This window comes from Camelina sativa, chromosome 2 (genome assembly GCF_030686135.1).
Source record: "Camelina sativa cultivar CO46 ecotype springtype chromosome 2, ASM3068613v1".
In the NCBI taxonomy this organism is placed as follows: Eukaryota; Viridiplantae; Streptophyta; class Magnoliopsida; order Brassicales; family Brassicaceae; genus Camelina; species Camelina sativa.
This window is the reverse complement of record NC_141881.1, coordinates 9,617,418-9,758,636: the sequence shown is the minus strand read 5'-3', so window position 1 is coordinate 9,758,636 and position 141,219 is coordinate 9,617,418. Positions and strand designations below refer to the sequence as shown.

Below are 141,219 nucleotides of genomic sequence, written 5' to 3'. Positions count from 1 at the left end.
GAAGCAAGCCGCAACTTGAGCTTGTTTAGCCTGGTTCCATCTGTAATCCGTGGCTGGAGCGGGAATGGAGTATTCCAGCCCATCTCTCTTGTTACTCGGTCGCTTGGGATGGTTGGTTGTGCGACTCAGTAACAAGATGAGGTGGTGTTCGGGGTACAAAGTTTCCGTGAGGCGGGGTTTTTGGAAGAAAGTTTTCCTGAAATAGAAGTTTCCAAAAGTGGAAAGTTTCCAAAAATGGAAAGTGCTAAATATGGAAAGTTTTACGGGAGTTAGAATTTGTCCATTTTAGCGGTGGAGAGCCTTGGAGGGGCTTGTGTGTGGCCTTAGTGGCGGACTTTCGAGTCAGTGTGCCGTGTGTGGCGGTCTTTTTAGACATTGTGTGGCCTTTGTGGCGGGCTGTTTAGCCGTGTGTGGCCTTTGTGGCGGGCTGTTTAGCCGTGTGTGGCCTTTGTGGCGGGCTGTTTAGCCAATTGCGTGGCTTTTGTGGCAGACTGTTTAGCCAGAGTGTCTTTGTGATGGTCCTTCGAGACAGATGGTCTTCGTGACGGTCCTTCGAGACGAGTGGCCTTGGTGGCGGTCCTCTTTAAGACATTTGTTTGGCCTTGGTGGCGGTCCTCTTTAGGACATTTGTTTGGCCTTGGTGGCGGTCCTCTTTAGGACATTTGTTTGGCCTTGGTGGCGGTCTTCTTTAGGACATTTTGTTTGGCCTTGGTGGCGGTCCTCTTTAGAACATTTTGTTTGGCCTTGGTGGCGGCCCTTGTGGCATGTATATGATCCTTGTGTGGTCATTAGTTATTCCAGTGAGGGGATATGTGGTTGGTAGGACATTGAGATGTTTTACGTGAGCCACGGGAAGGAAACCTGGATAGGGATAGGACTCAGACGTGTTCAGAATCGTTTGCTCGCGACTCTTGGGGGACTTTGGTTCTCCTAGTACTGCCATATTCAGAGACTTTGTGGCTTGGGAGTATGGTTGGTATATCGACTTTGGGTGATGGTCCGGAGGCGCGCTGTAGGGTGACGACCCGAGAGGCGAGTTTGGATTTTTCCTTATATATTATGGCATGCGGGTTTAGGCCTGATGAGGAGCCAACTTTTGGCATGCAGACTTAGGTCTGATGAGGAGCCAATAAAACTCAAGGTTTAGGCCTATGAGTAAAGGAAAGTCCAAAAGTCGAGAGCAAATGACGCCTCGAGCGCGAGTCTATCTCCTAGAGGTGACCTTCTGTAGATCAGTCAGAGGAGTGCGGGCCGTGGAGACGGTTGCACGGGAGTCCTTGGCTGATGGCCGTTCGAGATTCGAGGATGAATCTAGATTGGTGGGGGAGAATTGTAACATCCGCAAACCAATTTTTGGTAAATTGGTGGGGGTGTCGATCGGCACCACAAGAGGTGTCGATCGACACTGTTTGTTTCGGTTTCGACCGGTTCGATTTAAATATCAATTTTTGGCCGGTTTAGTTTAGGGAAACCAATGAACCAAGGTTTAAAAGGGGGAAAACGACCTAGGGTCGTGTTTTTGTTGTTTTACGCCGCTTGAGAGAAAAAGAAAAGGAGAAAACAGTTCCTAAAAGTTCTTGAGAGAGTTTGGGAGATTTCAAAGTGCTTTTGGTGAGATCTTGCTGTGGGAGTGAAGATCCAGGGCTAGGAACGTGTTAGAAGCTTTCTAGGAGGGTTGGATTCGTTGCTTTTGGTCTGAATCATTCTGCAAAGAGGTGAGTGCATGACCATGGCTAATCTAAGCCTTTGATTCCCTTGTTCTTGCTTGTTTGTTGCTTGTTTGTGTGTTTTTCTTGTTGGGATTGGTTGATACAGGTTCCTACGAATGTATACGGCTTTGGTTTCGAGTATTGGACGATTTGGAGGAGATTTGGGAGCGAGATTCGACTCTCGACTTCGCGCGGATCGCAGTTGCAGAGGGAGTGTCAATCGACACCACTTGGTGTCGGTCGACACCAGCAAGTTGGGCATTGATCAACACTGTGGGGTAGTGTCGGTCGACACCAAGGCCAGTGTCGGTCGATACTAGGCTGGTGTCGGTCGACACCTCCCTTCCAGCGAGACGATGTTTGATTTTCTGGTTTGTGTGTTTTGTTTGGTGCTTGTTTGGAACTTTGGAATCATTGTTGCTTGTGTGTATAGCCCAGTAGATGGGAGGATTGCCTCACTGAGTGTTTATCAAATACTCATGCACCTTAATATGTGTTTGTGGTGCAGGTAAAGGCAAAGTGTGATCGTGGAATCAAGGCAATGAAGAGGAGGATGTTCTAGGGACTCGATTGGATGTTGTCTTGCATTGCTAGGTTGCTAGAGTTGAGTCATTAGAAACATTGCTAGGTTGCTGGTTTCATGTTTTTTGTTGTTGGTATTTGGATATTGCTTATGCTATGATATTGGATTGTTATTGGTTATTATTGGATTATTATTGGATATTGGTTTTGTTATTCCGCTGTTGATTGTGAATGTGGTTAGGTGGCTAGTAGATATGGACCACTAGTTGTAGTTTATTTATATATATATTATTTATTATTTATTTAGAAAAAAAGAAGGTCGGTCGTTTCAGGGATACAAGATGCAAGCAATCATGTACTGGATCAAGTAGGTGATCAGGTGACCAAGAAAACAAGAGCAAGATTAAGAACAACTCGAGGTACCACTCGATGCTAGTGATCGAGTACTAGGTTGGATTGGTGGTTGAGTTGATTATGAAACTTTAAACAATCAAAATATGAAAGCTTCTAAGGATGGGGTAATTCGTTTATAAGCATTCCTAATCAACATAGAATGTTTTACATGCATCAAACAATCTATTTCCTAGATAATAAATTTCTAATCCTTGCTAATCCACTCTCGTTGTAGAAACAATCAACTAGGCTTGGGCATTCGGTTCAGTCGGTTTATTCGGTTCGGTTTATTTGGTTTTTTGATTTTTAGGTTATCTAAAATTTCTACCGAATTGAACCGAATAATATTTTGGTTCGGTTTGTTTGGTACTCGGTTTATTCGGTTTGGTTCAGCATTTATTATATCTTCCGAAATTAACCGATTCTTTTCCTAATTCGGTTAATTAGAACCGAATTAGACCCACAAAATATGAATGGGCTCAAATTTAGACCTAAAAAACTTATAACAAGTCCAACTAAAATTACAACCCAAACCCATCTACAATTAGGGTTTGCGACAAAATGTGAGGCGACGGCGTACAACGATCTCTCCATCCGATGAAGCTTGATATCCGCTAACCGCATAGAAATCTTTCCCAACGAGTTCTTTCACCTTCGATCATCATCCCCACTAAAACTGAAAAAAAAAATAAGAAAAGCAAAATAAATAACAATGAAAATCCATAACAGAAATCATTAAAGCTAAAGAGAAACTGAGAAAGATTTTGGAAATAAAAAAAAATGAAAAGACTTGACGAACCTGAAGCTTCAGATCTCTCAACAAGGAACACTTCATGAGCAACGTGTGAAGAAGCGATAGAGATGATGTCGGCAAAAGAAAGATTACAGTAGTGGCTGGAGAATCTTATTATATAAAGTATGGGTTCAAAAGTTACTAACTCACCAGATCGAGACACGTGTCAATTTTAAAAGGTACTAACTCACAAGATCGTCACAAGTGTCAATTTTACACAAATTTCTAATTTTAAAAGAAAATGATTTTTTAAAAAATTAAGAAATAAAAAAATAAGTAATCATAAAATAATTTATAATAATAATCTGACGATAAAGATGCATGGAGTTTCTAAAGAAAATTCTCCTACAATAATTATATTTATACAAAACAATCATACATTATATTAAATTCTTGGCCTAATCCTAAAAGAAAAAGAAGTTAAATATAAAGATATATAGAGAGAGGAAGAGGTCATTCCAATGTATCGAACTCAATTAAAATTTTCAAACATGAGCACTAGAGATGGAAACCGAAACTGTGAAAAGAAAGAAAAGTCAGCCAACAAAATGAATAAAACTATTATGAATAATGATCATATTGTTATGATGGAGAAGGCGCTTAGAGATGAACCTCATATGCGACTTAGAGCTACACTAGAGGCATGGGTCAACATTGTTTTGGAACAATATATGAGTATATAATTTAATGTTTGCTTTTACATCAATGGGTGGAAATTTTGATTATGATATCAATTCAGGAAATGGTCCTTTCATTTTTCGTATGCATGGTCAGAATTACCACAAAATTGGATCTCTACTACCAATCGAAGGAACTCTACCACGTTTTGTGCAGCTATACGTATATGATACCGCTCATGAACTACAAAATCAGTCTTAATGCACTTGCCAAAAGAAAAAATAATGAGTTGAATGAAAGTATTCTCAGCGGATTAATTAAAATGCTTGACGAATACAATGAGTTAGCTAAAGTGTTCAGAGATAGATACGAATCCGGAACAATTGAAGAATACTTAATCAGACTAATCAAAAATAAAGAATGTGGTAGACAATTTGACCTTCCACAAGGAGACGAGATAGTTGGACTTATTGTGGGTGACATGTCTATTCCAAATTGTGAAAAAGATATAATAGTGCATAAAAAATGGACAAACCACAATACATCAGCTCTTTACATCTATCGTACATTTATCTACAATATCCTTTATTCAAGAAGCATAATATATACCAAAGAACGTCTATATATTATGCTTCACCTCATCCTACATTTTAAAAACAAGGTTACAATGCGAGAGTATTATGCATACCAAATATATTCAAGATTGATATCTCCATGAACAATAATTCGTTCAGGTCGTCTTTTCCATCAATATGTGGTTGACGCATACACTGCTATTGAGCAAGAACGTGTGAACTTTTCCATTTAGAAATAATTCTAGGCCAAGGAATAATTTTACCATCTTCATGGTACATGGCAATATATAGATGGTATGGAAATTTGGACATTTTCATTATTAGAACAACAAATCCAAAATGGGAAGAAGTGAACGAACATATAAAATGTCGTATATTTTAAATGAAATTGGAAGAACTCCTTAAAGACCTACAAGATGGAATCTTTCGGCCCTATTACAGCAGATACAAATATAATTTACTACCATATATTATCTTTTGTTATATTTGATAAAGATGCAGAAAAACTCACCGGAACAACTGCAGAAATCGTAAAAGCTACAAATTATTGAAAATTGTTTTATTGTATGAATGTTGTTCATATAGATAAAAATTAATTTGGGCAAAGAAGAATTAGAAGACGGTCTCACATGTGTGCATTCAATTGTTGGAAATACCTATTTGTTTGAGATTCAAGTTAAAAAGTTTGATTTTGATGCATCATATCAAACTTTTAAATTCTCGGAGATTATAGACCAAATAAAGGTAAATATCATATATATATATTATGATGTGTTATGTTTGCTAAATACAAAATATTATTTCACTTAACATATTAATGGTTTGTCTTTATGTGTTTAGACAAGTTCAGACGATGAAAATTACAGAACCAAACGCAAAATCCGTAACAAACGTCAAGAACCAATTGATGATCAACGGAAGAAACCAAGAATTGAGGAATGAATTTGATTTTTTTTTTTTATAAGTCTATGCATAAAGTTAGGTTTTTATATAGATATTTTAATTTGGTTTTAACTCATCCTTAGGATATGTTTAATTTTAATTATAAATAAAATAATCAAACACAAGTGATATTCATATATTTTACCATGTTTTCCCTTAGTATATTCACATCTTTTGCTAGCCATTTTCACCATTATTGCATAGCTTTAGGACTAATCATGCATTAGAGTTTAGTTGCATTGCATTTGCATCTTTTCATGCATAATCAGGTGATTTTGGAGCTTAAGGAGCATGGAAGCAATGCTGAGGAGAAGTAAAGCAATCATAAAGGGAAAGCAAGAGAGTTAAGGCTGAAGAACCAAGGTCCGGAGTCCAACTCGACCGCACACTCGACCAGACACTCGACCGTGTGCTGAGGAGGACTCGACCGAGTGGAGGATGCACGAGAGAAGCCAGCTCGACCTGCCACTCGACCGAGCACAGGTCGAGTTGACCGAGCCCTTAACTATTTTGTCTTTTAGTATTTTTAGGGCTCCCACTCCCTCTCCTATATAAAGCCTTGTACCTGCAGCCACCAAAAGAGTCCAGCTTTTTAGATATCCTAGTTTTTACCCTTTTGGGAATTATTTCTTTTGCACTTTTATTTTTCTTAGATCTTGTACTTGTTTTTAAGGAGAAAAGACTAAATTCTTCAATATTGTTGGTTTCATAACTTTCTAAATATTGAGAATTCGAGTTTGATTCTTTCTCCAATATTGTAGATCTTTGTTTCATCTTTCTAATGATGCAAGTTTCGTATTTTTCTGGGTTTTTGACTTTGTTCATCATGTGTTCTTGTGAGTAGTTCTCTAGGATCTTGAGGATGGGTTAGGCTGGATTGATCTTGTGGTTTATTTGATTTGGTCAAGCTTGATTGTTGTAGATCTCTTCTAGGCTAGATGTTCTTAATGCTGATCCTATATCTGAGAAAGTAGGGTTTGATTTCAAGCATCTTAGCATCACACCAATGTTTAAGAAACATAGATAAGGCTAGATCTAGAGCTTACTGTAACACCCATACCGTCGCAAAAGACGGAACAACATGTAATCCATCCGGCCTGGCCAAAAACGTTTCTTTCTTTAAAATTCACCAACGAACAAACTTCAAACTGAAACTGTTGAGCTTACTAACCTGGGAAAAAGGAAAGAAGGGGGTGAGTAAACAAGTTTACTCAGTGAGGAGATCAAACTCTGCCCACTGGACATACAGTAATACCGTTCCAAATATAATCAACAACTATTACTTAGCATAGATTCAGAATGTCTATCAAGCAAACAAACAAACAAACATCTTATTTCTCCTTAATAACTCTCATCTTATTTTATGCACTTTTGTGGTGACAACCACACGCAAACATTTCTGTTTCTTTACATTACTTAATAAGTTTTACTTTACTTATAGGTTTGGCCATTAACACTTTTTATGGCTCCCAAACCCCCTTTTCTTAGAAGACCACGGCCCATAGCTCGATTCTTCCCCTGCTCGTCAGCGGTTTATGACCTGCAATGAACCCGTCGGTTCATTACAGTCCAACATCCTCAAGTATCTTATCCTTTCTCATTCTCATTCTCTTGTATGTTCATAATTATATTTATAATATAATATATAAGTTAATTCATAACATCATATCATGTAGCTAAATGTGCTTCACATATATCATGTTACTAACAACCTATTTTACTTTGCACACAAATCCACGTAAACACATTCAAATAACAAACAATTCTTGAGTCTATACTCAGCAACTATCGAAGAGTACATAAGGAAAGAGGTTACTGTTATCCGCAAATACCACCCTCACCTTAGTCTTAACTTGTTGGAGATTTCCACCTTGGTTCTCCATCAACCAAAATATATAAACATGCCTCAAGAATACTCCAGTAGAGCTTCAGCTCAATTCAACCTCGTTTTCCAAACCATACAACGCAACTTGTTACAATTAACTCTATGCAAATCAGTCTCTAAAACAAGCAATTAAATCAAAAACTAACCGTTGGAAACGCAATCCCAACGCTCATTTACTAGCTAGTAGTATCATGCAGCTATGTACCAAATTTCATGACGATCCGACAAGTTTCTGAACCCCAATCGATGCCTCGAAGAAGCCAACACGAAACTATTTCTAGGGTTCTAGATATGCCAAGATCAACAGTTACTTGATCCGAAAGAAACCTCCATAACTTCTTGAATATATCCTCGATTCAAGCTCTCTCAGCGGCTATAGATTCTTGACAGCGAGACCTTTCCAAAGACATCTTAGTTGTGAGATAATTTCATCGGGTCCGCCAGGAGTCAGCCTCGAAAAACTGGAACTTGGATCTGCCTCTTTTGTTGTTCGTATTCCTCATTCTTTCTTGTTCTTCTTTTCTCCACTCATGGTCACTCCGGCGACCACAGTGATCGAACACAGCCACAGCATGAGTCACCTGACCCACCAATGGTATACACCCCTTCCGCCCAACTCGTTCTCTCTCTTCCTCTCACACCACCATCGAAGCTCCGCTTCGCTTTTCTTTCCACGCAACCAGTCCCACCACCGAGGCTCAACCTCGTCTCTTCCCTCATGAGTATGCGTCGACTAAAAGCCAAGAAGTTTCCCCTGCTACGGTCAGCTCGCTCTCCTCATCACAGATCCGAAGTCACCAACTCACACAACAAACAATGACACCGCAACTCTACAAGTAACCACAACACGACGACAACATCTCCATCTCTGTTTTCATACCAACGAAATCTGGCAACGTCCTGCTTCCTTTGATAGCTTCAACGTCTACTAGGTTTGGTGTTTGCTCCCGATCCCTTTAGCGGCATCCCCCGTGAGAAGGAGATACATATGCTTATATGTATATGCCCACAACAAAACACAACATACCTTGTCGTTTTATTACTCACCCCATTTGGGCTTTTAATTGGACTCATCTTAGTAACAGAATAACTGCCCCAATTACAATTGAGAAATTGGGGTGTTACAATTCTTCCCCACTTAAAATAAATTCGTCCTCGAATTTGAGAGCGTACTTCTCTCCCGTTTAATATCTAACTCAATTGGAGTGTCCTTCTCCTATATGCTCGTTTTGACTTCTTTCCAAACCTTTCCAATCAACAATGAACCGCAAGTTTCCACTTGGTTATACTGTAATCACTCTAGTTTCCGTTTACTAGATATAATCCCTTCATGCTTCTCATTTTCAGCTTTTTAACCAAAACAAAACTAATTCTGCCATTACTACGATTAGTTCTGACGTTTATCAACATTACAGCATGGAACGTCAAGTGTCACAGTTCTTTTAACGTTCCATCGCTTAGACATAATACACATCCTTCAAATAAGGTTTAAAACTTGAATAGAATACTCCAATTTCCAACAAAATGTCTTTACATTACATTGACTTGTGAAATAACCAGTTCACCAACATACGACCTACGACCTGGTCTAACAATGTTCTGAAGAAGTGTACACATCCACAATGACCATTACGGTTTTGTGCAACATGGAGCTAAGTTTTCCACCAAGCTTCTGTTGCGTTCACCTTGTAAAGTTGACATCCCTTTGAAAGTTTCCCAATGTTAAATTTAACATAGTGTTTTCCTAACATTATCTTATGGTTCTGGTTCTTTTTGGGTTTCACACTTCCATGCATTTTTTTTTTTTTTGTCAAAGTATTACTTTCCATATAATCCCCATTCGCCACATAATGACCATCCTGCATTACTCAACACCAAATCAAAATAATGTTGCCTCCTCATAGTTCTTAGTGATCTCCATTTCGCTATCCTTAGTGGCTTCCTATATCACCTATCAAACTTTATATGTTGTAGACTTAGCATTTTTCTCTTCTCCAAACCATTTTTTTTTCCGTTTAGAATAACAACCATTGACTAAAGCTCTCTCCAAAGCCCCAAAATTGAATCAACCACTTTTCTTTTTTTTTTCAACATTTTTCCGTCTTGATTTATCCTGCTCTACAACTACCCAAGTTGCCTCCTTACTGCTAGTCGTCCGCATCAATCCACTAACAATCTCCATTTTCACATACCCTTCCCTATTCAGGTTAAGACAACTTCAAATTACAAACAACCTATCTCCACTATCACGACACAGTTTTTTTTTTTTTTTAATCATCTGTAACGCTTACATACAATTCCCTGTAGAAGTCCATAATCTACATTAATGTGGTGTTCTCCCACACTGCTATTTTCCACTTCCTCCGCTGCAATTCCTTTTTGTGCTCTCCAAGCACTAGAATAACCTCGACTAGTGATGTTTTTATACAATACCTCATCTTTAAACTTTGTGGTCCACCTCAAAAAAATGTCCTTCCACAATATTAACCCCAATATTTGTCAAATATCCATTTGACTTTTATAAGCTAGTATCCCACACCTTCGTCCACTCGAAGGTCACGTCCTTCCGTGTGAGTGAGTAATTAGTTTAGCCATACTAGCATATCATCTACCAAACTTGTGTTTGTGATTTACTACTCCAACTCTCTAAGAAAACTACCGACCTTAATAACATTTGTGGTCCTCAACATTAACTTCTCCAAATCAACTTACATTCAAACTTTTAGAAACAATTCCCACACTCCTTCGTCCATTCAGGTTCCAATTAGTTGAGTAGTTTGTTTAACCTTATTGCATGTCGCACAAGTATAAATTTTTGCCAACACCATATTGAATTACATGGTGTTATCATCCATATGAGATTCCTTCCCATTTTCTCCCTTTCTTTTCATCTACAGTTTATAGGGCTCCTTCCCACGTCACTTTAATGTCGCCACACATATCTTAGGGTGTACCGTCCCTCTTAAAAATTTTACTATACTTTTCTGACTATCCTGACGAGCTGATCTTCACTTGGAACTTCTTCTCCTCTCTTTTAAGCTTACAGACACAGGGCCTCAGATTCAATTACAAAAACCAAAAGATGCAAACAAGACTCCCTAAAATAATGAACCAACACGCAATAGATAATTCACTCAAAGAAATAATGCAACAGGCAATTTCAATGAAAGCAAACAAAGCACACAAACATAAAACACAGTTCAAGTCTTTGTCTTCTTCATCACCAACCTTCCCCACTAGAGGAATTATCCCTAGTACTCTCGCACGGTATTGAAACCTCATCTTCCTTTTTTAAAAACGATTTATCACACAGTTTTTGGCTTCACGCATTTCTCCCAACTACGGTTCAGGGTCTTACACTGTTTCTGAGGATTGATTTCCACCCGCCAGAAAATCAAGCTTAGATTAGAATCCTACTAACTTTCACAAAATGAAAGTCAAGAAAAAGTTTGTTGTTGGTGAATTCAAAATCTTTATACAAAACAAAACTTGTTTCCGGAAACTCTTTTTTTTTTTTAAACAATTTTTTTAAAAAAAAAAAACAAAAATCATTTTCGAAATCTTGACCCTCCGGGTCAGCACCGGAGTGGCCTTAACCTGGCTCTGATACCAAATGTAACACCCGTACCGTCGCAAAAGACGGAACAACATGTAATCCATCCGGCCTGGCCAAAAACGTTTCTTTCTTTAAAATTCACCAACGAACAAACTTCAAACTGAAACTGTTGAACTTACTAACCTGGGAAAAATGAAAGAAGGGGGTGAGTAAACAAGTTTACTCAGTGAGGAGATCAAACTCTGCCCACTGGACATACAGTAATACCATTCCAAATATAATCAACAACTATTACTTAGTATAGATTCAGAATGTCTATCAAGCAAACAAACAAACAAACATCTTATTTCTCCTTAATAACTCTCATCTTATTTTATGCACTTTTGTGGTGACTACCACACGCAAATATTTCTGTTTCTTTACATTACTTAATAAGTTTTACTTTACTTATAGGTTTGGCCATTAACACTTTTTATGGCTCCCAAACCCCCTTTTCTTAGAAGACCACGGCCCATAGCTAGATTCTTCCCCTGCTCGTCAGCGGTTTATGACCTGCAATGAACCCGTCGGTTCATTACAGTCCAACATCCTCAAGTATCTTATCCTTTCTCATTCTCATTCTCTTGTATGTTCATAATTATATTTATAATATAATATATAAGTTAATTCATAACATCATATCATGTAGCTAAATGTGCTTCACATATATCATGTTACTAACAACCTATTTTACTTTGCACACAAATCCACATAAACACATTCAAATAACAAACAATTTTTGAGTCTATACTCAGCAACTATCGAAGAGTACATAAGGAAAGAGGTTACTGTTATCCGCAAATACCACCCTCACCTTAGTCTTAACTTGTTGGAGATTTCCACCTTGGTTCTCCATCAACCAAAATATATAACATGCCTCAAGAATACTCCAGTAGAGCTTCAGCTCAATTCAACCTCGTTTTCCAAACCATACAACGCAACTTGTTACAATTAACTCTATGCAAATCAGTCTCTAAAACAAGCAATTAAATCAAGAACTAACCGTTGGAAACGCAATCCCAACGCTCATTTACTAGCTAGTAGTATCATGCAGCTATGTACCAAATTTCATGACGATCCGACAAGTTTCTGAACCCCAATCGATGCCTCGAAGAAGCCAACACGAAACTGTTTCTAGGGTTCTAGATATGACAAGATCAACAGTTACTTGATCCGAAAGAAACCTCCATAACTTCTTGAATATATCCTCGATTCAAGCTCTCTCAGCGGCTATAGATTCTTGACAGCGAGACCTTTCCAAAGACATCTTAGTTGTGAGATAATTTCATCGGGTCCGCCAGGAGTCAGCCTCGAAAAACTGGAACTTGGATCTGCCTCTTTTGTTGTTCGTATTCCTCATTCTTTCTTGTTCTTCTTTTCTCCACTCATGGTCACTCTAGCGACCACAGTGATCGAACACAGCCATAGCATGAGTCACCTGACCCACCAATGGTATACACCCCTTCCGCCCAACTCGTTCTCTCTCTTCCTCTCACACCACCATCGAAGCTCCGCTTCGCTTTTCTTTCCCACCACCGAGGCTCAACCTCGTCTCTTCCCTCATGAGTATGCGTCGACTAAAAGCCAAGAAGTTTCCCCTGCTCCGGTCAGCTCGCTCTCCTCATCACAGATCCGAAGTCACCAACTCACACAACAAACAATGACACCGCAACTCTACAAGTAACCACAACACGACGACAACATCTCCATCTCTGTTTTCATACCAACGAAATCTGGCAACGTCCTGCTTCCTTTGATAGCTTCAACGTCTACTAGGTTTGGTGTTTGCTCCCGATCCCTTTAGCGGCGTCCCCCGTGAGAAGGAGATACATATGCTTATATGTATATGCCCACAACAAAACACAACATACCTTGTCGTTTTATTACTCACCCCATTTGGGCTTTTAATTGGACTCATCTTAGTAACAGAATAACTGGCCCAATTACAATTGAGAAATTGGGGTGTTACACTTACCATTAGGCTTGCAAAGAGATTAGAGGTCTTGTTTGGTTTGAGATGTATTGCTTAATGCCTGCTTATGTAGATTCTTTACTTTGTAAGAACAAGTCTAGAGATGCATAGGTTTGATTGTTTCTTGCCATGAGAGTGGATGAAACTTGTCTTAGATTTATATGTCTAGAGATTAACTCAAAGTTTGCTTGAGATTTGTTGACCAAGTTAGATAACCACAATGATTAGTTAAGCCCATGAATCCCTGTAACATCCGAGAACCAATTTTGTAATTTCGGTGTGGGTGTCGATCGATACCCTTGGGGGCATCGATCGACACCATGTGTTTCCGGTTTGGTCGGGTTCGTTTTAATTGCTGGTTGGTTCGGTTTTGTTCAATTAAATCCCTAAATCGTGTTATAAGCGTCTAAGGACGAATTAAGGGTTTCAGAGTCTCATTTTGGTCGCCGTTGAGTGAAAAGAAAGAGAGAAAAGAGAGAAAAACGTTTATGAGTTTTCTGGGCTTGTTCTTGGAGATTTTGGAGAGATCTGAGGCTGTAGAAGTGATAGCTGTTGCTGGGAACGAAGGAGAATCTCCTGGAGGTGTTATTAAATCGTTTTCTCAACCCCAATCTCCTGTTCTTGAGGTGAGTGCTTGACCATAGTTGATCTAAGCATGAGATCTCTCTTGTTTGGGTGTTTTCTTTGCTGTTTGTGTTGTTTTGTTATTTGGGTTCGTTGCTTTTGTGATTCCTAGTGATTTCCGAGGTAATTGGGTGAGTTTGAGATGGATTCGAGATGATTTGGAAGGAGAGTTCAATGTTCGGATTCGCGCAGATCGTGTCTGCAGAAGAGGCATCGATCGACACTAGGAAGCATCGGTCGACACCATTTTGAGGGGCATCGGTCGACACTGTTTAGCATCGGTCGACACCATTGTTTGTAGCATCGATCGACACCGTGAGGCATTGGTCGACACTGGTCTCAGCCGAGACTGGTCTTCCTGGTTTGATGTATTGTTGTGTGTTGTTTGTTTTGCTTAAACATGAGGGTCTCATATGCTTTTGTGTATAACCTAGTAGATGGGAGGACGGCCTCACTAAGTATTTATGATAATACTTACGCATCTCAATTGTTGTTTGTGGTGTGCAGGTAAAGGAAAAGTGTGATCGTGGAATCAAAGGCAATGAGGAGGAGGATGTTCTAGAGGCTTGATTGATTGTGGTCTAGCTATTGTTAGGTTGCTAGTATTGAGTTGATAGAGCATTGTAGGATGTTGGAACTTTGCTATTTCGTTATTGGTTATTAGATTATTGCTGTTGGTATTCTTATTGGATTAATGGAAACTGTTTTATTTGGTTATCCGCGGTTATTGATTGTTGTTAGGATGTTAGTGGGTATGGGACCACTAGTAAATTAAGGTATTAAAAAAAAAAAAATGGGAAGGGTTGTTTCATTTTGGTATCAGAACCCTTACGGTTCTAGGTCTAGGGTTCATTGTGTTTTTGCTGTTGATGTTTAGGATTCCATGCTATGATTGATTGTGTGAGTTGGTCAATTGTGTGTGGCATGAAGTCCTAGAACATCCTCTTCGAGCCTGTTTTGTGATTCCACGGTAAGTTGTGTTTTTGTGTATTAGAATTATTGTTTGCTTAGCCTTCTGTTCTTGGATGATACAGATGGTTAGAGGTGAGGATGCTGTTGGTCGCGGTCGTGGTCGTGGTCGTGGGCGTGGTCGTGGTCGTGGTCGGGGACGAGGTCAGGTTCCTGAGGCCAGTGTGAGTGTGACCCAGAGCATGGCCAGTGAGGAGGTGGCGGAGTCACAGGTTCATCCTAGTGTGTCTGGAGACCAGGCTTGTTTGGGTGACGACAGGGCGGATGGGCCCGGTGTCGGACATGGTGTTGCCCCGAGTGTGGGGGTTGCAGCTGAGGGTGCTCCGGGCAGGGAGGATGTCTTGATGGACTTGCTAGCTCAGGATTTGCAGCGATTTCCAACAGTTGTGCCGCCAGTGGTTGGTGGGCAGATCCAGTAGTGCCGCCAGTGGTTGGTGGGCAGGATCCAGTAGTGCCGCCAGTGGGTGGTGCGCAGGTTCCAGCGGTGCAGCCTGTGGCGGGTTTGCAGGCAGGTGTGCAGCCGGGGGCCAAGGTAGTGGATGCTCAGTATGTGCGGATGATGGAACAGCTGCGGCATGTGGGAGCAGGGTATTTCTCAGGAAGTACCGATCCGAGTGTAGCGGATGAGTGGAGAGAGCGGATGGAGGATATTTTCCTTTCGCTTAGGTGTCCCGACCGGTACAGGGTGGATCTGGCAGTGTTTTACTTGTCAGGAGATGCACGTGTGTGGTGGAGGTTGGTGACAGCATAGAGGGTGCAGCGGGGTATGTCTTGGGGAGATTTTGTGAGGGAGTTTAACTCCAAGTATTTTCCTCAGGAGGCTCTTGATCGTATGGAGGCACGGTTCTTGGGGTTGACTCAGGGGGACCGTACAGTGCGGGAGCTGGATGCAGAGTTCAGTCGGCTTGTGGGGTATGCAGGCAGGGCATGGGAGCCAGAGTCGGCTCAGGTGCGGAGGTTTTTGTTGGCTCTGCGGGATGATTTGAGGACTCGGTGCAGAGTGAGGAGCTATGCTACAAGAGCGGAGTTGGTTGAGGTTGCAGCTGGGATAGAGGATGACTTGAGGTCACAGGTGGTTATGGTCAGTTCTTCGGTGCAGCCACAGCAGTCTCAGCTGCCTTCTGTTCCTAGCAAGTGCGGCAAGCCTACGCAGGGGCAGAAGCGGAAGTTTGATGTTATGCAGAGATCGAGGCACGGGGGTGCGAGATGCTTTGGGTGTGGTAGCAGGGACCACAAGGTGACTAGCTGTCCACAGAGAGGTGAGCAGCGGGCAGTGACAGAGCAGCGGGCGGTGACGGAGCCGCGGATAGATACCCGAGTGTGTTACTATTGCAGAGAGACGGGGCACATCAAGCCTCGTTGTCCCAAGTTGCAGCAGAGGGCAGTAGCAGTGTTGCAGGCTGGAGCTCAGCCAGGGATGCAGTAGGCTGTGCAGCACGGTGTGCAGCCGGTGGGTTGGATCGAGCCGACGTCACAGGTGTACTCTACCCAGGAGCCCGGTGGCACTAGTGCAGGAGCGATCACAGGTATAACTTCTGAGATTTGAACTTAGTCAATTCAATAGTTCAGATTATATTTGTTTTTGCTTGTGGTCAAGTGGTAGGTTCTCAACGCACGAGGTTTGTGTAGGGACCTTGTTGGTGGGCGGGTTTAAGTCCCATGTTATGTTTGATTCTGGAGGTTCTCATAGCTTCATTACTCCGGAGTGTGCCGAGAGTGCGGGGATCAGAGGGGATTCTGGAGAGCGTTCAGGAGTTGTCAGAGTTGCGGGAGGCAAGTTCCTGAGGGTTATTGGACGAGCTGGAGGAGTTGATATTCAGATCGCAGGAGAGTCGTGGCCAGCGGATTTGCTTATCAGTCCAGTGGAGTTGTATGATGTTATTCTTGGTATGGATTGGTTGCATCGGTATAAGGTGCATTTGGATTGCTATCGGGGTAGAGTGGAGTTTGAGCGTCCAGGAGGGAAGTTGGTTTTTCAGGGCATTAGACCGACTTCGGGGAGTCTCGTGATCTCAGCCGTTCAGGCTGGGAAGATGATCGAGAAGGGCCGTGAGGCTTATCTAGTTACTATATCTATGCCAGAGTCAGTGGGGAAGTCTACGGTTAGCGGTATTCCGGTTGTGGAGGACTTTGAGGATGTGTTCCAGTCATTGCAGGGATTACCACCATCTCGGTCGGATCCTTTTACTATTGAGCTGGAACCGGGGACGATGCCGATATCCAAGGCTCCTTACAGGATGGCTCCAGCAGAGATGGCAGAGCTGAAGAAGCAGCTGGAGGATTTGTTGAGCAAGGGTTTTATCTGTCCTAGTTGTTCACCGTGGGGAGCTCCGGTGTTGTTCGTTTTCTCAACCCCAATCTCCTGTTCTTGAGGTGAGTGCTTGACCATGGTTGATCTAAGCATGAGATCTCTCTTGTTTGGGTGTTTTCTTTGATGTTTGTGTTGTTTTGTTGTTTGGGTTTGTTGCTTTTGTGATTCCTAGTGATTTCCGAGGTAATTGGGTGAGTTTGAGACGGATTCGAGACGATTTGGAAGGAGAGTTCGATGTTCGGATTCGCGCAGATCGTGTCTGCAGAAGAGGCATCGATCGACACTAGGAAGCATCGGTCGACACCATTTTGAGGGGCATTGGTCGACACTGTTTAGCATCGATCGACACCATTGTTTGTAGCATCGATCGACACCGTGAGGCATCGGTCGACACTGGTCTCAGCCGAGACTGGTCTTCCTGGTTTGATGTATTGTTGTGTGTTGTTTGTTTTGCTTAAACATGAGGGTCTCATATGCTTGTTTGTATAACCTAGTAGATGGGAGGACGGCCTCACTAAGTATTTATGATAATACTTACGCATCTCAATTGTTGTTTGTGGTGTGTGCAGGTAAAGGAAAAGTGTGATCGTGGAATCAAAGGCAATGAGGAGGAGGATGTTCTAGAGGCTTGATTGATTGTGATCTAGCTATTGTTAGGTTGCTAGTATTGAGTTGATAGAGCATTGTAGGATGTTGGAACTTTGCTATTTCGTTATTGGTTATTGGATTATTGCTGTTGGTATTCTTATTGGATTAATGGAAACTGTTTTATTTGGTTATCCGCGGTTATTGATTGTTGTTAGGATGTTAGTGGGTATGGGACCACTAGTAAATTAAGGTATTAAAAAAAAAAAAAAAAAAACGGGAAGGGTTGTTTCAATCCCTCCTCAGGACCTTCTTTGTTTATTGATTTTTAAGTCTCAATCCTATAGCTTGCTTGTTGTTTGATTCGTTTTTGCATTGCTCTGTTTTTATTGTGTTGGTCTGTTTTTGCGTTTAGTCCAGCTCGACCCTGCACTCGATCTACACTCGATCGAGTGCTTGCTCGAGTTCTTCCCCAGAACTTTGGTTTATGATTTGTAGTTGTCCTGTCTTATTTCTAGTCTCATTCTATTTGCATTTCTGTTGCATTTACTTATTGTCCTGTTCATTATTGTCTTGCATTAGTTCATTATTGTAGTTTCTATTTCTGTTCTAGCTTCATATTAGTCATTGTCATTCTGTTCCATTTACATTTAGCATCTAGTTCTTATAGTTTTACTTTTTGCATTTTGCATTTTCATCATAGGATTGTTAGTGACAAACATCCTTTACATTTGGCTTGACTTAGTCTCATATGCATGTCTTAATTGTTCACAAACACCCATTTAGGATTGACACCTCTTATACTGCAACTGCATTAGGGGAATTGAAACACCTTACCATCCATTCATTCATATCTCACCATTGCTTACATTCATCATCATTCACCACCAACATAAAAAGCTTGTTTCAACAAGCTTAAAACAAATATAGATAGATAGATTGGAAAAACATAAATTTTTGTTGATAGATCTATAGGAGCTCGTGGGCAGAGGCTACATCATTGTGTGTCAAAGAAACTTCCACGAATACATTGAAAATTTTAACATTAGTTACGATTTTGTGACGTTGGAAAATGGTATTTAGTTTCATTGGTTGTTGGAGTAAGCCACTTTGAGATAGCTAAAAGACGTGAACATGTTTTCTCCACACACAGGAGGAGGGAAGAGCCGAGGTTCTCTCTATGGTGGAGGATGTTGGACAAAAGGTTATCTCCCAAAAGGATGAAGTTGAGAGAGTTGGACGCAAGGTTATCTCCCCAAGGGAGGAAAGTGGGGGAGGTTGAACGCAATGTTATCTCTCCAAGAGCATAAGGTAGAGCCAAGGTTCTCTCCATAGTGGAGGAGGTTGGATGCAAGGTTCTCTCCATAAGGGAGGAGGGCAGAATTGAGGTTCTCTGCATGGTTGGTCATTCACTATTGTGTTGTAATTTATTTTTTATTCGAAATATTTTTTGAGGCCAACAATTTTAGTGATTAAAGAAACTATGCAAAAGTGAAAGTAAAGAGACATATAATAGTTGACTTAATTTGTTCATATAAACATTTTCTACGTGGTGGTAAATAATATATTTATAAAATACAGTATACCTAGGTGTAAAAAGTACATATTTAATGGTAACATACATAAAAGATTTATGTATAAATCAGTATATTATGGCAAAAATAAAATTTATAAATAATGTACAATAAATTTTAATAACAAAAGTTTTAACCCGCACATTGGGCGGATCCTTATCTAGTCTTATTATATAAAGTTGGGTTTTGAAAGTTAGCCATTAACAAGATTTTGACATGTGTCAAGTTATAATCTCAGATTTTGACATGTGTAAAAGTTAATATCTAATAGGAGAAATTTGATTACAACAAAAATAAAATATTTTGTTTTCAAAAATATTAATAATGTAAAAAGATAATTATCAAAAATTACAGAATTTACAAAAAAGTACAAAGTTTTTTAAAATAATTATAAGAATATTATATATATATATATATATATATTTCATAAAATTTAAAATTATAATATTATTTACTTATTTTTAATTTTAAGTTATTAATTCTTCAAATAAATAGAAAAAGGGATTAAAGAAAATATATAGTTAATTATTAATTCTAAATTTTTGTAAATACTCACTTCTATATAAACATAGATGTCTCATATTAAATTATTTATTCAAAAACACTGCTTTCAACTTTGTTTAAATGGGAAATTTTTTTAAAATGGGAAGGTAGATTTTTCTTATTTTTTTAAACCAAAATTTTCTCCTACTTTATCCTTTTTCAGTTGGGAATAGGTAAGATTAATTTGTTGACCCAAAAAAATAATAATATATGTGTCTTCTTTTCCTAATACTGTATTTTAAAATTTATTGTAGTATTTCTAGATTATTTTATTAATTCATATTTTCATCGTTGAATTATTTGGGATTCATATATTAGCGTGATTATAATTTTCTATTGTTTCTTTAATTATGCTAAATTAATTTTCTTCTAATTTCTCAACATTGATTGGTTGGTCATAAACCCTTTTTTTTTGCAAACATAATTGTTACCATTATTCATTTAATCCCAAATGAAGATAACGAGTAGAAGCGCATCAACCTAATGGATGGATAAAATAAGCTAATCAAACACAAGCTTACAAGAAACATAGATAGATAGATTGGAAAAACATAAATCTTTGTTGGTAGATCCATAGTCAAAGACTGTGACACCATGGTTTGCGGAAAGGTTTAAAAGAATTGATTTGGCCACACATGTCACCAAAATGCACTACATGATGGGTGACCTTCCTAGAAGTGAATGTCGGAACTGTGCGAGTGAGGACAAAACAAAGGAAAATATCATTTGTTGATTTGTAGAGTCGGTAAACAAGTTTTTAAAGCCTCCTAAGCGTAACAAACCGGCCATCGAATATGGGTGGGTCCACGGATTGGGAATATATGTAGGGTCCACTTAGGAAAGTGGGCCCATGGACTGAAAGTGTACATGGGCTCACTAAGCAAGGTGGCGGTTGAGGCGTTATAGAGACAGAGGCTACATTGGAAAATTTAACATTAGTTACTATCAAAAGATCTTGTGACGTTAGAAAAAGGTTTTAACTTTTATTGGTTGTTGGAGCAAGCCATTTTGAGATAGCAAAAAGACGTGAACATGTTCTCTCCACACAGAAGGAGGACGGAACTGAGGTTCTCTCTATAGTAGAGAAGGTTGGACACAAGGTTATCTCCCCAAGGGAGGAAGGTGGAGGAGGTTGGACGCAAGGTTATCTCCGCAAGGGAGGAAGGCGGAGCCAAGGTTCTCTCCATGGTGGAGGAGGTTGGACGCAAGGTTCTCTCCATAAGGGATGAGGGCGGAGCCGAGGTTTTCTCCGTGATGGTCATACATTATTGTGATGATACATCATTGATTAGTATAATATGTAATATATTCTTTATTCAAAATGTTTTTTGAGCTAACAATTTTAGTAATTAAAAAACTATGCAGAAGTGAAAATAAAATAGTACGTTTAATGTGTTCATATAGACATTTTATAGGTAGGTGATAAAAATATATTTGTAACATAGAGTATATTTAGGTGTAAAATATATACTTTTAATGGTAACATACATAAAAGATATGTAAATGAATATAAATCAATGTATTGTATATAACAAAAATAAAATTTATAAATAACAAACAATAAATTTTAATATAATTTATAAAACTTTAAACCCGCACATCAGGCGGATCCTCATCTAGTCAATTATAAACTAGGGTTTTCTTTTTATATAGTTGTGGCATATGATATATTGGGCTCAATTTTTAGCTTGTTTTATAAGTTATTGGGTTTGGTTGTGAAACAATAAAAATCGAGTTTAAGCCCATAAACACACAATTAATAAAACGACACCAATTCTATATTTGTTGTATCAAAACGACAACACCTCTATATTTAACATTTATCGTCTTCTTTATAGCTTCTCATTGTTATCCATGGCCGATTTGCAGAGTTTGAGTCAGATTCTCGGTGGATGGGAGTGGAATCGGAAGGGTTAGAGTAAAACCAAGAAACCCGATCAGTTTTAGCTCGCCGAGCCGAACCGAACCGAATACCGAAATCCCAAAAAAATCTCGCCGAACGGCTCGTATCTCCTCTCACAATCTGATAACAGAATTTTCACCCTGGGTATCAATTCCCTATGCAGTTGTAGTACAAAGGGTTATCAATCCAAATGGTTATTTATGCTAGCAGGTAGGATGCAATCAGAACAATGCAAGTCAAGCCAAGCAATAGTGGGTTTTGTCTAACAATCCTAACATAATGAAAGAAAGAATATAAACAAGGAACCACACGACCTAAGCACTTGATGCAAGCATTCGAGTACAGGATCGGGTGGGGTGATCGAGCAAACAAGGAAGGTATGAACAACTCGAGGGGATACTCGAAGTAGGTGATCGTGTACCTGTTCGGGTAAGGGATCGAGTGATGAATGAAAATGCAAACAATTAAGATACGAAAGCTTCTAAGGATTGGGTAATCGACTCCTAAGTGTTCCTGACCAATACAGATGTCTTAGATGCCTCAAGAAAATATTCCCTAAACAATGAATCTCTAAAAACTTGTTAAAACACTCTCGTGATAGAAACAATCAACCTTTGATCACTACCCTACCCAACTCTTGTTGGAGAAACATGACCAAGCAGGCAATAAGAGCCGATTCATTATTGTCAGTAAACCCCTTACTCATCTAATCTCTTAGGCTAAGTGAGTAAACCTCTAGCATTGGTTGATTCAAGCATTTCGTTTACACCTCACGTTGGTAAAACACCCTAGATCTAATCTCACCCTCTCGGTTTATTGACAGCATTAAGAACACCAATCTAGAAGGGAATTTATAAAACATATACAATCAAACTAAGACATCCTAACCAATCAAGAACACAAAATCATCTATCCCATCCCTAGAAACTTTACTACACTACTCGGAAATCATTGCAAAAGACATAGAAACAAAGATGAACAAAAATTGCATTGTATTAAAAGATAGAGTAGAGAATAAAGAGTACAAAGCAGAAATCTAAAGAAATAATAAAAAGATATGAAGTAAATCCTAACAAAAAGTGAAAAGTGTTTTGAGTCGCTCAGTTCTCTCTCAGAAGCTTTCGCTCTCTAGTTTGAGGGTCTACGGCGTGCTCGTTTGCGAGGAAGAAGAGGAGGGATTTATATATGGAAACCCTTTTGACCTAGCTTCCCAGTCCTGCCTGAGGGTCTACTCGATGGGGTGCACGAGGATAAGGTCGGGTGACTCCTCGGGTAGATCTTCGGGTTGTTCTTCCTGTTCCCTGATCCTCCTCGATCGTGCTAGGGTTCGGACTGTTCTTCCAGCTCGATGGCTCCTTCGGGTACATGCTCGGATTTGTCCTTGTTTCTCCCCATTTTAGGCTCTAAAGCACCTGTTTTCATCCAAAGTATGCAAATGCAAGAATGCAACACCCTAAATGGCCTAAAAGTGAATTCCTACAGTTAATGACCTAAAAATGCTAAGGTAAGGGTATAAACAATGAGAAATATGGACAAAAAAGGATGCTAAAAACATGTAAATTAGAGAGTTATCAGACCCATAAACTGAAATCTTGCTAGTCCTCTAGCAAGGAAGTAGGAGGGTGCGGTTTAAAAATGGGGACTCATGACCTTTATATACTAAGCGAAGGATTCAAGCTATAGTCCTTAAAGATAGTTTAATGGTGCTAAGATCAATCAACATACTTACAAATATTTTTCTATGCTTATTACCATGCATCGATCTAGTTCAACCTACAACTAAAAGTAAAGAACATCTCTTTCACATTCAATTAAGTGTTTGACGAATTCTTGCAAATGGAAGGTGAATCAAGCTCAATCGGTTTCAAGATAAGGCTTTTTGGTAAGGTGGTTTCAAACAAATTCTTTGGGTGGTTTTCTCTCACAAGAAGGAATGCTAGACAGTTGTGAAATCTATCTAAGATTGAGAACAATTTGGGCATACAAAGCTTAACTCTTGATGATCTACCCTTTTCTCATTCACTTTCTCTCTCTTTTTTTTTTATTTAAACCCCCTAGAATTAAACTACCCACACCCTTGATTTTAACTCTTTTTTTTTTTTTGGTAATCTCTAAGGTTTAAACTTTAAACATCTAGCTCTCTTCTTCCTTTTTTTCTTTTTTTTCTTTGCTAAACTCCTAATATGTATATATATATATTTTTTTTTTTCTAGGAGACTATAGCAAGATCTTTTTTATTTTTTATTTTTACTTAAGAGACTTAGAGCTACTTGATTCTAACCTTAGGGACTTTTTTTTTCTTTATTCCTTAACCCACCCCAAATAAACATGCTAACCACCTATCTTTCAAGACCGAATCTATCAGCTAGTTCAAATTCTAACATAGCTAAATCAAGAGGCAGTTATTTGTCGTTCTCAATACTCTCAAGGTTTCACAACCTATAGCACAATGAAAAGGCCTCACTCAACAATTCAGAACAAGGTTTGAAAGAAATGTTTGGGTTCATGGGTAGGAAAAACAAATCGGGTTAAATGAAAAGATTGGTAAAAATGGAGTGCTTACCCGAGTTTAGAGTTACCATGAGCAAGTATTCAAATTCCATAAGCAAGACAATTTAAGTTCAAATTAAGTCCAATAATATAGAGATGTTCCAATGTTCAAGCAAGTGGAGGAAGCATTCAAAAGACACAAGGTTCTAAACAAAGATTTTTCATTTTTTTCCAAAGATTGATCTAGCAACATTAAACTGTGATTAAGGGCTATAACTTCAATCCTAAGGTTTTATTTTAAACAAGGCAGTTTAAATCATTGTCCCCTAAGATGCATATACGACAATCCTATATGAAACAAACTAGACTCAATCCTAATATGTAAATGCAACCAGCATCCGAGGGGTTGATCGTGGGGGGCATCGCGTAGCTCATTGGGTAATACATGGGTATGGTGGAAGAGGTCCAGAATGGTCACCCGTGTAGCCACTCGCAGGGTGCATCGAATACGGCATCGTGTACGGCATCTGGTAAGGCGGAGGGAAGATTCCTGAGTAATCACCCGATTGTGTGCTTGATGGATGCATCGGATAAGGCATCGTGTATCCCATCGGGTTAGGCGTCGGATAGGCGTCTGAATGGCTTCTCTACGATACTTCAGGTCTTGTGACATCTCCCTAAGCTTGGGGCTCGTAGGATGATGATCTGTGAGGCTTTGGAGGCGTTAGTCCTCGAATTCCTCCTAGCGGTCCGCTTCTCCCCATCCATGTTTGTGCGTATCCCGAAGTGGGAGCTGAGGCACAGCTTGCTTTGTCTTGCAGCTCCTTGATATGACCTCCCATTATCTTCACTAAACCGGTAAGATCCTTCACCTTTCTCGCCAAAAACTTGTTCATCCACTTCAGCCATCCGATCCTCTTGTGGGCTTCCCTCACTCTAACAGGTTGCTTTTGAGAGCAAACATACTCCTCAAAGTCATAATCTTCCGAGCTGTCTCCCTGTGCTTGCCCGGTTGCCCCTCTCTCTTCAGCTACTGATTCCTCCTCCGGATTGTATAGCTCCTCCAGAGGTGGTGCAAAGTCAATGTTGTCCCCCAGCCGGACCTTGGTGCACATTACATTGGGCAGGATCATTTGGGCGGCTTCGGCGGTTGGATGGATGAACTTGAAGAGCATCATTTCGTTAGGCCTCTCATAGGCCAAAAATCTCGCCAGCACGAGGTAGTCGATGTCCAACCATCTCGGGTCATGTACCACTCCTTTCAAAGGCACATCGCAAGCCACCAAAATTGGTGTAAGTAGTCCTCCAATGGAGATCTCTCCGCCCCCTTCTCATCTCTTCATAGCCCATTGTGAGAACTGAGGCCTTCACCTTAGTTCCAAAATGATTTCTGAGCGAGGGTGTTTACCATCGTTCTAGTTCCGAACTGGAATAAAGACTAATTGAAACTTGCGAAGTGAATTTAGTATTCTTATTGCCAAAAGTGAATTTTTCGATCCCCTTTACATTCCTCCCCCTCTTACTTTTATACTCTTGAATTACAATTAATTCCCTATCAATCTAGTCCGTAAATCTTGTCTTCTAATTAATGACTTCAGGGGAATCTTTGACCGCTATACCGAGCTCCAAAATGTCTTTGTTTTGTGACAACCCGTCCCGCAGACTCCACTAGCCCACCGCTAGCCGCCCCAACGGACCCCAAGCTGGCCCTGCAGGGCATCGATCCTAACCCCTCACTGTGGCAAATGGAACTATCCATCAAAGTCCACAGTAGGTTACTGGTGCGCCAGGCGTTCCTCGAACCCTGGTCCCCACCCTTTAACAACCTTCCCACATGACAAGCTGTCACCAATTGCCACGGTGAGGGATGAGGATCGATGCCCTGCATGGCCAGCTTGGGGTCCGTTGGGGCGGCTAGCGGTGGGCTAGTGGGGTCAGCGGAACGGGTTGTTACATGTTTCTCCGTTTTATTTTACTTCACTTCCTTAGATCTTGAAGCAATGGGCCGACCTGGGTGCATCCCTGGCCCATAATGTCTTGTTGGGCCTCGACCCAAGCCCGTATCTCGAGGTGACGGATTGCGGTACCAACAGTTGCCCCCCAAGTCTGCCGAGCTGACTAGTTCGGAGGACTTTTGATCTTTCGCCAACTACTTTGGGAAACTAAAGATACCCCGTATCCCATGATTTGATCGTGTTAATGATAGGTTTTATCTTCCCGAACAAGCATTGGGACCCACTACTCTGAGCAACACGCTATAAGAGGGACTTCTTGTCTTCCCAGGTCATTATTGCTTCTGACCCGGCTTATATAAAGGTAGCCTCTCCCTTCTCTGCATTTTTTAGTTTTTGCTTTTTGAGTTTTCTTGCTTCTTCTGTTCTTTTCTCTGCTCTTCTTCTGTCACCGGAAAAATCATCAATCTTCTCAGATCAACTCAGTTCCCAATTGAAAACCATGACTCCTCCGAAATCTACCCCAGGTAAAGTTGTTGAACCGCTCATCCCCGGTGTCTTCGGTCCTCATCAGCCGTCTGTTTTTTCCCGGAGCAATGAAGCAGAGATTAGGGGGTCGTGCGGGATACCCTCGGAGATTGAAATTCGGTTCCCTGAGGTGCACAAATCACCAGAAAATCCCCCTCCCGTTTATTGTTGTGCTTTTGAAGCTTTTTTCTCTGCGTGCGGACTATCATTCCCGCTTCCCGAACTGATCGTACGGATGATGTTCGAACTGGCCTTTGCCCTTCCTCAGATGTGCCCGAACGTTGTTCGGACAGTTCTGTGCCTTCAAACTCTGGCAGAAGAGTTCAACTACTCCCTATCCTTGGCTGATTTTCTCCATGTCTTTGCTCCGTCCCCCTTCTTGTTGGTTGGCACAAGCCCTTGTAGTAGTAAGTCTTTCCTCCGTCTCCCATTTCAGATGCTGAAGGCTCGTTGAGACCTACACCGTCAAGACTGGGCGCACCAAGGGTACTCTTTACGTGAGTCCACTCTCCAGGGTCAAAGTTTTTGACAACCTCCCGGAGAAAGATGAGAAATGGAGGAAGTCATTTTTCTTTTTCCCTGTCAACGAGCTCACTTTTGGACATCGTGCGAGCTTGCATGTTTCGAAGTAGGCTTCGAAAATTGGTAGCGTAGCGTTCTTCACTTAGTGTTAGCTTTTATAATATTATCGCCTCTTACCGATTCTTCTTTTTGTTTCAGCTCACTTCGAGCGAGGTCAGCTATCCGCTATGTTTGCGGAGTTCTTTTCCCGATTCTGCAGTCAAGGGCAGATTGCCTGGGATTCTTTCTCGTGCGAAAGGATTAGAGAGTCTGGAGTCAGACTCAGAAGGCGCACCCTCGTCCGCTCTTCCCCTCTGCGAGTTCTCGACACTTCCACCATGAACTATAAAGAAGAGAAAAACCTCAAGAGGGATCTCGAGAATGCAGAGAAGGAGGTAAAAAGGCAGATGGCCGCTGCATTTGCTGAAGGGAAAGCTCGTATTTCCGCTAGGAATGTTGAGTCCACTGTCCCTGATGAGAGCAGGGTTCCAGCTCCCCTCCCAGGTCCTTCCAAACCCCCCCGTGATTGTTATTGCGGATTCCAGTGAGGAACCCCGGGAGGTAGAGGCTCCCCCTCCAGTTTCCGATAGCGGTTGTGTCGAGGTGAGCTCGCAGAAGACCGAGCTGACGAAGAAGAGGAAAGAACCTGAGTCTTCTTCTTCTTCGTGCGAGAAAACCCGAGGTCGAACCAGTTCTTCTGGAGATGAACGCGGCAAATCCTGCCCGAGAGATGTGGCTCTCCTCTCCGAGAAAAAGTCTAGGGACGGAACCCCCACCTCCGAAAAGAAGTCTAGGGATCCCCAGAGTGCCAAGGAGTCAGGAGGTTCTTCTGTCAGAATCCCCCCGAAAGAACAACGCCCCTCACCTCGTGGTAAGTAGGATCTTCGGGGTAATAAGTTTATGGTTGAAGTTCACCGGGGGAATAAGTTAAATAACTAACTCATCCATTTTACACAGCCCTTCCTGCTTCTCCAGCAGATTTGATTGGAAGTTATGCCCGACCTGGAGTTCATGTCCCAGCCTTTGCCGATATGTCTGAGACCAACCGTGGGAACTTTTTCCATTTCGCGAACAAAGTCATAAAGGTCGGTAGTCCACTTACTCAGATTCCACACAAATGTATATTACTTATTTTGACTTAACGTGCTGACTTTCACAGATGATGATCAAGTTCGACAACTCGGTGGCGTCTTACGAAGAGCAGCTGTTCGCCTCACCTTCAATCTCCGAAGTGACGAAGCTTAAAGACAAAGTGTTCGAGCTAGAGACCCAAGTGGCTGAGTAGATTTGATCCCGGATGAAGAAAGCTAAGATTCAAGTATTCGACCTTGGTATTGCAAACGAGGATCTCAGGGGGAAGCTCAAGAGAGCGGGTGACCTTTATTACGAGGCCACAGAGAGCAAGAAGGCTGCCAATAATAGGCTTCATGAAGTCGAACTCCGCAACAAACTCCTAGAGGCCAGCAGTAGCTGCGAGATGGAGAAGGTCCGGAGAGAAGAGCGCCAATCAATGAGGCGAGCCCTTCGCCCTTTGATTGAGGACGTGAGGGCGCACTTCAAGGAAAGGGAGCGTCTAACCCCATCTTTGGTCAGGGCTGTTGAGATCAAGGCAAATCGGATGCTGATCAAGGAAATCTCGAAGGGAGAGATTGCCGATCTCGAAGTTGAGCTCAAGTCCATTCGAGCTGACGAAGAAAAGGCCGACAGTGATGTCGCGAAGGTAACCCTCCATGACTTTGATATTTCAGCCTTCTCAAGCCTCTTGGCAGAGTTGCCCCCTGAATTGCTATGCAGCAAACCCCCACTGAGCATCGTAATTGATGAATCCGGAACTAACATCGGAAAGATGTCGAACCAGGAAATGGAGGTGATCAGAGCTAACACCCCTAAGGCTGATGCACCCGAGGTGTCGCTGTCCGAGCTTTTTCCCGACGTTCTTGAGGAGTTGACCGCGAGTGCTGTGAATCACAGTTCGGGCCCTGATCTTCCTTTTACTTCCTGAATTCATTTTTCCTTTTGTTTTTTTGGTTGGGGTTGTTCTAGGCCCACGTGGTCCCCTCTCTATTGTTTTGTTGTTTTTTTTTTTACTCGATTCAGGAGTTTTTTGGTCTTGGTGACCCTCCCACGACATTACCTACTTTATCAATTGAACCCTTATTGCTTGCGTCGAACTCATTGAGAAAGAACGACTTTTGATTGTCGAGAAATTAAAAACTGTTTGCTAAGATTCACACAATGAAGTAACTCACCGAGTGAACTTATCCAAAATAATTTATGGCAGAGAGTAATGAATTTTACTTAGAGTTGGTTAGAAAATTAAGTCGGACCTAAGCATCCGGCAAAGTGCAATGCAAAGTTATTCTTCGGTGCTAAAGTTAATACGAAGTACGTCTTCGGTTTAACATTAGGCAAGTGCCGCGTTGGACTTGCAAAGTCGCTATTGACCAAAACTCTTAGTACAAGGTATGGTTTTGGTTTAGATTCACGAAGTGGAACTTCGGTTTTAAAAGGTACGAAGTTAGACTTTGATTTTAAAGATACGAAGCATGACTTCGGTTTTAAAGATACGAAGCATAACTTCGGTTTTAAAAGGTACGAAGTGAGACATTGGTTTTAAGTTACGAAGCATGACTTCGGTTTTAGGGGTACGAAATGTGATTTTGGTTTTATGGAAAATGTCACGAAGTAAGACTTCGGCATTTAAATTTTGATGAAGTGAAACTTCAGTTTAAAATTACGAAGCATGACTTCGGTTCTTAGTGACCATGCGAAGTAACGTAAAAAGTTTGGTGGAAAACTTTTAGTTTCATTAAATGCGGATAGCTGAACCCGAAGTGGGCTGCCTACGTTCCCTTTTTTGGGATCAAGCCAATCGTAGTTCGATACAATATTTAAATCAAACTAAATGTAAAAACGTTTGAGATGTGAAGAATTCCAAGACCTCGGCACGGGTTTCCCGTCTGAATCTTCCAATCGGTAAACGCCATTTTGGACTTCGCAGGTGATCTTGTATGGACCTTCCCAATTGATTCCCAATTTTCCTGCATTGTTCTCTTCAGTGTTTTCGTGGACCTTTCGAAGGACTAGATCGCCAACTGCCAAAGGCCTGCTTTTGATCTTGGAATTATAATAGCGGGCAACGGTATTCTGGTAATTCTGCATCCGAACTGAAGCTCGATCCCGACGCTCATTTATGGTATCGAGGGTATCCTGTAAAAATTCCTCATTCTCCGTAGCCCAAAGTGGGTTTAGTGTGGAACGAACTCCGGGTACTTCTATGTCAGCTGGGACTATGGCATCGACTCTGTATACCAAGGAAAAGGGTGTTTCGTTAGTGGCCCAGCGAGGTGTTGTTCGGATTGCCCAAAGTACGCCTTTCAACTCGTCCGGCCAGTGCCCTTTGTGAGAGTCGAGCCCGTTTCTTTAGGTTAGCTAATATGACTTTGTTCATTGCCTCGGCTTGCCCATTACCTTGTGGATAACGAGGAGTTGACTTTCTGAGTCGTATTTTCCATTTCGCACTGAAGCCTTCGAACTGCAAGGAGATGAACTGCGGGCCGTTGTCCGTGACGATTTCATGAGGAATGCCGTATCGGTAGATTATGCCTTTCAATACGAACTACTCTACTTCCTCACTTGTCACTTTCGCATAGGCCGCTGCTTCCACCCATTTGAAGAAATAATCAGTAAGAACTAGTACGTACTGCACTCCTCCCGGTCCCCGATGTAAAGGGCCAATGATATCTATAGACCACCTCATCAACGGATAAGGTGCGGACACCGAAGACAGAAGTTCGGTAGGCTATTGAATTGACAGAGCATGCTTTTGACACTTCTCGCAGGTTCGGGAATATTTCTCGCAGTCGGTGACCATAGTAGGCCAGAAATACCCTTGTCTTTTGATTTTGAAGGCCAGAGTCCGCGCTCCGGAATCATTTCCATTGGGACCATCATGAACAGCTTGCATTAATGTCGCGGGCTCCTCACCAGCGACACATGTTAGATAGGGACCAGCTACACTTCGTCGTAGGAGTACTCCGTTGTAGATGCAATACCGTGCACTGAAGATTTTGAGTTTCCTGCTCACTGCGCTGTCCGAGACAGCTACATAGAGAAAAAGTGGTTCACTTAGTTCAGGCTTAGCAAGGACCAGAGGTTGAGATAGGTAGGCTTTCAGCTCAGCAAACGCTTCCTCGCAATTCGCATCCCAAACAAAGTTTTTCCCTCCCTTTTACAATAGCTGGTAGAATGGGAGGCACTTGTCCGTTGATCGGGATATGAATTGATTGAGAGCTGCAATCCGTCTGTTAAGACGCTGCACTTCTCGTAAAGTCCTTGGGGAACCCCATGGATAAGAAGGCATTGATTTGTCTCGGGTTCGCTTCAATTCCCCGTTCTGTGACAATATAACCTAAAAACTCTCTTGATGGGACTGTGAAAGTACACTTTGTGGGGTTAAGCTTCATCCCGAACTGGTTCAAGATGTCGAAACAAACTTTCAAGTCCGTAAGGTGCGAGCTGGCTTCCTTGGACTTCAACAGCATGTCGTCAATAGAGACCTCCATGGTTTTTCCGAGCTGCTGCTCGAACATCCGATTCACAAGACGCTGGTAGGTTGCTCCGGCGTTTTTCAACCCGAATGGCATCACATTGTAACAATAAGTCCCGCGGTCCGTAATGAATGCGGTCTTTTCCTGACCTTTCGGGTTCATGAGGATTTGATTGTAACCAGAGAAAGCATCCATCAAGGACATCAGTTTGTGTCCCGAAGTGGACTCAACTAGTCTGTCGATGTGTGGAAGTGGAAAACTATCCTTTGGGCATGCCTTATTCAGATCGGTAAAGTCAACGCAGACTCGTGACTTTCCATTTTTCTTTTTTACAACCACCGTGTTTGCAAGCCATTCAAGGTATTTTACTTCATGGATCTGACATGCGCTCAGTAAATGATCTACTTCCTTGTTGACGATTTCAGCTCGCTCGGGGCCAAGTTTCCTTCGCTTCTGCTTCACCGGCCTGAAGGTCGGATCCACATTCAGCTCATGTGAGATGACCTCCGAACTGATCTCGGGCATTTCGTCAACGGACCATGCGAAGGTGGACATATTCTCCTTTAATAAGAAGATCACATTGGCTCGGAGCTCGCTTCCTGATCCAGCTCCGATCTTGATTTCTTGGTCTGGAAACTTATCATTAATAAAAATAGACTCTGTGAGGTCATCTTTGAGCTGCTTCCGAACTGGGCTCTTTGTGACCTCGAGCTGTGGTTGCTATTGAACCAAAAGCTTGTGACTCACGAGATAGCAACTTCTCTCCATTCTTTGGCTTCCTAAAATTTCCCAAACTTCTTGCGGGGTTAGGAACTTGACACACTGATGGTATGTTGAAGCTACAGCCTTCATCTGGAAAAGCCAAGGTGTTCCCATTATCGCATTGTAGGCCTCTGATAAACAGGTTTTCACCAGGGTATCAATTCCCTATGCAGTTGTAGTACAAAGGGTTATCAATCCAAATAGTTTTTTATGCTAGCAGGAAGGATGCAATCAGAACAATGCAAGTCAAGCCAAGCAATTAGGAGTTTTGATCTAACCGTCCTAGAATAATAAAAGAAAATAATATAAACAAGAAACCACACGACCTAAGCACTCGATGCAAGCATTCGAGTACATGATCGGGTGGGGTGATCGAGTAAGCAAATAAAATATGAACAACTCGAGGGGTTACTCGATGCAGGTTATCATGTACCTGATCGGGTAAGAGATCGAGTAATGAATGGAAATGCAAGCAATTAAAATATGAAAGCTTCTAAGGATGGGGTAATCGAATCCTAAGCATTCCTGACCAGTACAGAAGTCTTACATGCCTCAAGCAAATATTTCCTAGACAATGAATCTCTAAAATCTTGTTAAAACACTCTCGTGATAGAAACAATCAACCTTGAATCACTTCCCTACCCAACTCTCGTTGGAGAAACATGACCAAGCAGGCATTAAGATCCGATTCATTATTGTCAGTAAACCCCTTACTCATCTAATCTCTTAGGCTAAGTGAGTAAACCTCTAGCATTGGTTGATTCAAGCATCTCATCTACACCTCTCGGTGGTAAAACACCTTAGATCTAATCTCATTCTCTCGGTTTGTTGACAGCATTAAGAACACCAATCTAGAAGGAAATCTATTAAACAAATATAATCAACTAAAACATCCTAACTGATCAAGAACAAAAAATCATCTATCCCATCCCTAGAAACTTTACTACACTACTCGGACATCATAGCAAGAAACATAACAACAAATAAGAACGAAAATTGCTTTATAATAAACGATAGAGTAGAGTAGAAAGAATACAAGATAGAAATCTGAAGAAATGATAAAAAGTTATGAAATAAAATCTAAAACAAAAGGGAAAAGTGTTTGAGTCGCTCAGTTCTCTCACAGAAACTCTCGCTCTCTGGTTTGAGGGTCTGTGGCTTTGCGAGGAAGGAGAGGAGGGTTTTATATATGGAAACCCCATTGACCTAGCTTCCCAGACCTGCCTGATGGTCCACTTGATGGGACACACGAGGATGAAGTCGGGTTACTCCTCGGGTAGATCTTCGGGTTGTTCTTCCGGCGCTTGGATCCTCCTTGATCGTGTTGGGGTTCAGACTTGTTCTTCCAGCTCGATGGCTCCTTCGGGTACATGCTCGGGTTTGTCCTTGTTTTCCCCCATTTAAGGCTCTTAAGCACCTGTTTTCATCCAAAACATGCAAATGCAAAAATGCAACACCCTAAATGACATAAAAGTGAACTCCTACAATAAATGACCTAAAAATGCTATGTTAAGGGTATGAACAATGCAAAATATGGACAAAAAAGATGCTAAAAACATGTAGATTAGAGAGTTATCAGACCCCCAAACTTAAATCTTGCTAGTCCTCTAGCAAGGAAGTAGGAGGGTGCGGTTTAAAGACGGGGACTCATAACCTTTATATGCTAAGCGAAGGATTCAAGCTATAGTCCTTAAAGATAGTTTAATGGTGCTAAGATCAATCAACATACTTACAAATATTTTTCTATGCTTGTTACCATGCATCGATCTAGTTCAACCTCCAACTAAAGATAAAGAACATCTCTTTCACATTCAATTAAGGAAGGTGAATTCTTGCAAATGGAAGGTGAATCAAGCTCAATCGGTTTCAAGGGTAAGGCTTTTTAGTAAGGTGGTTTCAAACAAATTCTTTGGGTGGTTTTTTCTCAAAAGAAGGAATGCTAGACAGTTGTGAAAACTATCTAAGAGTGAGAACAATTTGGGCATACAAAGCTTAACTCTTAATGATCTACCCTGTTCTCATTCACTTTTTTTTTTTTTTACCAAACACCCTATAATTAAACTACCCACATCCTTGATTTTAACTCTTTTTTTTTACTCCCTAAGGTTTAAACTTTAAAGTTCTAGCACTCTATTCTCTTTTTTTTTTTCTTTTTTTGCTAAACTCCTAATATGCATATATATATATATATATATTTTCTTTCTAGGAGACTATAGCAAGATCTTTTCTCTTTTCTTTTTTTTTTAACTTTGAGACTTAGAGCTAATTGATTCTAACCTTAGGGACTTTTTTTTTTATTATTCCTCAACCCAACCCCAAATAAGCATACTAGCCACCTAACTTTCAAAACTGAATCTATTAGCTAGTTCAAATTCTAACTTAGCTAAATCAAGAGGCAGTTCTTTGTCGTTCTCAATACTCTTAAGGTTTCACAATCTATAGCACAATGAAAAAGACCTCACTCAACAATTCACAACAAGGTTTGATAGAAAGGTTTGGGTTCATGGGTAGGAAAAATGAATTGGGCTAAACGAAAAAGATTGGTATAAATGGAGTGCTAACACGAGTTTAGAGTTACCATGAGCAAGTATTCAAGTTCCATAAGCAAGACAATTAAAGTTCAAATTAAATCCAATAATATAGAGATGTTCCAATGTTCAAACAAGTGGAGGAAGCATTCAAAATACACAAGGTTCTAAGCAAAGATTTTTCATTTTTTTCCAAAGATTGATCTAGCAACAATGAACTGTGATTAAGGGCTATAGCTTCAATCCTAAGGTTTGATTTTAAACATGGTAATTTTAATCATTGTCCCCTAAGATGCATATGTAACAATCCTATAGGAAACCAACTAGACTCAATCCTAATATGTAAATGCAACTATATGAACACTTTTGTTTTTTATTTTGTAAATTTTTCAAATTTTTTGGGTTTTTTCAATGCACATAGATGCAGACTCAAATGAATAAAACTAGCATGCAAAAATTTTAAATAAGAAAATAAGAAAATAAAACACAATGTTAAATACATTCTAGGACCCTCCCCCAAACTTAAATTACACAGTCTCTGTGTAAATAAAAGTTGGAAAAAGAATCCAAGAATCACACAAAATAAAAGAAAAAAAAAATGCAATGTTATATACAAGGATCATATGAAATTGGTACCTCATGGGTTGGAGAAGAAGGAGGTTGCAGCAGCCTCCATACTCGCCAACGTGTAGCCAGGGTCGTCTCCGGCTTCCGCAGGTGCTGGTGTTTGCTCGTTAGAGAGCTCGGTGATATGCACGAACGACTTACTAGGACCAGCATCCAAGGGGTTGATCGAGGGGGGTATCGCGTAGCTCATCGGATAGGGCATCGGGTAGTACGATGGGTACGGTAGAAGAGGTCCAGAATGATCACCCGTTGGCCACTCGCAGGGTGCATCGTATACGGCATTGTGTATGGCATCTGGTAAGGCGGAGGGAAGAGTCCTGAGTAATCACCAGATTGCGTGCTCGATGGGTGCATCGGATGAGGCATCGTGTATCCCATCGGGTTATGCATCGGATAGGCATCTGAATGGCTTCTCCGCGATGCTTATGGTCATGTGATGTTCTCCTCAGCTTGGGGCTTGTAGGATAATGCTTTGTGAGGCTCTGGAGGTGTCAGTCCTCGAATTCCTCCTAGCGGTCCGCTTCTCCCCATCCATGTTGGTGCGTATGCCGAGGTAGCAGCTGAGGCACAGCTTGCCTTGTCTTGCAGCTGCTTTATCTGACCTCCCATAGTCTTTACCAAACCGGTAAGATCTTTCACCTTTCTCACCAAATACTTGTTCATCCTCTTCAGCCATCCGATCCTCTTGTGGGCTTCCCTCACTCCAACTGATTGCTTTTGAGAGCAAACATACTCCTCAAAATCAAAATCTTCCAAGCTATCTCCCTGTCTTTCCCTGGTTGCTTCTCTCTTCTCAGCTTCGGATTCCTCCTCCGGATTGTACAGCTCCTCCAAAGGCGGTGCAAAGTCAATGTTGTCTCCCAGCTGAACTTTGGTGCACATGACATTAGGTAGGCTCATTTGGGCAGCTCTAGCGGTTGGATGGACGAACTTGAAAAGCGTCATATCGTTAGGCCTCTCATGGGCCAAAAATCTCGCCAGCACGAGGTAGTCTACGTCAAGCCATCTCGGATCGTGTACCACTCCCTTCAAGGGCACATCACAAGCCACTAAGATCGGTGTGACTAGTCCTCCAATGGAGATTTCTCCGCCTCCTTCTCTTTTCTTCATAGCCCATGACTTAAGGTAGAGGAACCGATCGAGCAGCACAAACACCATGCTAGTATCCGCAATATCTCCAGTGTACCATCCCTAGCATTGTCCAAAACTCCACACAGTGCAATGTCCAGCAGCTGGAGCTCATGATCATTCGCATTCCCAGTCTCTTTTCTAGCAAAAAGAGTGCATGCAAGGGACTTGTGAAAATACCTCAAGACAAGGCTCCTTATTTGAGCGGATTTGGAGCTTGTGGTCTTGTAGGGGAGCTTGTCTCCTATTGTCAGCAATAGGGACCTCATTTCCTCCTTGCTAACCTCCATTCCTTCTCCACTACCAGCTTTGAAACCATACAGCTTCTCCATCTTCTTGAAAGTGAGCCGGTATTCTTTGTTTCTCACGGAGAAGGTGATGAACCCGATCCCCCCATCGGATAGTAGGGTCGGGTGGTCCTCAAAGTAGTGCAGCCTCAAAGTTGAGAGAAAGTGGACCGTCTCGTCCTCATAGGCCTCAAGGTGAGCTCGCATCATATGGACTAGGTGGCACATGTCGAACAGAAACTCAACATCTCTAGCGATGCCCAACTGCTTTATCGTCTCACGGTGAGGGTATCGGGTACCAACGAAGCTCATCTTTCGGAAAACCATGAAGAGTTTTACCGGAGTCTCCACTTCCTTTTGCTTCAACCTCCGCGAGGCTTGGTGTGTTCTCTCTCTATGTTCCTCCTCTCGCTCACGGTTCTTCTCCTCTGAGTCTCGATCCTCTTCCTCAGCTGCTCTCTCAGCTACCCTCTCAGCCTTTTCAGAGGCTGGTCTCTTCCCTCTTGCAACCGCAGCTCTGCTCCTTAGCCGCGAGGTTTGGATCTCCCCTTGCTCTTCTCCACCAGCATCAGAATCGACCTCCATAGGGTCGGTAACAGTCCTCTCGGACGCAGACAGGTCCCTACCTCGAGGAGATCAGCGAACAACACTCGCCAACGGACTCGGTGAGCGAACTCGATGGTCTACACGATCGGTTGCTCGAGCACTGGATCGGGTGACGGATCGGGTTGAGCATCAGGTGGGTGAGGCGAAACGTCCAGCCAGTGGTTAGGAATGCGGAACGTTTCCTCTTCCTTGGGATTCTCAAGGTTCGACGACATCACCTCCGGTTGTCGCAGCGGCGGAGGTTGATCTTCTTCCCTTCCTTTGGTAGGTTTTCGTCTGTGGCTCCATTATCGAATCCTTGAGAAGAAAAAGCTAAGCTTCCAGGTTAATAGGGTTAGTTCCCAAAGAAAATCGAATAATACTCGAGTTTGAGAGAGAATAGTACGTATGGAAACTAAAAGCTCTAGGGTTGAAAGAAACTTATCGGTGCTGCTGAAGAAGAAAGGGTTCTAGACCCTTAAATAGAGTAGGGCTAGGGTTTTGGGCTTCGCCGAGAGTGGGCATTCTTGTGGAATTCGGACTCCACTCGCCACCCAAGCAGGGACACGATCAGGCGCGTCGAGTACGGTGTCGGGTTGAACCTCGGGTTCCCCAATTTCATTTTTTCACTTTTATATATATATATTTGTATTTATTTATTTATTTTTATTTTTTAAATAAACATGCAAAAATAGAAAAGAAGTTAAATCAAATAAATCAATATTAAAATAGAATAAAAGATACCTTTGGGACTTTCTCCCAAGTGAGCTTGTTTTAAGTCACTAAGCTTGACTCTTCATGCTCTTTAAGCATGGAATCTTTGGGGGAGAAGTTTTGGAATCTTCTCCACTGCAGCAGGCTGACTCAATGCATTTCCCAAGTCTTGTCCAGGTTCCACAGCAAATGTGGTGTTGACTTCTTCAAGATGTTTGACTTTCCTCTGCTTTGCCTTAGTGGAAAAAGCTTGACCATCAATAGTTGGCTTCTTAATCCCCTTCTTCACATCAAACTCCATCTTGAAGTGCTCACCATGCTCTATTCTGATTTTGCCTTGCTTCACCTCAATCACAGCACCTACTGTCGCCAAGAATGGTCTTCCTAGGATCAGTGGATCGTCTAGTTCCTTATCCATATCAAGGATCATAAAATCAGTAGGGACTTCCACTCTTCCAATCCTGAGTGGCAAGTTTTCTAGGATCCCAATAGGATGTCTGACTGTTCTATCAGCTAGAACCAGATACAGATTAATCGGTTTAAAATTAGTTAATCACATCTTGTTGGCAACTAACAGCGGCATAATGCTAACTGAAGCTCCAAGGTCGCACAAGCAATTCTTGAAAATCCGGAGTCTGCATGGCAAAGTAAAAGAGCCAGGATCCTCCAATTTTTCCTCGATTCGCAGCTCAGGATCTAAATACACTCCACTCCTGAGAATCTCAAACCCAATCTCCTTGACAGCCTCCTTAACCTCATTCTCCAGCCGAGCTGCCTCCATGGTAGATTCCTCTTGAAGTTCATGTGGTGGCAAAAGCTTAGGTGGTGGATCCTTACGCTTGGCCATATGCTCTGCAAGCGCCTCCAGTTGGATGTCAAGTGCAGCATTGAACCTTTCCTCTAGCTCCCCTTCCTTTGTTACAGGTAGTTGAGGTTGATCTCTCATCTCAACATCTACTCGATGTATCATCTGATTACCATCATCGGGTAGGTCATCGGGTTTAGCCTCGGGTGGTTCTTTGATTTGTGATTCTCGAACCAGTGCTCGTTCATCAACTCGATCAGTCTCCTCGGGAGAAGGCTCGGGTTCATGCTCGGATATGTAATACTTGGCCTCGTTTAACCCATAGTGATCCGTATCCTCCCCATCTTGAGCATCACTGTCCTCAGTGAGGTAATCCTCATAGTCATCATCAAGGAAGATAGTTTGGGCAGTGGCATAATCCTTAGGGTTCTGAACAACTTTACCTGGGAGCTGGTTTATCTTCGGAGCTGGTTGGTTGTTGTGGCGACCCTCTAGGTATCTCAGCTTAGTGTTGAGCGATTCATACTTGGTGTTCAAATCATTGTACCCTGAGTCAATCTTGTTGCTCATCTCCGTAAAACATTTTGCAGTGTCCATAGCTGCTGAAGACTGATTCTGAATCATTTGCTGAAGTAGGCCGCGTAACTCAGCTTCATGTGTTTGGTTCTGCTGGCCTTGTTGTTGTTGGAATCCAGGTGGTGGGTTGTAGTTTCCAGAGTAATGCTGCTTAGGGGCATAGCCTTGATTGTACTGAACAAAGGCTTTTGTTGGACCTGGTTCCCTTGAACTGCAGATGGGTAGGTTTGGTCCTGATGATTGGCAACATTCGGGTTTCGGTAAGACAGATTTGGGTTTGGCTTGTAGTTGTTGTACCCTTTGTTGTAACCTCCCTGGTTGTTGATGTAGTTGGCATCCTCTATTTGCACAACTCCCCATCTTGTTGTAAAAACTGCTCTTCCTCTTATATGGCATGAACATGCTGCTGTTGGCTGAGTAGTTTATCAAGCTTGTCATTGAGGGCTTTCATGTCCCTCTTGTACTTGGCATCTTCATCTCCTGTAGATCGCACAGTGCGACCATACTCCTCATTGTAATTCCCATCAGATTAAGCCAAGTTCTTCACTAGGTCCCAACCTTCATCAACATCCTTGTTGAGGAAGTTACCATTAATTGCGGTGTCCAGTAACATCCGTATCTTGGGGACCACTCCTCTGTAAAGTGTACTCAGAAATGAAGCATTGCTGAAGCCATGATGTGGACATGAGGTAGTGTATCCCTTGAAACGTTCCCAAGCTTCACTGAACGTTTAATTGTTCTTCTGAACAAAGCCGGAGATGTCATTTCTCAGCCTTGCTGTTCTGGAGTTGGAAAAGAATTTGGCCTGGAATGCCTTCTTGCACGCTTCCCAAGTGGTGATGGACTCCTTGGGGAGTGATTTCTCCCAGATATGTGCTTTGTCTCCCAAAGAGAATGGGAAAAGCCGGAGTTTGAATCCATCCTCACTAACTCCATTTATTTTTGTGAGGCTACAGAGCCTATCAAATTCATCCAGATGATCCAACGGGTCCTCCATTGGCAGTCCATGAAACTTGTTACTCTGTATCATCTGGATGAGACTACTCTTGATCTCAAAATTGTTGTACTGGACAGCAGGTGGCACAATGCCATTCCTTTGAGTGTGAGTAGATGGAGCATCTCCTACTCCTATGTTGGTCCTTGCTTAAGGAGCTAGTGGACCGTTCTGATTGTTCATTGTCTCCTCTGTATCCTTTGTCTGTCGATGTTGTCGATGAAAGGACTCAGGTTCTGGCTACCTCTGGATCGTATTTGCATGCACATGTAGGTGTCCGAGTGTGTACACGAGGGTCAACTCGATCTAGGTGATCGAGTGACGGGTCGGGTGGGTGCTCGGGTTGTACCTGAGATTCAAAACAAATAAGAACAAATGCAAACAAGTCAGATTCCGAACCAATATAAACAAAATAACTTGATCTAGCAAGTGCTGAAATCTAAACGTAGCAAAATAAACACAACCAAATGGCAACGGCGCCAAATTGATAAACAAGTTTTCACCAGGGTATCAATTCCCTATGCAGTTGTAGTACAAAGGGTTATCAATCCAAATGGTTGTTTATGATAGCAGGAAGGATGCAATCAAAACAATGCACGTCAAGCCAAGCAATTAGGGATTTTGATCTAACCGTCCTAGAATAATAAAAGAAAATAATTTAAACAAGAAACCACACGACATAAGCACTCGATGCAAGCATTCGAGTACAGGATCGGGTGGGGTGATCGAGTAAGCAAATGAAATATGAACAACTGTAGGGGTTACTCGATGCAGGTTATCGTGTACCTGATCGGGTAAGAGATCGAGTAATGAATGGAAATGCAAGCAATTAAAATATGAAAGCTTCTAAGGATGGGGTAATCGAATCCTAAGCATTCCAGACCAGTACAGATGTCTTACATGCCTTAAGCAAATATTTTCTAGACAATGAATCTCTAAAGTCTTATTAAAACACTCTCGTGATAGAAACAATCAACCTTGAATCACTTCCCTACCCAACTCTCGTTGGAGAAACATGACCAAACTGGCATTAAGATCCGATTCATTATTGTCAGTAAACCCCTTACTCATCTAATCTCTTAGGCTAAGTGAGTAAACCTCTAGCATTGGTTGATTCAAGCATCTCATCTACACCTCTCGGTGGTAAAACACCTTAGATCTAATCTCACCCTCTCGGTTTGTTGACAGCATTAAGAACACCAATCTAGAAGGAATTCTATTAAACAAATACAATCAACTAAGACATCCTAACCGATCAAGAACACAAAATCATCTATCCCATCCCTAGAAACTTTACTATACTACTCGGACATAGCAAGAAACATAACAACAAATAAGAACGAAAATTGCATTATAATAGACGATATAGTATAGTAGAAAGAATACAGGATAGAAATCTAAAGAAATGATAAAAAGTTATGAAATAAAATCTAAAACAAAAGGGAAAAGTGTTTGAGTCGCTCAGTTCTCTCACAGAAGCTCTCGCTCTCTGGTTTGAGGGTCTGCAGCGTGCTTCTTTGCGAGGAAGGAGAGGAGGGGTTTTCTGACTTTTCTCTGCTTTGTCTTAGTGGAAAAGGCTTGACCATCAATGGTTGGCCTCTTGATTCCCTTCTTGACATCAAACTCCATCTTGAAATGCTCCCCATGCTCAAATCTGATCTTCCCTTGCTTCACCTCAGTCACTGCACCTACTGTTGCCAAGAACGGTCTCCCTAGGATCAGTGGATCTTCTGGTTCCTTATCCATATCAAGGATCATGAAATCAGTAAGGGACTTCCACCCTTCCAATCCTGAGAGTCAAATTTTCCAAGATCCCAATCGGAAGTCTGATTGTTCTATAAGCTAGAACCAAATCTAGATTACTCGGTTTAAAACTGGTGAAACCCATCTTGTTGGCCACTGACAGTGGCATGATGCTGACTAAAGCTCCTAGGTCGCACAAGCAATTCCTGAAAATCCGAAGTCCTATCGAGCATGGCAAAGTGAAAGAGCCAAGATCATCCAATTTCTCCTCGATTTGCAGCTCACGATCTAAGCACACTCCTCTCCTGAGAATCTCATACCCAATCTCCTTGACAGCTTCCTTAACTTTATTCTCCAACCGAGCTGCCTCCATGGTGATGTCCTCTTAAAGTTCATGTGGTGGCAAAAACTTAGGAGGTTGAGCTTTACGCTTTGTCATACGCTCTGCAAGCGCCTCCAGTTGGATGTCAAGAACAGCATTGAACCTTTCCTCTAGTTCCCCTTCTGCTGCTACAGGCAGTTGAGGTTGATCTCTCATCTCAACATCTACTCAATGTATCATCCGATCACCATCATCGGGTGAGTCATCGGGTTCTGCCTCGGATGGTTCTTTGGTTTGTGATTCTCGAACCAGTGCTCGATCATCAACTCGATCAGTCTCCTCTCGTAAAGGCTCGGGTTCATACTCGGATATGTAGTACTTGGCCTCATTTATCCCATAGTGATCCATATCCTCCCCATCTTGTACATCACTGTCCTCAGTGAGGTAATTTTCATAATCATCATCAAGGAAAATGGCTTGGGCAGTGGCATAGTCCTTTGGGTTCTGAACAGCTTTACCTGGAAGCTGGTTGATCTTTGGAGCTGGTTGGTTGTTGTGGTGGCCCTCGAGGTACCTCAGCTTAGTATTCAGCGAATCGTACTTGGCGTTTAAATCATTGTATCCAGAATCGATCTTGTTGCTCATTTCTGCAAACCGTTTTGTGGTGTCCATAGCAGTTGATGCCTTATTTTGAATCATCTACTGAAGGAGGCCACGTAAGTCAGCTTCTTGTGATTGGTTCTGTGGGCCTTGTTGTTGTTGGAATTCAGGTGGTGCAATGGGTTGGTGGTAATTTCCAGAGTACTGCTACTTAGGAGCATAGCCTTGATTGTATTGAACAAAAGGCTTCTGCTGGACCTGGTTCCCTTGAACTGCTAATGGGTAGATCTGGTCTTGAGGGTTGGCAACATTCGGGTTACGGTATGACAGATTCGGATTTGGCTTGTAGTTGTTGTACCCTTTGTTGTAACCGCCTTGGTTGTTGATGTAGTTCACATCCTCTAGCTGAATATTCTCCCCATCTTGTTGCAAAATCTGCTCTTCCTCTGATAGTGCATGAACATGCTGCTGCTGGCTGAGTAGCTTATCGAGCTTGTCATTGAGGGCTTTCATGTCCCTCTTGTTTTTGGCATCTTCCTCTCCAGTAGATCGCATAGTGCGATCGTACTCCTCATTGTAATGCCCATCAGATTGAGCCAAGTTCTCCACTAGGTCCCAACCTTCATCAACATCCTTGTTGAGGAAGTTACCATTGGTTGCGGTGTCCAGCAATATACGTATCTTGGGGACCACTCCTCTGTAAAGTGTGCTTAGCAATGAAGCATTGTTGAAGCCATGATGAGGACATCTGGTAGTGTATCCCTTGAAACATTCCCAAGCTTCACTGAATGTCTCATTGTTCTTCTGAACAAAGCTGGAAATGTCATTTTGCAGCCTTGCGGTTCTTGAGTTGGAGAAGAATTTGGCCAGAAATGCCTTTTTGCACGCTTTCCAAGTGGTGATGGACTCCTTGGGGAGTGATTTCTCCCAGATGTGCGCTTTGTCTTCCAAAGAGAATGGGAAAAGTCGGAGTTTGAATTCATCCTCACTAACTCCATTTATCTTGGTGAGGCTACAGAGCCTATCAAATTCATCCAGATGATCCAATGGGTCCTCCATTCGCAATCCATGAAATTTGTTGCTTTGTATCATCTGGATGAGACTACTCTTGATCTCAAAATTATTGTTATGCACAGCAGGTGGCACAATGCCATTCCTTTGAGTGTGAGTAGATGGAGCATCCCCTGCTCCTATGTTGGTCCTTGCTTGAGGAGCTGGTGGACCGTTCATTGTATCTTCAATTGTTGCTGGTTGCGGTTGTTGAACTTGTTGTTGTCTGAGTAACCTTGGTCTGTCGATGTTGTCAATGAAAGGACTCAAGTTTTGGTTACCCTTGGATCGTGTATGCATGCACAGGTAGGTGACCGAGTGAGTACACGAGGGTCAACCCGATCCAGATAATCGAGTGACGGGTCGGGTGGGTGCTCGAGTTGTACCTGAGATTCAAAAAAAAACAAAAACGAAAGCAAACAAGTCAGATGCCGAACCAATATAGATAAAAGAACTTGATCTAGCAAGTGCTGAAATCCTAAACGTAGCAAAATAAAATGCAACCAAATGGCAACAGCGCCAAATTGATAACAGGATTTTCACCTAGGGTATCAATTCCCTATGCAGTTGTAGTACAAAGGGTTATCAATCCAAATGGTTGTTTATGCTAGCAGGTAGGATGCAATCAAAACAATGCAAGTCAAGCCAAGCAATAGTGAGTTTTGTCTAACAATCCTAAAATAATGAAATAAAGAATATAAACAAGGAACCACATGACCTAAGCATTCGAGTACAAGGATCGACTCCTAAGTGTTCCTGACCAATACAGATGTCTTACATGCCTCAAACAAATATTCCCTAGACAATGAATCTCTAAAATATTGTTAAAACACTCTCGTGATAGAAACAATCAACTTTGGTCACTCCCCTACCCAACTCTCGTTGGAGAAACATGACCAAGCAGGCAATAAGAACCGATTCATTATTATCAGTAAACCCCTTACTCATCTAATCTCTTAGGCTAAGTGAGTAAACTTCTAGCATTGGTTGATTCAAGCATTTCATCTACACCTCTCGGTGGTAAAACACCCCTAGATCCACTATAAAAAAAAGTCAACATTGATAGCACATTGTTATAGCACGGTTTGCTCAACTGCTATTGAAGGTAGTTACAATTTTTGTTATCATATAATAGCTATTCAGTAACGCTATAATAGGATTTCAATAAGCGGGAAACTAAAATCTCTAATTCCGCCAAATACTTAGGAAAAAATAAGACTTTTTGCCTTCACTCTCTCTCATTTCTCTCTTCCTCGATAAACCCTATGAGATAAACTTTTTGCCTTCACTCTCATTTCCCTCTTTGTCTAATTGCCGCATTGTTTCTCTCAAACACTAAAATTTGTTCCGCCGTCACCTCTGTCCCCTCCGTTGCCTCCGTCCTAGAAGCTAATCAGCCGCGACATCACCGAAACTATTGGCAGCCCTAATTCCACCAATATCTGTCAGCGTTGAGCTCCAATAGAAGGCAAATGTCTATCTTACTCTGTTAATTTGTTCCTTTAATCTGATTTTATCACCGAATCTATTCTTGTTGCGTCTGAAAATCGTTTTTTCACAAATAACAGATTTTTTGTGTCTTTGTTGGATCTGTTCTGAAAATCCGATTTGGTTTGCCACATGCGTCTATGTTATTATATGATTTGGTCGAGAATCTCCTCTTACTGCATGTCTATTCTTGCAAAGTTTTCTTAAAATCGAGTTTGTTGGATATGTTATCGAATCTGTTTTAGCTTCATATGTTCTCTGAATCTGCAGATCTGTTATAACTTTACTAATTCTGTAATATTATATTATTTTGCGAGTGTCGTCGAGTAAAACAATGGGAGTTTGAAGCTTATCTTTCTCTTATCATACAACAGGTTAGTACCATCTTCTCTTTGATTCTGTAAACCAATTGAGTTTGTTGTCTTTTTTTTTTGGTGTGTTTTCAAATTGCTTTGTTTAAAATATACAAAATTATAGAATTTGTTATGATTGAGTTATATATTATATGTGTTTGAGTAATTATATGTGTTTGAGTAGTTTGTTAATTGGTTCTAAAGGTTTAAATTAAGGTTAGAACTTATAATGGTGGACAAGGATTGGGTGCATCTTTGCAGGTAAGAATTTTAGTCATGTAACTTAGATGTTAGTAGGTGTTTGGAGTCTTTACTTGGTTTTTTTTCGTTAACTCTGCAAAAAAATGAAGAGCTGATCCTGCGTGATGTGACCCGAAGACACGGTCACGAACGGTCGCGGTACGGAAGCGGCTTGAGCTCTCGGTCAACTTTCAATCAGTGAAACTTTCCTCGGCCGAGGTTCTGGGCTTCGGATCTAGGAGAGAATCAAACGAGGGAAACGGAGTTTGAAGGAATTCAAAGGAGCCGTTTGGGAGATACGTCGAGAAGCCACAAACGGTTCAATCAGACGGTACGGATGCGGAACGAGCGGATGGACGTCTACGAGGGAAACGATGGTGGGGAGGATTTGAGGTGGTTCGTGAGGAACTCGAGAACTGATGAAAGAGGACTCGAGGTTAAGAAGAGGACAGATGGAAGCGAAGTGAGGAGAAATGCGGATGGATCGAGAGACGACACAAGAGGTTTGGCTCTCCTCTTGATACGGTCTCTAACAAGTCGAACCCGGTTCGAGGCTTGTTGGGTTTTCTCAAGGTTCAATCCCGGATTGAAGAAAGAGAAGAGTGAGAGAAGTTTCAAGAATCTCTCTTGAGAAAAAAAATTTTTATTTTCATACAAGTCTAAGGAGGAACAAAGCTAAGAGAGAGTTTAAATACATTAGGTCAAGTGAGGACTTAGGGACACGCGGACTCTTAATGGTCCGCACAATCGTCCTTAGACGTGTTTCCCTTGTAAATGGAACACGTTGCCTCTATTGACTTTCAACGCTAAGCTCTCAACGTTCAAAAGCTAAAGGATCAAAGGAGAATATTCTCAAGGTTTCAAATTTAAACCAAAAACTAAGAGGGAAAGAGATAACCGCCTTTAGGCGTTTTGCGTTTAGCTCCATGCCTCGTTAAAACCTTCTCCGGTAAACCCATTGGGACAAACCCGGAGTGAGGAAAAAGAGTACACTTCCTTGCTTAACGACTTGACCGTCTTCACTCTTGGGTAAGAGTGAAGACTAAGGGGACTGAGCCTTCGGAGTCTTTGTGGGGTGGCTGGTGTTGGACGTAGGTTCGGACAAATAGGTTGAGCCGCTGTTTGGCCGCCTTTGCTGAGCTCTTGGAACGTGTGGTGGCTCCGGGAAGGATCGTTGGAGCCTTGGCCGCATCTGAAGAGGTTGCCCTGGTCGCGTCCGATACGTCTTGGTCAGGCATCTCGGTCGCGTCCGGCGTGTCTTGGTCTTCTTGGCCGAGGTTGCGTCCTGCGATCACATCACTGCGTATGAGAGAGGGGCTACAAATTTTGTTCGAGCTGTGTCTGCGGATATGGGAGACGTTGATTTGATTGTATGTCCTTGCATTGATTGTCGTAATAATGATCGGCATGCTGGCAGTATAGTAGTTGATCATCTGGTAACAAGAGCAATGGATGAAACATATAAGATGCGGTCTGATTGGTATCATCATGGAGAATTGAATCCAGTGGTTGATGGTGAAAGCAATCAAAGTCAGTGGAATGATGAGATTTTTGGATTATATCAAGCGGCTGAATATCTGGATGAGGAGTTTGCTAATACGGATGAGTTGAGTCAGATTGCAGAGGGTGAGGATTTGAAAGAAGATGAGTTCCTTGCAAAGCTTGCGGATGCTGAAACACCATTATATCCATCATGTGTCAACCATAGCAAGCTGTCAGCTATTGTATCACTGTTCAGACTAAAGACACATAATGGCTGGTCTGACAAGAGCTTCAATGATCTGTTGGAGACATTGCCAGAGATGTTACCAGAAGACAATGTGCTGCACACATCACTATATGAGGTGAAGAAATTTTTGAAATCCTTTGATATGGGTTACCAGAAGATTCATGTATGTGTCAATGATTGCATCCTATTCATAAAAAAGTACCAGACGCTTGAGAACTGTCCTAAATGCAAGGCTTCAAGATGGAAGACTAACATGCATACTGGAGAAGTAAAGAAAGGTGTCCCTCATAAAGTATTATGGTACTTCCCCATAATCCCACGCTTTAAGAGAATGTTTAGGTCTGTCGATATGGCTAAGGATTTAAGGTGGCACTTTAATAATAAGAGTAGCGATGGAAAACTCCGCCACCCTGTGGATTCAGTCACATGGGATCAGATGAATTCTAAATACCCTTCATTTGCATCTGAAGAAAGAAATCTGAGGCTTGGACTTTTCACTGATGGACTTAATCCATTCAACATGAAGAATACCATGTATAGTTGCTGGCCTGTTATGTTAGTAAACTACAATATGCCACCTGACTTATGCATGAAAAAGGAGAACATCATGCGTACATTGTTAATTCCTGGTCCACAACAGCCGGGTAATAATATAGATGTCTACTTAGAACCACTCATTGAGGATCTACAACATATGTGGAACGATGGGAAGCTAACATATGATGCTGTTAGTAAATCAACTTTTACTCTTAAGGCAATGTTGTGATGGACGATTAGTGATTTTCCTGCATATGGGAATCTTTCAGGCTGCAAAGTAAAGGGTAAAATGGGATGTCCTTTATGTGGGAAAAATACAGACAGTATGTGGTTGAAGTTCAGTAGAAAACATGTCTACATGTGCCATAGAAACGGTCTGCCACCAACACATAGTTTTCGGTGGAAGAAGTCTTGGTTTGATGGAAAAGCTGAACATGGGAGAAAGAAAAGAGTATTAAGTGTGCAGGAAATTTCTCAACATTTGAAAATTTTCAAAAACAACTTTGGCAATTTGAAACAGTCTGCATGTAAGAGGAAAAGGATGGCATCAACTGGATTGGGTTCTGATAGTGAGGATTTATCTAGTGAATCTGAGGAAGATTACGGGGAAGAGATAGACGAGGAGGAGATATCAAGATGGAAGAAACGGTCAATCTTTTTCAGACTACCTTATTAGGAGGTGTGTTAAGTCTTTTGACATGTTCTATTTTATTGATATTTTCAATTAGGCTTTGTTTGAGACTTATTTGTGTTTATTGTTTGTATGTTGGTTAGGAGCTACCCGTAAGACATAACCTTGATGTAATGCATGTGGAGAGAAATGTGGCTGTGAGTATAGTATCGACATTGTTGCATTGTGGGATCTCTAAGGATGGTCTTAATTCTCGCAAAGATCTGGAGGTCCTTGGTATTAGGAAGGATTTGCATCCTAAAACACAAGGAAAAAAAACATACTTACCTGCAGCAGTTTGGTCTTTGTCCAAGGGAGAGAAAAAGATATTTTGTAGGCAACTTTTTGATTTCAAAGGCCCAGATGGATACTGCTCAAACATATCAAGAGGCGTATCATTACAAGACTGTAAGGTCACAGGTCTGAAATCCCACGATTATCACGTGATAATGCAACAACTTCTTCCAATTGCACTTAGAGGTTTGTTACCCAAAGGTCCGAGTGTAGCAATTGTACGCTTATGCGCATTCTTCAAAAAGTTGTGTCAGCGATTAATTGATAGGGATCAGATATTGGCAATGGAAGCTGAGATTGTTGAAACTCTTTGCATGTTTGAAAGATATTTTCCTCCAACTTTCTTTGATATCATGGTGCGTTTGACGGTACATCTAGGACGTGAAGCTTGGCTAGGTGGTCCAGTTCATTTTAGATGGATGTACCCATTTGAGAGGTATATGAAAGTTCTTAAAGACTATGTGAGAAAAACCGCTAGACCAGAGGGGTGTATTGGTGAATGCTACCTTTCAGAAGAATGCATCCGGTTTTGTAGTAGATTTTTGAAAAAGACTACAAATGTTCAAGAAAAGCTGGATAGAAACACTGACTTTGAGAACAACACGATTCTGGAAGGACGTCCAATATTTGCAGGCATTCCAATCACTCTTACTGAAACGGAGAAGAAAATAGCCCATATGGCTGTCATACAAAATATGGTTGTCGTTGATCCTTATGTTGAGTAAGTGCCACAAATTTCACAAATTTCTATTTATATATATTAATTATTATGCCTGTCATTGACCCTTCTTGTTTTTTTTCTGGTATCTTCAAAGTGAACATCTGCAACATCTACAAAAATCGAATGGAAAATGTAGACGAGATGCATCAAGTTTATGGAGCTTGCATACTCAAAATTTTGCATCTTGACTAAAAGAACAGGCTAGTTAGCACTGATCAGAACATATTTGTCCTTTTTGTTTCTATAGTTAGCACTAATCAAATTTTGTTTTGTTTTTTACAGATACCTCTTGATTCGAACAGACATGAGGAAACACTTAAATGGTTGGCATATGGTCCTCGTAGTTGCGCACGGTCGTATACAGGTTATATCGTGAATGGGCAGCGGTTTCACACAGTCTCAGTTGATAACAAAAGTCAGAATAGTGGTGTTTTTTATGAGGCTACGGCAATCTGTAGGTCTAGTGCAAAGGACACTTCACAAGTGATGGATTTGGTATCTTACTATGGGAGAGTAACTGACATTATATTGTTGGACTATAATGTCTTTTACGTTCCTCTCTTCCGTTGTCAATGGGCAGTAAGGGGAAATGGAGTTAAGGTAGAAGATGGTTTCACACTTGTTAACCTGAATCATAGTCAGGTCTCTTTCTCAAGGGATCCATACATATTAACCTCTCAAGCTAAGCAAGTGTTTTACTCAAGGGAAAATGAGTCATCGAGTTGGTATGTGGCTATGAGAGGTCCTTCAAGAAGATACACTCAGAAAGAATATGAAGATGGAATAGCAGACATTAGGCCATTCCCACCAGATATTGACGTTGGTGTTGACTTGGATGAATCTGAAAATGAGCGAACAGATTGTGAAGGAATATATGTGTGAAATGTGTGCTTTGTCTTTTGTCTGTTAGTTTTTTGTGCTTTTTGTTTGACGTTTTTTTAATCATTTGGATGACAAATCATAACCCGTATATTGTGTCTAACTTTCAGGTGAGTTGACATGACACGTACAAGTAAAAAGCGTGGCAAAAAGCGTGTTGATAAGAAAGTCGATGAGGAGGTAGAATTTGTGCGAACTATTGAACCAGAACCTGTAGAACCTGGAGTCCAACTACAAGATCCTGTAGAGGATCCTGGAAAAGAAGAAGAACCTGAAGGTGAGCCATTGGTCAATGCAGAACCTGAAGAAGAAGAACCTGAAGGTGAAATTGAATTATTTGTTCCTGTTGAAATAAAGAGTAAGAGACAGCAAGGACCAACACGGATGAAAGACATCGCCAAGGATCCAAATACCAAAGTTCAAGTAGAGTACACTATGATGGGAGAGCCTTATTGTAGTGACCCTCGCTAAGAGGTAAATTTTAAAATGAAAACTCAAGGCCAAAAGCTCAAGAAAGAAGGCCAGCAAGGAGAAAAGAAAGTTTGCTGAAGAAAAGTCCGAGAAATTTTGGACGAATCGAAAAGTGACCGAGATGTCCGAGACGTACCGTCCGAGTCGTCCGAGACGTACCGAGGGCCGAGAGTTGTCCGACGCATATCGCAAAGTACCGGGAATTGCCGAGAAAGTCCGATGGACCGAGAATTCTCGAGGATGTCCGAGGATTTACCGATAGCAACCGAGACTGGTTGAGGAGGATCGAGAGACGTCGACGGGTGACCGGCGACCGGTCGATCCGACAAAATTCCCGATTTTGTGGAAATTGTTTTTGCAAAAATCCACCAATGGGATTTCATGCAACTTAGGAGTGGAATCCTTGGAGGAATATTCCTAGGATTTTCGATCCCAAAATCCTAAGTGGGAGACAAGATTATTCCTCTTTATAGAAACCGGCCAATCGCGTTTCATGCAAGTGTGAATGGGGAAAATATGAAAGATTCCATGTGACAAGTGTTAGTTACACTTAACAAGTGTCCAACCTTAAAATTGTGTGGCTAGGAGAGATGGCACACAACACACATGCATTGGGCCAAGTTTCTACTCTCTTCCTCTATATAAAGGTCGCTCCACTCCCTCATTTTCGCTAAAATTTCTTAAGTAAAGGAAGAAAGGAGTGAAAGAGAAAGAGAGGAGAGAAAGAGAGAAAGAAGAGAGAAAAGGAAGAAGTGTTGTCGCAAGGGAGAAGAAGTGAAGAAGAGGAGAAGCAAGACATGACTATCGCACGACCGCAGTTAAGCGTTGAATCGAGAAGGAACTCGATTTCAACAAGGAAGAGGATTCAAGCGTTGCCGTGAAGAAAATCCGACCACTCATCCCAGAGATCGCCGGTTTTCTATGAGTTCAGGCACATATTTGCATCGGCTTAGATGGAGTGTTAAAAACATCCATCTAGTGCGCGGTTTTGCATAAATCATTTAGATGCATTTACTTGAAATTCTTTTATGTTTTTCTTGTTAAGTTGCATGTGAGGTGAGGTTACACCGGTTACTAGATCGAAAGGATCTAGTGACAAGGGTGGTAACTATTTAAGATACTTGAAAACATATGAGAAGAAAATCATATAAACTCAAGTATAAGCTTTGGTGAGGTCTTAAGACGCTTTAGTCTGCGAGAAATTCCGGCTGAGCGTAGTAAGACTTGGTATGGTTGTCCTTCCCATCCGTGCCACATGCAGCCGCGACATGTAACCCATGTTCGTGTGTTGTAGGGTTGGTTACGAAGAGCTCGGAGGTTACTGGGCTCGCTACCCTGGCCGAGGCTGTCTACATGACGGTGTAGCTTTGGGTGAAGCCCGATTGCATGCCTTCGTGGCTGTAATACGGTTGTTCAGGAGGGGTTAGGGAGAGGAAGCATACCGGGCCCATGAATTAGAACTTGTTAAAACTCTAGTTTTATTTCAAGTTCAAGTTGTTGCATGTTTGTGTTTATGCTTGCATGATGTTATATGTCATTGCGTGTAGTGGTGATTGATTGCAGAATAATTTTGCTTAGCTTATTAGCTTCCGCATGTTATCTCTGATTGATTATTGTGTTGTATGCTTGCTTGGCAATCGTGTAATTGCTTGCATGTTAGATCTTATGCTCGCTTGTTATTTATACTCGCTTGCATGTTGATTGTTAGCATGTTGTTGTTGATGGGGTATGGGATTTGGGGTTTAATACTCTGCAGGAACCCTGAGCTCACTAAGTAATCTTAGATTACTTATGATAATATTTTGTGCTGCAGGTGACCCTAGAGGGAACTAGAGGGCGTGGTGAACGATAGGAACCCGGAGTAGTTTTATTTTGTGTCTACTGTAAAATACAAGTATGTTTTTATTTCAAACCAAACTCGGCACTAAGCCTTGTTCAAAACTCTTGTGTAATAACTCTTTTGGTTAATCAAAATATTCGGGTTTTCTTTATTCGGGCGAGTCGTACTGATATAGACTTTGTCTGAGTCGGCTCAACGCACGGCGTATTTGTAGGGTTGCAAAGCCTGAAGGATGTGCCGTGTGGTCGGGAACCTCACCGGTGGACTGGCCGAAGGACTTGATTTTTTCTCGCACCCGGCCGGATCGTTAGTGAACGTTTCCCAAGTAGCGTCTCGGTGCCGTCCGATGGCCTTGGTGGTCATAGTACGGTCCGGGGGCGTTACACTTATGGTGAAGGGTCAGTTAAGATGGCATCATACGTAGGCGCATTGGTACGCGAACATGTTCCAATCACAATTGATCGTTGGCCCTGTTAGTTTAAGCGGAACAAGAGTGAAGAATTGTGAGTTTAGTATGGTAAGAGTAAATCGTTGAGAGAGTAGGGAAGAGAAAAGGTTGGACAAAGAGAATGAAGAAAAGAGATTCTATTAGAATAGATGTTTTACAATGTCGGCTAGAAGCCTTAAATAGAAAATAATACTAGGGCTACACCCTTTACAAGCTTGATAACGACACAAAGAGAGAGAGAGGACGATTCCCTATGGTGATAGTGACATCTCGAGATTTCCCTTAAGGAAACATGTGACTCCAATGGCTACAAGATGTGTTCTCGATCCTTCTCTTCTCATGGGCCTTTGTAGAGGAGACACTCGGCCTCTTATTCAAGTCTTGGTGATCGGGCTCATGGACTTGTACGGACGGTTTAACTCATAATCGTACGGACAGTCGTACGGACAAGACCAATCACACTCGACGTTCTCCTGCTCAATCACACTTGAAGGAGAAGCATCATGAGTTCCCAGAGGTTCCGGTAATATTGTAGGCCCATCGGATGGTGGTTTTGGTAGAGACGTCTCGGGATATGGTGGTTTGGTGACACCAAGATGATCGAGGAGGAACCGAAGGTTTGTTGCACGATCAGTAGTTGAATGTGAGAGATCTTTGAGGCTATTCCAGTCCTTCGTCTCATAGTAGCCTTGATCCTCCATGAATTTGACGTCTCGAGACACATACATGCGGCTGATGACTGGATCATAGCACTTGTAGCCCTTTTGTGTAGTGGAATAGCCAATAAACACACTCTTTGTACTCTTTGCATCGAGTTTGCTCCTCTGTTCTCCTGGAATTAAGACAAAACACACACAGCCAAATACTCATAAATGGTCTAATGAAGGTTTAGTTTTAGTAAGAACTTCAAATGGAGTTAAGTCGCTTAGGATTTTTGTTGCCATCCTATTGATAAGGTAGCAGGCTGTCATGACCGCGTCTCCCCAAAACCTCTTTGGTACATTCATATGCAACATCATCGACCTAGCCACTTCCATAAGATGCCTATTCTTCCTTTCCGCCACACCGTTCTGTTGAGGAGTGTATGGACAGCTCGTTTGTTGAAGAATGCCGTGCCTAGATAAATGTTCTTCGAGCTTGTGACTTGTGTATTCTCCTCCATTATCAGACCTAAGTACTTTGATCTTGGCATTAAAATGATTAGTAACATAGGTTTGGAAATTTATGAATGCATCATACACGCGATCTTTTGAGGGCAACAACGTTAACCAAGTATATTTCGACTTCTCATCAATAAATGTCACAAAATATTTGTTGTTATCTCTAGACAAGCATGGTGATGCCTAAACATCCGAATGAACTAAGTCAAAACAGTTTTCATAAATAGTAGAGGATTAAGGAAACACAGTTCTACAATGTTTTCCAAAAATACACGACTCACAACTAGAACTATTAAAAGAAACATTAGGCAACAACAACTCAAGAGCACGAGAGTGGGGATGGCCTAGCCTAGCATGCCACAGTGCATTATTATTATTAGATGAGAGACAAGAGGTAAAAGAGATTGAATTAGAGGGACTTTGTGAAGTCTTCTCTAAGATATAAAGATCTCTGGTTCCATTCCCTTCCCCAAGTATATTTCCGGTCTTAGTATCCTGAAAATGAACGCTATTAGGACCAAAAATAGTATAGCAATTCAAATCATTAGTTGCTTTCTTTACCGATAGGAGATTAGAGGTAAAGGTTGGCATGTAAAACGCTTTAGAGTTTTGTTCAAACAATTTCAAGTTACCAACCCCTTTCACAGGAATTCTATCTCCATTAGCAATAACAACATTACCTAGAGCCGGTTGAATATTGTCTAATAAACTCGGGTTGCTAATCATATGGTGAGAAGCCCCCGAGTCAACGACAAGCATTTTACTAGGTTTAGAAGCAAAGAAGGTGGTACCAGAATCTTTGAGTGCAGCGATGGACTTAATGAGAGCCTCCAAGTCCGACTTCCTCACAAAGTCTCCGTAGGATGCGGTCATAGCCATCGTCTCTCCCTGGTTCACCGTTCCGGGTGCTTGACCACTTGTACCTTCATGCCATAGGTTCGCCTTAGACTTAGCCGGCTTGAGATGTGGGTGAAGGATCCAACACTTGTCCTTCACGTGACCTTTCTTCTTACAGTGGTCACATACCACCGTCTTCCTCTCATCCGGCCTGTATACTCCCTTGTTAGCGGTAATCAGCTCACCCTTTCCACTAAAGAGACCAAGGGACCCTTGTTCTTTTTGAACTTGAGCACATACGTCATCGAGAGTGGGAAGCTTGTCACCACGGAGTATGTGCTTAATGAGATCGTTGAAAGCAGGGTTGAGGGTGAGAAGCAAGCCAAAGACTTTGTCTTACTCCTTCCTTTCGTTCAGAATCGCCGGATCGATGGTACTTGGCCTGAGCATCTCGAGTTCGGCCCATAAGGACCGAAACTTCCCAAAGTGCTTGGTAAACTCCAAGTCTTCTTGATGAAGGCTGTTAATAGCCTTTTTAACTTCAAACACACGGGTTAGGTTTGTAACATTCCCGTACACATTAGCTAGCGTGTCCCATAGTTCCTTCGCCATCTCACAATACGAGTAGGCTTCTAAGATGGGCACGTCTAGCGAGTTTTGGAGGATAGCAAGTACGGTCTGATCTTCTTGGAACCATTTGATTTCCTTTTCGAGCTCAGCCTCCTTGTCTTCTTCCTTTTCTTCTTTGTCGTCTTCTTTGTTGGCTTTCTTAGGGAGTTGGTTTGTTTCAACATGAATCCAGAGTCCCCGGCCACTAAGAGCGGTCTTCGTTGTTCTTTTCCACAAGAGATAGTTAGCGCCTTTGAGGACCACCGGAGTAACTATTGGCTTTGCGGCCTCCATGGCGAGAGAGAGAATATAGTTTTCTAGAAAGTAAAAGAACAGAGTAAGGAGAGAGTGAGTTTAGAGAGTGGTGAATCGAAAAACTTGCTCTGATACTATGTTAGTTTAAGCGGAACAAGAGTGAAGAATTGTGAGTTTAGTATGGTAAGAGTAAATCGTTGAGAGAGTAGGGAAGAGATAAGGTTGGACAAAGAGAATGAAGAAAAGAGATTCTATTAGAAAAGATATTTTACAATGTCGGCTAGAAGCCTTAAATAGAAAATAATACTAGGGCTACACCCTTTACAAGCTTGATAACGATACAAAGAGAGAGAGAGGACGATTCCCTATGGTGATAGTGACATCTCGAGGTTTCCCTTAAGGAAACATGTGACTCCAATGGCTACAAGATGTGTTCTCGATCCTTCTCTTCTCATGGGCCTTTGTAGAGGAGACACTCGGCCTCTTATTCAAGTCTTGGTGATCGGGCTCATGGACTTGTACGGACGGTTCAACTCATAATCGTACGGACAGTCGTACGGACAAGACCGATCACACTCGACGTTCTCTTGCTCAATCACACTTGACGTTCTCTTGCTCAATAGGCCCAAAGTAGGTGAAGACATCAAGATAGTTCTCTGGAAATCTATTCAGGTATGCCATTTTCATTTACTTAGTTAACTTTGCTCAAATATCGTTTTTTTACAAACTTTTTTTTCACTGTAATGAATGCAGGCAAGGTTTGCAGTAGATGAAGAGTATCAAAAGGTTGCAGTGCTTAAGCAGATGGGATGTTTATGGAGGGCATATAAATCAGGCATTGTCAAGTCGATAAGAGAAACTAATACTAACCAAAAGAGGATGAATCTGCGACCTAAGAATATATCTCCTTTCGAGTTGCGTAAATTTGTCAAATATAAAACTAGCAAAGAATTCAAGGTATGCATCTACAAATAAATGAGTTTCTTTGTTATATCATAGATTACATAATAATTATTCATCTATTAGGTTATAAGCGATAGTTATAAGGAAAGAAGGCGCAAACAGATTCCTCACACATGTAGTCACAGAGGGATGGTTAGGCTAACAGAAGATATGGTCAGTATCCTTTAAAATATATCCCTTTTTATTATGGTCATTCTACTTTTAAATACTTGTTCTTTCTAATAATTCCTTTTTATTGTTTAGAAAAAGGAATCTGCAAACCCATCAGAGGTAACAAGGCTAAAGGTCTGGGTCAAGTCTCGTACCAAGAAAGATGGTACCCTAGTGAATACGAATGCGGCTGAAAAGATTGTGAGTTATATATTTGTGCTTGCTCTGATGGTTTGAATATTGTTTGTGCGTTGTGTGATCATTTCAAATTGTAATTTGCAGAAAAAGGCAGCTGAGATTATTAGTGGTACTACACCAACTACAACCAATGAAACAGACGATACACTTGTCCAACTGTTAGGACCTGATAATCCTGGTCGAATGAGGGCAATGGGAAGAAACATGTCTAAGACCAAATTAGCTTGTCTCCAAGTGAATCACAAGTGTATGGCTTAATTGCAAGATAAGCATGTTCATCTCCAGCAAAAGGTCAATGAGTTAGAAAATATAATTGACTTTCTCAAGAACAAGGTTAGACACTTCACTATTTATGCATTAATTAACATGATGAATTAGCATCCAAGATTTAACTATGCTTTTTTATTTGTAGCAAGGACAAGACACTGAAGTTGGTGAAAACTCAGCTGCTAAAGTGAGTAATTTATATAAGATGCGCGATTATTTATTTGTTACTATATATTGTCTGATATGTACCGTATTGGTAATTGTATAGAGTGTGAACAAAAAAACACAACCTAAGTGTGTTTTGACTGATTGGACTGGTGGTGATGCAAATGTTGCTGAGGGACGCATTATTTCTTCTGATCCGGAGGAGTTAGTGAATGGTTGTCGCTTAGGCCCATCAGATGTTAAAGTTTTGGTTGAAACTGCTATTTTACCAGAAATGTTCCTTTGGAGACCTGCGCTGAACATGTTGACAGTCGATAAAGCTGTTGGACAGATGATTGCATGGCCTGCCTCTAAGTGTGTTAACTTAGAAAAGGAGATCGAAATTAAAGATATTAGACCGCTGGTAAAATTAAATATTGCTATAGTATCATGGATGTAGGATTATTTGGAAGAATGATTAGTTAACATAATCAGATTGTTGTGTTAATGACTTTGACAGAGACCAAGCACAAATTTGCCGAACAAATGCATACTATTGGATTTGTCTGCAGATGATGTAGTTGTTGCAGAAGGACGATGGCAGACAGAAGAACCAACAGCATTAGTTAACGGCATTCCTATCGGACCAATTGCAGTCAAAGTATTTGTTGATAAGGTGCTTCAGCCTGAAACATTTATATGGAGGCCTACGGTGGATGTGGCATACCTTGAGGACTGTGTCAAATCTTTTGTAGCATGGCATGCCAGCAAAGTTGTCATTCAATCTGCACCAGATGCATCAAGTCACAAATCTTCTCTCCAAATGTCTGAAAGTAGTGAGAAAACTTTAGGAACAGGTTCAAAACATACTACTGATAAGTCTCCACCAACAGGTCCAAAATCTCCTGTAAGAAAAACGCAACTTGCTACACAAGCCCCTCTTCGAAGATCTCAGGTAAATATTCTTGATACATCATTTTAGAAAAGCATTCTAGTTATTATTCTATCTGTTGTAAACTGGTTAATATTGTTAACATGGCAGCGTAAAAATGTAGCTGTCAAGGAAAATCAGAAGTGCAAGTTACTGGATATTAGTGGACAGAAGCAGGTTGTTGCTGAAGGACGAGTGCATTCAATCGACCCAGATCTTAAAGTCCACTTTGTTCGCTTGGGGGAAAATGCAGCTAGAGTATGGGTTGATGTAGTAAAGATAGATGATGCGGCAGTCTGGAGGACATCAGATGAAATCGAGTACATGAGAGATGCACTCGGTTCATCTATTGCTTGGCCGATGGATAAGTTGGTCATCTTTTGAGTTTATAAACTGGGGTAAGTAATATGTGTTATGTTTGTGTTTTCGTTTAACATATGACAGACTGCTAATGATATAAATAACTGATATAATACATTGTTGCTTGTTGCAGGGAATGAAGAAACTTTGGTCCAAGTTAGCTAGTTTCAATTAGTTAAGACTAAGTTAATTAATCAACTTATATATATGCCTAATGTTATGTATTTTGGATTCAGACTTTACAACCTATGTTGAATGACTTTGTTGACTTCTGTTCTGAATGTTGAATTGGAGACATATTTATGTTTAATGATTTAAATCTCTACTTGTTCTGTTAATTGGTTTATAGATTTAAACATGTTTATAGATTTCTGGAAAAAAATATCATTGAACAAAAAAAAATAATTCAATTCATATATCATAGCTCTGGTAATTTGTTATCAAACATTATACTGCAGCTAATAAAAATGCTATAAGTATATTATATATAACAATTCTCAAAAGCTATTGTATAAGAATATATTATAGCATTGAAGTCATGCTGCACCAATATATTTCAAAGCAAAAGATAATTGCTATTGTATAAGGACCTACGATAACAAAAATCTACGTGTTATATAATAACAAATAATAGCATCAAAATATTGCTATAGTATCTTTGCCAATCATAGCATACGCAAACAACGCTATCGTATGGGTGACACCTACCATGGCTGTCGATGTCACAGCATTTGCGATTTCGCTGTGAAATATCTACCATAGCAGTTTTTCTGCGCTAACAATGTACATATCTCTTGTATTGATCTAATCTCACCCTCTCGGTTTGTTGACAACATTAAGAACACCAATCTAGAAGGGAATTTATAAAACATATACAATCAAACTAAGACATCCTAACCGATCAAGAACACAAAATCATCTATCCCATCCCTAGAAACTTCACTACACTACTCGGAAATCATTGCAAAAGACATAGAAACAAAGATGAACGAAAATTGCATTGTATTAAAAGATAGAGTAGAGAATAAAGAGTACAAAGTAGATATCTAAAGAAATGATAAAAATATATGAAATAAATCCTTACAAAAAGTGAAAAGTGTTTTGAGTCGTTCAGTTCTCTCTCAGAAGCTCTCGCTCTCTGGTTTGAGGGTCTGCGGCGTGCTCGTTTGCGAGGAAGAAGAGGAGGGATTTATATATGTAAACCCTTTTGACCTAGCTTCCCAGTCCTGCCCGAGGGTCTACTCGATGGGGTGCACGAGGATAAGATCGGGTTACTCCTCGGATAGATCTTCGGGTTGTTCTTCCTGCTCTCGGATCCTCCTCGATCGTGTTAGGGTTCGGACTGTTCTTCCAGCTCGATGGTTCCTTCGGGTACATGCTCGGATTTGTCCTTGTTTCTCCCCATTTCAGGCTCTAAAGCACTTGTTTTCATCCAAAGTATGAAAATGCAAGAATGCAATACCCTAAATGGCCTAAAAGTGAATTCCTACAGTTAATGATCTAAAAATGCTAAGGTAAGGGTATAAACAATGCAAAATATGGACAAAAAGGGATGCTAAAAACATGTAAATTAGAGAGTTATCACAATCGGTGCCGATAACTGAATTTGTCGGTTTATTCGGTTCGGTTCTTTCGGTTTGTACCGAATGCCCAGGCCTACAATCAATCCTAGTCACTTCCTTACCCAACTCTTGCTAGAGAAACATGACCAAGTAGGCATTAAATTCCAATTCATTATTGACAATAAATCTCTTACTCATCTAATCTCTTAGCCTAAGTGAATAAATCTCTGGCACTAGTTGATTCAGGCATTTCATCGAACACCTCTCGGCGCGAAAATGCCTAAAATATAATCCCAACCTCTCTGTTCGAAAATGTGATTGGTGGCATACATGCAGTTTATTGTCAATTGATAAAATTACAAAAGTTCTATGACCCGTATAAAATCTGAAAAATCTGTTACATTTTCTTAAGAAAATTTATATTGAACTTCATGTTTAATAGTTTTTGACCCCCATGAAAAAATAATTTAACTATATGGGATCAAAATTATTCACATACAATGAAAGTTTAAAGATTATTCTCAAATATTGTATAAAAAATCTTTGATTTTGGTTGATTTTTCTATTGTTTAGATAATTATTTTAAAAGAGTTAAGTAATATTATTTTTATATAATATATTATCTTATATTTTTTTTTAACCTCTATAACTCTAAAATTTTAGCTCTGCCAATGAGCATATCGCACTATTAAATTGTTTGTTCCATACTACAAAATATCCATGGTTACTATTCGAATCTTACAAAACAAAAAGCTACACACGTTAAATTAGTTGCTTTAGATTTGAGGACATTGTATAACTGGACTCACCGCATCAAATCTTCGACTCATCTGGACATATTTACGGATTTTTACCTTGGCTTATTTGTCAAAAAAAATAAAATAAATACAATTTTCCAATGAGAATGCGCCACGTGAGAAATCCACATAAACGTCGCAAAACTGCTAAACACAAAACGCGCAAAGAGTCGTAAAAGAACGATATAAAAATCTAGCTTTTTTTTTTTTTTTTTTTTTTTTGAACAAATATAAAAATCTAGCTTAATCGGTTGTTTTGGTATATATTTTTTTTTTTTTAATAAAATCTCTTTGAGGTTTGTTGTTGACGAAGAAGAAGAAGAACCCAGAATTTTACACTTCAAATGGCTTACGTTGAAGGAGGTACGAAGAAACTTCAGATCTCTCTCTCTCTCTCTATGACTATCTTCGTTTTCTCTGTTTCTTTCTGGAACCTAATTGTTTTGTGAAGTCGATCTGATGCAATCCTCAAATTAATCCAATTACTTGAGCACAGGTTCCGGAATTTAGAAACTATTAACCGTTGATTTCTACAGAATTTGGTGATTTGGTATATCTGTAGAAGCTTGGTTTTGTATGGATTGATCATGACTGTTTAAAAGGGGTTTCGATTTATTTATTTATTTGGTATTCTGTGTCATCGTGATCAGAAGAAATTTCATTTGGTTTATGGAAGATGTGAGATTAGGTTAGAAAAACCAATTGGAATTGAAAGCTCGATGAACGTTCTAGGCTCTGGATATCTAAATTGTGCAATTCAGGTCGTCCCACTTAAGCAAAGTTTAAAACGTTTGAGAAATTTATATTGGTAGAAGTTAGTGGATTTTGCAGATTCCTGACTGAGTAATTGTTAAATTGATATTCTTTTGGGAAATTTTAACGTTGGCGAGATCATGTTCAATTGTTTGTGAATGATTGATGTTCTGACTTTAATAGAGGATTTGATGATATGAGTGTATGAATGTATAGGAAGACCATGACGTTTTGGATAAATCTAATAAGCGCATTAGGAGATATAATGCTATCTATATTCATGTCTTATAGCTATTCTCTGTCTCCATCATCAGAAAGCTCGTAGGCGTATGGAAGATGGAAATAAGATTAGGTCAATTATTTTTACTTATTTTAGGATTCTCAGGAATCTAATTTGAATCGAAAGCTCGATGAGGAGACATTTGAGACATTGTGCTATTCAGGTCACCCTTAAGCGAAGTTTGAATGATTTGATATTGGAAGAAGTTAGGAATAATGGCTGAGTAATTGTTAAACTTGCATTCGTTCGATAAATTTAGTGTAAGCGAGATCATGTTCAATGGTTTGTTAATCACTGATGTTCTATCCTCTAGAGACAAATTTGATATGAGTGTTATGGCGTTTTAGATATATATTACTATACTCATGTCTTACATTTTTCTGCCATTGTAGAGATTAGTTGTTTGAGTTTGGGAGGGGTTTTTGATGTCTTAGAGAGAATGTAGGAGCTTCCATTAAAACATTTCTAGGGGAGAGATGAGAAAAGAAAAATTCTGGAAATAGCTGTCCATGTATTCTATAAGTACAGATCGTTGCGGCAAATTTAAACTGTATTTGACATTGACAGACTTTTGAACATGTACCAGGTGTGGTTAAAGCGAAGCGACCTATATGGAGACTAAGGACGATCAAGGATTTCTTCTTGTCCATCATTAATCTGATACAAGTCTTCTTTATGACCATGTTCTCGGTGAGATTTTACTTCCATTTCTTTAGTTATTACATTCCATAATCTGAGCTGTCACAAGCTATGACTAACCTAAGGGAAAAATATTTGTCAGATGGAGAAATCAGATGCTTACAGGAAAGGTTCTAAGTCTAACAAGAAGTGGGATGGTGGCATGGGTGGTGGCGGAGGCGGCGGTGGTGGTGGTGGTAGCGGTGGTGGACCCCCTCGACCTCCTCGTGGGGGCCTCGACAATGTGCGTGGCTTGAATGATATCCGTGGAGCTGACCACAGTAAGTAACCCGAGATGATTCTGATATGTTATTTCTTTTGATGATATTGTGAATGATTCCTAGTTTGATTTTGATATGACTTTGATGAATGGAAAAAATTTATTGGTGGCTTTTCAGATTCCCTACCGGCATGTGGATCGTGCTGTGGCTGAGCCTCGTTCATGTGGAGCGCCTAAGAATAAGCGAACGGATTATATCATATAAATATTATCTATTGTTGAAACGATGCTTTGTAATTTGAGGAAGCAGTGAACGAAGATTCTGGTGTATTTGTATTTGCGTCTAATCAAGCTTTTTGTACTTATTAGATGAACGTGTGTGTCCACCTCTAATAGTTCGTAAATTACATCCAACCTACTTAACTACAGTATTTGGGTACAGACTCAAGTGAAGAAATTGTTGTCAACGAAACAAACCAAGTAGATGTGTCAATTTGAATTCGAAGCCTGCGGATAAGGCTGTGCGCTTTAGACTGCGATGTTGCTCTTAAACGCTGTGTTAATCATCTCACAATTTGATTGCTAGCTATTTGGAAGGATCTAAGGTAAATAATGACAGCAGAAAGGATTGATATTTTCTTCATCCCTCTACCGCAAATCTCATCTTCAACTTTGCAGGACTATACAGTTAGTGAAGTCATTTCTTTTTATAACCAAGTCCCAAACGTTTTGTTATTGATCAAAAGAGAACAAAATGTATATGCATTCTATTGTTCTGATTGAGCTCATTAGCAAGCAATTAATTAAACTAGAATTTTTCTGACACAGAACAAAATAAAAGTTAACAGATACATGATCAGGAACTTACGCGAACGCTGAATTTTTTTCTCTAATCTCACTGAGTATGTAAATCAGCCTGCACATCATTAGCAGCTTGTTTTTTCCCTCTCAAAGCGGTAGAGTATGAAACCTTAACACCAAGTCTTTCTTCAACCAAACTTATGAGATTTTTCGGTTTAAGAGAGTTGAGTTCACCATGATGTTGTGTCTTGGAACTGTATGATCTCTGGATTTGTCGATAAGGGCAGTCCTCGTGCCTTGGAGTTTCTAGTTAGGATGCAGAGAGAAGGACTTACGTTAGATGGTTTTGCTTTACCGTGTGCGCTTAAAGCTTGCAGTTTTGGAGGCTTATTAACAATGGGTAAACAGTTGCAATGCTGTGTTGTAAAGTCAGGTCTGGAGTCTAGCCCGTTCGCACGCTCTGCTCTTATTGATATGTACGCCAACTGTGGCTCTCTAATTGATGCAGCTGATGTTTTTCATCAGGAAAGACATCATGCCCTTTGTAATAGTCTTGCTGTTTCGAATTCTATGCTCTCAGGGTTTTTGATCAATGAGGAGAATGAAGCAGCATTAGCTCTACTTTTGCACATGTATCAGTCAGGTTTGTCTTTTGATTCCTACACTCTAAGTGGTGCCTTAAAGATATGCATCAACTTAGTCAACTTGAGACTTGGACTTCAGGTACATAGTTTAGTTGTAACCAGTGGTTATGAGTTGGATTGCATCGTAGGAAGCTTTCTTGTTGATTTACATGCAAACGTTGGGGATATACAAGATGCGCATAAACTGTTTCATAGACTTCCAAATAAAGATATCATCGCTTTCTCTGGCCTGATACGAGGCTGTGTGAAAGAAGGTTTCAATTCTGTAGCATTTTATCTGTTCAGGGAATTAATCAAGCTGGGACTTGATGCCGACCAGTTCATCGTCTCAAGTATTCTCAAAGTTTGTTCGAGTTTAGCGACTCTTGGATGGGGCAAACAAATTCACGGGCTGTGTATAAAGAAAGGTTATGATTCAGAACATGTCACAGCGACAGCGCTAGTAGATATGTATGTAAAATGTGGTGAGACAGACAATGGTGTAGTGTTATTTGATGGTATGTTGGAACGAGATGTTGTCTCTTGGACAGGGATAATTGTTGGATTTGGACAAAACGGACGAGTAAAAGAAGCGATTCAGTATTTCCACAAGATGATCAGTTCTGGAGTTGTACCAAATGAGGTAACTTTTCTGGGGCTTCTTTCTGCTTGTCGACATTCTGGACTACTTGAAGAAGCAAGATTCACCCTAGAATTGATGAAATCTGAATATGGTCTTCAACCGTATCAAGAGCATTATTATTGTGTAGTTGATCTTCTTGGTCAAGCTGGGCGATTCCAAGAGGCAGAAGAATTGATAAACCAAATGTCGTTGGAGCCAGATAAAACAATATGGATGTCTCTGCTCACTGCCTGCGGAACTCACAAGAATGCCAGACTAGTTACCGTAATTGCTGAGAAATTGCTCAAGGCGTTTCCGGAAGATCCATCAGTTTATACATGTCTTTCAAATGTTTATGCTACGTTGGGAATGTGGGATCAGTTAAGTGAAGTGAGATAAGCTGCTAAGAAGTTGGGGCCTAAAGAATCTGGAATGAGCTGGATCTAGATTGCCTGAAGCAAAATGTAAATTGTAGGATCATCTACGCACTCAAATGAAAAGCTTCTTTGACCTCATGTCTCCCTGGCTTGCTAGAAGTTGAAGATTCTTGAAGGCATGTTTTCCCCTTGTTTTTTTTTTTTTTTTTTCTTTTTTTTAATTTGGCTAGGGAAAACTTTAATGCTAGTTAAACAAATTATTGTAATTATATTACAAACCCTCTCATCTAATAATGGCCACAACAATGAAGAAGATCTTCCTCTTCGTGCTGCTGGTGATAACAACCTTCACGGTTCTCTTTGGTTCTTGCTCGGCTACTGTCTACACCGTTGGGGACTCTGATGGATGGATTGCCAAAGAAGACGTTTATTACGATTGGGCCAAGGGTTTTGTGCGAAAAAACCTTCCAAGTAATTTTTTTTTGCAAGAGTACCCTCCAAATCAAATAAATGCAATATAGCCATTCCTTATAGTGATGACGTGGCAGTTTAAAAATCTTTTGTTTTGTAAACTAAAAAATGGCAAAGTGTTAAAAAAAATCTCTCTCCCTTCTTTGTTCTTCTTTTTTCTTTCTTCTTTCTTCGTTCTTCATGGGGTCTTGATGTCACATTCATGGAGAAAGAGAATTGAGATTATGGATCATTTATACAAATCGGTTGATCTTTCCATTCAAAAACAAAACAAAAATGTCTAAGATGAGATTCATTGTTTTCAGCTCAAAGACGAGAATTTGAATCAAATGTCGCTATCTTCTTCTCCGATTAATTTGAATCAATCAAACAATTCATCATCTTCTTCTTCCAGTGGTAATCGAATAAGCCCCATCGTTCTGTTCATCATCGTTTTCTTTATCTGCAATGTTGTACATTTGGTATTTTACTTAATAAGAAAAAAAAATCGAGCCTTTCGTCATCACCGAACGAATCTGATCGAAACCCAGAAAATCCCAACTCCGATACTTACCAAAGACAGCTTCAGCAGCTCTTTCATCTCCACGATTCATGTCTAGATCAAGCTTAATTTCGACAATTAAAAAGATAAAGAGAAATGTCTTGCCCAATTTAATCGATGCTCTTCCCGTGTTTCTTTACAAGGAGATCAAAGATACAAAAGAATCGTTCGATTTTGCTGTGTGTCTCTGTGCATTCTCGGAGGATGATAAGCTAAGATTGCTTCCCAATTGTAGCCACGCTTACATGGCTTCTCTCATACAAATCCAAGCTTAGATATTTTTTATTAGAAATCCAGACATTTATTACATGTAAATACCAATTTTATATTCATGATCCCAAAATTCACTTTAGTATATATCGACACAGATTTGTATAAATGATCCATAGTCTCAATTTTCTTTTCTCCATGAATGTGACACCGAGACCAGATGAATAAGGAAGAAGGGAAAGAGATTTTTTTTCTATTATTTTTTATTAAAAATAAATAAATCTTAACGCTTTCCCATTTTTTAGTTCACAAAACAATCATACTTTCAAACTGCCACGTCATTATTATAGGGAATGCCTATATTGCGGATGATTTTTGAGATTATAGTATTGACTTGCATTTATTTGAGGGTGAATTTGCTGTATAACCAAATAAAAAAAACTATAGAAGGATAAAGCATATTATTTGAAACAATTAAGAAAATAACATAGAGGACAATTAAAATTACTATTTTAGTGTTGGTTTGGTGGAAATGATGATATGGGGTGGTGGCCGGAGGTTGGCCGGAGGGTCGTCGGCGGGTGGCCGGATGGTGGCCGCAGGGTCGCCGGAGGTAGACCGGAGGGTGGCCAGAGGATAGCTGGAGGTTGGCCGGAGGGTGGCCGGAGGTTGGCTGGAGGGTAGCCAGAGGGTAACCGGAGGTTGGCCAGCTGTTGGCCGGAGGGTGGCCGGAGGATGGGTGGTCGCCGGAGGTTGGCCGGCAGTTGGATGGTGGCCGGAAGTCGGAGGTTGGCCGGAGGTGATGGAAGGGGTGGTGGTGGTTTGAAAAATAAAATAAAAATAAAAAAAAGGGCAAAACCTGTCATTAATACATAAATACACAGAATATAATTGATTTATGGTTAGTATGATTAGTTTGTAAATTATAGTTTTTTTTTGGGTTATACAACCCAATTCCCCTTTATTTGATTTGGAGGGTACTCTTACCAAAAAAAAATTACTTGGAGGGTTTTTTTGCACAAAACCCTTGGGCCAAGTATAAAGGTTTCCATGTAGGAGACTCATTGGTCTTCAGTTACGATCCCAACGTCAATGATGTGACCCAAGTGTAGGAAGCTTTAGAATTTGAATTCTGCGATTCTTCATCTCCTCAGGCCGTCTACAGAACCCGACATGATGTGGTAACCTTCACAGAGCCAGGATATCACAACTTCATCAGCTCAAACCTTGCTCAATGCGCATCCGGACATAAGCTCGACGTCCTTGTCGTCTATGACCCGTCACGTCCCATTCCACCACCACCACCAAGCAAGATCCTTCCTTGGGGCAAATTATACAAGGTCGAATGGAGCGTTTCTCAAGAGAGTGACTACTATCACACGTGGGGTGAGAAGACGCAGTTTAATGTTGGAGTAGTCTTCTTTTCGAATACGGAAACGAAGTCACCGACGTCTTAGAGATCACCGGAGATCTTGAATTCATATCATGTGACCCGACTTCTGCCATAGCTGTGCACAAGACGGGCGATGATATCGTCAGGCTCACCAAACCAGGAGTCCACTACTTCATTAGCTCAAAGACAGGTCAATGTCAGGCAGGGCTTAAGCTTCGAGTCGTGGTCGGACCACCACCACTTACCAAAGCCGTAACTTCCCCCAGTGGCAGTGTTGTTCCGAAGACGAAGATGGAGTTGTCACTTATGGACCGCTTCGACAGATGGTTACGCACCTTCAGACCTGAACCCCGTCACTAATAAGCATCCGATTTCTGTTCAGTTTGAGATTAGCTAATCAGTTCTCTTGTTAACCTTCTTTAGTATTTTTGTTTCCAATTCATGTTTATCTTTCTTTTAGTTCTTTTTTCCTTCGTTGTAGAGTCGGTTCGATTCAAACAGTACTATTAAATAATAAATTTCAGATTTCTTAAACAAGGACTGGGCCACAGATTTTTTATTTTTTTCCACTACATGAATGGAGCCAAGTTATTGTGTTTGCCTTAAGATTCAAGTTATATGTACTCACAGCACAGCTTTGAAACCAAAGTTGTAATGTTGCATCCAGGCGCAGCTTTGCAAAAGAAAATATTAGGAAGACGTAAATAAATCGTTAGCTTCACCTTAATCTATACTAGATGCGGACCCGCACGTGCGGGGTTATGTTTGTAAATAATTCAATATAATTATTTAAATTGGTTTGGTTTTAGTAAATTTGTGAATATCTGAAATAATTATGATTTCACTACAAAATTTTAATCCAAGTATATACGGATCAAACTTGAACCAAATTAGTAACCGTTAGATTTTTATTAAACCCGTATACTATTAAATCAGATAAAAATCATCACAAAAAATTAAACTTATTTAAATTGAATGGGATGACCTAATATATCAAGCTGCGCAAACACACCTCGTTAGGTTTTGAGAATTGAATATAGTTAAAACAACACATTTCCAATATGAGAGATTCTTGATATAGGACATATTTTATATAAGACAAACTTTTATCCCCGATAGGAAACAGGATGGGATGGAAGCAAAAATTACCGAAGTCCCGCGTTTTGTAAAAACACAAAGATAAATTATAGTATATTTATATATTAATAAAATATTACAAAATTAATTGAATTATTTATTCTTGTTATTTTATGTATGGTTCAGTGGAACACACTTTAATTTTAGTGCCTTTAGTTGTTATTTTGAACATTGTTAGGCACTTAGGCTATATAATTTGAAAAAAAAATCATGTTACGTATATGATTGTAAGCATTAATTTATTTTAAGTCTGTTAATTTATAGTTATTAATCTATACACAAGTTATTATAAATTTTCAAATTATAAATTACGGGGTGAAGATTATTATGAAGAAACCAAATGACTTAAAAAAAAAAGGAAAAATGACAATGTTGAGTAGTAAAAAAGACAAAAAAACATAATAACGTTATTTAAAAAATAAAAACAAAAAATAAAACAGAGACATTGTTTTTTTTTATTAAAAAATCAGAGACATTTATCTTTTCCTTCGTCTCTTTTCCTTTTCCTTCTTCTGTATTTCTTCTGAATCTCGTCGATTTGATTCACGGCATGCATGTCTCTTCCTGATTCTCTCCCTTCGTCTTCTTTTTATTCTCCTGTGACCCGCAAAGACACCAAGTTTCACGCTTACCATGGAATCTTTCCGAGTACGATTACCGCCATGGGAGCGTGTTTGCATCTGAGAACGTGAGGGATATAGTTCGACTTCCGGAGACACTTAGTCTTGCGTTGTCGTCGTCGCTACCTTCTATTACTTTGGTGAGATCGAATTTTTGAATCGATGCTTTGTCTCCGTTGTGTGAATGTTTTGATTAGGATATAAGAGATATATAATTCTAATTTTATCACTTTGTATAGTTTTTAGCCAGATCCGATTTGAAGAAGGTGCAACAAAGTATAAATGATTTGATCGCTTTGGTTGATGAAGTCTGTCATGCTGATTTCTTGGGGTGAGGTAATTTTGATTTTGCAGCTGAATTTCCAAAAGTTTGTTTCAAACTTGCCTCAAGTATAGAGAGGAAATGAAGTTGTTTTTCACCGTTACCTCTTTGTTCATCTAACCCGTGGTCTTTGTTAATTTCCAGATTCTCAGAATCTCAGACCAGTTGATTTATTAACTCTAAACATGCAAGAAATGGTAATCTCCTTCGCTCTAAGGCATCTCTTTTTTTTGGGGTTAAAAAAATGCATCTATTATAATCAATCCAATATGATGTTCTTGTTGCCAAACAACCAACACTAATTATAAACATCTGATCAACTTGACTCTATTGGTTCTCCTCTCAATGAACTTGAAACAATATTTGGTGCTTTATCTGGTATAGGGAAAGAGTATGAATCTATTTGTACTGTGATCAAATTAGCCCTTATAGAAATGGTCTCACCTTTAAAAACTCATTACTTGCAGGAGTAAAGATCAGAGTTATTGGATGAGTCTTATATGGTTCTCCGCGTGATCCAAGTAAGCTTCTAATTTCTTGAGAAGAAATGTGAAAACTGTACCATGCGGAATATAATTATTGATATTGGTAGAACTCCATGTGAATTTCGGGTTTGAGAGTTGTGATGAGATGGTGTAGGCCTCTTTGTATTAGATGTTTGAGGAGCACCGTTTAATACTTGGACCAGTAAAATATTTTTCTTCCTTACCCTGTTTCATATATTGACAATAGTGACATAATTAGTTTAATATATTGATAAACAATGCTTGAGAATAAAGAGAAATAAACCTACTTACTTTGAAATCGAGTTTTTTTTGTGTGTTTGGAAGTATTGTGTTTGTTCTTGAGTAGAGGTCTGTATTTATAGAACTAATGGAGGTAGTTTGGTGAAATGGTATAATTCTAGAATATGCTTATTCGATAATGACGATGAGATACGTTAGTATAATTTTTTTACATAATATCTAACTTTTAAATCCGTGTTAGTTGCTAAAATTTAGAGGATATGAATATTTTAGTTGATACAATTTTAAAATGTTACTATAATTTAGCTACAATATATTTAAAACTTGCCTAAATCTGTAGTGAATAAGATTCGAAATTTATCGGTCACCTTAAATTTGCAGAATTATTTATGTGTATTTGGAAATCTAAAATATTTTTGAATACATGTTAGGTCATATACCCATTGTTCCAGCTTTTGATTAATTTTTCTTCTTTCTAAAATTGAATGATGAAATAAGTTCTCTGTTACTCGCTCCACCTTTTATGGTATATATAGGATTTGATTATGAGATTCTTTCATAATCTAACGTAGTTTATGTTGATACTTTTTTTAAATAGGTACACAAATCCGATTTTTTTTAAGATTCGGGTTTTTAGTATTCTTGATTTGGGATTTTAATTTAATAACTGATATTTAAACGATTTTAATTGTGATTAGTTTCTAAAAACCGTATTGTATGGCAGGGAAGATTTTTCGGGGTTGAAATGTAGAATTTATTATGTTACTCAAATTATTCATTTCCAAAAATATTTTTTTGAATTTGATTTTGATTACAGATATCGGCGGGCGCCTATGTTTGGAAATGGAAGTTACAATTCAGGATCCGAATTAGGGAAAACCGGGTCATTTAAGGATCTGCGTGTTTCTATTTAATTAGATTACCTCTTTGCCCTCAAATATTTTTTTCTTTGTTCTTTCTTTTTTTATTTCGTAAGGACATTGTATGGAATATTGGTTTTATTGTTTTTTTTTTATCCCTAAGTGTACTCCCCAATTAATAGTATAGATTATTATTTTGACAGCAACTTTAGCCACTAAGACTTGAAGTTGAGAACTATTTACAATCATATGCCATTGGTATTTATTATTTTCACATATTTAGAAACAAAAAATCCAGTCAATCATCCCAAGAATCTCTACCATATCTATGCAATAATCGATTTCAAGATATAAAGTTATGGAAAGCCTAGAAATCAGCTATATTCAATTTTGTATGTCCTTAATTACTCACCACATTTAATTTTAAAATATAAACAAATTCGAATACAGAAACAAATTAATGACTAGGAAAAATATCAAATCACATAAACTTGGCATATTCCCTAAAAATATATATTATGCAATATTCAATCCCTAATTACGTGGTAACCAATTAAATATGTTGTGTGTTAAGAGGTGAAAAGATAAACCTAATTAATTGTCTATAAATAATTGGTCCTTAATCCCAAGTTAGCACCACCAACAACATCAATCATCAGTCTCTTCCTTCCAATACCAACGTGAGTACGAAACAAATTTGGTGATCCTCAGTCTGCTTCATTGTTTTCTGATAAGAGTTTTTTTTTGTGAAAAAGAGATTTCAGAGAAGTGTCGTAGAGAACCTCTGAATCTGAACAGATTCAAACCGTTTTATATGATAAGATCGATTGTCAATTTGAGATGATGCAAAAGTATTCATACTGCTAAATATTTCACTCTTTTTTTTCTTTATAAGTATATTTTTTTGTTAGAGCAATATATATTTCGCTTCCAAATGTCATTATCCATTTTTTTCCAGTAAATCTCATATTTCAACATGGATAAAATCTTCATATTACTATTTTTTTTAAAACACCAATATAGGACATGCATAATTAAACTGATTTAATAAGAATTGGTATTATGCAATCTTAATAATTATTAATAAACTCCAACAAAATCTGTAAATTCCAAAAAATGTGAATTCCAAAAAAGAAATGTTTTACACCGGGGGTTAAAATATAATAATAATATTTACGGATTATAAATATAAAAACTTTATAAGACTTATAAATATTTAAACTTTATATGAATTATAAATATATCATATATCTTACAAATCATGTGGTGAACCTAAAAGAAATAGATGTGTCATTTATAGAGTTAGTTAATCTGAGAATTATAAATGTTTTGGACTGACAAAAAAAAATGTTTTTCTTGACTAAAAAAGAGATATCAAATACAAATATATCCTGTTACACAATATAAATATTGAGTAAATCAAATTTAGTCCTATATGAGTAATATCAAAAATGTTACTAACTTTGTGATACTAAAATTAAATTTGTGTAAATACAGATTTTAGCAATTTAACATATGCACAATACTAAAAAAGCAACAACATTTTATGGAAATTTTTATGTATCCACGGGTCCAAACCTTGACTAAAAATAATCATAAGTATGTGATGGGAATTAGGGTTAATATTAGTATACTTATATATTTTTGCGGGTTTGTTAAAAAATACAAGCAAAATACACTTATATATTTTTTATTTTTACAACAACTAATTTTGATTGATTAAATTCCAAAATAAAAGAACTGAAATTAATTAAATTCCAAATGAAAATAATATTTGTAGATAGATAAAGCAAATAAATTACAAACATAAACTTTTAAAAATATATATTTGATCCAACATAATATTTTGGTGTAAGTTATATTAAATATTTTTAAAAAATAATATAATCCCGCGGTGTACGGCGGATTAAAATCTAGTTGCTAATAAATAATTGAGGTTACCTAAATTATATTAATAGTGTATAATTACTAAATATATAATATACTAATTTGATAGAACAACTTCTAATAAACGACACTTTTTCAGCGATATTTAGGAGGTTTGAATCTGAGTTTAAGTGTAAAATAAGTAAGTTATGGTTATAACTTGTAAGCATAATAATGGCACATATATCTAAACAAAGTTATTTTCTATAAAACTCCGATGCCACTACTCTTGTTATCTCACAAAACTAATATTCTCTGTCTTCTCTGTTTTGAAGGAAACAACCTTTTTCACGTCCACTAGAAATGGTGATTAACATGTTCCACGTATGGGCTTTGAACGTGACCGCCTTGGATATATGCATCCTGGAATATGGTGACAATCACCATATATTGTTCGTGCTCCGATCCGATTAGTTGTTCTACTAACTGATGAGTGTGTTCTGAAACCTTCATTCAGGTGTAGTAAAGTCCCCAGAAAAGTAACTGTATTCCTTTTGGTTATTCAATATATAGCCATATATGATTTTGCAGCACATTCTTCCACTTACAAGGACTGGACAAATTTTGGGTATGAGGCGAACTATTTCATGATATACAAAGAACAAAAAAAAAAAAAAAGTCTCAAGGTAAATGGTCCTGTAACGTGAAATGGCGAGTAAAGAATAATGTGATGAAAGAAAAAAAAAAAGATACGAGGAAGTTAATACTTGGTGATTTAAGAATCGAATTGGCTTATAATTTCTTTTTTTTTTTACTCAATCATTTGTTGATCGGAATCGACGTGGCCGAAGATGTCTGGACAGTCTACCCACAATCCGTTCTCTCGGGCTTCCCAGTAACCTCCTTTGTATCGGTAAGACTCGCTTCCTTTCTCCTTCATGAACCACCTCGGCTTCCATCCTCTCTCCTGCATCTTCCTAGCCTGTCTCATCATACGGCCCAGTTTATAGCTTTGTGAGTTCTAATTCAGTATATATCTCTGAGAAAACCAAAACATAGGAACAAAACCAAAAGAAAAGAAACTGTGCAGTGGTGGTACATCTTGTATTACCTGACGTTGTCGCTGTTCCAGCCGCAACTTCTCTGTGTTGGCCATTTCAAACTCTCCATTTTCAAGATACCTCTGGTCAGGTCTCAGTCTTGAATCCGTTGGTGGCAGCCTCTCCTACATTAATTTCTCCTTCAGGTCTGAATGTCTCCTTAATAAATTAATTTATGAAAATAACAAACGGAGTTCTCTATGGAATTTACCTGCAGCCCTGGCGTAAGCTCATTCAACGTGATTGCGAAACGTGTTAGATTATACTTTGTTGCGTTTCCAGGAGGTTTGCTCCGTTTCCAGAGAAGTTGAGCTCCTGACATAGCTTCACTCAGTTTTCCCTTCCCAGAACAATCACCCGTGACAAAGTGCATGCTCTCATCCCATTTCCCAAACATAGTTGCAACTGTCTTCCCATTTTTGTCTTGAACTATGCCATGAACCTGTGACAAGGACAAGTTACTTAATGCCCCACAACGTAGATCTCAGACTATCACAGCTAGATCTGGGAAGAGAAACGTAGCCAAAATATCTCTTTCCAAAACCAAACTTTTACTTTGGAAATAAAACAGTAACAATACCTTATTCCGAAACCAAGCAAAATACACTGAAGTTCTTTAGTATGTATAAAAAAGTACGTTTTGTAATACAATATACAACATATAATATTCATTGAAGAATGATTTCTACTCTATACAAAAATGGAACGAGAGCCAAACCAAACTGAAACTTTCCAATTTGAACAAAACCAAAAAATAGATTCTAATTTAGTTATAATTTCTCGTAAAACTAATAACCAAATGTCCACTCCTAATCACAATATGTGAACACATGATCAAAGTTAAAACGTACCTGATGAGGATTTCGGTCTATGATGGACTGCTCCTTGAATTTAAGTTTACATGAGTATTCAGCACTGCCCTCAATACGCATTGTACCGTAGTGATCACAGTACAATTTACCAAGTATGAGATTGTATATTGATGTCGTCACCTACAAGTTAAAAGAAAGTATAGTATCAGTGAACAAGTAACATACAAAATGGTTATTTGCTTGGTCAAAATTTGATTGGTACCTTACTCCACTGAAGGATTTCTCCATCGTCAAATTGCAAAGTCAATACACCAACAGGATCGAGCTGAATAGATCGACCCCAGAATTTGCTCCTCAGATTGCTGTCTCCCCAGAATTTCCATCCCGTGCCATCACAATGGCATGCCACAACCATAGGATGATGGCTGACCTGACACCAAAACGAATAAGAGGTCTGAATAGCTATAGCTAATGAGTAAGACAGAGAAAAGTGGATTTGCGTGTGGTGAACTGAAACCTTTTCTGAGAAAAATCGAAGGCCTTTGTCTGGATAGTCTGCCTCGTAAGTTTCACCTAACAATGGATTAAAAGGTTTGCACATTCTTCCTTCGGTTGATGCATACCCAGATACAGCAAAAGCAGCTACATTAAGAATCCTCATGAGGCTATTTCCCTGAAAAAGTTCCACGTACTTAGCAGCATTCCATAAGGGTGTTAGATGGGACAAGCGTTCAGATGGTTTACCCTTTTGCCATATTCAAATGCTCGGTCAAGAAGGTATGAATATTCCAAATCCTCAAAACATTTCTGTAAAGAAGATAGTGGCTCGTTGAAGTAAACAGGAAGACAGACTTTTGTTAGATCCTTGCCTATATTGTCTTTGATCATTGACCAAAGGCTAACACTTTTTTCTTTTTCAACCGGATCAGGTAAATTCTTCCTCCTTTTGACACGAGGATAGTTGCATCCAATAGTCTTGATGGAAGGATCAATATCATCTTCTGACTCAAAGCCACCATCATCAGACGAAAATGATGATGTACGAAAACCAGAACCACTACTCTTGAAAGAACTCGAAGAAAGAAAGTCACGTGTATCAAAAAAGGTATTTTCTTCCTCATCATATTCTTCCTCGGCAGCATCACCTCGTTCATTATCATCTTCAGATTCGGTGGCAGTACCTTCTGAGATAAAAAGGAACCAAGTCAAATGCAAACTGGAACCAAGTCAAATGCAGGAATTGTTAGGCTCGAGAATGGGAAGCTGGTAACTCACCACTGAACTTCTCATGTCTTAAATCACTGGAACCTCCATTTTCGGCCTGTCTTTGACTCTCATCTACAACTGTGTTTTCCAGATCTACCTTTTCTGTCTAGAGAACAATACAGGAAGAGCAGTTTCTTAGCAGAACATAGCCGGAAGAGAGAACAAATAAACAAATTTTCATACTACTTAACTCTCTAGTAAAGTTAGCAGGATTCCAAAAACATTATAAACAAGGATGCGGGATACGATATCCAGCAAAATGAACAAAATTAACAATTTTTTCCTCCAGTAGAACACTGATAGATCATAACAGCCTCTCCAAATCAATACGACCATTGCACACAGATTATAGCAGTAACATGAAATCACAATGAAAGATTTTTAGTAGCTTTTTGTTGTTAAGTTGTAATACCTCCAACTGCCTAAGGGTATCAATGAGAAGCCACTGCTTTTGCTTGAGAAGCACCAGCTGGCTCTGGAGTGCTGAGAACTCAGACTTCATGATTTGCTCACAGTCCTGAATAGCTAACTCACTTACTCCTTCCTCAATCAACCTTAGCCTAAGCTTTTCTGTCGACATGGCCAAATTGTTAGTCGGAGCCATCAATTCACTGTTAGACATCCTTGGAAACATATCTTTGACAGCTAGTAAAGCCTCGACCCAAGTTGTTCGGTCCTCTCTTGTCTCTGCACGCAAGTGAAGCCTCTTGGTGCCAGTGAATATAGAAAACCTCTTATCATCTGATCTACTCTCCCTAACTGAAGAAACCTACACAGGACAAATACAATCATCATGAATAAAAATAGTTTCAAGCACAGAGGTACCACGGTATGGATATGATCAATTTGTTGAACCTTGAGATGGACTTCTCCAAATGGCTTGCGTCGGAGTTGGCAACTACTACTGCTTCCACCACGCCTATGATGCCTAGAGATCATACGAGCAGACTCATCTCCGATGACTTTAGATCCTTTCTCAGTTTCAGGACTAACAAAGATCTTATCAGGACCATGGATTTTATAATAAGAAAGCACACCATCTTGCAACACAAACCACCTAGGTCTCCATCCTCTACCATAGTTCACCCACTTATACAAAATCCCAGCGATTCCATTCCCAACGATATCGTTAATCTTAACATCAACCGGAGGTTCTCTAACCGCCGCCGGCAAAGCCAAAACGCGTTGCCCCAATCGATTCGCGACATCACTCTGGTGATTAAACGAGAGACTATGTATGAGATTGTGATTATCAGATTGACCTGAATGATGATGATGATGATGATGATGATGATGATGAGAAGCAGATCGAGTCATAATCGGTTCGGATCTCGCTGAATTAAACGGTGCTGCGGAGGAGGTGGCGTATATAGGTAGAGGCGGTTGTGGCTCCGGTAACGGCGGCATCGAAGGAGAGTGATCGGAGACAGTGGAAACGCAACAGAAGGGATGCATGTGGTGGTAGTAAGAGAAAGTCTTTAAGATGAGAAATCGAATAGATTGAGTCCGTTGGATCCGATGATTGTGCGGCGGATGAAGACGACGGTGGTGGAGAGATGAGAGAGAGTAACGTTCATGGCAGAGAGAGAGAGATGATTTTGAGAATTGATGAAGAAAGGGGAGAGAAGGAGAGGTTGTTGAAAAATTTTGGTCAGAGAAGAAAAGCGAAAAGTTCGGTAGGAGAAAGAAGAAGAGTCACCGGAGAGGCCAAACTTTTTTTTTTTTTTTTAATTTAATTTACTAATTTTTTTTTTTTTTCGTTTTAAAAATATATTGGAATGACTTGAACGAAGGGGCCAAAAAATTCGGTGCCGTCGTTGAAGTGTCGTTTCTGACGTGGCGAGGAATAGTAGATTCGTCACTTGCAGTGTTTTTTTTTTCTCTTTTGTAAGTAGTAAAAGGAATTTCACTAAAATTAAGAAATAACCCGAAAATACATTTTTTGAAACATTGACAATTTGACATATTGTTTTATTGGGTCTTAAAACTAATTTTATTATTTTTCACCAGATTTTGGAGAATATTTTAATAACCTGTGTATTTAATAGAATTTAAAACAGTGTATTTTCTTTTTTTTTTGTGGTCATAACTCATAAATATCATTATTAACATAAAATTCTTAGTGCATAATCGAACAATTAAAATAAAAATTGTCTTCGATCAACTACTATAGAAAGAAGATTATCTCTTACTAGAATGATAATAAAAGCCATAAATTCTGAATTTACTTTCCATATTAACATTTTTTTCATGATTGTCGAATATGGTACAAATCATATAAGAATTTCCAAATCCAAACTATTTATGATTGACAGGCTAAATTTAGGGAGGCGGGGGATGGGGTATTGGACACTATAATGTGAGAATTTATTAGGTAGACATAAAGTAGAATAGAAAGAAGATTATCGATTAAGTAGAATGATAATAAAAACCATAAATTCTGAATTTATTTTCCATATTAACATTTTCTCCATGATTGTCGAATATAAAAATCATTTAAGGGTTTCCATAATCCACATCCAAATTTTATGTGATTGCCTAATAATAGATTTTCATGTATTGTAAAAGATTTCCAAATCTCTTTTTGTAATTTTCACGACGTACATCATTTTATTATAATTGAATATAAATTTTAATAGAACTGAGTAGAATTTTTACTCAAGAACCTAATTAGTGATGTGTAGATAAAATTGGGTTTCTGCTAATCAGGAAACAAATTCGTAGAAGAAAGGTAATTACTGTATTTGGAGAAGACGATATCAACTCTTATTAGAAAAATACTTAGGTGGTGAACCTTTTTTTTGTTCATCCCCTCTTCTCTCAGCCAATCAGAATCTTACATCTAATATTTCATAAAAAAAAAAAAATAATTAAATTAAAAAGCAAAACAAGGAAACAACTTATGTATACTTTTATTTAAGAAAAGTTAAATATTGGCTTGATTTAGATTTTTAAAATTAGAACAAAATTATATGTCGGTTTGGGTTTACAAATGAAGTAGTTAAGGTTTAGATTTTACAATTAAAACGAAATTATATGTCGGTTTGGGTTTACAAATGAGGTAGTTAGGGTTTAGACTTTACAATTCGAACAAAATTATATGTCGGATTGGGTTCACAAATGAGATGGTTAGGCTTTTAGATTTTACAAGTAAAACGAAATTATATGTCGGTTTGGGTTCACAAATGAGATGTTAGGGTTTAGATTTTACAATTAGAACAAAATTATATGTCGGTTTGGGTTCACAAATGAGATGGTTAGGGTTTAGATTTTATAAGTAGAACAAAATTATATGTCGGTTTGGGTTCACAAATGAGATGGTTAGGGTTTAGATTTTACAAATAGGACGAAATTATATGTCAGTTTGGATTTATTGAAGAGCGGTTTAAATTTTTAATTTTATAATAATGTATACTGATTTTATTTCTTTATTTTATAAGGAGGTGAATGAATAGGTTCACCCCTAGAGGTGAACTTAAGTATTGTCCATTCTCTTTTGAACGATACTTAGGTTCACTCCCAGAGGTGAACCTAATCTTTCACCTCCTCTAGTGTTAACCAATCAAAACATGACATGTAAGACTAAATTAAAACTAAATATTGAATTAAAATAAAAATTAGAAATAAACAAAAAAAAGTCAAAATCTGTTTGACGTCGTTAACGTCGTTGACGTCAATGGACGCCCCCATCTTTATTTTTTTAACCCTCCCCATCTTTAATATAGTTTTAATTTTTGATTAAGAAAACTATGATGCTAAACAGAAGGTTTAAAACCATTTGTTTTGTTCGACGAGTAATACGCAAATATATTTGTTTTATGCAGAAAAACACAGTAGTTAATAATTAAGATTCTATATTATATCTATTAAATTTGAGCAATTTTTTATTTTGTTTTTCTTGTCAGTGTATACTAATGTATGCCTAAGCCAAAAAATGTGAATTTGGAAGAAAATAATAAGGAAAAAAAATCAATTTAGAATAAAATGATACTAATGTACTTTTGTAAACATGTGATTTCATAAAAGAAAAATAAAAAATAATCTAGCTTTAATAATTTGTGCTACGAATATGAATTTGGAAAAAAAAAAGTAATATAAGAGAGCACTACGATGAACCACCATAACTCTTTTCATAGTCCTACAAAATATAAAACTTCAAATTAATTAAAAAATGACAGATAACTCAAATAGAAATAGTAAGAATGAAATGTTTACCTTGAACACTTGTGAGAGAAATGACTCATTATGTAAGGTCGGACTGGTGGTAGTAACAGATAATTGGGTATCTGGAGTAAGAGTAGACTCCTATATCATATATCATTATATAAAAAATTAATATATATATCAATTCACATGTTAATGAAATTAATTAGACATAAACTAAGAAGAAAAATGATATATCAAATACCAGAAATGATAACTTTTTCTTTGCGGTAGCATTACTTGATGATTTTGATGTACGCCTATTTTTTTTTTCAAGAACACTCATATATCGACCATGGGGTCCAATTTTTTTGTCCTTTGGTCGTCCAATAGAAGCTTTTCTTTTTATTCCACGTGCATTTGGAACTTCCTTGTCTTCTTCTTCTTCTTCGTCTTCCTCTTCTTCTTCTTCCACAAGTCCAACATCTGAGCTTTGGGCCATCCATGCATTAGCTTTCACAAGATCTTTTTTCTTTTCCTCCAATTTTCTAATCAATTGAATGGCATCTTCATTTGCACATAACGTCAACTCTTCATGATCAGCAGCAACAGATGCAATCTCACGGAAAGTACGACATATGTGGTTGTATCGCCTTCCAATCGATTGCTTCACTGTTTCATTAGGTGTCTTCGGATGATAATAAGATATACTTCGTGCTTTTGCCTCTTTGCTCCATCGAGTTAGAATGTAGGTAGATGGAATTCTTCTAACATTTTTCTTGTCCAACACTTTCAATGCATGACGGCATAAGATCCCAGCAAAAGAAAACTTCATGCAACTACAATGTATTGTTTCGCTTGTAGGATCATAATTAACCAAATGCTCTCGTGCTACACCACGATAAGATACTTTGTATTCATACACCATCTCAGCAGACTTACTGACCTTGTTGGCAACATAATCACTGATAACTATGTATTGCTTCTGAAACAAGCTAAAAACTTTGGGTGTATACACTTCTTGTGCATGTTGCAACATCTCTACAGTAGCACATAAAACCGGCGAGGTATGCATAATATTGAAGTCAGAAATTAATTCCTTATATCGTCGATCCTCCAACACTCTCTCATAGTGTTCAAAGAAGCACAACAACTTATAACTACGCTTTAAATATTTTTTCAAAATATTATTCATACTTTCACTATGTTGTGTGCTCACCATATCTGCTGTAAAAGTATGACGTCCATAAACCATTGCCCATTTTTCTTTAAGCTCAAACAAATTCTTCAACGAAGCCTTACTACCTTACCTTTTTTTTTGCACCTTCGTTGTTTTCTTACGTCGAAACCATGATTGCCTGCATACTTTTTGTAAGCTATACTTGCAGTCTCATCAGAGCTAAACTCCATGCCAATACATAGTTCATGCTGCAGCTCATTTTTTTTGTTTGCTTCTAAAACAACAACCTCTTCAGCGTGGACATAATTATCATTGTTGGCTATGTTATTTTCTTCTTCTTCTTCTTCAGATTCATAAACTGAAGCTGTGTCTTCACTTATTGAATCATCAACTTCCTTGGGTAAAAAATCTTCACTTATATAACTATTCTCCATTGCAATGAATCTGCATTAATCATTTAATATTACTATATTTATACTATTATTTGAAAAGCTACTTTATAAAATTTTTATTAAGAGTAAAACAAATTTAAATTAAAGTTTAAACTAATTAATAAAATATTTTAAATAATTATTATTAAAAAAATTCATTTTTCTCAATAAATGATGGACGAAAAATACTAATTAATTTTTTAAAAAGTTGTTTACTAATCATACTTAAAAACTAATATTTGTTATTATACCATAATATTTACTTTTAATTATTATATTTAGAAAATTTTGTTAATATTTATTTTTAATTATTATATTTAGAATACTTAAAAGCCATTTATTGTTTTTTATTTTATTTACAAAATATTTTAAATGATATTATAATACATATGATTAATAAATATATATTTTTCCATATGTTCTTAAAACATTTAATAATATATTTTAATTTTATTAACAACTAAAACATTAAAAGTATTCTAAAACATTTAATAATATATTTAATAACAACTAGAACATTTTAATAACAACTAAAACATTTAATAATATATTTTAATTTTTAGAATAATTAAAATTATTCTAAAATAATGTCAGCTCGTGATCTCTCCTAGTAAATATACTTAGAAAACATATCGTTGGATTGATGCATCTTACCTTATGGTATTAATACGTCTCTGTTAACTTCCACCAAATCCAGGCTTCAATATATCTGGATCAACACACAACAGAGAAAAAGATGATCTGAAAAACATAATCTGTAAATATTTTTAATACAGAAACTCACACATATGTATCAATTACAGTACTTGTTTCTATTACAGAAACTACTTCATATTGGTATCCAAAAAAAAAAACAGAATCTGTAATTTTACCTGACAAATTGATGTTAGTAAAACAATGAATTTTTCCTTCTTCTAAAAGTCTTAACTGATGCTATCTCTATCTTCCACTGTAAAGTTGTGAAAAAACTTCTTATTATAGCGTCTGTTAAGAGAAAAACAAATGTTAAATATATCCTTACAGGAAGAAATTAAAACTTAAAATAAAACTCTCTCACACACAAATATCGAGAACCCCTCAAGCGAATCCTGCTCCGACGTTGGTAAAGCTCCGGCTTGCCGGCGTCGGGTCCTCCGGTCTCTTCCTGCTCCCGTTTACCTGTCCTGCTTCTTTTTAATCTTGTGTTGGTGTCTATCTCAATCACTCATTTGTGCTCAATTTCACCCCCAAATCTTCTCTCCCCTGTTGAAAACTACTCTTATCCGCTTCTCTCCCAGAGTCAAACCGCGAGGGTTCTCTCTGCTAACCCTCAGTCCGACCCAACCCCCCCCCCCCCCCTCAAATCCCCTGATGCGGCTAGTAAATCTGACGCCCCTCTCAATGTTCAGATCTGAACAGATCCTCGCGCTGCCTGAATCCCTATGCCCGGTTGGTAAGACGATGACTCTCGGTGGTGTCGCACTCTGGCTAAGAATCTCATGTCCGCGAGAAGCTGAGAAAATGAGGCTGCTTTTTCTACTTTTCAATCCCTCTCACACCGTGAAGCCTCGGGACTCCAGAACTCTGTTGTCCATGCCCCTCCCGGTGTCCAGTGGATCCAGTCGGAAAAGCTACTGGTCAGCTTGCCGCTTTTCCCTTTCCCTCGCCAACCCCTGCTCATCCGGTGGTTTCCTAGGGTTTCTGTTAATGGACCTGTATCCATTGATAGGCCCAGTAACCTTATCTCGGCCCACTACCAAAGCCAACGATTCTAGTATCTAATGTTTGAGGCCCAGGTCTGTTTTCTCCTTCTCTACACGAACGTTTGTCCCTGTGATGCATCCGTTCAATCATCTTAATTGCCTGTTGCCGGATTCTTGTTGGTCGTTGCTTGTTGTGTATGTGAAGTTGCTTTTCCATTGTCGACAATGACTGTTTAGTGATAGATTTTATCTACCTAGACCTGTGTTTGAGAATCTTAAGTCAAGTTCCAGTTCTTTAGTATCATTACTCTCTGCTAGATCAAGTCGAGTTTCACTCGGTAGCAGTTTGTTGGTGTCTTTAGAATGGTTTGATCAATTTGTTTGTCGAGGTCAGCTAAGTAGCTTTGTCCGGATGCCTGCCTTGTATAACCTTAGCTCTGAATCAGATCTGATAGCTGGTATGAACCCCTGGCTTAAACCCTTTACCACCCTGTACCACCTACCACCAGTAGATCGATTGCTTGGGTCTGTAGAAACTGTCCAGGACCAAACTGACTACAAGCTTTGTGTGGAACTCATTTACCTTCATTGTCATGAGAGGGATGACCCACCTGCTTTGTTACAGTTTGATACCCTCTCCCTAAGATACCCGTGTTTAGCTCCATCTGCATCTATGAGGTTTGTTCTTCAAAGGTTAAAGTATTTCATGCGTTTGAACCCTCTCATGTTGGTGACAAAACCCTTTGAACCCATGTACCACCTACCGCCATTAGATCGAAAGCTTGGGTCTGTTTCCACTTCCCAGGTCCAAACTGATAACAAGCTTTGTGTGGAATTCATTTACCTCCATTGCCATGAGAGGGATGACCCACCTGCTTTGTTATGGTTTGACACCCTCTGCCTGCGATCCCCGGCTACAGCTTCATCTACATCCTTGAGGTATGCTTGTCAAAGCTTAAACCATCTCATGCCATTGACCACTCTCAAGTTGGCGAAAAAACCCTCAACCGTTCCCTCCATGGAACACCCCTTTAAAAGCTCATCGGTATCAGCCGCTAGAGCCGCGCATGACCACCAGGTGGTCGAGGATCTCGTGAAGCCTGACTTCAAGAACGAATCCGCTCTGGTTCCAATAGACTTCTCAGAACCTTTTCAATGTGAAAATCCTTTTGTTAAGCTCATGGAGCCCTTATCTTTATCATTTTATGTCTATCTGATTTTATGCTGTAAGAACTCAATCCTTTATGGGTCTTAATTTGAATGAAAATTCATGGTTGTCCAAAAAAAAAAAAAAGCGTCTGTTAAGAGAAAACCGAACGAAGAGTAAAATATACTATCGACTAAAGATGAACAAAAACCCTAATAAGTCTAAAATTATTGTAAAATCTATACTATTAAATGGGGAGTACACTTAGGGATAAAAATAAATAAATAAAATAAAAATTCCATACAATGCCCCTATTAAAAGGGTGTATCCAAACATACATTTAGAGCCAAACACTAAAATTAATATCTAATGTTATTCTGATTATGAATAATCAATTCAGTTTAAGATTAATAGGATAAATAATTCGATTTTATATTTTTGCAAATATTAAGTTTTTTCTTCCTATAATTAACTCATTTGTTTCCTTTTATTTAGATATTCTATTTAAATAATATTTAATTTCCTTCTAATTGTTACAAATCAATTTGTAAAGTAAATTGAAAACGTCTCCTACTAATTTGATTAGCAATATTAATTGGTTTCCTTATTATATGGTCATAAATTGATTCGCATTATTAATTTGTTTCCCTTTTCATAAGATCCTAAATAAACTATAATTACTATCAATATTTCTAAACCACACGATTAACTCTTATTGTAAAGGCATATTCTTTTCATTATGCCTTTATAATAATATTTATTTTTTGTAATATGCCTTCGTAGCCAATCATATTAAATCAAAATTTTCCCCAAATATCTAATATGTCTTTTATAGTTCGAATCGTGTTAACTTGATGCTAATCACTTACAAAAAAAAAAATCAAAATAAAAACTTAATTTTTTTTAACACAAATGACAATAAAAACTTAATTACTTTGATTTCCCGAAAGAAACTATCATTTTCCGTAAATTATATTTATTTATCACATTCGTTAAAATATTCTTAATATAACAACCATGAATTTCGGATTTATTAGTTTCCTAAACTCAAAATAGACATCTTCAAAAAATATTCAAACTTTTAAATCTTTCCAAAGATAAATGAACTAGAATATTCAAACAATAATATGCTAACTATAATTTTTAATTTATAGTATTCGATATATTTGGAAAATTCTAAAGATTGTGGAAGAAGACACTTTACTTTTCAATAAATTCATTTTTGTGTGTTTATTTTTCATTCTTACGCTAGACGTTGAATTCTTACGGTGATGAGTTTTCTTATTTGACTGCCAATAAGGCTTCTTTGAGTTTCATCCAATAAGGCTTTTTTAGTTGCTTGCTGTTTTAGCTGTTCCGATCATTTTTTTGTTGTTTTAATGCTGTTTTGATGCATTAATTACTTGGCTTTATTTTGCTATTGTTAGTATGATTGTCTCCGGTTTAATAATTTTAGTTGATTATTCAGTATGTTTTGATTGTTGCAGGCCTAAATGTTCAAGTACGATTTTCTTCACGGTCAATAGAAACACAAGGACATCTTAACAAATAGTACTCAATTGGTATCTTATGGTTGTGAATCTTAACAAAAAAAAGTATATTTTGGTATAAATATAATTACAGAAATTTAAATATTAAATAAAATATTCCTTTTTCTAAAAAAACAATAGTGCAGTTTTTGAAGCAATATTTAAACTAATTTCCTTATCCAAGCAATGAATCACATGCTTATTACGGGTTTTAGCGGGCAAACTAATGCAGGTTGTGGATCTTGCAGACAAATTCAGATGGATGTGGGGTGAATCGGCTGATCTGTTTGACATATGTAGTTTACACAAAAAATTGAAAAAAAAAAAAACAAACATAACAATATATAAGCTTGAGAAAATGTGAGAGTTTGCCCTTAAATGTACGGTGCATCAAAACCAAATGACAAATTTAACTATATTTTGTTTTATACAATAAAACAAAAAATACATAACATTGACAAATATAACATCTTATAAATTTTTTTAAAAATATACCGCCAGTGTACTGTTAGATCATATTTCTATATATCATATTATTCATATTAAATAAATAATTATTTGTATATTTTATTATATCTTAAAATTATTCATTGTAATATAAATTATGGTTTAACTATGTGGTTAACCAACAATTTTGATAGCGGTTAATTAACGGTTATAGTTAATATAATTATAACTATATATTTACGCTTAACAGTCCGGTTATGATTTGAATACGGTTACAATTTAGTTTTGATCATGCGTAGGACAAGATTACTTTTCCTCATTGTCTTTTTACGTAGTTATCTTTTTACTGATAATAATAATAATAAAAAATATCATTCATTTGTGTCTATTCTGAATTGAAAGTAAACCAAATATCATTAAAATTATGTATGTTATACTAAATAAATATTTAACAAACATTATTTGCATGTATGTGTGCAGTCTGAATCTATTTTTAATAATAAAATATCTATATATTAAAAAATCCTAATTTTCAGTATTTCATATATCATTTCCTAATACATAGGACTACCGTATATCAATAGTTTTTTTTAATTTCAAAATTAATATATTATCAAATTTTAGAGATTTTAAAGAATATCTAAACAAGAAATTTGATTTAAATTCCGAAAGCAAACAAAAATCACGGTTAGATATTCTCAAATTAAAATTTATAATCTCAAACAAAACTATTATTAAAATCACGGTTATGAGATGGAAAACATTGATATATATTTGATGAGATGGATTTATGTCCCGAAATAGATATACTACTTTCTTTTACTATTTTTTTTAGATTTATTTGTCTTTGCTCATAACAAAACAAATCCGATCATTTTGTGTCTAAACCGGTTAAAATCAAATCGAATACTAAATTGGTATGAGGTTCGATTATGAATTTTAATAATATTCCTAAAAATTTGTTTACAAAGATAATCCGTATATATCTAATATATTGCAAACCTGATTAAAAACTTAGTTTTGAAATTAATCCCGCACGTATGTGCGGGTCCGAACCTAGTAATATATATATATATATAAGAAAAGATAGGGAGGTATTTTAATTTATTAATGTTTGGTTGAAAAAAAAAAAATGACGAGGGTTAAAATAAATAAAGATGGGGACGTCCATCGACGTCAACACGTTAACGACACGGTAAACAGATTTTGACTTTTTTTTTCCATTTTTGTTTTAATTCAATATTTGATATTAATTTAGTCTTACATGTCATGTTTTGATTGGTTAACACTAGAGGAGGTGAATGATTAGGTTCACCTCTGGGGGTGAATCTAAGTATCGTTTGTTCCCACTACGTTGATCGAAACTTCAAGTAAGAGGGGGTATTAAAATGAGATTTTGGGGAATTTGATGGGATTTAAGAGATTATGAATTTTGAGAGTTTTTAGGATACTTGGTGGATTTGTTAGTTTTTCAATTCAAAAAAAGGAAAAATAATTTGTAATTTCGTGAAATTTTAAAAGAATATATTGGGTGATTTTAAGAGATTTTTAAACCAAAATTGGAAAAATTGGGTTCCAAACAAAACATTCTCCATCGTCTCCATTCTCGTCATAAACAGGAAATTCTCGAAGGTTGTGCTAACATGATGTATCGACTGTGCAGGGATGGATTACTATTTGAATGCATCCACTCAAACGCTCTTTCTGTTAAATTCTTCTGTATGTGTATTCCCTTGACTACGCTCGTACCCGTACGTCTTGCCAATGATGCCAAGGCTGGAAAGAAAGGAGGTGGTGGTAGACAGTTTGATGGTCTTGTCGATGTTTACAGAAAGACACTCAAGTCTGATGGTATATATTGCTGGTCTTTACCGTGGATTTACTCTTGTGTTGATATCATTGTCTACCGTGGTCTGTACTTTGGACTCTATGACTTTGTGAAGCCTGTTCTTCTCACTGGAGACTTGCAGGTTCATCTTGTTGTCTTTCTCTCTGATCTGGGTGTTCTCTTGCTTATAACAGGTTGGTTTTGACATGTTATTGTTCTCTTTTGGTTATTTCTGGACACTTTCTTTGACAGTTTCGCTCTTGGGTCATCACTAATGGTAATGGTGCGGTTCTTGCATGATGCACGAATGGTGATGTCTGGTGTCTGGTGAGGCTGTCAAGTACAAGAGTTCCATGGACACCTTCGCCAGATCCTCAAGAATGAAGGAGCCAAGTTACTCTTCAAGGGAGCTGGTGCCATCATTCTTGCAGCTGATTCTCTTTGGTAAGAAGTACGGATCAGGTGGTGCCAAACTGACATTACCACAAATGTTGTTGCAGAGAGGATCAAGTCCAGCTTTTATGTTGGTGAGAGGATTGTCACTACAGAATGCAACCTTGTGAATCGAAATATACAAAACACCCATCAGATTAGGATTAGGCTATTAGCAACGGAGTTGTCTCTGAAATCTTCGCAGAGGATTTGCAAAGTTTTGTCTCTGTAGTCTAAATAAATCACTGAGCTCACTTGCAGGGATGCATTTGCAGAGGAATTGAAGAAACATATCTACACATTCACAGTGAATGATTCACTACATAATACGTCATTTGGAGAGAACTGTCTCTGAACACTTTTGTTGAGAGAACCAAGCATTTGTGGTAATGTCATCAACATCCACTACAGATTATGTTTTTCTTTTTGTAGGATATCAAATCACTTTTCTCATTGAAACCTCTGTTTTTATTTTAAGAGGGATGAACTACAAAAAATTTGACGACATTTTTCAAAGAGTAACAAATCTTTCAAAATAACACCTCCTTAGTTGTGATTTTTTCTATTGGATTTCTCATGTAAAAATGTATCCAAAGTCTCCTAAAATCTGTGTTTTGATTTTCTAATAAAAAAAAGTTATACTTTGAATAACATTTGCTTCTATATGATTTTGACAAATATTAATTGAATCAAGATATTTTGAGTGATTTTAAATGATTTTATAAAAATTTCAAATTGAATAACATTGGATTTGGAAAGTGATTTTAAAATCATAAGTTGAATAACAGATGATTTTAAAAAAAAGCCAAAATCCTCCAGAATCTTCATTTCAATACCCCCTCTAATATATAGGCCCTGATTGGTACAAGACTTTTAAGACTTTAAAATAAATTAAAGTCTTAACAGTCCTTTATTTGCCAATCATACTTTTTTACTTTTATTTTTTAAAAGCTTTCTAAGTCATTTTTATTTTTTCCTTCTTTATTTTATCAGATTTTTTAAAGCGTCAAAACCAGACTTCAAAAATAAATAAATATAAAACTTTATTTTTTTTTCTCTTCTCATTATACATTAAAGCTCTCCAAAAGTTTATATATAAATTTTACATAAATTATTTTTACACATTAATTATTCTTATTTTTTCTCATCTTTTTGAAATCCATTTCAATAATAATTATTTTTATTTTCATTATCATCATTAATATCTATCATTTTAATATATTTTAATAATAAAAGTAACAGCTTCAGTTTTAAAGTGTTTGTTACCAATCAAATTTTAACGGAAAAATGTCATTAAAATCCCCAAGTCTACATTTTCGTTGATTTAAAACCCGAACTCTGGTTTAGGAGAGAAAAAACACCAATTATTTGTTGACTTCCAAATAAATCACAAACTCTCGTTGACCTAGCCTTTTGAGGCACAACATTAAGTGGTCAAACGGAGAAATTAAACTCTCGTTGTAGTTCCGAAAAAGATACATGCATGGTTTTAAATCCGAATGATGACGACACTATTACTAGTGACGACCCTTGTGCATTTTTAACACATCACTTTTTCACTGTAAAATTAATAACATAAACTAATTTAAATTAGTTATGATGAAAATTTTATCTACCTATTTTGAAACGATAATACAATTAATCAGTTAAAAAAAATTAAACTAATTTAACCGACTGTAGTGATAGAGAAAATAACATGTTTAATATTGATAAATACAAATGATGTCATGTTATTATAAAATATAACAAGACAACATTTAGTTAGTCGTTACTTATAGAATCGTTCAAAACAAAAAACTTTAGGTCATCGTACAGTTATCTAATTTTTTAATGGTTATTGATAATCTTTAGCCTTGCTTTTTTATACATTGATTACTACAAAAGTGATGAACGGTGGTTTGAGTTGTCTTGGCAGGAATCAGAGAAGGTGGCGTTAGCGGAATCAACAGGGTTAGATCAGAAACAAATCAACAATTGGTTCATAAACCAAAGAAAGCGTCACTGGAAACCATCTGAAGACATGCAGTTCATGGTGATGGATGGTCTGCAGCACCCCCACCACGCAGCTCTATACATGGATGGTCATTACATGGGCGATGGACCTTATCGTCTCGGCCCATAAAACATCCAAAAGCGTTAGTCACATAATAACAACCTCTTGTTGCTTTCTTGTTACAATTCATGTTTTGAACACCCCGTATATCAGTTTGCTACTTATAGGTTTCTTTGTTTTACCCGTTTTGTAATGTCTTATGTCGTTCGGGGAGTTTGAGACTTCTTTAGTCAGAGAGATCCCTTCATTTTATATTTTTCATTTTTATTTTCTGCATTTTTTTTCTTACTAATGTTTTATTTAATAATGTGTGAAAAGAAAATGGTATTTTAATTTGAAATGGTCTTGCTTCATTTTTTTGTTCTTTTAGTCATCAAAAGATAATTAAAAAGAAGGTGGCTACACAAATTGATTTAGTATAATGGATTTGTTCCCTCTACATGTCTTTGCAAAGTTACAAAAGCCAAAAAAAAATATCAGACAAACATAAAAATAATCGATAGATTGTATAACTCAAGAATAGTATTGTCGTTGATCAGTAGTCTTCAAAAAAACCAAATTTTCTTCGGACACGGTTTCGTTTTTGCAAGACATTAATTTATGAATTGTGCAAATCATGCGAGTACACATGCCTTAGGAAAAATAATATGCACCAGTTAGAGAGAGATGTATAACTTGCAACAGAGTCCAAAAAGACCAGGAGCGGATAATCTTAAAGACTATGGACCAATATCATGCCTCAATTCAGTCTATAAAATTATCACTCGTATTATGGCTGACCGGCTTAACAGAGTCCTACCTGACATTGTGGTTCCTAATCAGACAGCATTTGTTAAGGATAGACTTCTCTTGGAAAATGTTCTCCTAGCTTCCGAAGTGGTGAATGGCTATCAAAAGACTTCTTCTAGCCGAATAACACTCAAAGTAAATATTTCAAAGGCATTTGATTCTGTGCGATGGGATTTTCTGCTACAAGTGCTTCACACATATCATTTTCCGGTGAACTTCATAAAATGTGTTAAAGCTTGTGTTTGCTCTACTTCATTCTTGATTAGCATTAATGGCTCATCTTCAGGATTTTTCAAAGGCAAATCGGGACTACGACAGGGAGATCCGCTTTCCCCTGCACTTTTTGTGCTAACTATGAATGCTCTGTCTCTCATGTTGAACCAAGCTGCAGTAGAAGGGGTTTTCAAGTATCATCCGGGTTGTGAAGAGATGCAGTTGACTCACCTCTCGTTTGCGGATGACCTCCTTATTTTCTTAGAGGGATCTCTTTAGTCTTTGGAAGGAGTTTTCTCAGTTTTAGCTAAGTTTGAACAGCTTTCTGGGTTGAGAGTAAATTTGTCAAAAACAAGCATGTTTTGCTCAGGGGTTGATGAAGCGTTGTTGCAACAGATTTATAGAAAGTTTGAGCTTTTGCCAACTCCGCTCCCCGTTCGTTATCTGGGCCTTCCTCTTTGTTCTAGGAAGCTTTCTGTATCTGACTTTGATCCATTATTATCACAGATTAGAAAGAAACTTAATAGCTGGTCTCATCGTCACTTAAGCTTAGCGGGAAGGTACACGCTTCTCTCTTCCATCATTCCTGGAATCAATGGTTTTTGGAGTTCGGCCTTTTTTCTTCCAAAGCAGGTCATTCGACGCATAAACTCCCTCTGTAGTGCTTATTTTTGGCATGGATCAACTCAATCAGCAAAGGGGGCAAAAGTTGCATGGTTAAATGTTTCAATCACTAAAAAAAGAAGGTGGGCTAGGATTAAGAAACTTATCATATTGGAATGAGACTTGTGGTCTGAAGCTCATTTGGATGTTGTATTTTAAAGCTGGTTCTTTATGGGTGGCTTGGGTGAGGAGAAAGTATCTTTCTCAATTTACTTTCTGGGCTCTAAATGTGAAGAATTATAGGTACTCATGAATGTTTCGTAATCTTCTGAAGTTAAGACCAAATGCATGGTCTTTTCTCAGGATAAAAATTGGAAACAGAGATGATACTTTTTTCTGGTGGGATCCATGGACTCCGTTTGGACCACTCATTCATTTCTTTGGTAACGACGGGCCAATGCTTCTTGGAATCCCTCTCTTCGCTACAGTCAAGGAGCAGCTTACTCCCACACGTTGGAATCTCTCACCTGCAAGGTCAAAAAAACAAATTCTACTCTATACTCATATCACAACTATTCGTCTCTCGGGTTCTAGTGATATTGTAGTTTGGATGATTGATGAGCGGGTTCAAACATCCTTTTGCTCTCGTAATGTTTGGAACCACATTAGGGATCAGAAATCATTGGTTACTTGGTCCCCTTTGGTGTGGCACAAGGCCAGAATCCCAAAACATGCTTTTTCTGTTTGGTTGTTTATTCTGAATTGTAACCCAACTATGGATTGAATTTCTAAATGGGATTACGATGTGGGTAAAACTTGTCTTCTTTGTGGAGTTGAGGATGAAACTAGGGACCACTTGTTCTTCAGCTGTGAATTCTCAAAGGATGTGTGGACAAAAATAGTTTCTCAGTTGTTGATTGTAGTCCCGCCTATTTTGTGGCATCTGATTATGGAATGGCTACCATATGCTTCTTCAAACAAAGACACCTCTCTTGCATTGCTTCAGGCGTGGCATGCATGTGTCTATGAAATCTGGAGAGAGAGGAACCGCAGGTTCCATAATGGTCTCACTCTGTCTTCACAATCGGTTTTTCTTAAAGTCTTAAATGCTGTGAGGAATACAACCCAAAGTTTAGTCCTTCAAAATTCAAGGCGAAGTTCATTACTCTATTGCAGGACAGGGACCCAAAATCCTTCTTCGGCTCCCCCGTGAGATTTCCCAGTTTTTATCATCACTGCTTTGTGTTAGTGATGTTCATATATTTTACCATGTTTTCCCTTAGTTTATTCACATCTTTTGCACCTTTTGCTATCCATTTAGGCCATTATTGTGTAGCTTTAGCATTAATCATGCATTAGAGTTTAGTTGCATTGCATTTGCATCTTTTCATGCATAAACAGGTGATTTTGGAGCTTAAGGAGTATGGAAGCAATGCTGAGAAGAACTGAAGCAATCATGAGGAGAAAGCAAAGGAGTTAAGGCTGAAGAACCAAGGTCCAGAGTCCAACTCGACCGCACACTCGACCAGACACTCGACCGTGTGCTGAGGAGGAGTCGACCGAGTGGAGATTGCACGAGAGAAGCCAGCTCGACCTGCCACTCGACCGAGCACAGGTCAAGTTGACCGAGCTGTTGACTATTTTGTCTTTTAGTGTCTTTAGGGCTTCCACCTCCTCTCCTATATAAAGCCTTGTACCTGCAGCCACCAGGGTGTGCAACCTTTTTAGAGAGTCAGAAACCTAGTTTTTTACTTTTTAAGGAATTATTCCCTTTGTTTTTTGATATTTTTAGATTTTGTACCTTTTTTTAGAAAACTCTTAGATTCTTCAATATTGTTGGTTCCATAACTTTCAATATATTAAGAATTTGGGTTTGATTCCTTTTGCAACATTGTAGATCTTGTTCTTATCTTTCACTTGATGCAAGTTTCGAGATTTTTTGGGTTTATGACTTTGATGTTCATCATGAGTTGTTGTGAGTAGTTCTCTAGGATCTTGAGGATGGGTTAGGTTGGACTGATCTTGTGGTTTGTGTGATTTGGTCAAGCTTGATTGTTGTAGATCTCTTCTAGGCTAGATGTTCTTAATGCTGATCCTATATCTGAGAGGGTAGGATCTGATCTCAAGCATCTTAGCATCACACCAATGTTTAAGAGGCATAGATAAGGCTAGATCTAGAGCTTACCATCATGCTTGCTAAGAGATTAGAGGTTTTGTTTGGTATGAGACATATTGCTTAATGCCTGCTTGTGTAGATTCTTTACTTTGTGAGAACAAGTCTAGAGATGCATAGGTTTGATTGATTCTTGCCATGAGAGTGGAAGAAACTTGTCTTAGATTTATATGTCTAGAGATTAGCTCAAGGCTTTGCTTGAGATTTGTTGGCCAAAGTGTGATAACCTCATTCATTAGTCTAGCCCATGAATCCCTCCTCAAGGCCTTCTTTGTTTATTGATTTTTAAGTCTTAATCCTATTGCTTGCTTGTTGTTTGATTCGTATTTGCATTGCTCTGTTTTTATTGTGTTGCTCTGTTTCCCGGATTTATTCAGCTCGACCCTGTACTCGACCTACACTCGGTCGAGTGCTTGCTTGAGTTCATCCCCAGAACTCTTGTTTATGATTTGTGATTGTCCTATTTCATTCCTGTTTCATTCCAATTGCATTCATTTAGTTTTCAGTTCATTACCTGTCTTGCATTAGTTCATCAGTAGTAGTTTCTATTTCTGTTCTAGTATCATTACTGTTGCAATCATTCAGTTTCATTTGCATTTAGTTCTTAGTTCTTGTAGTTTACTTTCTGCATCTTTACATTTTCATCTTAGGATTGTTAGTGACAAGCAATCTTTACATTTGTCTTAACTTAGATTCATATACATATCTTAATTATTCACAAACACTCATTTAGGATTGATACCTCTTATACTGCAACAGCATAAGGGGAATTGAAACACCCATCCATCTATCCATTCATATCTCACCATTGCATACATTCATCATCATCATTCACCACCAAAAAGACTTGTTTCAATTTGGCGCCATTGCCCATTTGAGTGTGTTTTTGTGACATTTAGGATCCATATTAGTCTAAGATTAAGTTCGTTTATACACTTGAATCTTCTGTTGCTGGGTTGAAGTTCCATTTCAGGTACCACTCGACCAGTCACTCGACCACCACTCGACCGAGCAGTGATCGAGCACTTGATCGAGTCAGACGCCGTGTTCATTTGGATACCACTTCCCAGTCGACTTGACAGCCTAGACGAGCCTGAGCTCAATTGTGCACCTGTTTGAGTCTGTACTCGCGTTTGTTGATGCACACAAGGTCTAAGGGGAAAGACAATCTCCAAAGGCCTATTGACAACATCCATAGGAAGCAAAAGGGTTTGGGCAATCAGAGGAGAAGGGTAGTTCAAGTTCAGGAAGAGGATTCAGTGATCATGGAGCAACAAGCTAACCATGAGCAGAGACCTAGGCACATTGGTGCTGGAGATGCACCCAACACCCACAACCAAAGGGCTGGTATTGTGCCTCCAACAGTGCCAAACAACAACTTTGAGATCAAGAGTGGATTGTTCTCCATGATTCAAGCTAACAAGTTCCATGGGTTGCCAATGGAGGATCCACTAGATCACCTTGATGAGTTTGACAGAATCTGTGGTCTTACAAAAATCAATGGAGTGAGTGAAGATGGATTCAAGTTGAGGCTCTTCCCATTCTCACTTGGAGATAAGGCACACCTTTGGGAGAAGACTCTTCCTACTGGAGCAATAACCACATGGGATGCTTGCAAGAAGGCTTTCTTAGCCAAATTCTTCTCCAATGCAAGGACTGTTAGGTTGAGGAATGAAATTTTTGGATTTGCTCAAAGAAACAATGAAAGCTTTTGTGAAGCATGGGAAAGGTTCAAAGGATTTCAGACTCAATGTCCTCATCATGGCTTCAGTAATGAGTCACTCTTGAGCACATTGTATAGAGGAGTGCTTCCCAAGATTAGGATGCTTCTTGACACAGCTTCTAATGGCAACTTCCTCAACAAGAATGTGGAAGAAGGCTAGGAATTGGTTGAGAATCTTGCTCAGTCAGATGGCAACTATAATGAGGACTATGACAGAACCATAAGGTCTTCATCAACTGATCAAGAGGACAAGTACAAGAAGGACTTGAAGATGGTCAATGAGAAGCTTGACAAGATCCTTCTTAGCCAACAAAAGTCTATTCACTTCATTGGTCAAGAAGAGGTTCCAGTTCAAGAGGGGGAGACTGAGTTTGCTGAGTTGTGCTACATGCAAAACCAGGGAGGATTCAAAGGTTACAACCAAGGAGGTTTCAAGAACAACAATCTCTCTTATAGGAGTACCAATGTGGCTAATCCTCAAGACCAAGTCTATCCACCTCAACAGCCTCAACAACAACAAAACTACATCCCCAAACAACAACATCAAGTGTTCCAGCCTCAGTTGTGTCTCCCACCAGGGTTTCAGACTAACCAAGGCCAAGAACAAGACTTAAGAGCAATGATGCAACAATTGTTGATTGGGAAAACACAAGGAAAGATTGAGGAAGCCAAGCAGTTTGCTGAGTTGAACCAAAGGTTAACATCACAGTACAATGATCTGAATATGAAGTTTGAGGGTCTTAATTCAAGAGTGAAGTATATGGAGAGTAACATTGCCTCTACTTCAGCTCCAAAACCCAACCAACTCCCTGGAAAAGCTGTTCAAAATCCAAGGGAGTTCACAACCAAAGCCATTCAAATTCATGAGGAAGAAGTCACTGAGGACAGTGAAGTCCAAGTTTTGGGGAATTCATTAGTTACTGAAGCCCCAAGTGAGGTTTGTGCAAAGCAACAGGAGCTCGCAAGCGAACTCGACCACGAACTCGAGCAGTCACTCGACCGAGTGCATGCTCGAGTGGTCGATCGAGCTGGAGACTCCGAAGCTATCAAGCCTGCTAAGTACATTCCTCCTGCTTACAAGCCTCCACTACCATTCCCTGGGTGTTTCAAAGCACAGAAGATCAAGGAGTTAAGGGAAATAATTGAGAAAAAGGAGATGTTGGCTAAGCAACAAGAGGAAGAAAGGGTTTTGAAAGAAGAAGCTTTGGTTGAGAAAAAGGAACAAGTGTCAGCCATTCAAGAGATCATCATAGCTTACCAAGAAGAGGAGAGAGGACCTGCCTTGGAACAGTATGAACCATATCCTCTCTATAGAGATTTTTTGTTTGATTTGTCAAAGAAGAAGGCTCAAGCTCAAGATGAGAAGGATCTTGAGAACCTTGGAGGAGTGATCATCCCACTTAAGCTTAAGGATCCAGGGCCATTCTATCTGCCTTGCACAATCAGTTACCTCCACTACAATCAATGCCTTTGTGATTTGGGAGCTTTAACAAGTGTGATGCCATACTCCATAGCTCAAAAGCTTGGGAGAGGTGATTTCAAATCCACCAACCTCCATGTTTGCCTAGCTGATGGGATAAAAAGAGAAGTAATTGGAAGGTTGGAGAATGTCCCACTCAAGATAGGGAAGGCAAGGGTTCATACAGATTTTGTGGTATTGGAGATGGACAAGGAGCCTGAAGATCCAATCATCCTTGGGAGGCCATTCTTAGCCACTTTTGGAGCAGTTATTGATGTCAAGGAAGGTCTTGTGACCTTGAACATTGCTGAAGATGTAGTTATGAAGTTCAACATCTACAATACAACCAACCTTTCCACCATTGATGACCAGCCTTTTACTATCAAGGACAAAGGTGGTCAAGGAGGTTTAAGTGATAAGGTAACTCCAAAGGCTGAGCTCCCACTTCAAGAGGATTCTGTGGAGAAGCTTAAGAGGTCAGTTCAAGAGCTGACTAGTATGGTTGAGGATCTCCAAGTTAAGCTGAACAAGAGGTCTTTGAGGAAAGCAAGACCAAGGCTCAAAATCAAGAAGAAGTATGGTTTGTGTGCTAAGGGTGAGGTTATCAAGGATCAACTTCACAGTGACCAAGAGGTTCCAAGGAGGATTTCATCACCTCCTTGGTATCTAGATCAAGTCTAAGAAGGAAACCAAAGTCAAGCTTAGTGACTTTAAACAAGCTCACTAGGGAGGAAGTCCCTAAGGTATCCTTTGTAAATATGCTTTAATTTCTTAGTAGTTTTGATGTGTTTTCTTTTATGTTTTTGTTGGACAGGCCTTTTAGTGAGAATGTAGTTGGTTAAGGAGAGATGTGGACTTGGAGAAGGAGACTCGCAGGCCCACTCGACCAGGCCACAAGAGGTACTCGGCCGAGCTGGATAAGAATTGAGGCCCATTCGATTCCCATTCTTCTAGAATGATCGAGTGGAGGGAAGAACAAGGAGAAAAATTTTGAAATTTCAAATTTGGTCAAGGTGCTCGACCACGTGCTGGTTGAGTGTGGGGTCGAGTGGCAGCCAAAAGCAAGTCAAAGATTCCCAATTCAAATTTGAATGGTATGGACGCTCCACCCTTGTCTCCTTGTCCCCTTAGCTTCTTTATAAAGACCTTGCAAGATCCTATACCTCTCACACTTTCTCATTTGCTCAAAACATTTAAATTCAAGCTTTAAAATCTCTTTCAAAGTTCATCTCTTGCTCAAGCTTTGTTCTTTCAAGTTTTTGGGTCACTAACCTATTAACTTTGAGCTTTGAGTCTATTCCCTTCAGTTTCTTTTGAAAATGTCTTCCAAGATAACCAAGAAGTCTCACCAAACCGCTGCAAGCTCCATGGAACGTCGTGATGCTGACCTTGAATCAAGAGGTGAAGCTGGGAGAGCCACTCGACGGACCACTCGATCGACCACTCGACCGAGTGGCGGTTTGAGCAGCCGGTCGAGCCAGGTGCCGTGTCCAAGGAGAGATCCAGTTGAGGAAGATCCTAAGAGGACTGAGAGTGAGGAGGAAATGGAGCCTACTCTCAATGAGTTTATGAGGAGACACAAGGCCAAAGGGAAGAGGCCAGCTGTTGAAGTTGAGCAAGAAGAGAGTGAAAGTGAAAGTGAGGAAGAAAGTGAAGAAGAAGAATTGATGGATGATGGAGAAGCTGAGTCTTGTGGGCTGTCAAAGAGGCAGCTTTATGATGCTTTCATGAGGATGGAGTTCTTGGGAACTAGGTATCCACACAAGGAGACCATGGAGAAGCTTGCTATTGATGAGGATGTGGAGTGTCTCTTTGAAAATAGCAATCTCACCAAGTTTATGGGGCTTTGCATGGAGGGCTACAAAGAAGAGAGTTGTGAGTTCCTTGCCACTGTCAAGCTGCATACATATGCAAGGAAGAATCCTGAGGAGATGCATCAAGGGAACCACATCTTCAACTTTGAGCTTCCAACACTTGGGAAAAAGCAATTCATATTGCCTAACCAAGAGCTCACCACCATTCAAGAAGGAGCCAACATTGACTTTTGGCCAGCTGAGGAGCATTGGTTTGATGGAGTAGTTCAACCTAGAGTTGAGGAAGCTGGGAATGCACAAGTAGCTGATGGAGAGGAGCAGTTCTATTTTGAAGACTATGAGCCCTCATCAAGAGATAGTAGAGGAGTGAGGGAGAATACAAAGAGATTGACTCTTTTGCAAAAATGGGGCAAGTGGCATGGGAAAAAGTTTGATAAGCTGAAGAAGAAGGTGACCAACATGGCTAAGTCTATCAAAGGCTTAGAGAAGGAGATTGCTGAGCTGAAAAGTGGAAACTCATCTCCTAGCCATTCAAGCCCTTTGAGGAGAAATAGCTCAACTAGAGCACTTTCAAGGGTTATGAATCCTGTGGAACCAGCTAGGGCTTCAATGTATGAGCCAAATCAGAGGAAGAGGAGCTCAAGTACCCGAGAACAACAATTTTCGAGGCACTCGACCGGGTCACTCGAGCACCCACTCGACCGAGCACCTCCAATGCACTCGGCCGAGTACCAGCCCAGATCACCCTATGGTTTCCCACCTCCAGCTGCTTATCTAGGTTATCCATTTTACCCTCCCATCCCACCTCAATACTACATGGATCCAGCTCTCTACCAGCAGTTTTGCCAGCAGCAAGGTCAACATTTTGACACTCGCGAGCCAGCTCGACCCCCCCACTCGGACATGCACTCGACCGAGTCACGGTCGATCGCCATCGTCGAGCTGCCCCAAAGTCCATCTCCAAGTCACCAACACGACCCCAACTACTCATATGACAGCATGCAGATGGATGTGGACAACTTCTTCCACAATCCCTAAGGTACCAACATCACCTTACCTTGTAAATACCATTGCATTTGACATTGTGTTTTGTTTTGTTTTTAGTCTTGAATCCTCTTACAAATTTCTTTCACACAGAGGACTGTGTGATTTAAGTTTGGGGGAGGGTTTGAGATAGCATTTGACATTGTGTTTTGTGTTCTTATTTCAAAATTTTATCATCATCATGTTAGCACTTGCATAAGCATCTAAGGCATAGAAAAACCATAAAAATTTGAAAATTTTTGAAAAAATCTTCACAAAAAAAAGAGTGTTCATGTAGTTTGCATTGCATATTAGGACCTTGTTTAGCATGTTTCATGTAGGATTGTATAATATTTGCATTATGGATCTATGATGAGTTTGCCTTGTTAGCTAGCTTATTCACTAGACTAGGATCAATGCCCAAGTTAATAGTACTTTGATGCTAGTTGAGTAGTTAGAAGTATAAGATTGAACCAAGCCTTGAATTCTTGCATTGCATTTGGTCTAAATTGAAGCATGTTGTGATTTGAAACCATTTCCTACTTATAAGAACCTAATATTGACTTTTAATTATCAACTTGTGCATTGCTTTAAGCTCATGGATACCACATACATATTTGGATCATCTTTCTTCTTTTACCACTCTTGTTGATCCAAGTAGCTGATTAAATCATTAAGATCAGTTCCCCTACCCCTAAACCAAACCTTCTTTCAAGCCTTGTTTATTCTTGAGTGTGTGAGGCCTATTTTTGGGATTGAGCTTGGTAGAAAGTGTTAGATTTGAACTGACAAGAGTAAGACCTTGTGTAGTTCTAGTTTGCATTTTTCAAACTAGATAGGACTAGGTGGTTTACTTGTTGGGTTTGGGACTTGGCTGTTATGAAAAGAAAAGAAAAGAAAGAAAAAGAGAAAGAGAACAAAGGGTAGAGTCTTTAAGAGGAGATTGTGTTTAAGCAAAGTCTAGTGAAAGGATGGGAAGTAAAATGTTGTTTAAGATGGTTCTAGCTAAGGAAAAGAAAAGAAAGAAAAGAAAAGTTTAGCAAAATGCTTATATGTCTTAAGAATAAGAAGAAAAGAGAACCATAGCAAATAAGTAAGAATCCTCCATCCCACTAGAAAGATCAAATAAGAAAACATCTCCTAAGATTTGAAAACCAAAAGAGAAAAGGGTTAAAGAGAAAAGAAGAAGTAAAGGGTAGCACTAGGATCATTTGGGTTTAGATTGCTAGGATAAACACTTTGGGTGCCTTTGGGTAGACAAGGTTTTGTTCTTGTATGTGTCTAAGTGTTCTTACCTTTAGCATTCTTCTAAAGCTCAATCCATTTTCATGAGAGAACCTTGATATTGACAAACTCCACTCTAAAAAGAGACCATCACTGTCTCAAAACCCTTTATTACCAAGCCAAATGAGTTTAAACTTTGCATAGAATTGATCCATGTTCTTGCTTAATGAATGTTAAAGGAAATGGTTGATTTGAATGCATGTGGATAACTAAGGCTCAAATCAATAAAGGTTGTGATATGCTTGTCTAAAATCTTTAATTCCAGCTCATTCAACTTGCATCATAGTATTAGTAACTTGGACATTGATTCTAGATGGTCTATTTGCAAGCTTTAGGAGCTGAGATCCCACTTTCAAACTTCACTCACCTTCTTATGTCTTGTTTATTTGCTTGAGGGAGAGCAAAGACTAAGTTTGGGGGTGTTGATGTTCATATATTTTACCTTGTTTTCCCTTAGTTTATTCACATCTTTTGCATCTTTTGCTATCCATTTTAACCATTATTGCATAGCTTTAGGACCAATCATGCATTAGAGTTTAGTTGCATTGCATTTGCATCTTTTCATGCATAAACAGGTGATTTTGGAGCTTAAGGAGCATGTAAGCAATGGAGAAGAGATGTGAAGCAATCATGAGGAGGAAACAAGGGAGTTAAGGCTGAAGAACCAAGGTCCAGAGTCCAACTCGACCGCACACTCGACCAGGCACTCGACCGTGTGCTGAGGAGGACTCGACCGAGTGGAGGATGCACGAGAGAAGCCAGCTCGACCGAGCACTGGTCGAGTTGACCGAGCCGTTGACTACTTTGATTTTTTGTATTTTTAGGGCTTCCACCTCCTCTCCTATATAAGGCCTTGTACCTGCAGCCACCAAAAGAGTCCAACTTTTTAGATATTCTCTAAACCTAGTTTTTACCCTTTTGGGAATTATTCTTTTTTGCACTTTATTTTTCTTAGATCTTGTACTTGAAAAAGACTAAATTCCTCAATATTGATGGTTTCATAACTTTCTTAATATTGAGAATTTGAGTTTGATCCTTTCATCAATATTGAAGATCTTTGTTTCATCTTTCTAATAATGCAAGTTTCAATATTTTCTGGGTTTTTGACTTTGTTCATCATGTATTGTTGTGAGTAGTTTGCTAAAGATCTTGAGGATGGGTTAGGATGGATTGATCTTGTGGTTTGTGTGATTTGGTCAAGCTTGATTGTTGTAGATCTCTTCTAGGCTAGATGTTCTTAATGCTGATCCTGAACTGAGAGGTTAGGATCTGATTTTAAGCTTCTTAGCATCACACCAATGTTTAAGAAGCATAGATAAGGCTACACCTAGAGCTTACCATTAGGCTTGCTAAGAGATTAGAGGTCTTGTTTGGTTTGAGATTTATTGCTTAATGCCTGCTTATGTAGATTATTTACTGTGTGAGAACAAGTCTAGAAATGCATAGGTTTGATTGTTTCTTGCCATGAGAGTGGAAGAAACTTGTCTTAGATTTATATGTCTAGAGGTTAGCTCAAGGTTTGCTTGAGATTTGTTGACCAAGTTAGATAACCACAATGATTAGTTCATCCCATGAATCCATCCTCAAGACCTTATTTGTTTATTGATTTTAAAGTCTTAATCATGTTGCTTGCTTGTTGTTTGATTCGTATTTGTATTGCTCTGTTTTTATTGTGTTGCTCTGTTTTCCGGATTTAACCAACTCGACCTCCCACTCGACCTACACTTGGTCGAGTGCTTGCTCGAGTTCATCCCCAGAACTCTTGTTTATGATTTGTGATTGTCCTGTTTCATTCCTGTTTTATTCCAGTTGCATTCATTTAGTTTTCAGTTCATTACCTGTCTTGCATTAGTTCACTAGTGGTAGTTTCTGTTTCATTTCTGGTATCATTACTGTTGCAATCATTCAGTTTCATTTGCATTTAGTTCTTAGTTCTTGTAGTCTACTTTCTGCATCTTTACATTTTCATCTTAGGATTGTTAGTGACAAACAATCTTTACATTTGGCTTGACTTAGATTCATATTCATATCTTAATTGTTCACAAACACTCATTTAGGATTTATACCTCTTATACTGCAACATCATAAGGGGAATTGAAACACCTATCCATCATTCCATTCATATCTCACCATTGCATACATTCATCATCATCATTCACACACCACCAAAGCCTTGTTTCAGTTGATATTCAGGTGGCGGCGAGTGGATGTCGACATACTTGAGTATTTGTTTAGTTGAGCTGAGGAAGCAGCTAGAGGATTTATGGAGCAAGGGATTCATACATTCTAGTGTATCACCATGGAGAGCACCGGTGTTATTTGTTAAGAAGGAGGATGGGGGTTACCGCTTGTGTATTGATTACCGGGGTTTGAACCGGGTCACTGTGAAGAACAAGTATCCTCTTCCTAGGATTGATGAGTTGTTGGATCAGTTGAGCGGTGCTACTTGGTTCTCTAAGGTAGATCTGGCGTCGGGTTATCATCAGATATCGATAGATGAGGCAGAAGTGAGGAAGACTGCTTTCAGGAAGAGGTATGGGCATTATGAGTTTGTGGTGATGCCTTTCGGGTTGACTAACGCGCCAGCAGCGTTTATGAGATTGATGAACAGCGTGTTTCAGGAGTTTCTCGATGTGTCTGTCATCATTTTCATCGACGATATCCTCGTTTAATCTAAGAGTCCTGAGGAGCATGCAGAGCATTTGAGAGCAGTTCTGGAGAAGCTGCGGGAGCATAAGTTGTATGCAAGTAGAGCACGCCCTATGACTAAGTTGACAGGGAAGGATGTTCCTTTTGTTTGGTCAGAAGAGTGTGAGGAAGGCTTTGCATGCCTGAAGGAGATGTTGACTACTGCGCCAGTGTTGGCTTTGCTTGAGCAGAGGGAACCCTATGTGGTTTATACAGATGCATCTAGAGTTGGTTTGGGGTGTGTTCTGATGCAGCATGGGAAGGTGATTGCCTACGCTTCGCGGAAGTTGCGGGTGCATGAAGGCAACTATCCTACTCATGACTTGGAGATAGGTGCTGTAGTTTTTGCCCTGAAGATTTGGAGATCTTATCTTTATGGTGCAAAGGTACAGATGTTTACAGATCATAAGAGTCTGAAGTATATATTCACTCAGCCTAAGTTGAATTTGAGGCAGAGGCGGTGGATGGAGCTTGTGGCAGATTATGATTTGGAGATAACCTATCACCCTGGTAAGGCGAACACGGTTGCAGATGCTCTGAGTCGGAAGAGGGTAGCTTCGGCTCAGGAGCAGGAGATGAAGTCTCTGGTAGGGGAGATCAGTGCTTTGAGCTTGTGTGCTGTTTCACAGGAACCGTTGGGTTTGAAAGTAGTTGATAGAGCAGATCTTCTGAGTAGGGTGCGGTTGGCTCAGGAGAAGGATTTGGGGCTGGTGAATGCCTCTATGGATGTGGATTCAGAGTATCAAGTCTCAGATAATGGTACTATGTTGGTGCACGGTCGGGTTTGTGTGCCCAAGGATGAAGAGTTGAGGTAGGAGATTCTGAGAGAGGCTCATGCGAGCAAGTTATCTATTCATCCAGGAGCGACTAAGATGTACCGTGATCTCAAGAGGTACTATCATTGGGTCGGGATGAAGAAGAATGTGGCTAGTTGGGTTTCGAGGTGCGATGTGTGTCAGCTAGTGAAGGCTGAGCATCAGGTTCCAGGCGGGTTACTGAAGAGTCTACCCATTCCTGAGTGGAAGTGGGATATGATCACTATGGATTTTGTGGTAGGATTGCCAGTGTCACGGACTTTTGATGCTATTTGGGTCATTGTGGACCGGTTGACTAAGTCAGCACATTTTCTGGCCATTAAGAAGACTGATGGAGCAGCGGTCTTGGCTAAGAAGTATGTGAGAGAGATAGTCAGATTGCATGGGGTGCCAGCGAGCATTGTGTCTGACAGATATTCTAAGTTCACTTCGGTGTTCTGGAATGCATTTCAGGCAGAGATGGCACTAAGGTGCATATGAGTACAACTTATCATCCCTAGATAGATGGACAGTCTGAGAGGACGATCCAGATGCTGGAGGATTTGCTGAGGATGTGTGTGTTTGATTGGGGTGGCCATTGGGCAGATCACCTGAACCTGGTAGAGTTTGCTTACAACAACAGTTATCAGGCGAGTATTAAGATGGCTCCTTATGAGGCTTTTTATGGGAGGCCATGTCGTACACCGTTATGCTGGACTCAGGTGGGGGATAGGAGCATGTTTGGTGCTAGTTTTGTTCAGGAGACCTCAAAGAAAATTCGGGGTTCTCAAGCTGAACATGAAGGAGGCTCAGGATAGGCAGAGAAGTTATGCTGATAGGAGGAGGAGAGATCTTGAGTTTCAGGTAGGAGACAGAGTGTACCTCAAGATGGCCATGTTGCGGAGTCCGAACAGGTCATTGTCAGAGACTAAGTTGAGTCCGAGGTATATGGGCCCATTCAGAGTGATTGAGCGGGTTGGACCAGTGGCATATAGACTGGAGTTACCCGAGGTTATGCGTGCATTCCATAAGGTTTTCCATGTGTCTATGTTGCGTAAGTGTCTCCGTGAGGGTGAGCAGGTGTTGGCTAAGATTCCTGAGGATCTTCAGCCTAACATGACATTGGAGGCGAGACCAGTGAGGGTTCTCGAGAGGAGGATCAAGGAACTTCAGAGGAAGAAGATACCTTTGATGAGAGTCCTGTGGGACTGTGATGGTTTTGAGGAGCAGACTTGGGAGCCTGAGGCAAGGATGAAAGCAAGGTTCAAGAAGTGGTATGAGAAACAAGCCGCGACTTGAGCTTGTTTAGCCTGGTTCCATCTGTAATCCGTGGCTGGAGCGGGAATGGACTATTCCAGCCCATCTCTCCTGTTACTCAGTCGCTTGGGGTGGTTGGTTGTGCGACTCAGTAACAAGATAAGGTGGTGTTCGGGGTACAAAGTTTCCGTGAGGCGGGTTTTGGAGGAAAGTTTCCTGAAATGGAAGTTTCCAAAAGTGGAAGTTTCCAAAAATGGAAAGTGCTAAATATAGAAAGTTTTACGGGAGTTAGAATTTGTCCATTTTAGCGGTGGAGAGCCTTGGAGGGGCTTGTGTGTGGCCTTAGTGGCGGACTTTCGAGTCAGTGTGCCCATGTGTGGCGGTCTTTTTAGACATTGTGTGGCCTTTGTGGCGGGCAGTTTAGCCGTGTGTGGCCTTTGTCGCGGGCTGTTTAGCCGTGTGTGGCCTTTGTGGCGGGCTGTTTAGCCATTGTGTGGCCTTTGTGGCGGGCTGTTTAGCCAATTGCGTGGCTGATATGTCTGTATTTTGCATCTCCTTAGCCTGTATTTGTCATGCCTTTAGCTAGGACAACTAGTTGTTTTGCATCATTTTAGAACCTCTTTCGTACATTTTGCATGTTTAGGAAGTTTCTGCATCATTCTTGCATACATTGCGCATTTCGGAGTTTTTCAGGTGTTTAGGAGACGTTGGAAGCGCACACAATCGAGCGCTCCTCACTTCTACAACCGAGCCATGCTCCTCACTTCCACATTCGAGCGCTCCTCACTTCTACAACCGAGCCATGCTCCTCACTTCCACATTCGAGCGCTCCTCACTTCTACAACCGAGCCATGCTCCTCACTTCTACAGTCGAGCCCTCCTCAGTTCTACAATCGGGCTACTCCTCGCTTCCACAATCGAGCCATCACTCGAGCCACCGGTCTAGGGATTCAGCTTTTGACGTCTTCATGAAAGTTGTAGAGAATTGAGTCATCTTTCCAATACCGTTTATTTCAAGCCAATCGGAGGTGTGGTTCAAGAGTTATCATCGTTTTAGTGGATACGTATACACCCAGCTCGAGCCACTTTCACAGACCATGCTCGAGCCATTTTCACTCACGCCACTGGAGCCACTCCTACTCATTCCACTCGACCTCACTCTAGGGAGAGACGACACACGACTCGACCGCACATGTCAGGAAGACGTTCCGTCTTATGCGCTTCAGGAGATTCCCAAACCGACGCTTCACCTTGTCGTTTTAAGTTTTAGGGATTTACATGTTTTTTTACTATAAATACATTTTGTTAAGTCTTGTTTTGGATATCTTAGTTTTTATCTCGTTTTATTCTTAAGGTTTACCTAGCCTCCAAAAAATGTTCTGAGACTTGTATTTCCGATATCTTTGAGATTATTGAGATTTTGCATTTGATTCCTTTTACAAAGTTGTTCACCTTATTTTTATCCACCTAATGATGCTTGATTCAATGATTTATGTGTTTGCATGCTTGATGATGAATTTCGGATCTGAGTAGTGTAGTAGTTCTTGAGGATGGGATAGATTAGGTGGAGGATCTTAGGATGTAGAGTGTTTAAGCTTTGATTGTATGACTCCCTTCTGGACTAGAATTAGAAATACTAGTTTCTCTCTGATCAATTGGAACTAGGTTTTAGACATCTCCGCACCCAAAAGGTGTTCGATGAAATGTCTGACCAACTAGTGCCAGAGACTTACGTTCCTAGCCTAAGAGATTAGTTGTCTAGGATGTTTGTTGACGTGAATGAACTTGTTTTTCATGCCATGCTTGATCATGTTTCTCTAGCGAGAGCTAGGTTTGGAAGTGGTTGAGTTTGAGTAGCTTTTGTCAAGAGATTGGATTAGCTAAGAAGTGATGCTCATTATTTAGGGATGGTTTGCTTGTGACATGTTAAACACGCTATAGACTAGGATACTCCACCGACATCAATTACTCCCATCCTTAGGACTTCTTTCTTTCTGATTTTTATTACATTCCCGGAACTGTTTCGTTTGTTCATGCTTAGAATCGTTCTCAGTTTCTCTCATTCTTGCTTGCTTCTTGTCATACATTTTCGTTTCTGTTTTTGTAATTCATTTCATTTTGTATTTTGACCATTCTAGGATTGTTAGAAAAACTCTCTCTTGAATTGGCTTAACTTGTGATTGCTTGATTGCATCTTGAGTGACTAGCATCATCCCATTTGGATTGACACCTTAAGTATTACAACGCATAAGGTTAATTGAACCTACTAGGAGAAACAAAAATCTTAGTATCAATTTGGCGCCGTTGCCATTTGGGAATCGTTTTGTTACATTTAGGATTTCAAGTTTTGCAAGATTAAGTTCTGTTACACAATCAATCTGAGTACTAACTTGTTTTGGTTGTCTGCTTGTTTGTTTTGCATCTCAGATACCTGTTGATTGCAACCTTGCATGCACACCAGATCAAGAGGGCATCAAAATCTCGTTCCTGTTATTGACGAAATCAATCGGTTGCAACGCCCACGACAGGCTCGTCAACCCACTGATCATCCCGCACAAGTCACTATTGAACAACAGCATGAACCACATCAGGGACCGCGAAACATTGGTGCTGGGGATGCCCCGAACACTCATACTCAGCGTGCTGGAATCGTCCCTCCCGCAGTGCCGAACAACAACTTTGAGATCAAAAGTGGTCTGATCACCATGATCCAAGGAAACAAGTTTCACGGGTTGCCTATGGAGGATCCACTCGACCACTTGGACGAGTTCGACCGTCTTTGTGGTCTCACCAAGATCAACGGCGTGAGTGAGGACGGTTACAAGTTGCGCCTCTTCCCATTCTCCCTGGGAGACAAGGCTCATCAATGGGAGAAAAACCTTCCCAAGGGATCAATCACTACCTGGGATGGCTGCAAGAAGGCATTCTTGGCCAAGTTTTTCTCCAACTCTAGAACAGCACGTCTCAGGAATGAGATTTCCAGCTTCACTCAGAAGAGCTCAGAATCATTCTGTGAAGCATGGGAGCGTTTCAAGGGTTACCACAGCCAGTGCCCACACCATGGTTTCAGCAACGAGTCATTACTGAGTACTCTCTACCGTGGTGTCCTTCCCAAAATACGTATGCTGCTTGACACCGCTTCTAACGGTAACTTCCTGAACAAGGACGTCGATGAAGGTTGGCAACTGGTGGAGAATCTCGCTCAGTCCGACGGCAACTACAACGAGGATTATGACCGCACATTTCGCGGCGACGCTGGATCTGAAGAGAAATACAAGAAGGACCTCAAAAATGTCAATGAGAAGCTTGACCGTATCTTGCTGAGCCAGCAGAGGAGCGTCCACTTCGTCTCTGAGGACGACCCTTTCCAAGTTCCAGATGGGGAGGGTGAGCAAAGTGAAGAGATCAGCTATGTTCAGAATCAGGGTGGCTACAACAAAGGTTACAACCCCTACAAGACGAATCCCAATTTGTCTTACCGAAGTACCAATGTTGCTAATCCACAAGATCAGGTGTACCCTCCTCAACAACAACAGCAAGGGCAACAAAAACCTTTTGTGCCTTACAATCCGGGATTCGCTCCAAAACAACAGTTCCAGCAGGGTTACCAAGCTCCCTCGGGACCACTGCCAGGATTCCGCCCTCAACCAGTTCAGCCTACACCAACCCCAGATCAAGAACTGAAGCAGATGATGCAACAAATTCTTCAGGGTCAAGCTAGCGGTTCCATGGATACTGCGAAGAAGTTCGCTGACCTAAGTCAGAGGATGGAATGTTCCTACAATGATCTGAACGTCAAATTCGAAACTCTGAATTCGAAGATAAGGTACATGGAGGGCTAATCGGCTTCTACTTCTGCACCAAAGCCTGGCCAATTCCCAGGTAAAGCTGTTCAGAACCCCAAGGAGTTTGCCAATGCCATTACGCTGAGAAGTGGGAAAACATTGCCTCCCAGGCAAGGAGTTCCAGACGTCACTGAGGACAGTGCGGAATTAGATGGGGAGGATTTTGGTCAGGATGACACTCAGATGGAGAACCCCGTCGAGGCAGTCAAAGATCCAATCGAGCCAGTGAAGCAATCCGAGCCTGAAGCTGTTAAGGAGCCTGCTGTTCCTGAAGACAGACCTGCGAGGTTCATCCCTCCACCGTACAAGCCTCCTCTACCATTTCCAGTGAGGTTCAAGAAGCAGCTTACTGAGAAGTACAAAGCCTTGTTCGAAAAGCAAGTCAAGGAGATTGAGTTGAGAATGCCATTGCTAGATGCATTCGCACTTGTTCCTCACTACCAGAAATTCCTCAAGGACTTGGTGATGGAGAGATCAAAAGAAGTTCAAGGCATGGTGGTACTAAGTCTTGAGTGCAGTGCAATCATCCAGAAGAAGGTTGTACCCAAGAAGCTCAAAGATCCTGGATCATTCACTCTTCCCTGCTCCATTGGACCCATGTCTTTTGAGAGGTGCTTATGTGATCTTGGCGCTTCAGTGAATTTGATGCCATTCTCTGTGGCTAAGAGGTTGGGTTTCACAAGGTTTAAGGGATGCGACATCTCCCTCATCCTTGCAGATAGATCAGTGAGACTTCCACATGGTATCTTAGAGGACTTACCTGTCAGGATCAGAGACGTGGAAGTACCAACTGACTTCGTGGTTCTGGAGATGGATGAAGAACCTAAAGATCCTCTGATTTTAGGAAGACCATTCCTAGCGACTGCTGGAGCCATCATTGATGTCAGAAATGGCAAGATTGATCTTAATCTGGGCGATGACTTCATCATGAAGTTTGATATCAAGGATACTTTGAAGAAGCCAACAATAGGAGGACAAGTCTTCTATATTGAAGAGATGGATAAGTTGGCTGATGAGCTGTTGGAGGAACTAGCTGAGGAGGATCATCTCAAAACTGCTCTAACCAAGGATGGAGAAGAAGGGTTCCTGCATGGGGAGACTACTTGTTACAAGAATATGCTAGATTCCCACAGAGAAACGGATGGATCAGAGGAATTCGAGCAGCTATCTGACGCAAAGGAGGTACGTGCAGTTGAGACAGAGAGTTCAGAACGTGATATCTCCCACTCGACCGCGATCATTCCAGACTCCCGTGCTGACGACTGGTCGGAACTGAAAGCTCCAAAGGTAGAACTCAAAACTCTCCCTTCCGGACTCAGGTACGTTTTTCTGGGAACCAATTCTACTTATCCTGTCATAGTGAATGCTAGGTTGAGTGATGATGAATTGGGGTTGCTAGTAACTGAGCTAAAGAAGTTTAGAAAGGCCATAGGTTATTCTTTAGATGATATCAAAGGAATCTCACCTAGTCTTTGCACACATAGGATCAATCTTGAAAATGAGTCTTATGCTAGTGTTGAACCCCAAAGAAGATTGAACCCTAATCTGAAAGAAGTAGTAAAGAAAGAAATCCTAAAACTGCTTGATGCTGGAGTTATCTATCCTATCTCTGATAGTACTTGGGTATCTCCAGTGCACTGTGTACCTAAGAAGGGAGGCATAACTGTGATAAAAAACGACAAAAATGAGTTAATCCCAACTAGAACCATCACAGGACATAGGATGTGTATAGATTATAGGAAGTTGAATGCTGTATCTAGGAAAGATCATTTTCCTTTGCCTTTCATTGATCAAATGTTGGAAAGACTAGCTAGTCATCCCTATTATTGTTTCCTTGATGGGTATAGTGGATTCTTCCAAATCCCTATTCACCCAAATGATCAGGAAAAGACAACCTTTACTTGTCCCTATGGCACTTTTGCCTACAGACGCATGCCATTTGGTTTGTGCAATGCTCCTGCCACCTTTCAGAGGTGCATGACTTCAATTTTCTCGGATTTAATTGAGGAGTCAGTGGAAGTGTTTATGGACGACTTCTCTGTATACGGTTCCACTTTCTCCTCCTGTTTGTTTAATTTGTGCAGGGTATTGACGCGATGTGAGGAGACGAACCTGGTGCTGAACTGGGAGAAGTGCCATTTCATGGTTGAAGAAGGGATTGTTCTGGGACACAAAATTTCTGAGAAAGGGATTGAGGTTGACAAAGCTAAGATAGAGGTCATGGTTTAGCTTCAACCGCCTAAGACAGTGAAGGACATCAGGAGTTTTCTGGGACATGCTGGGTTTTACAGGAGATTCATCAAGGACTTCTCAAAAATTGCAAGACCTTTGACAAGGTTGCTGTGCAAGGAGGTTGAGTTCGAATTTGATTCAGCATGTTTGGAAGCTTTCAGCAAGATCAAGGAGGCCTTGGTTTCGGCACCCATAGTTCAAGCTCCGAATTGGGATCATCCTTTTGAGATCATGTGTGATGCTTCAGACTTCGCAGTTGGAGCAGTTCTGGGACAGCGAATTGACAAGAAGCTTCATGTCATCTACTACGCCAGTCGCACCTTGGACGAGACCCAGGGAAGGTATGCTACCACGGAGAAGGAACTCCTAGCAGTTGTGTTTGCATTCGAAAAATTCAGGAGTTATCTTGTGGGTTCGAAAGTCATTGTGTATACCGATCATGCCGCTCTGAGACACATCTACTCGAAGAAGGATACCAAACCGAGACTGTTGAGATGGATTCTGCTTCTCCAAGAGTTTGACATGGAGATAGTAGACAAGAAAGGAATAGAAAATGGAGTTGCAGACCACTTGTCAAGGATGAGGATTGAAGATGCTGTTCCAATTGATGACTCAATGCCTGAGGAACAACTTCTCGTCGCCCAGGTTTGTGAGCGGATGCATGACACAGGGGTTGAGAACCTAAAAATCAGATGCATGGCGATCACTTCTGAGACTGCACCCTGGTATGCAGATGTTGTGAATTACAAGGTATGTGGAGAAGTTCCTGATGACATGGATCCATACAGGAAGAAAAAACTTTTTAGAGAGGTCAACCACTACTTCTGGGATGAACCCTATCTGTACAAGAGAGGTTCTGACGGTCTGTTCAGGAGGTGCATAGCAGAAGGGGAAGTGCAGGGAGTGCTTGAGCATTGTCATGGTTCCGTCTATGGAGGTCATTTCGCCACATTCAAGACAGCTCAGAAGGTTCTCCAAGCAGGTCTCTGGTGGCCAACCTTGTTCAAAGACGCTCACAACTTCATCACCAAGTGTGACGCTTGTCAGAGGATGGGCAACATCACAAGAAGGAATGAGATGCCCCAGAATCCGATCCTGGAAGTAGAAATATTTGATGTTTGGGGTATAGACTTCATGGGACCTTTCAACCCTCCATCTAATGGTAACGTCTACATTCTGGTAGCAGTTGATTACGTTTCCAAATGGGTTGAAGCCATTGCCAGTCCTACCAATGATCACAAGGTAGTTCTGAAGCTGTTCAAAAGTATAATCTTTCCAAGGTACGGGATACCCAGAGCAGTGATCAGCGATGGTGGTACTCATTTTGTCAACAAAGTGTTTGAGAGTATGCTGCGAAAATACGGGGTCAAGCACAAGGTGTCTACTGCATACCACCCTCAGACCAGCGGACAGGTAGAAGTCTCGAATAAGCAGATTAAAGGTATCTTGTCAAGGATTGTTGGGTTTTCAAAGAAAGATTGGTCTGTGAAGCTGGACGAGACTCTCTGGGCGTACAGAACAGCATTCAAGACGCCAATAGGCAGAACACCATTTCAGCTGGTTTATGGTAAAGCATGTCATCTCCCTGTAGAAGTCGAGTACAAGGCGCTTTGGGCTATTAAGTTGTTGAACTTGGACATTGACACAGCTCAAGCTAAGAGAACTCTAGACATCCATGAGCTGGAAGAAATACGACTTGATGCTTATGAGAGCTCTAAGATTTACAAGGAAAGGACAAAGAATTTTCATGACAAGAAGATTATTGTCAAGGATCTCAAGGCTGGGGATCAAATTTTGCTTTTCAACTCCAAACTTAAGTTATTTCCTGGAAAGCTTAAGTCTAGGTGGTCTGGACCGTTTGACATCAAGGAAGTTCTGCCATTCGGAGCCATCACTCTTCTGAACAAGGATGGTACTGAATTCACTGTAAATGGTCAGAGAGTCAAGAAATATTTAGCTGATCAGGTCCGACCAGAGGGGTTTTCTGTGCTCCTCCATGAACCCCAAAAAGCATAAAAAGCTGAAAAGTCAAGCTAGGGACTTTAAACAAGCTCACTTGGGAGGAAGTCCCAAAGGTATCACTGTAAATATTTTTAGGATCCTTGTGTTTTTAATTTTTGTTTTTGGTTTTCCGTGTTCAGGAATCTACAGAAGGGAGTATGTGCAACAAGGATAGAGGATACAGAGAAAAGCAGAGTGAAAAAGGAGAGGGAGTTAAAAAAAAAAAAAAAAAAAAAAAAAAAAAAAAAAAACGAAAAAACGAAAAAACAAAGAAAAGAACCACTTGCTCCTCTCCCTTTTTCTTCCCACGTGAAAGCAGAGTGAATTATCAAACCCTCATTATTCCACTCTCCCTCATTCTTGGTATTCCACCCACGTGCCTATCACCTCACCCACTATCTCTCTTGTTCCCTCTCATGAAACACACAAACTTTGTGTCATCTCAAACTCTCTCTTGTCACCTCATCCCACCAATGCTCCCCCAAACTTAGTCCACCGAACAAAAAAAAATTCCCCCACAACTCACTTCACTCTCTCTTTCTCTTTGTTTAATTTTCATACATCTTTCTCTTTGTTTAATTTTCATACATCATTCACCGCTGCTACACCACTCGACCACACCACCAACGCAAGTCTCTCCACGCCACGCCAACATAGACGATCTCGACTTCCTTCAACACCGGCGCGGAGCTGCAACTCGAACGACACCGTCTTCAACTTGTGATTCTCACCCACTCGATCCGCCCCGCTCGATAGCACCAACCGAGCCGTCGTCTTCACCTGCTCTGGCGAAGCTGCACATCACAATCGAGCCGTGTCTGAGAAGCCTCAATCGAGCTGTGTCCGGGGAGCGTCAATCGAGTCGTTGTCGTGACCACTCGACGCGTCCGCTGTTGAACTCGTCAATCGAGCCGTGTTCAAGAATCACGAATCGTACCGTCCTCATACCATCAATCGAGCCACGGTCGAACGTCTTCAATCGAGCCACGCTCGATTCTCTCCTCCACGCACGATTCGAGCAGTCCCTCAAGCTCTCAATCGAGCCACGACCCGCGCACGAATCGATCGGTTATCTCTCTCTTAGCACTCTTCAGTTTCAACTCGGTAATTAGTTTTGTTATTGGCTCACTAATCTATTAACGCTTAATTTTGAGTTTACATGTTTCAGAGAAACAGAAAAAGTACAGAGCTTATACACGAGATGAGAGAAGCATACGGTTGTGTTGCTGGAGAACGTTCATCCCCCGAATCCATGGCGAGGCGTTTCATGGAAATGAAGAACATGGTTGACGTGGTTGTTGGGGGTTCAGGCCAAGCAGCGGGGTCAAGCAGACCAGCAAATCCGTTTACTAAAAGCAAGAGTCGCGGGAAGAGACCGGCGCAAGCTTCAAACTCAAGAGAGGAGGGAAGTGATTACGAACAGGAGGAACCTAAGTTGCGCTCCGAACAAGCTCCCAGGAAATCTGTAAAACGGAGGAGCGCTGAGACGAAACTAACTCCCAAGGAATACTATGAGTTGTTCCAGCAGGTGGAGTTCGCTGGAACAAGATATCCCCATGTCGAGACTATGCAGCAACTCGGGATTTTGGAGGATGTTCAATATCTGTTTAGGCGGTGCCATCTGGAGAGAATCATGAACACACCCAAAAACGGATATAGGGAGGAGACAATTCAGTTCCTTTGTACTCTGGAGACGCACCTGTATGCGGATGAGCCGGGAATGATGTCTGATGGAGGTCTGGGCTACATTACATTTCGCGTTCACGGCCAGTTCTACAATCTCACCTTCAGAACCGTTGAAGAGATGTTTGGATTTCCCAGCGAAACCGGGACTACGCCGCAGTTTGATCGGGATGAGATGTCCGCACTCTGGGCAACGATTGGGGGCACGCCCTCATTCACTTCATCGAAGACAAAAGCGCTGAACGTGCGAAGCCCAGTGTTGCGCTACTTCCAAAAGGCGGTCACCAATGCATTTTACGCCAAAGAGATTAAGGGGTACATGACAAATGGCGAGCTTGAGATGATCGATCTGGCGATTAAGGGACTCTCATTCACTGCCATGGATTGCACCGCGCTGCAAGGTGACATATCCAACACTTCCGTCTCCTTCTACCTTATCAACTACATGATGACATACAAGAATTGGGTATCGCGAGTCAGCAACAACAGCACTCCTGGAGTGATGTGCATGGGAGGCGTAGTGACTTGGTTCCTTGAGGCTGCTGGTGTTCCCCTAAACTCTGACCGGCACCCACCACGTTGGATTGACATCAACAACTTGCGACAGTTGCGCACTCTAGAGCGGGGTCTGAGACAGGGACGGTTGATCTACAAGTTTGTGCATCCTGCGGTCGGTCCCTCGAGATTACTCCTCCCTTGCGTCGAGTTGACTTCAATCTTAGGGGGAGAGCATATCGAGTTCATCCCTCCCACGGATCTCTTATACAATTCTGACTCTGAAGGGGAAACGTGCGCCGAGCCAATGGAAGAGGACACAGCGGAATATCGCCCAGAGGAGTACCGCCCAGAGCAGTTCCACGTCGAGGAGTACTCGGATCCGAGAATGTCAAAGGGGGTCAGAGCAGCTCATCACAGACTCAACCTGCTTCAACAATGGGGGAAAGCCAGAGACAAAACGGTGAGCCGTTTCACCAAGACTGTCATGAACTTCATGCGTAAGTTTAGCTGTTCCACTTCCACAACCGCGGTCCCTAGGTCTATCCCCGAGGATACCAGACCAATGCCAGGACGCCCTTCCGCGAACCTAGAGCGAACACCTTCTCCGATTCCATCCCCAGCACGTCAATCCTCATATGTGCCACGGCAGCGCCAACCTTCTCCCGTCCCTTCACGCCACTCGTCACATGAATCTAGGGAGAGAAAAGGACACGGTTCGCGTGGTTCAAGAGTCACCTCAAGTCGTCGATCAGCGCGTCGTTTAGCTCAAGCTGAGCAAGAGGTTGAGCAACAAGTTGAGCAGCAAGACGATTATCAGCCTACGGATGTGGTAGTATTAGTCTCGGACCATGGTGAGTCCAGAGTCGACGACATGCAGTGTGACGAGCAGCCGAACATATATCAGAACACGCAAGCTGTTGAGCAGCAAGTCGACCAACCGGATGATGACACACCCGCGGATCCTGCACAAGGCGAAGGGCAGAGTCAGTTTCACACACCAACTCCTTGGGCGAGCTCAGACTCCTTCTTCTACTACTGAGGTACTCCGACCCTCCATTTGTACATACCATTTCATTCCTGCATTGTTTCTGTTGTGATTCTTAAATCCTCCTGCAAATTTTTCTTACACAGGAGACTGTGTAATTTAAGTTTGGGGGAGGGTTTGAGATGATGTATCTGATGTTGTGTTCTGTGATTCTTATTTTAATTTTTACACCATATCATATTTGAGTTTGCATCATATCTATTGCATAAAAAAAAACATAAAAAAAAAAAACATAAAAAAATCGAAAATCTCCACAAAAACAGAGTGTTCATGTAGTTTGCATTCGCATTTTAGGATTGAGTCTAGTGTTGTGCATGTAGGGTTGTTGCATTTAGCATAGGGGTTGATGATGATTGTAACCTTGTTAGCATGCTGGATTCAATAGGATAGGATCAAGGCCCTTGTTATTAGTTCTTTGATGCTTATTGATTGAACTTGAAAATGTAAAATTGAAGCATGTTTTGAATTGATATCATTCCCTATCTACCTGAACCTAATCTTGACTTGCAATTATCATGTGATGCATTGAAGTTGAACTCATGGATACCATACACATACTTGGATTGTCTTTCACATTTTTACCACCCTTGTCAATCCAAGTAGCTGATTCCCATCTTTGGAACAGTTCCCCGCACCCTTAACCAACCGTTCTTTCAAGCCAATTGTTTTCTTGAGTGTCAGGCCTTTTCCGAGTTGAGCTTGTTAGAAAGTGTTAGGTTCTAACCGACAAGAGTAGGATCCTGTGTAGTTCTAGTTCGCGTTATCCGGACTAGTAGGACTAGGTGAGAACTCGAATTTTGGGTATTGGGTATGGATTTGTGCAGAAAAGTAAAGAAGTGGAAAGTCTTTAGGAGGGGGATGTGTTTACATAGTTTACAAGTCTAGTAAAGGATTTGGGGTGAGCAAAGTAAAAAGAGTTATTGGTTCTGGGCATAAAATAAAAAGATTAGACAAAGAAAAGAAAAGAAAAAAAATAAAAAAAATACTTAAGATGTCTAGAGTCCCTAGAAGGAAAGAAAACGAACCATAGTGATAATAAAGATCTCCCAATCCGCTAGAATGAAAAGAAGTGAACTCTTCCTAAGACTAAGTGTAAAAAGTTTGAGATGAAGTTTCTGATGAAGGGTAGAGATAGGACCAACTTCGGTTTGGAGTGTTCTTTGGGTAGACAGGGCGCTGCTCTTGTATGTATCAGTTGGTTTCAACCTTTAGCCTTCTCTTAAGCTCAACTCCTTTTCGTGAGAGAACCTTGTTCTGTATTGATAAAACCACGTGATGAGGAGACCATCTATGTCTCAAACCTTTACCCTAGCCAAATGAGTTCAATGACATTGTTTAGCTTGATTCACGGTTCTCTGTTAATGAATGTTAAAGGGGATGATTGATAGGATAGCATGTGTAGATTTGAAATAAAGTTCCTTCACCATGCATCATAGAACTAAAAACAAGGACCTTGATTCTAACTACTCTATTCAGCATGTTTGAGGTTCTGAGACCCCATCTTCACACCTCTCTTCCATACTCTGTTCTTGATAGTTTGCTTGAGGGCAAGCAAAGAATAAGTTTGGGGGAGTTGATATGTCTGTATTTTGCATCTCCTTAGCCTGTATTTGTCATGCCTTTAGCTAGGACAACTAGTTGTTTTGCATCATTTTAGAACCTCTTTCGTACATTTTGCATGTTTAGGAAGTTTCTGCATCATTCTTGCATACATTGCGCATTTCGGAGTTTTTCAGGTGTTTAGGAGACGTTGGAAGCGCACACAATCGAGCGCTCCTCACTTCTACAACCGAGCCATGCTCCTCACTTCTACAGTCGAGCCCTCCTCAGTTCTACAATCGGGCTACTCCTCGCTTCCACAATCGAGCCATCACTCGAGCCACCGGTCTAGGGATTCAGCTTTTGACGTCTTCATGAAAGTTGTATAGAATTGAGTCATCTTTCCAATGCCGTTTATTTCAAGCCAATCGGAGGTGTGGTTCAATAGTTATCATCGTTTTAGTGGATACGTATACACCCAGCTCGAGCCACTTTCACAGACCATGCTCGAGCCATTTTCACTCACGCCACTGGAGCCACTCCTACTCATTCCACTCGACCTCACTCTAGGGAGAGACGACACACGACTCGACCGCACATGTCAGGAAGACGTTCCGTCTTATGCGCTTCAGGAGATTCCCAAACCGACGCTTCACCTTGTCGTTTTAAGTTTTAGGGATTTACATGTTTTTTTACTATAAATACATTTTGTTAAGTCTTGTTTTGGATATCTTAGTTTTTATCTCGTTTCGTTCTTAAGGTTTACCTAGCCTCCAAAAAACGTTCTGAGACTTGTATTTCTGATATCTTTGAGATTATTGAGATTTTGCATTTGATTCCTTTTACAAAGTTGTTCACCTTATTTTTATCCACCTAATGATGCTTGATTCAATGATTTATGTGTTTGCATGCTTGATGATGAATTTCGGATCTGAGTAGTGTAGTAGTTCTTGAGGATGGGATAGATTAGGTGGAGGATCTTAGGATGTAGAGTGTTTAAGCTTTGATTGTATGACTCCCTTCTGGACTAGAATTAGAAATACTAGTTTCTCTCTGATCAATTGGAACTAGGTTTTAGACATCTCCGCACCCAAAAGGTGTTCGATGAAATGTCTGACCAACTAGTGCCAGAGACTTACGTTCCTAGCCTAAGAGATTAGTTGTCTAGGATGTTTGTTGACGTGAATGAACTTGTTTTTCATGCCATGCTTGATCATGTTTCTCTAGCGAGAGCTAGGTTTGGAAGTGGTTGAGTTTGAGTAGCTTTTGTCAAGAGATTGGATTAGCTAAGAAGTGATGCTCATTATTTAGGGATGGTTTGCTTGTGACATGTTAAACACGCTATAGACTAGGATACTCCACCGACATCAATTACTCCCATCCTTAGGACTTCTTTCTTTCTGATTTTTATTACATTCCCGGAACTGTTTCGTTTGTTCATGCTTAGAATCGTTCTCAGTTTCTCTCATTCTTGCTTGCTTCTTGTCATACATTTTCGTTTCTGTTTCTGTAATTCATTTCATTTTGTATTTTAACCATTCTAGGATTGTTAGAAAAACTCTCTCTTGAATTGGCTTAACTTGTGATTGCTTGATTGCATCTTGAGTGACTAGCATCATCCCATTTGGATTGACACCTTAAGTATTACAACGCATAAGGTTAATTGAACCTACTAGGAGAAACAAAAATCTTAGTATCAGTGGCCTTTGTGGCGGGCTGTTTAGCCAGAGTGTCTTTATGACGGTCCTTCGGGACAGATGGTCTTTGTGACGGTCCTTCGGGACAGATGGTCTTTGTGACGGTCCTTCGGGACGAGTGGCCTTGGTGGCGATCCTATTTAGGACATTTGTTTGGCCTTGGTGGCGGTCCTCTTTAGGACATTTTGTTTGGCCTTGGTGGCGGTCCTCTTTAGGACATTTTGTTTGGCCTTGGTGGCGGTCCTCTTTAGGACATTTTGTTTGGCCTTTGTGGCGGCCCTTGTGGCGTGTATATGATCCTTGTGTGGTCATGTGGTATTCCAGTGAGGGGATATGTGGTTGGTAGGACACTGAGATGTTTTACGCGAGCCACGGGAAGGAAACCTGGATAGGAATAGGACTCAGACGTGTTTAGAATTGTTTGCTCGCGACTCTTGGAGGACTTAGGTTCTCCTAGTACTGCCATATTAAGAGACTTTGTGGCTTGGGAATATGGTTGGTACATCCGGGGGCGCGCTGTAGGGTGGCAACCTGAGAGATGAGTTTTGGATTTTTCCTTATATATATATTATGGCATGCGGGTTTAGGCCCGATGAGGAGCCAATGAAAACTCAAGGTTTAGGCCTATGAGTAAAGGGAAGTCCAAAAAGTCGAGAGCAAATGACGCCTGGAGCGTGAGTCTATCGCCTAGAGGTGACCTTTTGTAGATCGGTCGGAGGAGTGCGGGCTGTGGAGACGGTTGCACGGGAGTCCTTGGCTGATGGTTGTTCGAGATTCGAGGACAAATCTAGATTGGTGGGGGAGAATTGTAACATCCGTGAACCAAAATCCCGGTTTGGGAGTTGCATCGGTCGATGCAGATGTTGCATCGGTCGATGCAAGGTCAAGTTCCTGCGTTTTGACTTAAGTCAAACGCTTCGTTTTGGGTGAAGGAAAACCCTTAACACGATTTTTGTTTTATTCGTGGTGTTGTGGCCGTTTTTGAGAGAGAACAAAAGATAGAAAAAGTTCTTGAGAAGTTTTGGAGATTTTGGGTGATTTATGGCGTTTCTTGGTGAGATCTGGGGCTTAGAACGTTGTAGGAGCTTCCTAGAGGCGTTTTCTTCTTGTGTTTAGGTTCAGATTCGTCTTGGCAAAGGTAAGTGTAGGACCATGGCTTATCTAAGCTAGAGAACTCTTTAATCTACTTGTTGTGTGATGTTAGACTTGTTAGATTGTTGCTATGGACGTTAGGAAGCTTTCTTGTGGCTTGGGATCGAGTTTTGTGGTTGTAGGAACGAAGATCCGGCGAGAAGCTTCGGAGGAAAACGATGCTCGGCATTGCATCGGTCGATGCACTATGTGCGTCGGTCGATGCAGATGCGAGAACGGCGCGTAAACTCTAGGGTTTTCGTGTTATGTCGAGCATGCGTCGGTCGATGCATTGGGAGCATCGGTCGATGAAAGCTAACCTTGCATCAGTCGACGCAGATCTTGCGTCGGTCGACGCAACCTCCATTTGGTATCGGTCGATGCATGTTGGTGTCGGTCGATGTAGAGTCCTGGTTTGTTATTGTTGATTGTTGATTGTTTTTTGATGGTTAGAGATGACTCTATTGCTTGTGTGTATAGCCCAGTAGATGGGAGGATTGCCTTACTGAGTGTTTATAAAATACTCATGCATTGCAATGTGTGTTTGTGGTGCAGGTAAAGGCAAAGTGTGATCGTGGAATCAAGGCAATGAAGAGGAGGATGTTCTAGTGGTTCGCTTGGTTGTCTAGCTTCTGTTAGGTTGCTAGAGTTAAGTCCTAGAATGTTGCTTAGGATTGCTGGTTCACTGGTTTTTGTTGTTTGGATTATTAGTTATGATTTGAATTAATACTGGCTATTATTCTATTGGTTATTATATTTATTGAGATTGGTTATTCCGCTGTTGGTGGTGATTGTGGTTAGGTGGCTAGTGGGTATGAGACCACTAGCTATAGTTTACTTATTATATTATATTTATTATTCATTATTTATTTTTTTAAAAAAAGGTCGGTCGTTTCAAGCTCCGAGTGAAGGGAAGAGGGACTACGACGAAGACTGCGAGCTCCCAAAAGTAGCGTCTTATCCTAATTAAATTAATATTATCCAGCTATACTTCAAATTAATTTATTAGATTTTCATTTTTACAAAATCAATTATTAATATTTTGTTAATCATAGTATTTTCTTATTCTAAATTTAATATCTCTCCTAAGTAGTTCTTAACATAATATTCATAGCATCAACATTTTAGGAATTCAATCATAACTTTTTACAGTATCTTCATATATTGAATTTAATGATAATTTGTATATTCCTATATTGTTCGAAGAAAATACTACGGAAAAAATCCTTGTGAATATTTAAACTAAAAATCTTTAAAGTTTTTCAAATCTTACTAATTAATAACAAAATACAAAAAAATCTATATATGAGCCTTAAAAATCTATAAAACGGAATAATCTAATGTATTGTCTAAAACTTCGTTAACAACCTTTACTACTAAGTTTTGTATTTGCTGACTGATCCTTCTTAGAAATAAGTACTACTTTTATTATTCTTCATTCACAAACCAAACCACCTATTACTTCTATATGAAAAAATCCTTACGTTACTAACTTTTTTTTTTCTCATGACAACTTTTATGAATGTATCAAGCTTATACAATACTCTATGTTATTTCTGTTTTTTGTTCTATGAAATTTTACGTTTTATTATATTTGTGAGGGTATTAAACAATTGATGTGCTTTGTAGGTAATCTTAAACAAGACAAGTAAGCCAATTGTAAGTTTATAGAAATATAATATAAACGAGCTACTTTTTTTATATATTATTATTCATAACTTCAAGATCTACAAGTTTTCTAATTTGTACTTAAACAATTTATGTGTTAGGTTACCAAAAGACGGTCTTGCTATGAAATCTTTTTGAAAATAAGCCAGAGAAGAATTGGCTCTCCTTATGAAAGACTACTTTCTTCTGCTTCCACAAAAGACCATCATTTAGCTGTTTCAATCTAATGAGGGTTCTAAAAAACTCTAAAGTACTAAGGGTGCAAATGGTTGCACAATTGAAAAGGTTGAATGAAAAAAATTATTCAACCAACTTTCACCATTTGAATGGAAGGGATGGAAGAAGTTGAAAAAAACTAATCAACCCATTCAACTTAAAAAGTTAGGGTGCAAATGGTTGCATAGTTGAAAATGTTGAAGGAGTTGGAAAAAAATATTCAACCAACTTTCACCATTTGAATGGAAGAGGTTGAAGAAGTTCAAAAAAACTATTCAACCCATTCAACTTAAAAAGTTGAAAAAATAAACTAATCCTACAACACAAATGTTCAGCTTGTTCAACCACTATTTTGAAGATGAATAGGTTGAAAATTATTTAACCCAATTTTGTGCAACTTACTTTTAAAATTTTTGCAACCATTTGCAGCCTTAAAAAATCAACTAATTTTACAGCAAAATTGTTCAACTTGTTCATCTAATATTTTGAAGATGAATGGGTTGAATAATATCCAGCCCAATTTTATTGAGCTTAATATTTTCAACTTCTTCAATTTTAAGCAACCATTTGTAGCCTCAGACTAAATCGATTTCAACTGATAAAAACTGTTTATATTCTAAAACATTATCCGGCATGTCTAAAATGACCTTGTCAATGAAAGTTATCTATTTAATTATAAAGTCAACAAACACTTCAGTATTTAAATGACATTCTGAAAGTTTATGATTTAAATGTCCCAAATTTGAAACTTCAGGATTTTGGTGTTATGAGTTGCGGTGAAAGAGAACTATTTATAGTATCAATGAGACAGTAGGGTTTTATGTGAGTGCTTAGAGATAAGCTTAGTGAGCAAGTAAGTCAAAGTAGACTTTTGTTAGGAGTTTACGAAATATGCCAGTGTAGAATTAAGGTTCTACCATATTTATAAGATATTGTTGCTTTTATTACGGTATATTAGTGAATGTGATTTTGTTTGATTGTAGAATATCGGAGGGAACAACGTTTGAAAAGAAAACTGCAAAATCAATTAGTTTGCAATTTTAGTTTTTGCCATTAGTATAAATCATATATGGAGTTGAGATATTTTTGTTTATATTACCGAAAATTATTTAATGATGTTTTACTTTTTTGCATAAGAATCAGAGCTCAAAAATTTGAAAAAGAAACTCATAATCAACTGGAGTAAATATAGGGAGAATACTCGACATCAATATACATGGGTCATTAGAGGTGAATTTGACCCAATCCGATTAGAGTTTATATAGATAATTAATGAGGATCCGATTAGCAAATTTGGATATTAATTTTCTATTTTAAACCGAGCCGACAGTTAGGATTACACAAATAATATTAATAAGCTGTGAATAATTATCTAAAACTAAGGGCAATAGTGTGAATCATTTGGAAAAAGAGAAGATGGCACAAATTTGTACGCCAAAAATGATTTGCAGAGAACATGGATAGAGGTTGCAATGTTCACATTGAAGAAGGTGTTGCTATGTTTCTTGAGGTGGTTGGTCAGGATAAAATCGTGAGAGATATTGTTGTATGATATCAAAGATCATTGGATACAGTGAAGAAAAAAACTTGATAAAGTTTTAAGCGCTATTTTGAAGGTTGCAGCACATAAAATAAAACCGGGAGAAGGTGATTTCACAAGGGTAAATGATGATCGATATTGGCCATATTTTAAGGATTGTATTGGAGCACTTGATGGAACACACATCTGAGTTCATCCTCCTACTACAAATGCAAAAGCTTACACAGGAAAAAAATTGGAACCAACGATGAATGTCCTTTCTATATGTAACTTCGATATGAAGTTCATATATGCATATGTTGGAGTACCAGGTAGAGCACATGATACAAAGGTATTGGTTTATTGTGCGAAGAATGAAGTTTCTTTTCCACATCCGCCAAATGGAAAGTATTATTTGGTTAACTCTGGATATTCCACAAGGACATGGTATCTTGGTCCGCATTGTAGTGTTCGATATCACCTTGATCAGTTTGTTAGAGGAGGACCACCAAAACATGCAGGAGTTGTTTAACAGGAAACATTCAGGATTATGATCAGTGATTGAGAGGATTTTTGGATTTTGGAAAGCAAAATGGAGAATTTTAGATCGTAAGAATCCTAAGTATGGTTTGACTAAGTGGATCAAGATTGTGACAAAAACCATGGCACTACACAACTTAGAACGCGAATCACATCGAGAGGATTATTATTTTATACATTGGCAAAGAACAGAAGAATATCATATTCATGGCGATGAAGATGATGATGATGATCATGATGATTGATGTAGTATTTTTATATCAATTAAATTATCGTACCTCAGTTTGCAATGATTAACACACTAGGAATACACATGAAAGCTTAATCTAAGCTAATAATAAAGGGTTGGTTTTATGAAACAACTTAACTAACAAGCTAATTCAAACAAAGCAAAAGAAAACAAACACAAAGCAAGGCAAACACAAACTTAAAACTGCTTTAAATCAAGAGTAAACAAATGAACCTTGGGCAAGGTTAATGACTTGGGAGATAACTAATCAATCATAGATGTCTAAGCAGCAAAGAACAATCCTTAGGCTAAGAACACTTATGCAAATCAATTCATTTCCATGATAGAGATTCTATGTAAATCAAGTAATAATCAATAATTTTCAAAGGCAATCACAAGATAAGCATGCATTATAAACAAGTCTAAATACCACTAAGTACCCTAATCATCAATTTTCATTGGCTAGAAATGCAAAGCTCTTGAATAGCTTGGATCAGGAATTTCATCAAACACCATATGGACATGAAAATCCTAATGTCTAGATTCAAGCTTGATCAAGGCTATCTTGCAATATTATCACTAAACTAGATAGGAAACACATAGATACAGCCCTAGACATCATAGATCAGTCATCTATCTCCCTGGTCTACTAAGCCCAAAGTTCTAAAGGATCTACTCAATCATAGTTATGATTACACAAAGGTAGAAGTTTGATCTTTGTAAAATCATAATTAATTAGAGGTTATAGATTAGAAGAAATGAAGAAGAGGTTACTAATAAAAACTTCAAAGTAAACAAAGGAATCAACAAAATTAGAATAGGCAAGCTTAAGAACCTTAAAAACAGCTAAACAAAAGATGGTTTCTCCAAATGAGGAGTTAGTGTATTTATTTAAAAGTAGGAAACTAACCGGAACAAACCGGATTGAAATAAGAAAAATTAAAAAAAAAAACTGGAACAAACTGAACTGGGTTGCAAAAAATAACGCGTGATCGACCGCATGATCGACCAATTAGTCCATCAAATTCCAAGAACGATCAACCAGTTGGTCGATCGTCTGGTTGGTTGTTCAAGTCTGGGAGTCTGGTTAAGTCTGGCTCAAGTTGATCGACCAGTTAGTCGATCTCTTGGTCGATCAGTTGAAGTCTGGGGGTCTGGTCAAGTCTAGTCCTTGATTGATCGTCTGATCGACCAGATGGTCGATCGTTCTGTCATGTGACTCCAGTATTCGCGCTGGCTATATATACGTTCACTAAAACAGGTGTAACTCTTTACACGTACATACGATTGGCCTGAAATCACCTCTATTGTAAAGATAAATCAATTTCCAATAATGTTGATGAAGAATTATGAAGCTAGATCCAAAGGCAAAGTCTTCAGAGTCGATATTTGAGGGACTACATAATGGTTCTGAATCATCAATTATTTTCTTTGCATCCAAATATGTGTCTTCCATTATATTAATCTGAAATGGTTCAAAAGACACACAAAACATACCAAAACATAGACAAAGATATTATAGGATCTTTAAGATGCAAGAAGACTCACCTGGACACTAAATGCAACAAAACACAATGAAAATACTAATGAAACACAATATAATGGAACATAACAACCATGAATCACAATAAATATAGAATATAGCAATGATCATGGTGGATACACTCTATATGAACCTACCGAAGACAGAGCCATGGAAGGGTTGCATGATACTATCACCGGTGAGATTGGTAGAAGACGTTAATTGCCTTACTAAAAGTTTTAGTGTGAAATTTTAATTTTTTTATGAGATATATACTTATGTATTAATGGTATTATGTGGATGTAGAATTTATTAATTATAATTTAATTTTCTTAATTTAACTTTTCTATTAATTTAAATCTACACAATTTGAATTTTAATCAAAAATCATATAATAATAACACATATTTATATGTTTAATTTTTTTAATAAAATCATAGTCGCTAACAACAATCAAACGAACGACATAGCGACAAAATTTAGCGAAGAGTCACTGATTTAGCAATAGTCGTTGGCAATAGTTAAACGAATGATATAGCGACAGTCGCTGATTTAGCGATAGTCAAACAAATATAACGATAGATGTTAGCGACAATTTCTGATTTAACGATAGTCATTGGCAATAGTCAAACGAATGAACAAGCGACAAATATTAACGACATTATAATAAAATCTTAACAATTAAACATATACATATATATTAATATTGTATTGTGTATGTTAATATTATTTACTTTCTATTTTTTATAACTATTTATTTTTTAATACCTATTTTATATTTGATCCCAATGAAACAATATAGTTTTCTCACGATTAAAGCGTGTGTCTCTGCAAATCTCCCCCATAAAAATCATGAGGTAGACACGTACACATGTGAACACATGCCGCTTAGGTCATCTCCACTGGGGAATACTCTTTGGGGTACTCTCACAATTGGGTCCCAAAATCCTAATTAAAGATCCATTTTCGAGTCCAAGAATGAGAATATCGTTACTTTGGGAAGCAATTGAGCAACTCCCTGAGTAAGGCGACGTGGCGTATCCCTATTGGTAAACGCATAAATATAAAAGAATTTTTTTTTTCCATTTCTTCTTTCATTCTTCCCCGAGTCTCTCTCTTCTCTCTCGTTCGGAAAGGCGATGGAAGAGACGATTCGTTTGAAAATCTGGAAATTCAACCGATTCACATCGAATCCGTTGTGTGAAACCGATTTGTTTTTGGATCTCCAACCGCGACAACGACAGCGAATTGATGTTTGTTGATGTGTACTTAAAACCGACGACAAAGACGGTGAAGCTCCCAGTTAATTCCTGTCAGACCGACTACTTCGAGAAGCATAGGTTCGGTGACTCTTCTTCTTCTTCTTCGCCTTCATACTCCTCGCAAAACGGTGAGTCATCTCAATTTGGTTACATTAGGTTTTTAGCTTTGTTTAATTTGGAAATTGGAAGATTGAACCAAAAGGGTACTCTTAGTTAGGAGAAATTTGTAAGCTTGGAAGCTTGAAATCCAAAAAGAGAAGTCTTTTTTATATCTAGAGATGGAACTGTGTGTGAAACTGCTCAGTAGTTGATGTTTACTTGTGTTCTGTTTTGAATTGATAGCTGATTTATGTTTGCTTGCTCTCTGCTCATTTGCTTTTGCTCCGGTTTGTTTCACTTCAAACTCCAAATATCTTCTTCACTTTATATCTCAATTATATGCAGCTTTCTTGATGAGATGATTAAGAAGTTCAAGCAATCTTTTGTAGGGTAGATGCTGTTAAAGTTTATGTTTCATTGCCATCTTTGTAGCATTTCTAACTTGTAACTCATGTTTGTCTTTGTACAGGAGATCCGGCTGGGAGAAGTGGATGTAATTAGATCTTTATTCGAGAGAGCCATTAGCTTGAGCTTGCCTCCTAAGAAGATGAAGGTGTGAAACAGCCTGTTCACTAAGTCTTTTTCATAAAGTGTTCTTGATTACTATGGGTTCTAAACTATTTTGTGTTGTGTGTTCTCAGTTGCTGTTAAATTGGTAATTATATAATTGTTACTTGTTTTGATTCCTGCATCTTTCAGAGCTAGTAAGCAGAACAGCTATGGCTGTCACGAGCTTTGCTCCTCCATGGGTCATCTTAAGACACGCTTTCCGGTCATTAAGCAGAACACGCTATGGCTGTAATGTTCTCTTCTTGAGTTTTGTTCTTGTCTACATCTGAGTGTGTTTTTCAATTTATATGTGTTGTGGTCTCTTTTGTGAAGGGAATGTATTTTTCTAATGCCACTTGATTGAGTTTCTTTGTTTGGCTGGTTACTTTGCTAGGTCTTATATTGTTCATGTTGTTGGGTTAGAAAGATTGTAGAGATGAGATTGACGACAAACACCTATCGTTGTTGGGTTACAATCGTTGTTAAGTTACAACCCCGTAAGCACGCTCTCCTTGCTTTCACCCTTGGTGTCAAGCAGATGATCTGCTGTTGTAACAAGATAATCAAATCTTTTTAAAATTTGTTTTGTGTTAATTGCTTGTTTCTTGTTGTGTTCAGTCTCACTAACTGTTATATCTCTTCATGTTGTTTGTAGATGGATGACCCTGCCAAGGGAGCAGCCAACTTCACCTCTCAGCTTATCATCATGAACCACCCTGGTCAGATTGGAAACGGTTATGCTCCAGTCCTCTATTGCCACACCTCAAGTGTTTTTTTTTTGTTTTTTTTAAAAAAGTTTTGTAGTATATGTTTAACATAATGAAATATGTAAAATATTTTTGTAATGTAATATAAGTAAATGAAATAATTTTTTTATCATTTTAGATTATTAAAATTTGATAATTAATAAACAATTGTTTAAAAAATTATTATTTTAATGATTGAGTAACTTTTTTAGAGTTCTCTAGTTGAATAATATTTTTGTTTAAGTTCTAAATGGGTTACTTTAATTAGTTTAATATTAAATATATGATTAGTTTATATTTGAGTAACTCTCTTGAGTTGCTCGAGTGGAGATGCCCTTATAAATCACTTCAAACCTCTCCCACACACGCCCACCCACCCAAGTTTCACACAGGCTCCGACTAAATCTGACCCGACCCGGTAAAACTAATCCCAAATTTTACTCCGTCTTGAACGCATCAAAAAGCCAGAAATTGTCTTCCTCCAATCTCGCATTCTTTCGCTTTCCATAACCCCCAAATCGATTTCGTTGATTTTGGGAAAACTTCTCGAAAGATGAAGCTAATAGACGATAAGGAGATTGACGACGGAGAGGTTACGATGAACGGAGGTCGAGAAATGGAGACGGCAGAGCACGAGCGAGAGGAGATATCGTCGCCGCCGTGTTCGTTAGTGATCGAAGAGTTTCCGTTGAAGAGATCGATCGTTGTAGGTTATGCTCTTACATCGAAGAAGATTAAGAGCTTTTTGCAACCAAAACTCGAAGGGTTAGCTAGGTTTGTGATTCTGATGTGATTTCTAACCCTAAATTTTTGTTGCATAGGATTTTGAATTTGGTGGTTTCGTGTTTCAGATTCTCAATTTTAAAATTAGTATTCATAAGAATATTCGTTTTCTTTTTCACTATTAAATTGTTTTTTTTTGTTTGGTTTGATTTTTCTGCCGTAGTTTTGGAATCTTTGACCTTATATTCTTTGATCAAATAGTTTCTGTGAAATTTTTCTCGGAGATTTCGTCTTGGTTGACCGAAACTTACATGTTGTTCAGTGTCGATCCTTGTGGTACAATGGATTGAGATCCTCTCAGAAAATTGCTTTCTATTTCAATGGAGAGGCATATGTTAGTGCTTTTATGTACAAGTATGTGTATGTGTATGTCCGTACCTACCGTTATCTTCACTGATCCTTGAAGTTAGTTACTTACTGTACTGGACTGTATGGCATGTAGTCTAGTAGTTTGTGCTACTGGTGTCATTGTGTCACCAAGTTACTGTGTCTCCTTAGTCCATTTGGATTCGAGGGGTTTTTTACAATTTTGATCCACCGTTTTGACAAGTTTGTGGTTCTTTGGTTTTTGTGTAGGAATAAGGGGATATTATTTGTGGCGATAGATCAGAAGAGACCACTTTCAGAGCAGGGTCCGTTTGATATTGTGTTACATAAGGTTAGTTTTTTCGATCTTTGTTCACCCTCTTGGTTTTCTGATACCTCATCTTATCTTTGCCTATGCTTCCTATTTGGCCTTTTGTCAGAAGATATGTCTTGGGAACATCCCCTACTCAGGTTGTTAGAAACTAACCTTGTCCGCATCCTCTTGCTTAGCTTCTTTTCATCCACGCCTGATAATCCTCTTGTTTTACATGTACTGCAGCAAATTGGAAAAGAATGGCGCCTCATTCTTGAGGTTTGTTTTAAGATTCCTTTCCTTATTTTATTTTCCGTGGCACAATCTAACCTGACTTGTAAGATGATTAGACCGTGTGTATCTTTTCTTTCTGTGGTGATGGGTACCATATGTATTGTACTTATGTTGTAACCTTTTGCAAGAATGAGATATGGTGGTAAATTGCATAGCAACTAGTTCCTTACAATTTCCTAATCTTGTTTCTTAATGGAAATTTTTCCAGAGCTCTTGCTTTCGCTGTCATGAATCATTTATTCATACTTCAGGTCAAGGCTTTAAGATTTCCGCATGTAAGAATACTTAGTACTTGAGGGCATATAACTGTAACCTCTCAGGTTTTCTAGAATTAAATACCAGTTATGTCTTTTAAATGTCCTTGATACATTAACTATTTGTCCACTATTTGTTCCTGATAATAGTTGAATGCAAAATCATACCATCCTTCATTAGAAAGTATGCTCTCTTGCTACACATATTAGAGCCATCATCTGATTTTTTGTTGGTATAATAAACAAGACATTTCACCTCTCATAATTGGTAGAATAATTAATTTAAAGTATGCTGTTTGATGCAAGAAATCATCAGCGTCTCTGTTTTTATATCTTACAGCTATTCAGATCTCAGGAGATTTCAATATGATTTATCAGGAAAATGCCAACTTTTGAGGATAGTTGAGTGCACCGATGATCTAGAATAGTTTCGTTGCAAGTTGCAACTATTATCAATAAATTAGCTTAATCCTTAATCTTAGTTGCAGGATAATGAAGAGTACATCTTGGGAGATACATTTTCTAGACTGACAGTGTCATTCTACTTTTAAAACTGTAATGAACCAATATTCCAAGAGATCTCTGTAATATAGGGGTAGAAGTTTCCATGTTTGTGACCGTAGGGATGCACTTTTGGGTGTTGAAAATTAGAGTAGGGGAGAGTCTTACGGTTTCTATCATTTCAGGAATATAGGCTAGGACATCCAGATGTCACAGTTCTTGACCCTCCAGATGCAATACTACATCTCCGTAATCGTCAGTCAATGCTTCAGTGTGTTGCGGACATGAATCTGTCTGATAGTTATGGTAAATATTGTTGTGTATTCACTTGCTGTTTTCTATAAGGGATATTAGAGTTTTAATTTATCTGACTTGTATAAATTGTTCTGGTTGTGCAGGACGAGTGGGTGTGCCCAAACAACTGGTAATTAAAAGGGATGCATCCTCAATCCCCGAGGCTGTCAATAGAGCTGGGCTGAGACTACCTCTTGGTATGATTCCTTATGTCCTGTTAGAGACTTTGTTGCTACATGCGGCATCGTGCTGTCATTCACGAAAGCATTCATGGGCTGTTTTTGCTCAGCTGAAGTTTTAGTTGTGCATTATCAGTGGCTTTTTTTGTTGAATTTATTTTATTGGTGTTTGTTAAAATCTCAGTTGCAAAGCCTCTGGTTGCTGATGGAAGTGCAAAGTCACATGAGCTTTCATTGGCTTACGATCAGCACTCCCTTCTGAAGCTCGAGCCTCCTCTTGTTCTTCAGGAGTTTGTTAACCATGGTACGAGATTTTAGAGGTTTTTTCTATTGGTTTAGTCGCCTGGGTCAGAACTTGAATAGTTTGATTATCTAACAGATGCTGGCCTTTTGTAGGAGGTGTTCTTTTCAAAGTTTACATTGTTGGGGAAGCTATTAGAGTGGTCCGGCGTTTCTCCCTACCTGATGTCTCCAGACGAGAACTCTCCAAAGCAGCTGGTGTATTCCATTTCCCCCGGGTCTCTTGTGCTGCAGCTTCGGCTGATGATGCAGATTTGGACCCAAACATCGCTGGTACAATCATCTTCGTCATCACAGATATTGTCTGCATCTATCCTTCCTTGAGGAACTAACAATGTCCTTACTCTCGTTGCAGAGCTTCCGCCACGTCAATTGTTGGAGAGACTGGCAAAGGAACTCCGTCGTGGATTAGTACGTTTCCGTCCTCTCTAGATATATCCAAGCAGGTGTTTTTTTTTTTTATCAAACTCTACTGATTTATAATTTGTTGCAGGGTCTAAGGCTGTTCAATTTAGACATAATTAGAGAGCATGGGACAAGAGATCAATTCTATGTAATCGACATTAACTATTTCCCAGGCAAGTTTGATTTCCACATCTGTTTTTGCAATAGTCTATCACAAACATGTGGTTTAAGAATATAAAAAATTGTGCAGGATATGGGAAGATGCCAGAGTATGAGCATGTATTCACTGATTTCTTATTGAGTGTGGTGCAAAGCCAATGTAAGAAACGAGCCTTGGCAGATCAATACTAACTCGAGGGAGAGACCATTGTCCCTCCCCAAAGAAAAAAAAGCAAAAAAAGAAGAAGATTGGTCTATGCAATTGTCTTGCAACCATTATTACTGTACAGGACAAAGCACTGATTCCCTCGATGCTTTTCTTTAGCTTCATTGTGCTGTACTAAGAACAATGGGAGATTGCACGAAAAGCAAAAAAAATTGTCTGAATCTCAAGATAATGTCTCCCATGTGAGAAAGTGAAGAGATCCTCCTTACCTTATGTCACATAACTACTCTTTCACTTTGTGACTGCTCCTCTATCATGATTTGCTTGGCTTTGTACTATGCTGACCTTAATATCCTTTGCGTTGGTTTTAGTCTGTTACTTTGTTTGAAGCTCAAAACTCTCAAATTGGTTTAATTTATTTGTCAAATACAATAAAACTTGATCAGTTTTGGATGCATTGTTTTATGAGAAATCCTAAAATTTTGACATTACCAAATGTTGATTATTGTAATGAGGATAAAAGCCCTTTCGAATCCTTAAAAGATGGTTTACTTGCATTGTAAGGTTTAATAAACACACAAGTAGGAAAACGAAAGCTGAGCCTCAGCTTTGAATTATTTTCACATGCTTTTCTGTGACAACAATTGAAGCCTTCTATTTCAATTCAAGCAAACTATACTTTCCTGGGTTTAAGGCAAAGCAATTGTACTGTAGAGTTTTATCTTTTTTCTTCAAATCACAAAAATCAATACTATTATTTTTCTCCTTCATAATTATTGTCTCTATTTCTTGTCTTGGAGTTCACTTGAAACTCTCTATGTCCTGTCTTTGAAATTCGAAGCATATATAGCACAGCAGTTTCCACAAGGAATACAACCCAACCAACTAACTTACGTACCCCTGCAGTTCTCCAAAAGCTCTACAATTCTCTTCCCTGAAACCATTATCTCTATTTTCGTTTTCTTAATTTAATCACCTTGGAACTTGCTATGGAGAAGATTACAAAAATAAGCAAAGCAAGTGAGGATGATGTTGATAAGGTTCGTTTAAAATAATTAGTCGGTTTTTAGCTACTTCTTAATCATAGCATGCTAATGTTTCTCCAAGCTGACTTGATTTTTTTTTTTTTTTTTTTTAAATTACGTCTAGCAGCAGCATCACACTAACGAAGTGCAGGAGAAAATTATCCTAAACCCTAATTTTGAGGATGGCCTGAACAACTGGACTGGAAGAGCGTGCAAGATTGTCTTACACGAATCCATGGACGGAGGGAGAATCTTGCCGCTCTCAGGAAAAGTTTTCGCATCAGCAACACAGCGTAAAGACACATGGAATGGTATTCAACAGGAGATTTCGGGAAGGTTCCAGAGGAAGCGTGTGTACGAAGTAACAGCAGTGGTTCGAATATTTGGCAACAATGTCACAAGTGCAACAGTACAGGCGACTCTCTGGGTCTTAAACGCAAACCAACGTGACCAATACATAGGCATTGCCAAGTCGGTTTTCGCCACTTTTTTTTTTTTTCATCCTCATCATTGCTAAACATCAAAGTTTTGGTATAAATTAATTAATATTTAAACTGATAAGAGTTTGGTATGTCAATGAATGATATTAGTGTTCAGGCAACAGATAGGAATTGGGTAGAGTTAAAGGGTAAATTCATAATCCATGGTTCACCATCGAGGGCAATACTATACCTTGAAGGACCACCTCCAGGATCTGACATTCTTCTCAACAGTTTAGTTGTTAAACATGCTAGAAGGAGTCGTCCTTCTCCTCCACCTTTCTACGAGGTCAGTCCTTTTACCATAAATTAAATGATGCTTAGTCTGATGGTTTTCCTTTTATGGGGTCATGTTCCAAGAATCCAAATATTAGCCTGTGAAAACGGTACTCATATGTTGTTGTTGCCTTGGCAGAATCCTGGTTTCGGAGTCAATATAGTCGAAAACAGTGAAGTGGTAGATGGGACAACGCAGCCATGGTTCACTTTAGGTAACTGCAAGTTGAGTGTGGGACAAGGCGCTCCTCGCACTCTGCCCCCAATGGCCAGAGACACGCTTGGTCCTCATAAACCTCTAGGCGGAAGCTACATCCTCGTGAGTAACAGAACGCAGACTTGGATGGGTCCGGCTCAGATGATAACCGATAAACTCAAACTCTTTTTGACATACCAAGTCTCAGCATGGGTCAAGATTGGTGTGGGAGTGAGTGGTAGTAGTATAAGTCCTCAGAATGTGAACATTGCACTTAGCGTTGATAACGAATGGGTCAACGGCGGACAACTCGAGGTCACCGTTGGTGATGCATGGCATGAAATCGGCGGATCCTTTAGGCTCGAGAAGCAGCCACAAAATGTCATGGTTTACGTTCAAGGTCCTGCAGCTGGTATTGATTTGATGATCGCGGCATTGCAGATTTTTCCCGTGGATCGACGAGAACGTATCAGATGTCTTAAAAGAGAAGTTGATCAGGTTCACATCCTCTTCAAATTTCCTTAGATTATTCAGTTTAATAAGTTTATCAATTCAAGAATGATGTTTCTTGATAGGTACGTAAGCGCGACATCGTCCTGAAATTCTCAGGACTAGACGACGACTCCTTCGATTTGTTTCCTTACATAGTGAAGGTGAAACAAACATACAACAGTTTCCCACTAGGAACGTGCATTAACAGATCAAGCATAGACAATGAAGACTTCGTAGATTTCTTCACTAAGAACTTCAACTGGGCAGTGTTTGAAAACGAGCTCAAGTGGAACTCGACAGAGGCCGAACGTGGGAAGCTCAATTACCAAGATGCAGACGACATGTTGGATCTGTGTATCGGCAACAACATCAACGTTAGAGGACACTGCATCTTCTGGGAAGTTGAGTTCAGAGTTCAGCCGTGGCTTCGCCAGCTCAACAAAACCGAGCTTATGAACGCGGTCCAGAAGCGTGTCACGGACCTCCTGACACGATACAAAGGTAAGTTCAAGCATTATGATGTTAACAACGAGATGCTTCATGGCTCTTTCTATCAAGACAGACTCGGAAAAGGTGCACGAGCACTCATGTTCAACATTGCACACAAGCTTGATCCATCTGCTCTCCTCTTTGTGAACGATTACCATGTTGCGGACGGTGATGACACACGCTCGTCCCCGGAGAAGTATATAAAACAAGTTCTTGATTTGGAAGCTCAAGGTGCACCTATAGGAGGCATAGGGCTCCAAGGACATATGGTGAGTCCTGTTGGACCAATCGTCTGCTCTGCTCTTGATAAGCTCTCTGTTTTAGGTCATCCCATATGGTTCACGGAGATTGATATCTCCTCTAGCAATGAGTACGTTAGAGGAGAGGATCTTGAAGTCATGTTGTGGGAAGCTTTTGCCCACCCTGCTGTTGAAGGTATCATTTAACTTTCCCAATTTTATATACGACTTTTCTTAATTTTTTTTATATACTCTAACTACAATTACTTATATTGATTAAGGAAAAATTTTTAAAAAATTTATTTATCGTCATTTTAGTGGATAAATAAAATTTTATGTTTCAAGACATCTGCTTTTCTTTTTTTTTTTTTTTTTTTCCTGTAGTATCAATAGAAGTATATGTTAGTCTTACTAATATATGATGTATACTAACAAGTTGGGATATTTAACAGGAATAATGTTATGGGGTTTCTGGGAACTATCTATGAATAGGGAGAACGGAAATCTGGTGGAGGCAGAAGGAGAAGTAAACGAAGCCGGAAAAAGATTTATGGATATGAAACAAGAATGGTTATCTCATGCATATGGGATCATCAATGATGAATCAGAGTTCACATTCAGAGGCTACCACGGGACTTACGCCGTCGAAATTTGTACTCCGGCTGGGATTGTTCTCAAAACGTTCGTCGTCGAAAAAGGAGACAGTCCACTTCTTATCTCCATTGATCTCTCTTCTTTGTGATGTTTGTGTTTCTTCTTCTTCTTTTCTCTCTTTTTTTTTTTTTTTTTTTTTTCAGTTGCCCTGGTTTCTCTTATATATGTATGGGGATTTGTTTTGCGTGAAGCATGTAACATATGTTCACAAAGTTATGTTATGTCTTGGTGTTTGATTGTTTTATACAATTGCAATAATAGCATGTGAATATTTGATTGTTATGACAAATTTCTTGAATTTCATTTCACGAAGAATGGATTTGTATGACCAAAAAGACTATTTTCTTCATTTTCTTCTTAAACCATGTGGTGTAGGGTTTAAAAAGAACACTCTCAAATGGTAGGATCAATTTATGGGATCCAACTATATATTTATAATTTAAGAAAATGCAAATTTCAAAAGTTAGAAACTTATGAATGTTTATTAGTTTTGATAGTCCAATGGTATAACACCTAACGAGGGTCTAAAAATTTCAATTTTAAAATTTTTTTTGTAAAGTAAAACTTTCATTTACTTGACACACACTCTAAACAAACTTATGATTTTGAACTGAGCTCGTTTTATGATTTACTGAAACTAAACAAACAAACAAAACACAAAAGAAACACTCTAAACAAAACACACTCTGAACTGAGCTCGTCTTATAATCAGAGAGCTTGAAGCAATTGGAAACATGCAACATCTCATTGTAGAAGAACAAACCAGGGCAGTGAACAGTCTACAAA

The 141,219-nt window shown here is 39.4% G+C and overlaps 9 protein-coding genes, 2 long non-coding RNA genes, 4 other non-coding genes and 6 pseudogenes across 23 annotated transcripts; 14 read left to right on the top strand and 7 right to left on the bottom strand.

The window, feature by feature from the left end:
• Positions 1-27,232: 27,232 nt before the first annotated feature.
• LOC147948378 (uncharacterized) lies at positions 27,233-28,329 on the top strand. Its single transcript, XM_087466592.1, has 4 exons — positions 27,233-27,482; positions 27,529-27,915; positions 28,002-28,129; positions 28,204-28,329. The coding sequence occupies exons 1-4, from the start codon at positions 27,233-27,235 to the stop codon at positions 28,327-28,329; spliced, it is 891 nt and encodes a 296-aa protein (XP_087322718.1).
• A 1,616-nt stretch (positions 28,330-29,945) lies between these two features.
• Positions 29,946-30,559, bottom strand: LOC147948377 (uncharacterized). Its single transcript, XM_087466590.1, has 2 exons — positions 30,516-30,559; positions 29,946-30,348 (listed from the first exon to the last, which is right to left on the bottom strand). Exons 1-2 carry the CDS (start codon positions 30,557-30,559, stop codon positions 29,946-29,948), a joined length of 447 nt encoding a protein of 148 aa, XP_087322716.1.
• A 792-nt stretch (positions 30,560-31,351) lies between these two features.
• On the bottom strand, positions 31,352-36,669 carry LOC147948376 (uncharacterized). Its single transcript, XM_087466587.1, has 4 exons — positions 36,335-36,669; positions 32,635-32,638; positions 32,390-32,521; positions 31,352-32,314 (listed from the first exon to the last, which is right to left on the bottom strand). The coding sequence occupies exons 1-4, from the start codon at positions 36,667-36,669 to the stop codon at positions 31,352-31,354; spliced, it is 1,434 nt and encodes a 477-aa protein (XP_087322713.1).
• A 3,605-nt stretch (positions 36,670-40,274) lies between these two features.
• LOC147948375 (small nucleolar RNA R71) lies at positions 40,275-40,381 on the top strand. The gene has a single exon (XR_015585953.1). It is a non-coding gene; the product is annotated as a small nucleolar RNA R71 (small nucleolar RNA).
• A 3,614-nt stretch (positions 40,382-43,995) lies between these two features.
• Positions 43,996-44,102, top strand: LOC147948374 (small nucleolar RNA R71). Its single transcript, XR_015586016.1, has one exon. It is a non-coding gene; the product is annotated as a small nucleolar RNA R71 (small nucleolar RNA).
• Positions 44,103-46,367: 2,265 nt separating this feature from the next.
• LOC147948373 (uncharacterized) lies at positions 46,368-51,229 on the top strand (annotated as a pseudogene).
• Positions 51,230-51,346: 117 nt separating this feature from the next.
• On the top strand, positions 51,347-59,884 carry LOC147948372 (uncharacterized; annotated as a pseudogene).
• A 2,494-nt stretch (positions 59,885-62,378) lies between these two features.
• On the top strand, positions 62,379-64,517 carry LOC104722137 (uncharacterized). Its single transcript, XM_010440253.2, has 4 exons — positions 62,379-62,581; positions 63,838-63,941; positions 64,033-64,210; positions 64,328-64,517. The coding sequence occupies exons 1-4, from the start codon at positions 62,563-62,565 to the stop codon at positions 64,360-64,362; spliced, it is 336 nt and encodes a 111-aa protein (XP_010438555.1). The 5' UTR covers positions 62,379-62,562; the 3' UTR covers positions 64,363-64,517.
• Positions 64,518-65,203: 686 nt separating this feature from the next.
• Positions 65,204-66,883, top strand: LOC147948371 (pentatricopeptide repeat-containing protein At4g08210 pseudogene; annotated as a pseudogene). The gene has a single exon (XR_015577875.1). The product of XR_015577875.1 is annotated as a pentatricopeptide repeat-containing protein At4g08210 pseudogene (transcript).
• Positions 66,866-69,547, top strand: LOC104750639 (uncharacterized; annotated as a pseudogene). The gene is made up of 2 exons (XR_015577877.1): positions 66,866-67,024; positions 68,832-69,547. The product of XR_015577877.1 is annotated as an uncharacterized LOC104750639 (transcript).
• Positions 67,247-67,915, bottom strand: LOC147948370 (uncharacterized). The gene is made up of 2 exons (XR_015577886.1): positions 67,597-67,915; positions 67,247-67,485 (listed from the first exon to the last, which is right to left on the bottom strand). It is a non-coding gene; the product is annotated as an uncharacterized LOC147948370 (long non-coding RNA).
• Positions 69,548-75,276: 5,729 nt separating the features above from the next.
• LOC104722097 (oxysterol-binding protein-related protein 1C) lies at positions 75,277-79,688 on the bottom strand. Of its 5 annotated transcripts, XM_010440211.2 has the most exons (11): positions 78,772-79,686; positions 78,329-78,685; positions 77,926-78,022; positions 77,395-77,834; positions 77,168-77,323; positions 76,913-77,080; positions 76,690-76,830; positions 76,050-76,280; positions 75,850-75,963; positions 75,506-75,720; positions 75,277-75,378 (listed from the first exon to the last, which is right to left on the bottom strand). In XM_010440211.2, exons 1-10 carry the CDS (start codon positions 79,369-79,371, stop codon positions 75,550-75,552), a joined length of 2,475 nt encoding a protein of 824 aa, XP_010438513.2. In that variant the 5' UTR covers positions 79,372-79,686; the 3' UTR covers positions 75,277-75,378; positions 75,506-75,549. The 5 variants fall into 5 exon arrangements, 3 of the variants coding, with proteins under 3 accessions (XP_010438513.2, XP_010438506.2, XP_010438521.2); XR_015577874.1 differs by having other exon boundaries at positions 75,291-75,720; positions 76,913-77,075; XR_015577868.1 differs by having other exon boundaries at positions 75,291-75,720; positions 76,913-77,075; positions 77,395-77,831; positions 78,772-79,658.
• Positions 79,689-81,869: 2,181 nt separating this feature from the next.
• Positions 81,870-84,654, bottom strand: LOC104722091 (protein FAR1-RELATED SEQUENCE 4-like). Its single transcript, XM_087481118.1, has 5 exons — positions 84,543-84,654; positions 84,325-84,379; positions 82,325-83,683; positions 82,132-82,221; positions 81,870-82,054 (listed from the first exon to the last, which is right to left on the bottom strand). Exons 3-5 carry the CDS (start codon positions 83,312-83,314, stop codon positions 82,022-82,024), a joined length of 1,113 nt encoding a protein of 370 aa, XP_087337244.1. The 5' UTR covers positions 83,315-83,683; positions 84,325-84,379; positions 84,543-84,654; the 3' UTR covers positions 81,870-82,021.
• Positions 84,655-93,454: 8,800 nt separating this feature from the next.
• Positions 93,455-94,069, top strand: LOC147948369 (secreted RxLR effector protein 78-like). The gene has a single exon (XM_087466579.1). The coding sequence runs from the start codon at positions 93,455-93,457 to the stop codon at positions 94,067-94,069; it is 615 nt and encodes a 204-aa protein (XP_087322705.1).
• Positions 94,070-94,147: 78 nt separating this feature from the next.
• On the top strand, positions 94,148-127,715 carry LOC147948366 (uncharacterized; annotated as a pseudogene).
• Positions 98,228-98,334, bottom strand: LOC147948368 (small nucleolar RNA R71). Its single transcript, XR_015586022.1, has one exon. It is a non-coding gene; the product is annotated as a small nucleolar RNA R71 (small nucleolar RNA).
• Positions 111,569-111,675, bottom strand: LOC147948367 (small nucleolar RNA R71). The gene has a single exon (XR_015585927.1). It is a non-coding gene; the product is annotated as a small nucleolar RNA R71 (small nucleolar RNA).
• Positions 127,716-127,941: 226 nt separating the features above from the next.
• Positions 127,942-128,467, top strand: LOC147948365 (uncharacterized; annotated as a pseudogene).
• A 2,597-nt stretch (positions 128,468-131,064) lies between these two features.
• On the top strand, positions 131,065-132,762 carry LOC109128437 (uncharacterized). Its single transcript, XR_002034820.2, has 5 exons — positions 131,065-131,363; positions 131,804-131,887; positions 132,034-132,132; positions 132,278-132,380; positions 132,539-132,762. It is a non-coding gene; the product is annotated as an uncharacterized LOC109128437 (long non-coding RNA).
• A 180-nt stretch (positions 132,763-132,942) lies between these two features.
• Positions 132,943-137,040, top strand: LOC104722146 (inositol-tetrakisphosphate 1-kinase 3). Of its 2 annotated transcripts, XM_087481093.1 has the most exons (11): positions 132,943-133,403; positions 133,989-134,070; positions 134,159-134,189; positions 134,278-134,310; positions 135,266-135,386; positions 135,479-135,571; positions 135,738-135,857; positions 135,950-136,126; positions 136,209-136,264; positions 136,347-136,431; positions 136,509-137,040. In XM_087481093.1, the coding sequence occupies exons 5-11, from the start codon at positions 135,344-135,346 to the stop codon at positions 136,607-136,609; spliced, it is 675 nt and encodes a 224-aa protein (XP_087337219.1). In that variant the 5' UTR covers positions 132,943-133,403; positions 133,989-134,070; positions 134,159-134,189; positions 134,278-134,310; positions 135,266-135,343; the 3' UTR covers positions 136,610-137,040. The 2 variants fall into 2 exon arrangements, with proteins under 2 accessions (XP_087337219.1, XP_087337216.1); XM_087481090.1 differs by lacking the exon at positions 134,159-134,189 and having other exon boundaries at positions 132,952-133,403.
• Positions 137,041-137,207: 167 nt separating this feature from the next.
• LOC104750647 (endo-1,4-beta-xylanase 3) lies at positions 137,208-140,722 on the top strand. 2 transcript variants are annotated; one of them, XM_087481086.1, is made up of 6 exons: positions 137,208-137,623; positions 137,736-138,079; positions 138,199-138,376; positions 138,503-139,057; positions 139,135-139,975; positions 140,232-140,722. In XM_087481086.1, exons 1-6 carry the CDS (start codon positions 137,573-137,575, stop codon positions 140,519-140,521), a joined length of 2,259 nt encoding a protein of 752 aa, XP_087337212.1. In that variant the 5' UTR covers positions 137,208-137,572; the 3' UTR covers positions 140,522-140,722. The 2 variants fall into 2 exon arrangements, with proteins under 2 accessions (XP_087337212.1, XP_087337209.1); XM_087481083.1 differs by having other exon boundaries at positions 137,353-137,623; positions 137,733-138,079.
• Positions 140,723-141,219: the final 497 nt, after the last annotated feature.

Coding starts and splice junctions, on each gene's coding strand:
- LOC147948378 (XM_087466592.1), top strand. CDS start 27,233: ATGTTTGCGGAGTTCTTTTCCCGATTCTGCAGTCAAGGGCAGATTGCC. Junction 27,483..27,528: donor ATTTGCTGAAGGGAAAGCTC/GTATTTCCGCTA, acceptor TGATGAGAGCAG/GGTTCCAGCTCCCCTCCCAG. Junction 28,130..28,203: donor TCGCGAACAAAGTCATAAAG/GTCGGTAGTCCA, acceptor TGACTTTCACAG/ATGATGATCAAGTTCGACAA.
- LOC147948377 (XM_087466590.1), bottom strand. CDS start 30,559: ATGGAAAATACGACTCAGAAAGTCAACTCCTCGTTATCCACAAG. Junction 30,349..30,515: donor AACTCCTCGTTATCCACAAG/GTAATGGGCAAG, acceptor CTTGGTATACAG/AGTCGATGCCATAGTCCCAG.
- LOC147948376 (XM_087466587.1), bottom strand. CDS start 36,669: ATGGTGTTTGTGCTGCTCGATCGGTTCCTCTACCTTAAGTCATGGGCT. Junction 32,315..32,389: donor AGTTCCTAACCCCGCAAGAA/GTTTGGGAAATT, acceptor TTGGTTCAATAG/CAACCACAGCTCGAGGTCAC.
- LOC104722137 (XM_010440253.2), top strand. Junction 63,942..64,032: donor TCTTTATGACCATGTTCTCG/GTGAGATTTTAC, acceptor AATATTTGTCAG/ATGGAGAAATCAGATGCTTA. Junction 64,211..64,327: donor TATCCGTGGAGCTGACCACA/GTAAGTAACCCG, acceptor GTGGCTTTTCAG/ATTCCCTACCGGCATGTGGA.
- LOC104722097 (XM_010440204.2), bottom strand. CDS start 79,371: ATGCATCCCTTCTGTTGCGTTTCCACTGTCTCCGATCACTCTCCTTCG. Junction 77,324..77,394: donor CATTTGAATATGGCAAAAGG/GTAAACCATCTG, acceptor GAACTTTTTCAG/GGAAATAGCCTCATGAGGAT. Junction 77,081..77,167: donor TTCGATTTTTCTCAGAAAAG/GTTTCAGTTCAC, acceptor TTTTGGTGTCAG/GTCAGCCATCATCCTATGGT.
- LOC104722091 (XM_087481118.1), bottom strand. CDS start 83,314: ATGGTTTATGGACGTCATACTTTTACAGCAGATATGGTGAGCACACAA. Junction 82,222..82,324: donor AGAAAAAGTTATCATTTCTG/GTATTTGATATA, acceptor TATATGATATAG/GAGTCTACTCTTACTCCAGA. Junction 82,055..82,131: donor TTCTCTCACAAGTGTTCAAG/GTAAACATTTCA, acceptor TATATTTTGTAG/GACTATGAAAAGAGTTATGG.
- LOC147948369 (XM_087466579.1), top strand. CDS start 93,455: ATGTATAACTTGCAACAGAGTCCAAAAAGACCAGGAGCGGATAATCTT.
- LOC104722146 (XM_087481090.1), top strand. CDS start 133,183: ATGAAGCTAATAGACGATAAGGAGATTGACGACGGAGAGGTTACGATG. Junction 133,404..133,988: donor AAACTCGAAGGGTTAGCTAG/GTTTGTGATTCT, acceptor GTTTTTGTGTAG/GAATAAGGGGATATTATTTG. Junction 135,572..135,737: donor TGGGCTGAGACTACCTCTTG/GTATGATTCCTT, acceptor TTAAAATCTCAG/TTGCAAAGCCTCTGGTTGCT.
- LOC104750647 (XM_087481083.1), top strand. CDS start 137,573: ATGGAGAAGATTACAAAAATAAGCAAAGCAAGTGAGGATGATGTTGAT. Junction 138,377..138,502: donor CTCCTCCACCTTTCTACGAG/GTCAGTCCTTTT, acceptor TTGCCTTGGCAG/AATCCTGGTTTCGGAGTCAA. Junction 139,058..139,134: donor TTAAAAGAGAAGTTGATCAG/GTTCACATCCTC, acceptor GTTTCTTGATAG/GTACGTAAGCGCGACATCGT.